Source organism: Impatiens glandulifera, chromosome 3 (genome assembly GCF_907164915.1).
Source record: "Impatiens glandulifera chromosome 3, dImpGla2.1, whole genome shotgun sequence".
In the NCBI taxonomy this organism is placed as follows: Eukaryota; Viridiplantae; Streptophyta; class Magnoliopsida; order Ericales; family Balsaminaceae; genus Impatiens; species Impatiens glandulifera.
Window position 1 is genome coordinate 7929631 of NC_061864.1, and position 119591 is coordinate 8049221.

General features: G+C 30.9%; 17 protein-coding genes and 1 pseudogene across 26 annotated transcripts; 10 read left to right on the top strand and 8 right to left on the bottom strand.

The window, feature by feature from the left end:
* The first annotated feature begins 410 nt into the window (after positions 1-410).
* On the top strand, positions 411-2040 carry LOC124931418. 3 transcript variants are annotated; one of them, XM_047471876.1, is made up of 4 exons: positions 411-575; positions 1059-1215; positions 1314-1735; positions 2022-2040. In XM_047471876.1, exons 2-3 carry the CDS (start codon positions 1074-1076, stop codon positions 1706-1708), a joined length of 537 nt encoding a protein of 178 aa, XP_047327832.1. In that variant the 5' UTR covers positions 411-575; positions 1059-1073; the 3' UTR covers positions 1709-1735; positions 2022-2040. The 3 variants fall into 3 exon arrangements, with proteins under 3 accessions (XP_047327832.1, XP_047327831.1, XP_047327833.1); XM_047471875.1 differs by lacking the exon at positions 2022-2040 and having other exon boundaries at positions 1314-1903; XM_047471877.1 differs by lacking the exon at positions 2022-2040 and having other exon boundaries at positions 429-540; positions 1314-1903.
* A 712-nt stretch (positions 2041-2752) lies between these two features.
* Positions 2753-4995, bottom strand: LOC124929123 (mogroside IE synthase-like). Its single transcript, XM_047469399.1, has 3 exons — positions 4415-4995; positions 3912-4322; positions 2753-3251 (listed from the first exon to the last, which is right to left on the bottom strand). The coding sequence occupies exons 1-3, from the start codon at positions 4940-4942 to the stop codon at positions 2757-2759; spliced, it is 1434 nt and encodes a 477-aa protein (XP_047325355.1). The 5' UTR covers positions 4943-4995; the 3' UTR covers positions 2753-2756.
* A 5449-nt stretch (positions 4996-10444) lies between these two features.
* LOC124929124 (UDP-glycosyltransferase 74E2-like) lies at positions 10445-21069 on the bottom strand. 3 transcript variants are annotated; one of them, XM_047469400.1, is made up of 3 exons: positions 20476-21069; positions 11349-11756; positions 10445-11004 (listed from the first exon to the last, which is right to left on the bottom strand). In XM_047469400.1, the coding sequence occupies exons 1-3, from the start codon at positions 21004-21006 to the stop codon at positions 10528-10530; spliced, it is 1416 nt and encodes a 471-aa protein (XP_047325356.1). In that variant the 5' UTR covers positions 21007-21069; the 3' UTR covers positions 10445-10527. The 3 variants fall into 3 exon arrangements, with proteins under 3 accessions (XP_047325356.1, XP_047325357.1, XP_047325358.1); XM_047469401.1 differs by lacking the exon at positions 20476-21069 and adding an exon at positions 11841-12405; XM_047469402.1 differs by lacking the exons at positions 10445-11004; positions 11349-11756 and adding exons at positions 19084-19645; positions 20005-20409 and having other exon boundaries at positions 20476-21066.
* A 6571-nt stretch (positions 21070-27640) lies between these two features.
* Positions 27641-31921, top strand: LOC124929122 (ruBisCO large subunit-binding protein subunit beta, chloroplastic). The gene is made up of 15 exons (XM_047469398.1): positions 27641-27791; positions 28156-28405; positions 28491-28616; positions 28735-28872; positions 29132-29227; positions 29342-29584; positions 29672-29906; positions 30031-30200; positions 30475-30552; positions 30654-30725; positions 30830-30934; positions 31099-31191; positions 31275-31367; positions 31458-31581; positions 31670-31921. Exons 2-15 carry the CDS (start codon positions 28166-28168, stop codon positions 31681-31683), a joined length of 1827 nt encoding a protein of 608 aa, XP_047325354.1. The 5' UTR covers positions 27641-27791; positions 28156-28165; the 3' UTR covers positions 31684-31921.
* A 345-nt stretch (positions 31922-32266) lies between these two features.
* Positions 32267-35482, top strand: LOC124932503 (pumilio homolog 12). Its single transcript, XM_047473148.1, has 8 exons — positions 32267-32432; positions 32966-34108; positions 34180-34342; positions 34420-34583; positions 34651-34909; positions 34999-35109; positions 35184-35270; positions 35346-35482. The coding sequence occupies exons 2-6, from the start codon at positions 32997-32999 to the stop codon at positions 35104-35106; spliced, it is 1806 nt and encodes a 601-aa protein (XP_047329104.1). The 5' UTR covers positions 32267-32432; positions 32966-32996; the 3' UTR covers positions 35107-35109; positions 35184-35270; positions 35346-35482.
* A 7284-nt stretch (positions 35483-42766) lies between these two features.
* LOC124930797 (receptor-like protein 46) lies at positions 42767-45319 on the top strand. Its single transcript, XM_047471154.1, has one exon. It carries the CDS (start codon positions 42772-42774, stop codon positions 45235-45237), a length of 2466 nt encoding a protein of 821 aa, XP_047327110.1. The 5' UTR covers positions 42767-42771; the 3' UTR covers positions 45238-45319.
* A 4131-nt stretch (positions 45320-49450) lies between these two features.
* Positions 49451-51922, top strand: LOC124930230. Its single transcript, XM_047470590.1, has 7 exons — positions 49451-49924; positions 50046-50132; positions 50219-50494; positions 50576-50740; positions 50827-50880; positions 50963-51109; positions 51186-51922. Exons 1-7 carry the CDS (start codon positions 49733-49735, stop codon positions 51561-51563), a joined length of 1299 nt encoding a protein of 432 aa, XP_047326546.1. The 5' UTR covers positions 49451-49732; the 3' UTR covers positions 51564-51922.
* A 2026-nt stretch (positions 51923-53948) lies between these two features.
* LOC124931494 (mitochondrial dicarboxylate/tricarboxylate transporter DTC-like) lies at positions 53949-56125 on the bottom strand. The gene is made up of 5 exons (XM_047471972.1): positions 55900-56125; positions 55674-55757; positions 55225-55286; positions 54305-54881; positions 53949-54123 (listed from the first exon to the last, which is right to left on the bottom strand). Exons 1-5 carry the CDS (start codon positions 56017-56019, stop codon positions 54067-54069), a joined length of 900 nt encoding a protein of 299 aa, XP_047327928.1. The 5' UTR covers positions 56020-56125; the 3' UTR covers positions 53949-54066.
* A 1236-nt stretch (positions 56126-57361) lies between these two features.
* Positions 57362-65409, bottom strand: LOC124929323. The gene is made up of 10 exons (XM_047469653.1): positions 65000-65409; positions 62907-64156; positions 62594-62792; positions 62156-62513; positions 61494-61578; positions 61266-61322; positions 60474-60533; positions 60201-60392; positions 58207-59589; positions 57362-57649 (listed from the first exon to the last, which is right to left on the bottom strand). Exons 2-9 carry the CDS (start codon positions 64149-64151, stop codon positions 58237-58239), a joined length of 3549 nt encoding a protein of 1182 aa, XP_047325609.1. The 5' UTR covers positions 64152-64156; positions 65000-65409; the 3' UTR covers positions 57362-57649; positions 58207-58236.
* A 2609-nt stretch (positions 65410-68018) lies between these two features.
* Positions 68019-74448, top strand: LOC124929572 (diphthine--ammonia ligase). Its single transcript, XM_047469973.1, has 13 exons — positions 68019-68196; positions 68373-68492; positions 68603-68674; positions 69922-70001; positions 70801-71026; positions 71111-71143; positions 71215-71297; positions 71396-71468; positions 71932-72247; positions 72343-72674; positions 73135-73469; positions 73645-73945; positions 74025-74448. The coding sequence occupies exons 2-13, from the start codon at positions 68415-68417 to the stop codon at positions 74238-74240; spliced, it is 2145 nt and encodes a 714-aa protein (XP_047325929.1). The 5' UTR covers positions 68019-68196; positions 68373-68414; the 3' UTR covers positions 74241-74448.
* A 63-nt stretch (positions 74449-74511) lies between these two features.
* LOC124929625 (ethylene-responsive transcription factor RAP2-11-like) lies at positions 74512-75042 on the bottom strand. Its single transcript, XM_047470030.1, has one exon. The coding sequence runs from the start codon at positions 75040-75042 to the stop codon at positions 74512-74514; it is 531 nt and encodes a 176-aa protein (XP_047325986.1).
* Positions 75043-75432: 390 nt separating this feature from the next.
* On the bottom strand, positions 75433-84018 carry LOC124932302 (importin-5-like). The gene is made up of 20 exons (XM_047472919.1): positions 82664-84018; positions 81864-82067; positions 81540-81644; positions 81340-81405; positions 81097-81261; positions 80631-80705; positions 80388-80542; positions 79723-79858; positions 79572-79641; positions 79357-79484; positions 79195-79251; positions 78241-78426; positions 78046-78138; positions 77163-77248; positions 77003-77069; positions 76844-76910; positions 76622-76758; positions 76256-76347; positions 76107-76173; positions 75433-75999 (listed from the first exon to the last, which is right to left on the bottom strand). Exons 1-20 carry the CDS (start codon positions 83891-83893, stop codon positions 75835-75837), a joined length of 3351 nt encoding a protein of 1116 aa, XP_047328875.1. The 5' UTR covers positions 83894-84018; the 3' UTR covers positions 75433-75834.
* Positions 84019-86894: 2876 nt separating this feature from the next.
* LOC124929626 lies at positions 86895-88994 on the top strand (annotated as a pseudogene).
* A 4664-nt stretch (positions 88995-93658) lies between these two features.
* Positions 93659-98816, bottom strand: LOC124933018 (ABC transporter B family member 25). Its single transcript, XM_047473742.1, has 17 exons — positions 98694-98816; positions 98398-98454; positions 98283-98318; positions 98121-98195; positions 97915-98039; positions 97623-97722; positions 97345-97516; positions 97129-97247; positions 96454-96564; positions 96232-96376; positions 96008-96140; positions 95439-95514; positions 95003-95068; positions 94812-94919; positions 94640-94747; positions 94362-94559; positions 93659-94246 (listed from the first exon to the last, which is right to left on the bottom strand). The coding sequence occupies exons 1-17, from the start codon at positions 98745-98747 to the stop codon at positions 94040-94042; spliced, it is 1890 nt and encodes a 629-aa protein (XP_047329698.1). The 5' UTR covers positions 98748-98816; the 3' UTR covers positions 93659-94039.
* Positions 98817-102526: 3710 nt separating this feature from the next.
* Positions 102527-105206, top strand: LOC124931511 (sm-like protein LSM8). 3 transcript variants are annotated; one of them, XM_047471993.1, is made up of 7 exons: positions 102527-102713; positions 102810-102877; positions 102959-103081; positions 103170-103210; positions 103297-103371; positions 104859-104911; positions 104989-105206. In XM_047471993.1, the coding sequence occupies exons 3-7, from the start codon at positions 103045-103047 to the stop codon at positions 105077-105079; spliced, it is 297 nt and encodes a 98-aa protein (XP_047327949.1). In that variant the 5' UTR covers positions 102527-102713; positions 102810-102877; positions 102959-103044; the 3' UTR covers positions 105080-105206. The 3 variants fall into 3 exon arrangements, with proteins under 3 accessions (XP_047327949.1, XP_047327948.1, XP_047327947.1); XM_047471992.1 differs by having other exon boundaries at positions 102979-103081; XM_047471991.1 differs by having other exon boundaries at positions 102982-103081.
* A 407-nt stretch (positions 105207-105613) lies between these two features.
* On the top strand, positions 105614-109336 carry LOC124932473 (psbP-like protein 1, chloroplastic). Of its 4 annotated transcripts, none has more exons than XM_047473109.1 (9): positions 105614-105749; positions 105825-105902; positions 105995-106088; positions 106241-106324; positions 106486-106568; positions 106963-107085; positions 107642-107713; positions 108710-108810; positions 109041-109336. In XM_047473109.1, exons 2-9 carry the CDS (start codon positions 105840-105842, stop codon positions 109132-109134), a joined length of 714 nt encoding a protein of 237 aa, XP_047329065.1. In that variant the 5' UTR covers positions 105614-105749; positions 105825-105839; the 3' UTR covers positions 109135-109336. The 4 variants fall into 4 exon arrangements, with proteins under 4 accessions (XP_047329065.1, XP_047329062.1, XP_047329063.1 ...); XM_047473106.1 differs by having other exon boundaries at positions 108710-108806; positions 109037-109336; XM_047473107.1 differs by having other exon boundaries at positions 105616-105749; positions 105838-105902; positions 108710-108806; positions 109037-109336.
* A 373-nt stretch (positions 109337-109709) lies between these two features.
* On the top strand, positions 109710-111410 carry LOC124931147 (UDP-arabinopyranose mutase 1-like). The gene is made up of 4 exons (XM_047471543.1): positions 109710-110067; positions 110337-110587; positions 110661-110829; positions 110917-111410. The coding sequence occupies exons 1-4, from the start codon at positions 109741-109743 to the stop codon at positions 111268-111270; spliced, it is 1101 nt and encodes a 366-aa protein (XP_047327499.1). The 5' UTR covers positions 109710-109740; the 3' UTR covers positions 111271-111410.
* Positions 111411-118042: 6632 nt separating this feature from the next.
* Positions 118043-118420, bottom strand: LOC124929627 (peamaclein-like). Its single transcript, XM_047470031.1, has 2 exons — positions 118351-118420; positions 118043-118265 (listed from the first exon to the last, which is right to left on the bottom strand). Exons 1-2 carry the CDS (start codon positions 118418-118420, stop codon positions 118069-118071), a joined length of 267 nt encoding a protein of 88 aa, XP_047325987.1. The 3' UTR covers positions 118043-118068.
* Between the last annotated feature and the right edge of the window lie 1171 nt (positions 118421-119591).

Genomic DNA, 119591 nt, shown 5'->3' on the forward strand with positions numbered 1-119591 from the left:
CTGATTAAATGATTAACTATGTTTGCAGGGTATCTATTGAATTCGTTGTCTCATTTTTTTTTATCCATAAAAATAATTAAAGATTTAAATAAATCATATATCACCTAGATCCCTCCCTCTATTCTATACGAGGAAAAGTTTAATTAATGGGTGGATGAGGTTTAGGGAAAAAACTTAACTAATTAATATTTAATTAGTAGGATAAAAATGTGTAATATCTTATAATAAATAATAATGAAGTTAATTTTACTTTTATTTTATTTCTTTTAACAATAATACAAAAATAAAATCACACTTGACAGTTGACAAAGCTCTTGAACAATACGGTGTCGTTTCGTCTTGTCAGTGTTGAAGAAACTTGTTTCTTGAATGAAGCTCCCCCACGACCCACTGAAGGAAGTCTCCAAAGGTGCCGCCTGCGCTTGAACAATACGCTGTCGTTTTATCGGAGGACTTGTATTAGTGACAATACCGCTTAGGGTTTGCTTTCCCTGATCAGATCCATCCGGCAGATTGAAATCTGAATTCGATCAGTCTAAGGTTAATAAGAGCGCCTCCAATTCCTCTTGCATACGGTGAAATCATACTCACTCTCTTTATATTCTATTGTGAATATTCTTTGGTTCTTTTTGTTTCTTGTTTCGAATCATGTGAAAATATGCGTTTTTAGCGATATAATACAAATAACCTAGATGGATAGAGAACAGGTTGTGGTTTGCTGCTTTATTATACTTGCATTTTTGTTGAAAATTGAACGCCAATAACATGCTGGAAGTTTCGCTTGCAAATTTCCATCATATCCCATCAACTTATTCTTGTTCTTCGAGCAGAACCAAATAGGTTTCATCTGTTTTAGTTGTTTCTTCAGTTTTCTAGAGTTAAGTGTCAGTTTATCTCCTAATAACTAGCTTCAGTAAAAGTTGTTTCTTTTTGATGATCTTAGATTAAACTTTTCTACCCACCCTGCACCTCTTTGTGTATTGTAAACCTGGTTTGAAATCCCTCATGGTTAGGCATTGCAACTGATCTGCGTTGCTATTTCTCATTCTGTCATTCAGTATAGTTTCTGAACCATGAAGAGGGCTATGCCATGGGATGATGATGAAGAAGATGACTCATCATCATCTGATGAATCATCAGACTCGGGATCAAATGGAGGAACAAAAAAGAACACTTGTAAGAAAAGCATTACATCTAAAGAAAAAGCATCTGAAGGTAATTTGTCTAATTTTGTCCCTTGACAAAATGCATGATTTGTAGTAATATGTAAAGCTTCTGTTATAAGCACTCTCCTTAAATCTCTTTTAACCCAGGTGGTGGTTCTGGGAGACGTGGAAACAAGGTGTTGAACTTTGAAGCATTGAGTCGATATGGGTACAAAGGTGGACTATCAGTTTTGAGTGTTCCTCCTCCAAAAGAGGCAGAAAAACAAAGAGATTGGTCTTGGTCTGATGGTAAGGAAAGACGAGCTGCTGGTAGGGAGAATGAGGAGGAAACTTACGAAGAAAGGGAGAAAACTAGAACTACTCTTGCACGTGCAGAGCTGTTAGCAAATGTAGAAACTCCAAGTGAAAGAAGGAACCGTTCCTTCGCGCAGAAGGAGAAAAGGAAGAGGGATCTTGGTCAAGCTAGCCGGGGAAAGAGTTATGTGGAAGAGGAGAAGAGACTGTTAAGAGAAAATGGTGTCTATTCCGGCTTTGATGCCTGATAATAATAGACCAGTCCCCAGAATCAGGTAAATTTCAGGACTAGTGTTCAAACAGTTTGTTAAATTCAGCATACCTTTCATGTCTTATCTTGACAACAATGTGTTTAAAGAGATTTATAAAGTGATTACTGTGTTTGAGCTCCCTCATTAATATATAATCAAGTATAGCAAAAACTTGTCAATTCCTTTTCAAAACCTATATCTTATTTTGAAACAACATAATCATAACCGATGAGTGTGTTTAATGACGCAAAACTACACAATTTTGTCTTTTTTTCATGTGTAAATGGAATCAAACTGGCCAATATTAAAGGAATTGATGAGATATTTGAGTTGGACTTGTGGCATTGAGTGGTGCAGGGAAAAGAGGATTCATGAATTGATTGATTTGGATGAAAGGAAGATAAATAATTTTATTGATGAAAAACTGAATTATTAGGTTAAAAGGTATATAATAAAGATATATATTTTAATTGATTAATTATTATTATTATTCTCAGTTAGTTTATAAATTATTTACATACCTATTAGCTAGCTAGGTTAATTTGTATAATTTTTCATAATTTTGAGACTAATATATATATAAAAGTAAAAATATAATTTATTTATTTTAAAAAGATTTTTTTAATCCATAATTATTTTATTTTTTCACTCAATCAGATTATGCTGCATCATTTTCTTATTCAAATTCCCCCCTTACTCATTTCTCTTAAATAAATAAATTTATTTAAAAAAACTATGTCTTAAAATATTTTCTTAAAACATTTATTGATAAATTATTGTTGCTTATTTCATTGCCTATTTTAGCTAGCATGCCTTGAATTCTTAAAATAGTGATTTACTTCAACTTAACTTGTTTTTACTATATTTTATTATACACTACTCTTATTATTTGATAATAAACCTACTTAAGCAAACACTTATAATAAGATAATTCATTCATGACTCGTACACTACTCATATGAAGATTGGGGCAATGATTTAAAAATCACAACCAATGAATGGATTTCAACTTCATTTTAAACATGAGGCAGTCAGAAACATTAATCTAGTACAAATCTACACCTTGCTGAGTGTTCAACAGAGAAATAGTAGAAACAAACTCTTGAATGTTAGTGTCGGATGAGCCACCTTGATCAACCGCCTCAATCGCCAACTTCTTCCACTTCAAAGCATTTTGCCTTATCTTATGACCATTTCCTTCGTCTCCCTCTTCCATCACTTGTTTTATACAAACCTCAATCTCATCTCTATTGAAGAACCCATTTTCATTGTTCACTTTAACTCTAACCCCCACTTTCCAAACATCCACTACATATTTTGTATTAGTCATTTGATCACTCCATTGCGGAATAGCCACCATTGGTACCCCCAAGCTTAGTGCCTCAAGCGTCGAGTTCCATCCGCAGTGAGTCACGAAACACCCAACAGCCTGATGAGCCAAAACATCGAGTTGAGGACACCAATTCACAACAAGACCCTTTTCCAATGTCTCTTCCTTAAACCAACTAGGAAGTTTCCCTTCTTCAGAAGCTCTTACTACCTGTTGTTAGTATATAAATATTCATTCAAAGTTGTAGATAAACTCAATAACTAAATATTATTTGAAAGATTTATTTTCCAACTAAATTAAAATTTGATTCCTTAGTAAGTTTTAGATTTAAGAGTTAGAATAATATTTACAAACACTACATAGTAGAGACATACTATTATCATCTATAGTTTGTCTGATCTATGCTTTTGAGTTATTTGAGATTAATTTTAAATAAATTTCGTTTTAATCTTATTAATCATCAATCATAAAATTCAAATTATCAACAATTATATATATATATATATATATATTAATTTAAGAAACTATATTGTAGTCACCACAACTTAAAAAAGGTAGAATATTTGAGTTTTATATATATAAATGAAGGCATATGTATGATATCAAAAGAAGAAGATAATGAATTTTATCAATATAATAAAAAAAAATATTGATGGGAATCGAGTCGTCGATCTATAAATATATATAATCACTAGCAGTTTTTTTTTTTTTTTTAATTAAATCAAACACTAAATATATAATAATATGACTAGTGATATTTTAAAATAATCCTATTTGAACAATAGGAAAGTGTCGATATGAGAGAGGCTGTAACTGAAATTTCTTTCTAACTATTATTAAACAATGACTAATTAATGACTTCTTTCTTACCCACAAGAAAGGAGCATTGGTGTTCTTGAGACCCTGTGCAATTTCCTCCATTTGATCTTCTCCCAAACTAGCCAAGCTCCCAAACGCCACATAAACGACCGATCCCGATTTCCCCCTCGAATCGAGCCAATGCATGCACGATTCAGTGCTCGGAGAGAATAGACTGAGCCCGTACTCTGTGTCATCCTCCATTTTCTTGTCCAGGTACATCGATGGAACTGTAGGTCCAATCGTCTTCACTGCCCATTTCGTTTCCAGCACCCAATTAATCACTTCTTCTTCAAGCTTATCAAAAGAATTAAAAAATATCCAATCTGCCTTCCCAAAGCTGTAGAATTGACTCGATACAAGCTGGAAAATGTTTGGGTTCGATTCTGTCGACTCAACTATGAAAGATGGAAGATCGGTCACCTGTTCAAGAATCAAATATATATTATGGGTTGTTGTTTTCAATACAATATCTGGTACTTTCTTAATATAAATTTCCAATATATAGTACGTACCTTCAATGAAGGCAAAGCAGGAAGGGGCGGTAGATCGAGAGAGAAAGAAGACTCATGTGTAGAAGGAATCTTGAGATTAGCTTGGGTAAAATGATAGAAAATTGCACATACAGAACATGATTGAGTGTAAAAAACAGCTGAAAGAAGGCCGAGGTTTTTAGCGATATCGACAGCCCATGGGAAAACAGAGTCGTAGATTAGGACTGTCGGGGGATGATCGGAGTTAAGATGTTTGTCGACGATGAGTTGGGTTAAGGTTTGAGGAACGACGTCGTTAAATCTAGCGAGACATTCATCTACGGTGGAAAAGTTGTCATCTGGATTGTATCCATCGGAGATGCAGTCTACTTGAATGGAAGCGGCGGCGGCTTTTTGAAGCTGTGGAAGAGATTTGGACATTAAAGTTGTGGCGACTATGGTTACTTTAACACCCTTTGAGGCTAGGCGTTTGGAGAATTGAAGAATGGGATTTATATGGCCTTGTGTTGGGAATGGAATTACCAATACATGAGCTCCTAATTCACCCATCTCTTTCTCTCACACACAATAGAGGAGTAGTAGTAGGATAAGAAGAGGAAGATTAACATTTTCAAAACTAGTATTTATAAGGGTACTTGAAGAGTTGTAATCAGTGTAGTTTAGTTTGTATATGTAATGAACCAATATGAATCAAATACCAAATATAAACCAATATGAACCAAATAAGAACATGTTATTTTATATAACAATAGGTTTAAGGTTAGGGCTTGAAAAAATGAAGATCGTATAATAAAAAAAATCGATTTAGGTTAGGGTGAAATAAAGATTAGGTAAATAAGAACGTAAATCTGTATCTGCATAAGCACCGTCGCCTTCGTCGCCGCCGCCGTCGCCGCCGCCGTCGCCGCCGCCGTGAAAGAGAGAACAAAAGAAGAGAGAGAAAGAAAATGAAAGAAATGGAAAATTAGAGTATTTATACTCAACCTAATCCACTTAGCGAAACGCTAAGTCACTTAGCGTTTCGCGACAATGGCAAAATCGTCCAAAAAAAATAAAATCACCACGAGCGCAATAAAATTAATAAATTACCATCAGATCAAATAACCTCATCTTTGAGATTATTTGATCAAATTTCCCAATTTAAGAAGTAGGGTTTATTAATTGTCTATTTATTTGTTTTTTTGATTTTTTTGATTTTTTTTATTTTTTGTTGAAATCAGAATATATTTGGAGGTGTTCATTTTGATTATAATACATAGAGTATTTATAAATAAACTAGTCACTTAATATGACTTTTGACGTTTCTTTGTTTAGGCACGTCAAACAACGAGTCTAGATAGATAATATAATCGGGATTTTGTGTTTAGGTGATATCAAAATATAATATTTATTTATCGATAATGGAGGAGAGTTAATCCAACATAAATTGAGAAATATCAACTCAATTGAAAAATTTTCTCATCTTGAAGATGACTACGTCCTAAAGGAGGACTCATTGTCAAAAAGAATGATCGATCTCGTCTTTCTAGGTCTACCTCTCGCATCATCGATCGGTCAAATATAACAGATCGTCAAATCATTTGACGAATCTTTGCACGTATTTCAATAGGTGTGTAAAATTATCGTGTAATACATTTGTTACATATCTTTAAGTAAAATATGGTATTTGCATGTTTTCTTTTCAAATAAAACTTCACGTAAATTTAATTAGTGTAAAACAACTTTTAAAAAAAAAAATTGAATGGCCAAAAATTTGTTTCAAACTAAGTCTTAAATCTCCAGTAGAATTGTACAAAGAAGTTGTAACGCCTCGATTTCTGTTAATTTTTTTTGAATTAATTTTTGAAAATATTTTTTTATATATTTAAACCGAATAGAAATTGAATTTTGGATTTTAAAATTGCCACATAATTTAAAAAAATATTTTACGTAATTAAACACATTTTAAATTTTATTTTGGTTCGGAGTTTGATTTCACCACAGAAAAAATGATTTTTGTGATTATTGTTCCATAAGTTAAATAGAGGTTTTCTACTTTAATATAGATTATTTTTATTTTTTATTTTTTTTGATGGGGGAAGTTTAAGTCATGTTATCTCATTCAATCATCCTTCTTCTTTTTTCCTTCTATCAATCAAAAGTCAAGAAAAGTCATCGCTGCCTCCTTCATCAAAGGTCAACAACCTTTAGTTTTATTAATTATTTTTTTCCATAATTCCTTTTATCCTCCTCTTCTTAAATTGGCTGAGGGCTTGTTTGATTGAGTTTATTCTTAGTTATTGACGTCGACTTATCCAGCTTATTCTCAAATATGTTTGATATGATTTCAGCTTATTTAATCGTTAAGTTTGGGTATGTTTGATTCAGTTTATACGTTAAATTTATTTATTTTTTATATTTATAATATTATTTAATAATTAATATTATATATATATATAATATTATATATATATTAATTTAATTTTAAATATTAATAAATTATTTAAATTAAAAATAAATAAATATATATTTGAAAATAAATTATATCAATATATTAATTTTTATAAATTTTTGTTAATATATAATTTTAAATATTAATAAATGACTTAAATTAAAAATAATATATTTTAAAATAAATAATATGAATAAAAAAAATAATTTATTATTATTATATATATTTCTCTCTATGACCCAAATTTTCAATTATGAAGTTATTTTCAGACTTTATTACTCTCTTATTATTATTATTTATTTCGTCTGATTCATCTTAATTATAATCCTATTATATTTCATATTTTGCTTAAAATAAATAAAATAATTAAAAATAGATTAAATAGACGAGAAAGAATGAATAAAATGATTAAAAATAAATAAAATAAATGAGAAAAAATGAATAAAAAAACATTTTAAAATGATGAGAGAAGAGGTTATAATTTTAAACGTATGAAAGGAGGTAGAAGGAAATTGAATTTAAACGTAAAAGTGTGTTTGATTATAATTTTTTTGTCTAAAGTTATTAGACAAAGTTACTTATAAACGCTAAATCAAACAAGGCCTAAATCCACGACTTTTCAACAACCCACTTTAGTGCTCGGTAATATTTTATTTATTATTATATATATTATTTAGTGTATTTTCTTAATTACTATTTGATTTAATTTTTTATTTTATTTTAAAATAATCTGAAATTATTATTATTTTATTTTTATCTATTTAAATTGAGGTAGGTAAAAATTTGGTGTCTACAAAATATATGTTTAGACTAAATTTGAAAATTAATTTTATTTTAAAAAACAAGTTTTACTAATAAATCTTTCTTTACAAACCTTTTTTTTATACTCATTTTTATTTATATATACTAAAAGGATAGAATGACTAAACCTATCACTTTCTGTATTTAATGACATTTCTCTCTAGTTGCTCAATAACCAACTTTTTGTAGTTGTCAAATCTTAACATATGCTTTAAAAACAACTTTTTTTAGTTGGTCAATAAACAACTTTTATTTGTGTGTAAAAAAAAGGAAGAAGTGGATAATATACTTTAAATATTTTTTTTGAATTAAAGTAAGAAGTGGAGTTATATATTTAAATTTATTCTTATTACCATAACAATTTTATATTAATATATAAAAAAATTAAAATTTGATAAAAGATAATGAATAAAATGATTAGAAAAATACTAAATAAATAATAAAGAATGAATACAAAATTTAGAAATTAATTGAATAAATTAGAGAGAATAAATAAAAATATATATATAAATGATGAAAAAAAAATTAAAATTAAAAACTTAAACACCGATAAAAAAACAAAAACCCAAAAAAAAAAAAAAAAGTAGGAAATTGAATTTCAACGATTTATTACAAAATTACTATAATAACTTATTATTCAAATGTTATACAACATGACCATAAATATTTAATAATTTAAATAGTGTAACTGATTATATCATGAGGTAAGACATGATAATGTATTATTTAAAATGATGTCATGTATGAGGTAATCTTGGAAGGAGTAAAAAAGAATATGATTGGCAAATTAAGAAAGTGTCAGAATTTTTTTTTTTTTTTTTTATGAATCTTGCTAATTTGTGAAGCAATGACTTATCCCATTAATAACGTCATTCGGTCAAATAATTTCTTATTTATAATTATTTAATTATTTTCTATAACCAATTTAAATATATCATAATTATGGCCTTGTTCGGTTTTTTTTTTTTAAACTCTAGAAGGAGAAAAAAAAAATGATTTGTGATAATTTTGAGAAGGTATTGATTATTTTTGGTAAAAAGATTTAAAAGGTATTAGTATATATAAATAAAATAATAAATAATAATTTAAAATATAGTGTATTTTGGTATTTTGATTGATGAAATGAGTATTGTGATTGTTGAGAAGTGATTGATTAGAAAATTGATTTGGGTTGGATTTTTAAAAAACTCAAAGAGAACAAACCCTATGAGTTAAACCATCTTCTTTATTTTATATTTTAATCTAACTAAGTGTACAATTTGAATATGTTTTCAAATTTTAAAAAATTAGAGTCGTGTTCGGTTTATTGAAATAAACTTAAATTATTTATAAAAAGTTGAGTTTAGAGTACTTTTTAATTTCATTATTATTTTTTTAAAACTTGAAAGTTATTAATATATTATGTTAAAATAAATTTTACTTTATTTTTAAATATTTTAATTAAAAAAATTAATGATCTGATTAATAAAAGAATGATTAAAATGATAATTAATTATGATTGAATTATTTTAAAAAACACAACCAAACAAATTATTATATTTTTTTTTGTTAGTAGATTTTATAAAGACAACTTACAACCCAATATGTATACATTAGTTTTATGTACCATAGCCATCTATTTTGTAGTATTAATTGATCATTTGAAATACAATCCTTTATCATATTTTAATTAAGATTATACTAGATAATTATAGCGTAAGAAAACTTGTAAAATATTAACATTTAAAAAATTTGAGTTAGCGATTATTTAATTTATCACAGCCATGAAATATATATAATGTTTTAATCAACAATGTCTCTCTCAAGGGTTTTATCATTCCAGAATGATGTTAACTATTAACATTCACATAATATATATATATATATATATATATATATATATATATATATATATATATATATATATATATATATATATATATATATATTATAGTATTTCTATTGGAATTTCAAAACTAATTATTAATAATATAATTTTTAAAAATTGATGTAAAATTTAAATTTTAGTATAAACATTAACAATAAATACATAAAAAAATATAATAACATAAAAATAATATTTTTTAATTAAAAAAAAATATTTTTTTTAATATAGCCTAATTTTTAATATAAAATATATAAAACACATTAACTAGATCACTTGTCATTAGGAACTAGATCACTTGTTATTAGGGATGGTAATGGGCCAGAAATGTATTTATCATTTAAGCCATATTTCTTTTATTTTGGGATTTTTTTAATATCATTCCCTCATCGTTCGGTTTTGTTCGGTTTCATGAAATCCCGCGGGACACCGTTAATAAAATATATATATTTTTTAAATAATAAAATTATATAAACGAACTTTTTAATATAATATATATTATAATATATTATAATTTTATATTATTATAAAAAAATAACCTTAGTATTATTTTCTTATAAAATAGAGTGAATAAATAAATATATTGGTGATTTCATATATTTATAGTGTTCGGAACAGAATTGGGATGAGATCGGTGCAGGGCGGGGTGGGGACACAAATACCATCCCCGCCCCATCCCGTTCGGTTTCGGAGAAAACCGTCCAAAATAAGACAATTCGGTTCGATTTTCGCGAGGCGATTTCAAATTATCAACCTTATTTGTCATGGTTAAATCCTCTTTACAATTTTATGTATAAATATGCATTTTGTAGATATGATTTGTATTTGATGGTTGATCAGTATATTAATCCTCTAACCTGTTAAATTTAAAATAAAATCTTAATTATTAAGTATTTTTTTATTCATTCATGATATCATTTGAAGAGTGGGACAATGATTTAAAAATCACAAATCATGAAGGGATTTCAACTTCATTTAAACCCGAGGCAGTCCAAACAAACATGAATCAAGTACAAATCTACACCTTAATGAGTGCTGCTACATTTTCTTCAACAGAGAAATGGTAGAAACAAACTCTTGAATATTAGTGTCGGATGAGCCACCTTGATCAACCGACTCAATCGCCAACTTCTTCCACTTCAAAGCATTTTGTCTTAACCTATAACCATTTCCTCCATCTCCCTCTTCCATCACTTTTTTAATACAAACCTCAATTTCATCTCTAGTGAAGAATCCATTTTCATTGTTCACTTTAACTCTAACTCCCACTTTCCAAACATCCATTACATATTTTGAATTAGTCATTTGATCACTCCATTGAGGAATAGTCACCATTGGTACCCCCAAGCTTAGTGCCTCAAGCGTCGAGTTCCATCCGCAGTGAGTTACGAAACAACCAACAGCCCGATGAGCCAAAACATCGAGTTGAGGACACCAGTTCACAACAAGACCCTTTTCGGACGTCTCTTCCTTGAACCAACTAGGAAGTTTCCCTTCTTCAGAAGCTCTTACTACCTGTTGTTAGTATATAAATAATATTCATTCAAGTTGTAGATAAACTCAAAAACTAAATATTATTTGAAATATTTATTTTCCAACTATCAATATCAAGACAGTACTACATCAATATGAGAGTTCATTTTCTAGCTAGTGAATTGTCAATAAAGTTATCTTCTGCCCAATAATTCCATTTTTATTTTATGGTGAATCAAATAATTAATAAAAAGTACTAAATTATTCATATTTTATAATTTAATTCAAATCAACTTCTTCTTTTTTATGTCAAACAAGCTTTTCAAATGGTAATCCAGTTTTTTTCCAAAAACCCAACAATTAAGCAATGACCAATGATTTCTTACCCACAAGAAAGGAGCGTTAGTGTTCTTGAGACCTTGTGCAATTTCCTCCATTTGATCTTCTCCCAAACTAGCCAAGCTCCCAAACGCCACATAAACGACCGATCCCGATTTCTCCCTCGAATCGAGCCAATTCATGCACGATTCAGTGCTCGGAGGGAAGAGACAGATCCCGTACTCTCTGTCATCCTCCATTTTCTTGTCCAGGTACATCGATGGAACTGTAGGTCCAATCGTCTTCACTGCCCATTTCGTTTCCACCCATTTGAGCACTTCTTCTTCAAGCTTATCAAAAGAATTAAAAAATATCCAGTCTGCCTTCCCAAAGCTGTAGAATTGGCTAGATACAAGCTGGAAAAGATTCGGGTTCGATTCTGTCGACTCAACTATGAAAGATGGAAGATCGGTTACCTGTTCAAGAATCAAATATATATTATGGGTTGTTGTTTTCAATACAATATCTGGGTTATGTATGTCAGATTTAATTAAATATACCTTCAATGGAGGCAAAGCGGGAAGGGGCGGTAGATCGAGAGAGAAAGAAGACTCGTGTGTAGAAGGAATCTTGAGATTACCTTGGGTAAAATGATAGTAAATTGCACATATAGAACATGATTGAGTGTAAAAAACAGCTGAAAGAAGGCCGAGGTTTTTAGCGATATCGACAGCCCATGGGAAAATACAGTCGTAGATTAGGACGGTCGGGGGATGATCGGAGTTGAGATGTTTGTCGACGATGAGTTGGGTTAAGGTTTGAGGAACGACGTCGTTAAATCTAGCGAGACATTCATCTACGGTGGAAAAGTTGTCACCTGGATTGTAGCCGTCGGAGATGCAGTCTACTTGGATGGAGGCTGCGGCGGCGGCTTTTTGAAGTTGTGGAAGAGATTTGGACATTAAAGTAGTGGCGACTATGGTTACTTTAACACCCTTTGAGGCTAGGCGTTTGGAGAATTGAAGAATGGGATTTATGTGGCCTTGTGTTGGGAATGGAATTACCAATACATGAGCTCCTTCACCCATCTCTTTCTCTCACACACAATAGAGGAGGAGGAGTAGTAGTAGGATAAGAAGAGGAAGATGATCATTTTCATAACTAGTATTTATTGAGGGCATGGCAATTGCAACTTAGAGATCGTTTGATTTGGGGGCGTTTTTATGGGTATTATACTGGGGTTTAATATTTGGTTAAAACCGATTATTTGAACAAATTCGCGTAATTAATTTCGTTTTCGGTTTTCGAATTAAATTTTCAAATATAGTTTTCGATTTGATTTTCAAGATAAAATTTAACTTTAATTCAAACCCAAAACTGAATTATTTTTATTATTTATTATAATTAATATATATATTATAATTTATTACGTATAATTATATATAATTTATTATATAATATATTAAAAAACAAATCCAAATTCGGTCCAGGGTCCAGTTTTACTAGAAAACATTTGAATTAGGTTCGGTTTTTTAATTAACTAAAAAAAATTTTAAAAATCGAAGAATTTGAATAACCCTGGAACCGAACAAATGGAACTCCTAATTTTATCTCTGTTTTATGATAAAATCTTTATTTGATTTTTATAAAATGAATAATTTTTTTTAGAACACCTTAAATTGAAGCGGGTGTGATGGGTATGACCCGTATGAGTAGCTGCATATGAGTCAAGTTAATCTTGAGTTGCTCAATAAAAACTCGACTTGAGTTTGACTTTGGCTAAGTTCGAGTCAATCTCGAACTGACTCGTTTAATATTTAAGTCGAGTTCGAACTCATATAATTTTTACTGAATGGTTTGTCGAGCTTTTTCGAGCCTGATAATAAATAATTATTTATTTATTTCAATATTAAAATCTAAAATTTAAAACAATATATTTTTCATAAATATTTGAAAATTGAATTTTAGTTCAAATTTTTTGAGTCGTGCTTATAGTTAATTAGTTGAGTCGAGCTCGAACTCAAATTTATAAACTCGTTTGACATCGAATTCGAGTCAAGCTAATAAATATTTAATTGAGTCGAGTTTGAGCTCAAATTGGCTTGAGTCATTTGCAACTCTAAGTATGAGGCTAACCGCTTATATTAATTATTATTTTATAATTTAATAACTATTTTATATTTTAAATAAATAAAATAATGAGAGAATATATATAATAAGTAGTATTTCGGCATTTTCATGAACATGATGAAGATTGATAAAGTGAAAGGGAGAAAATATTAAATTTTGGGTAAAATTCTGGAAAACCCAATATCAAACAGATCTTAGGGTTAGTTGATTATTAAATCTTATTTGGTCATGTTGTTTCATAGGATTTATGTTATTTTAATACTTCACGGCTTTGGAAGAACTATCGCTCTAGTGCGACATGATATTAATTTATTTTTCTTTTTTGTCTATATTATCTTTCTTATTTGTCTATATTATCCAAATCCTGAGGCAACAAATATAGAGAAGACACTACTAAAAATTATGCATTATTTGAATAAAAATTATTTACAAATTAACAGGTTATGTAAAAATTGTTATTTGAATAAAAAGATATATAAATAATGTAATCCTGTATTATTTAAAATGATGTCATGCATGAGGTAATTTGGGAAGAGATAAAAAAAATATAATTGGCAAAATTAAGAAAGTGTCAGACGTTTTTTTTGTCCTGCTAATTTGGGAAGCATTGACTTATCCCATTAATCGTTCTTCGGTCAAATAATTACTTATTTATGAATATTTTAATTATTTTATATAACCAATTTAAATAAAATCATAAATCTGAGTTAAGCTAACATCTTTATTTTATATTTTAATCTAAGTAAGTGCACATTGAATATGTTTTCAAATTTATTTATTGGCAGTATTTAAAAATATATATATAATTAAAAAAATTTAGAACGTGCTTAATTTTGGATTTATTGAAATAAACCAAAATAATTTATAAATGTTGAGTTGCTATAATTTTTACGAATAAGACTATTTTTTTTAAGTAAAAAAGGTTATATAATATTAAAATAAAATTTATTTTATTTTAAATAAAAAAAATATTAATATTTTAATTAATGAATTAAAGGTTGAATTAATAAAAAAAATGTAATAAAATGATATTTAATTATAATTCTATTTTTTAAAACACAACCAAACAAGTTATTACATCTTTTTTCTCAAATTTTTTTAACACAATTTACAAACCAATATTTATACTATTTCTATTGGAATATCAAAGTATAATACAATAATAACATGATGATGATAATATAAAATAATAAGATTGAGAAAATTAATTTTAATATTTTAATATCATATTTATAATACCATAACATTTATTATAATCAAATAAAAATCTCCTTTAATATTATAGTTGTATTAATTAATTATATGCATTTAAAAATTCAAACTAAAATTATATAGTTTTTGACAAAATTTTCAGTCCAAAACTGACCAGGGGCTTCCGCCCAAGAAGGAAGAAACCAACCGCCATCTGTTTGGATTGCATCAACAAACTAATTAAAAATGTAATGGGCCTGCATGGTTTGAGTTTAATCTTATATTATTTATTTTCATTTATCTACTATTATTATTATAATTTTAATGAAATAAATATATTTTATAACTAATATTATTAATATTTAATTATAAGATAGTTTTTATATTTAATTTAATTATTAAAATAAATACAACTACCAAATTCATTATTAAATTCAATCCACACATTGAGTCAATTTAGAAATAATAAATTTATGGGCTTAGAATTAAAAAAAAAATTATATATCCAATAAAAGTTAATGTTTATACTTTATAGTATACAATAGATTAAATAAAATATTTATAATGATAATAAAAATAATAATTAATTTGAATATTAATTTTTAAATATATACAACACATAAATCAAACATCTAATATTTTTTATATAAATTTAAATTTGGGTATAAAATTTAAAATAGTGCATTATAAAAATCATAATGACATTAAATGAAAAGAGAGAATATGTTTATGTAAAAAATTATTATTATTATTATTATTTTATAAGATTGATTCAAAATATAGTTTAAAACATTTAATGTAAAATTTAAAGCACCATTCTTTTAGGTGTTGAAATTTAGTCATACAAAGATATATTTTTAGTTTTTAAAAACGTCATTTTACTTTCGACATTGAAATTGTGTAATATGTTGTTGACATAAACTACAAACAATCATTCTCTTAGATTTTTAAGTTTAGCCATATATATTCTTATTTCTCAAAAACGTCATTTAATTTCGATTGAGATGCGAAAATTTGTTGTTGACAAAAATTTTCAAACAACCATTCTTTTAGGTGATAAACTTAAGTCATACATAGATTCTTATATCTCAAAAACTTCATTTATTTCGACGTTGTGATTGTGTAATTTATTGTTGACATAAACTTCAAACAACTATTATCTTAAGTGTTGAAGTGTAGTCATATATAAATATTCTTATTTCTCAAAAACATCATATTTTTTAGGTTGAAATTGTATAACTTGTTGTTGATATAAACTACAAACAAACATTATCTTAGATATTGAAGTTTAGTCTTACAATGATATTCTTATTTATAAAAAACTTCAATTATTTTCAACGTTGAGATTGCGTAACCTGTTGTTGACATAATCTTGTAGGTGTTGAAGTTTATGTATAAATAGATATACTTATTTTTCAAAATGGTCATTTTACTTTAGTTGTTGAAATTGCGCAATTTTTTTGTTAACATAAACTTTAAACAACATTTTTCTTAGGGGTTGAAGTTTGGTCATACATAGATATTTTTATTTCTCGAACGTCCTTTTACGAAAGAAAAAGTTTTAAAATTTTGAAAGTTGCCTTAAATAACGGACTTCTTATGGGATGTTTATTATTTGTTATTATTATTTTGTTTTTTAGGAGTTGGAACTAAACATTGAGTTTTATTTAATTGTCAATATCTTTTGATTGATTCAAAACATTTTTAGAGTTTAATCTTAAACATTAATTTTGGATTGTCTCGATGTTAATTTTTCCTTTTGACTTAAAATTCATCATTTTGAATTAATCTCGTATAGAAATGATTATATTTTAATTACAAATTTCTCGAAAGAATTTAATCAAAGTGAGCAACAAATGGTGATTTTAATACCTCAACCAACACATAATTTTTATTTTTAATATTTTTTTTTTAATTTTTTTTGAACCACGAATATATTTGATAGAATCGATAGATTCATGTTCTTTTTTTAGCAATTTAAGACATAAAGTCTTTATTATCATCAAGTTGTGATTTTAATATCTCAACCACAATGAATATTTTATTCTTTTTTATATTTTCCAAATATTTAGCTTTAAAACATCTTTATTTTTGGAAAAAGATCCAATGATCTTTCTCAATTTGTGCCTTTAAGTTTGACCTTAGTTTATTTTTTTTACAAAATTTCCTTTAAGAATTAACTCTTCTACAATATTCGTTGAACACGAGATTAATTCAAACTGATATATTTTAATCGAGTATTAGTGAAACGATCAGATTTCTTTTAAGAAAATCAATTTAAAGTAATTATCTTGACTCTACACTCTAACTTGTTTTTCTAAAATCTTTATTTTTCTTTTCTTTTTTTGTAGGAGGGATCAAGTCTCGATCTTTCTTACAAAAACATAACAAATTTATAAACATTCGACTGAACCTGAGAATAGGTTGGCTACGTATCTTCTATTACAGAAGAATCAAGTTGGTATTTAGTTTGTCTCACACATTTTTTTTAATATTTTACAAGAAAATCAATTAAAATTATAATTTTCCTCTTTTAAATCAAGCGGGAGATATTTTATTTTTTGGACCAGGGATATCTCTTGTCCCTCAGTTGTGCTTACGACTTTGTAATGAGTTATATTTTAAACTCGGATTTCGCATTGACCTATTCGATAGGTCTTGAATCTTGTCCTTTAGGGTGAAGCAATGATTAGTATCATGTCATTTATATTGGTGGTACTTATTGAACACATGTTCCCACATACCCATTAATAATTTGTCAACTCTTGGAACTTCTAGCCTAATTACATTTTTTACGAGTAATCTTTCAAATGTTTGTTCCATTGTTATCCTAAATCATTATTTACGCGACGGGTTTGTCGTATGTCTAGAAGGTTTTATTGTGTTTGAGGATTCTTGTCGCGTGTTTGAGAATTTTTAGCGTACATGTTATTAGGCTTTTTAGAGGGTGTATTATTTTTTTGTTATGGCTTTGTACATTTTATTCATGTTCATACGTTTAAATTTAATTATTAACGCAACCTTCAGAGTTGTCATTTGAGTTATCATGAAGCTTAATTCACCCAATTAAAGAGATACTTTCTTGTACGTAATTTCTCTCCTCGGCCATTACCGATTTATTGATCATTCTAGTTTTTGTATTATAAAATTGTCATATAATTTTTTAAAAATTAGGAAAAATATTTTGCGTAATTAAATTAAATGTGTTTTAGAGATTTTTACTTGGTTCGAATTTTATTTCACTCGAGAAAGGATAATTGCACTTATTTTTCGTGTCTGTGAAAATGACCGACTCTATTTTAAAGATTATACTATATAATTATAGTATAAGAAGAAAACTTTTAAGAAATGAACATTTTTAAACAATTTTGAATTAAAACAGGGCATGTGACTAATTGAGTGGGAGAGATTATTCAGTTAATCACAACCATGCAATATAATGTTTTAATCAACACTATATTATCTCTCTCAAAGGGTTTTATCATCTCTTATTATCTCAGAATTATGTTAACTATTAACATTCAAATAATAATATATATATATATATATATTTATTTATTAGTATTTCTATTGGAATTTCAAAGTATAATACAATAATACCATGATATGATGACAATAATATAACAATAAGATAGAGAATAATAATTTTCATATTTTATTATCATATTTATAATACCATAACATTTATTAGAATCATTGTTTCATGATTGTCTTCCCACTTTATTTGTACACGTTTGATCATTTAGGGACAATTTAATATTGACAAATTATGAAATTGTGGACATCATTTAAAAAATGTATATTTATTTGAATAAAACATTACTTAGAAATCTTTGTGATTTTTAGAGATAATATGAATCTTTATTAAAGATTTTTCATTGTTAATAGATGTCATCTCTTTTATATTTATTCTTAGTTCGATTTATACTTAACATTTTATGTTCATCATAATCTAAGTTTATGTTAAATTTAAAATTTTATTTTGTTTTAGAGAAAATATGTTTATGTAAAAAGTAATAATAAATATAATTTTATAAGATTGATTCAAAATTCTTGAAAATTAATTATTGATAATATAATTTAAAACATTTGATGTAAAATTTAAACTTTAGTATAAACATTAACGAATAAATACATAAAAAAAATTATAACATAATTTTTTTTAATACAAAATATACTCTCTTTTTTAATATAACCTAATTTCTAATATAACTAACTAGACCACTTGTCATGGTTAAATTCTCTTTAAAATTTATGCATAAATATATATTTTGTAGGGTTTTTTTTAATTAAAAAAAACTAGTATGAAATTGAATCGGTGACTTCTTAATTTTTTAAGTCAACTCTTACCCTAAGTTACCTCAGTGAGAGTAAAAAAAATGACAACAAATTGAGTAGGTAGTCCGCACTCACTTAACCATTTAATTATTAATAATTGTATTGTTTTATTCATTCACGGGACAATGATTTAAAAATCACAAATCATGAAAAGATTTCAACTTCATTTGAACCCAAGGCAAGGCAGTACAAACATGAATCAAAGTACAAATCTACACCTTGTTGAGTGCTACGTTTTCTTCAACAAAGAAATGGTAGAAACAAACTCTTGAATGTTAGTGTCGGATGAGCCACCTTGATCAACCGCCTCAATCGCCAACTTCTTCCACTTCAAAGCATTTTGTCTTATCTCGTAACCAATTCCTCCATCTCCCTCTTCCATCACTTTTTTTATACAAACCTCAATCTCATCTCTAGTGAAGAATCCATTTTCATTGTTCACCTTAACTCTAACTCCCACTTTCCAAACATCCATTACATATTTTGAATTAGTCATTTGATCACTCCATTGAGGAATAGTCACCATTGGTACCCCCAAGCTTAGTGCCTCAAGCGTCGAGTTCCATCCGCAGTGAGTTACGAAACAACCAACAGCCCGATGAGCCAAAACATCGAGTTGAGGACACCAATTCACAACAAGACCCTTTTCGGACGTCTCTTCCTTAAACCAACTAGGAAGTTTCCCTTCTTCCGAAGCTCTTACTACCTTGTATATATATAAATATCATTCAAGCTGTAAATAAACTCAATAACTAAATATTATTTATTTGAAAGATTTATTTTTCAACTAAATTAAAATTTGATTCATTAGTTTTAGATTTTAGAGTTAGAATAAGGTTTGTTTGTAATTATTTAAATAAAACAACATAATCAAACATCATTTTAATTATCTCTTATTCATCACATTATTTAATTCATTAATCAAAATATTTATTTTAAATTATTATTTTTATTTTATAATTATATATTAATATCTTTTAAAAAAAATTATAAAATAAAAATAAAAATATCCAACTATTCAAATAAATGAACCCAACAATTAAGCAATGACCAATGATTTCTTACCCACAAGAAAGGAGCATTTGTGTTCTTGAGACCCTGTGCAATTTCCTCCATTTGATCTTCTCCCAAACTAGCCAAGCTCCCAAACGCCACATAAACGACCGATCCCGATTTCTCCCTCGAATCGAGCCAATTCATGCACGATTCAGTGCTCGAAGGGAAGAGACTCAGTCCGTACTCTCTGTCATCCTCCATTTTCTTATCCAGGTACATTGATGGAACTGTAGGTCCAATCGTCTTCACTACCCATTTCGTTTCCACCCAATTCAGCACTTGTTCTTCAAGCTTATCAAAAGAATTAAAAAATAACCAATCTGCCTTCCCAAAGCCGTAGAATTGATCTGATACAAGCTGGAAAATGTTTGGGCTCGATTCTGTCTCAACTATGAAAGATGGAAGATCGGTCACCTGTTCAAGAATCAAATATGATGGGTTTTCAATATCTGGGTTATGTCAGATTTAATTATATAGTACCTTCAATGGAGGCAAAGCGGGCAGGGGCGGTAGATCGAGAGAGAAAGAAGACTCGTGTGTAGAAGGAATGTTGAGATTAGCTTGGGTAAAATGATAGTAAATTGCAGATACAGAACATGATTGAGTGTAAAAAGTAGCTGAAAGAAGGCCGAGGTTTTTAGCGATATCGATGGCCCATGAGAAAACAGAGTCGTAGATTAGGACGGTCGGGGGATGATCGGAGTTGAGATGTTTGTCGACGATGAGTTGGGTTAAGGTTTGAGGAACGACGTCGTTAAATCTAGCGAGACATTCATCTACGGTGGGAAAGTTGTCACCTGGATTGTATCCGTCGGAGATGCAGTCTACTTGGATGGAAGCGTCGGCGGCTGCTTTTTGAAGCTGCGGAAGAGATTTGGACATGAAAGTTGTGGCGATTATGGTTACTTTAACACCCTTTGAGGATAATCGTTTGGAGAATTGAAGAATGGGATTTATATGCCCTTGTGTTGGGAATGGAATTGCCAATACATGAGCTCCTAATTCACCCATCTCTCTATCTCTCTCACACACACAGTAGACTAGTAGAGTGTCCTAGGATAAGTGGAAGATGAACATTTTCAAAACTATTATTTATTGAGGTTAGAAGTTCTATTGCGGTTACAAATTCATGTCAATTCCGGTTTGATCTGGGATCGGAATTGGTCGAAAATTATATTTGTGTTTCTCGTAATTTTGTCAGGAAACATGGTATAACATTGCTCCCTAGATTTTCCCAAAACCAAACAAGAGAGTGATGGTAATAAAAAATAAATCCACAAATTAGGGGCAATTGCATCTTTGAGTTTGTTTGACATAGTTTTTCGACCAAATAGTCGGCTCAACTCATTTTTTATTGGCTCGGCTCGAACTCAAACTCGATCGAGATTTCAATATTAAACTCGAACTCGACTTGATCATATAATAATAGACTCGAGTTTGGCTCGAAAGACTCGAATTTAATTATATTTATATATTAATTTCTTAAATTAAAAAAACTTAAATCATCGTTCATCAATCACCAATTCACCCCACTAAGGTAACTAAGAGTTGGTTTAAGTGACCAATCACGGTTTTGATTTTATCTGAAAGCGTTTTGAGTTTAAACGGGAGTTGTAATTGTGGGGTGTCATGCTAGTTCTCTTCTAATTTTAAAAAAAAAAAATCAATAACCAGTTCACCACAAACAATATTTCAAATTCTTAGTTATATATTAATAAAAAAATAAACAACCATAAATTAAAATATTGTTCATCAAAATAAAAATTATTGTGTTGTATGAACTCTACAAATGGAAGTCTCGAAAAAAATACTTTTTAAGTCGTGTATTGTATTTAAAATAAATTTAAAAATATAATATAAGTTGAATAATGAAATGATAAATTTAATTTTAATTAAATATGGTACGGAGAATATAAGTTGTCTTCGCAAATACAACTATATAAAGAGTAATTGAGTTATTTTTTAAACCAGAAAAGTTTTTGATTAGTTTTAGAGCGTTTGATTTTGAGTTTATTTTTGGTTTTGTTTAACTAAAATTTAATTAATAAAATATTTTTTTTAATATAAAAATATTATTTTAGTCATAATCATAATTTTATAATATTATTTAATATTCAATTTAATAAAAAAATAATCATGATTATTATTTTTTAAATTATAATATTTTTTAAAATAATGGGTTAATAATAAAATATAAATCATAATTTATGATGTTAAAATTATCACTGAAATTTAATTTATAATATAAATATTATTGTTACTATAAATTTATTTTATATATAAGATCTTATTTTATCTTAAATAAAATATATATATATATATATAATTGAATTTTGATAATAATTTTATTTAAAAAAATTATATTAAGATTATTTAGCTTGATATAAAAACAATTTGAATAGTGTTCTACCTAATATTTTTTTTTTTATTAAGAATGATAATCAAACATCTCTTCAAATATATGAATTTTTATTATAATGAATTATAAAAAATAATCTATAACTTCTTTTTTTTATTTTAACTGGATTGAACTATTTTTAGTTTTATAAAATTTAATATATCAATTTATTGATTTTATTGATATAAATAATATAATTAATATACATATCAATCAATCTAATAAATTAAAATTCAATTTTCAATTACACCTGTCTATACTAAATATAACCAAAATTATTTCTCAATTTTTAAACATACCCAAGCTCTAAAGTACTTTCCAAAGAAAATTAGGAAAATATTTAATTTTATTCAAAATTTCAGAAAACTCAATATCAAACAATTAAGACATTTTCAACCTATTCTCAAACTCAAACTTTTTTTTTTATTATTTATTTCCTGATTTGATTTTCAAAATTATAAATGAGTCATTTTACTTTTAATATATGTGTAAACTTTTTTTTTTCTATTTTTGTAGTTTGCAGTTTTTTAACTACGAAGTTAAATATAAATATGTATTAATTTTATATATTTAGTTTTTATTAATATATTTTTATCAATCATAAATTTATAATAATAACAATATTGATAAAAAAAAACCTAAAAATACAATATAAAAATAATAATTAACGAGAAATAATAAAAATAAGATTAATAATATTTAATTTATTTTTTTAATATATATAAATTATTAATTTATAATTAATTTAAAGTTAGTTAATATATAAGTGCTATTGAAAAAAATTAATGTGAAATAAAATATTAGAATTGAGTTTGAAAACTAGTTTTGAGTTATAAATAAATTATTATTTGTTGAGTCAATTAATATAATTTGAGTTTAAGAATCAATTTTTCAGTTAAAAATAGTGTAAAAAGTTAGTTGTTTATTCATTTGTTTCATAGTACATATTATGTGTATTATTTTAAAAAATCGCCAGTTTTAACTCTTTTTCTTCTTATTTGTTGTATATTATTCGATTTATTTATTAAATAAACTGTGGTATCTACTATATATAAACTTATCAAACATGTCCTAAAATTGGATCCTGAGTTATTTCTAATTTTAGTTTTGATCCAAATCTTGAAAGGAGACACTACTAGAAGACGACGAGCTCGTTGGGTATTGGTTATTTAAGAAGGAAGAGTGAAAAAAAATAATGATGGGATATTATTTTGATGAGATAATGATTTTTTTTTAAAACTTTTAAGACATTAATATATATAAATAAAATGTATTTTAATATTTTAATTAATAAATTTAATGATATAATAAATCGTGAAACAGATTGAAACGGGTTTAATTTGTTTGACTTATTGAAATAACTTAAACTAAACAAGGTGTGTGGTATGAATATAAAAATAATTTTTTTTTATTTTTTTTTTTATATATGTATAGTATTGAGTACCGTTCAAGTTTGAATTTACTTGATTCAAAATTCAATTATTTACAACTTAATAGGTTACTTAAAAATTAAGTTATTTGAATAAAAAAATATATATATATAAATATATATATAACAATAATTTAAATAATGTAACTTATTAAATTAAGTAAGATTTTCAACCCACAAACTCAGTTTAAATTCAAAATATAATAAATATTACATTAAACAATAATTCATCTTTAACTCAAAAATTCATTTCTAAACTCAATAAATATTCATTTTTACACTAACTTTGTAACCCCATTCATATTATCTATATATTTATCAAGTTTACATATTTAAGCATAATATTTTTTCATTCATTTAATAAAATTAATTATATATTAATAATTCATAAATAACAAAATAATTTAATAATACATTTAAATAAACAAACATTTATTAAAATTAGATAAACAAACATATTATATTAATTCAATAATACATTTTATAGTAAAAATATAAAATAAATTAGATAAAATTTCAAGTATAATAAATTTAATGATTTAATTATACATTTAAAAAATATTATAATTTTTTATCTTAAAAGTAAAAAATATATAATGAAGGATTAATTTACATGTAAAAAATTAAAAGTTATTAAAATAAAATATAGTCTAAGGGCTATTTTTGAAAAATGACAAAAATTGTGTAGGTATGTTTGACGAATGCATGAACGATTTTTTTTTCAGACGGTTGGAAGTGACAAGGCACGCATAATAGGTTTTGCGTGTGTTGGAAACGCTTAAGACCATCTCCAACGGGCACACAAATCTCATTATGCGTGTCATTTTTTCTTCCAACCGGACTTCATTCGCAAAATTATTTTGCGTTTGGATGACTCTTTCTTTTCGCCCAACGCAAATATGCGTTGGTACTGTTCATTCCCCAATTTTGGCCATTTTTATAAAATGACACTTAATCTATTTTTTTTTGTTTTTTTATATAATCTTAAATATCTATCATGCAAATTTATTCTCTAACCTTTTTATTATTTTTAAGATAAAAGTTATAATATTTTTTAAATATATAATTAGATCATTAAATTATATAATATATCTAAATTATTTTATATTTTATAAATTTATATTTTTACGTTGTTACGAATAAACATAAATTTTTTTTGTTTATTTAAATGTATTATTGAATTATTTGGTTGATTATGAATTATTGATATATAGTTAATTTTATTTTTATTTATTAAATGAATAAGAAAATATTGTAGTTAAATATGTAAAGTTAATAAATATAAAATAATATTAGTAAAGTTAAAAGTTAGTGTAAGAAAAAAATATTTTAATAATATTTTTTTAAGTTTGAAAATAAATTTTAAGTCAGAGAAGTATTACTATTTAATGTAAAAGTTTACTGTAATTTGAGTTTAAGAATTAATTTATAGGTTAGAAACACTCTAACACATGATTATGAGCAAGGTCTTCTATTACCATAAATATGTGTTTTATCATGTTGTAATGATTAAAATAAAAATTACAATTTTAACATGTGGGGGTACTCTGGCTCCATTATCCTGTATTATTTAAAATGATGTCATGCATGACGTAATTTGATAAGGAAAAAGAAAAAGTAGCAAAGTTTGATTAGCAAAATTAAGAAAGTGTCATTTTTTTTCTTGGACCTTGATGTTGGGATTTTTTTATTTGACGAAAGGATTTTTGGAATAAAATTCAAACATTTATTTATTTTGAAGATTTAAAAAATAAAATTAAAATTAATTTCAACCAAAAAAATAAAATTTGATTTTTTCTTTTTTATATTTTCAAAATATGTAACTCTTGATTGAAAGACATCAAATTACCAATGGTTTGAAAGCATTTGAACGAAGATAATCACTTCTTCCAAAAGTTCGACACGCTTGGTTAACTTAAAAATACGAATTTGCATATTAAAAATTAAAAATATGAATTGTAAATTCTAAGTTCTCCTCCAATACTTTAACCAAACCCGAGTATTAGTGAGAAGGTTATTGATTAGCTTCAATTTGAGGGCTTTCATTCTAGCGATCTAAGTTTGCAAAATTAGTATTAATATATTAAAGTACTCTAAAATAATTTGTAATCTCCAGCACATACTTACTTGAATTTTATATAAATCCAATTTAGTAAACTCTTTCAATTGTATGTATAAACAAATGATATTAGTAAACATCAGTTTCTTAGATTTTTTTACATATTCTTGATCTATACCGTTTCTTGATTTTTAATCTTTACGACAATTTAAAGACAGTCTCCTAGGAGATAAATTTCACTTTTTGGTTCATGCTTAAAATGTTTTATTTAACTAATTATTAAAACCGTTTGAATCACCACAACCCAGCCCAGCGTTCTGTCTTTGTTGAATCTTCAACTCAAATTTAAAACCGATTTCGATAAAAAAATAAATAAACAATGAATCAATATATCAATTATAATACTCTGTTTTAGAAATCAGCATAAAATAACAGAGAATTCCAACAAAACTAATATAAATGAACAAACAACAATAAAAAAAATTCTTCAAAATATAAGAATCAGATTTATCCGCCAATTCCGATCAAGACTTCCTTTCTCTCGCGGCCCAGGAACTTCAGCCCAAGAAAGAAGAAACCAACCGGTCTGTTTGGATTGTTAATAATTAATTTATTGGGCCTGTTTGGTTTGACCGTTTGAGTTTACCTATAAAAAGAAATAAGGCAGGAGTTAGTTTAATCTCATATTATTTATTTTCATTTATCTACTTATTATTATTATTTTTAATAAAAATATATTTCATAACTAATATTATTAATATTTAATTATCCCATATTTTTAATAATTTATTCAACCTCTAATAAATACAACTACCAATTAATTATTAAATTCAATCCATGCAATAAGTTAGTGTAGAAATGATAAATTTATGAGCTTAGAATTTAAAAAATTATACATCCAATACAAATTAATGTTAATACTTTACAGTATACAACAAATAAAATAAAATACTTATAATGATATTCAAAATAATATTACTTTTTAATATATAAAACACATAAATCAAACATATAATATTTTTTATATATAAATTTAAATTTTGCTATAAAATTAAAAATAGTGCATTAAAAAAATATTAAAACTAAAATTATATTTATTATATTTTGAACATATTTTTTTATATTTAACATTTATTTGACGAGTTAAAAATAATTTGACTCGATTAGTATTTTTCAAAGCCGTTTAATCTAAGTTTCACTTTTTTTAATATAAATGTGATTAGTTCTTATATTATTTAACATATTTTTATCAAATTAATATATATTTTTATTTTTTTTATTGTTAAACAACAACTTAATTTTAATTCATTTATCAATATATTTTTTTTAACATGTTTAACATAATTTTAAATTACTTATATAATATAAAAAACAATCTAATACACCACCCATTAATAAATTTATTTAATAAAATATTATATTAATTGAGCAAGAAGTTATAAAAGATAAATAATATTTTGTTATAAAATAATAAATACTAATTTTGAGTAAGAAGAAATATATATATATATATATGACCCGAAATTGAAATTAAATATCCGAATAGATCCAATTCCTTCATATATCCGATCCGATGAGGTCATTGACATGACTAATTTGAAGTGAATGACTTCAAATAGATTATTTATAATTTTAATTGTAAAAAAATAAATTAAGATTGAGCTCTCAATTCAATTATAGTTACAATTATATTCAAAATATAGATAAGTTCTGGAATATTCCAAGGACGGACGATATTTGAGCGGTCATCTAACGAACGGTCCAGATTGCTCTCCCTCAGAGATAAAAATTCCAAAAAGATATCCCTTTTCTTCCCCCCCTCCATTTTATTGATAAGTAGTAAACCTTCTTCCATATCTCTCTCTCATACTGCTTACTGTCGAGCTTCCATTTATCTCCTTATCTCTCCGGTAATCTCTCTTTCTCATTACCCATTTCGACTTATTTGTATCTCATGCTGCTTGTATATATGGGTTCTGTAATTATTCATTTCCAAAGATTTCTTGAGAATCACATATTCCAGTTCATATAACTTGTTTTTGAATGGCGATATATTTAAGGGAAAGTGTTTGTCTTATCCATTATGTTGAATTCTTGAACTTTCAGTTGGTATTATTGGTAGACTAGCTGAAATAGTGCAAAATCATATCCCTTTACTCCATTGCGCTTGTCTATTCAATTATTCGTCTCTTCAGAATTATGGGTTACATTCTGCATCTGTTTCTTGGTTTGCATTTGTTGTTAACTGTGTGAGGTTTTCGTTTTGGGTTCTAGTTGGGAATCGATGGCCTCTACAATCTCAACTATGTTGTCAGCGGGTTCATTTGCTGCACCTAGTTCTCTTACAAGCAATAGAAAAGTTCCAAATTCGTCAGACAGGTTGTCCTCAACTGCTTCTATAAGCACGAGCTCTTTTGTTAGGAGACAGCATGTTATTCCTCATAAAACATCTTCTGTAAGAATCAGTGCCATGGCAAAGGAGTTGCATTTCAACAAGGATGGTTCTGCTATTAAAAAGTTGCAAGTGAGTATCATCATTGATTGGTAACATATCATCTTGGGTCTCTTCCCTGACGATTTTCTTTTTTTTGTCCCTGTGACATTGTCAGAACGGTGTGAATAAGCTTGCTGATCTTGTTGGGGTTACTCTTGGTCCAAAAGGTCGGAATGTTGTTCTAGAGAGCAAGTATGGTTCCCCGAAAATTGTTAATGATGGAGTCACTGTGGCCAAAGAGGTATGTATCTCTTTGAGAACTATTTGTTAGCTCCATCCTTTTTTGAATTAGGCTCGAGCTTACAAGTTTATTGATACTTGGTTAGAATTATATTTATCTGAATGGTGTGCTGTTGTAGGTTGAGTTGGAAGATCCGGTAGAGAACATTGGGGCAAAATTGGTTAGACAAGCAGCTGCTAAGACAAATGATTTGGCTGGTGACGGGACAACAACTTCTGTTGTTCTTGCTCAGGGTCTTATTGCTGAAGGTGTCAAGGTTGTCTGGAATCTAATGTACTTGTTTTTTATCTGCTGAACACATTAACATAGCAAATTATAACCCACTCAGGGAAGCTCAAGTGGTAAGAGTCTTGAAATTAAGAGATTGAGGTCTCATGTTTGATTTACACTATAAGCACCTTGATTGAAGTGGGGTTCATGACTGTTGTGGCGATGTGCTAGCCTCCTCCAGGGAAAAAATCTGGTTAGCTCGAAAAGTATAAAACTTTGGTTTCTTAAGTTTTCTTGCTTTTCAGGTGGTAGCTGCTGGGGCCAACCCTGTTCTTATTACTAGAGGAATTGAGAAGACTGCAAAAGCATTGGTATTAGAGCTCAAGAAAATTTCGAAAGAGGTAAACTTCTTGGGAGTTTAAGATTGCTCAAAATTGCGGGTGCTTCTATTAAATGTTGTGATTTCAAATATAATGGACTAAAAGGTTTCTTCTAACTGCTATATCACTGTACAGGTTGAAGATGGTGAACTTGCGGATGTGGCTGCTGTTAGTGCTGGGAACAACTACGAAGTGGGAAATATGATCGCAGAAGCATTGAGCAAAGTGGGACGGAAGGGTGTAGTGACTCTAGAAGAGGGGAGGAGTGCTGAGAACAGTCTTTACGTTGTTGAAGGAATGCAATTTGATCGTGGTTATATTTCACCTTACTTTGTGACAGACAGTGAGAAAATGGCTGTTGAATTTGAAAACTGTAAAGTAAGGATTCTTTCCATAGTCATATTGGTTGAATTTACCATTTCTGCCGTGATTGATGTTGAAATACTATTTTTGGGGGTATTTTAGCTTCTACTTGTTGACAAGAAGATAACAAATGCGAGAGATCTCATTAATGTCTTGGAAGATGCGATTAGAGGAGGATACCCAATTGTGATAATTGCAGAAGATATTGAACAAGAAGCTTTGGCAACTCTAGTTGTAAACAAGCTAAGAGGGGCACTGAAGATCGCTGCGTTGAAAGCTCCTGGTTTTGGAGAAAGAAAAAGCCAGTATCTAGATGACATAGCAATCCTAACAGGAGGTAAACTACGTTCAGTTTCTCTAACTGTAATTTTGTGTGTTTTAACAATTTTTACTGCGATTATTGAAGCTTTCTCCAATATTATGTCACTAGAAAGCAATAATATTGTCTTCTTTGCATGCAGGAACTGTGATCAGGGAAGAAGTAGGTCTTACCTTAGACAAAGCCGGCAAAGAAGTCTTGGGGCATGCTGCTAAAATCGTGCTTACTAAAGAGACTACAACTATAGTCGGGGATGGGAGCACACAGGATGCTGTAACCAAGCGTGTTGCACAGATTAGGAACTTGATAGAGGTACATCTACTCTTTTTTTATGTGTGTGTGGATCCGAGATCCTGAATAGGCCCATCTAGAAACACTTTTGGTTTCTGGATCTGAATCCATTTCAAATGAGGAACCACCAATAAATTTTTGGATCTGTGTCTTGTTATGTTTTTGTTTCCAAATGTGATCTCATCTGGATGAACATGAGATATCAGACCTAAAATCTTGAGTTTTTCCTGTTCTTGTAAACAAACTCAAATAATATTTTTTAACTAAGGTTCTGACTCTGTGGTGTACTAAACAGGCAGCAGACCAGGAATACGAGAAGGAAAAACTCAACGAAAGAATTGCAAAACTATCTGGTGGTGTGGCAGTCATTCAGGTATCAGTTTCAGCTAATAGTCTCAATGACTTAAGCTCTATGATCATCAAACCCTTCAATTATTTGGAAAATATGTATTGATTGACATTGTAATTGTTAAGGTTGGAGCTCAAACTGAGACAGAGCTGAAAGAAAAGAAACTGAGAGTAGAAGATGCTCTTAATGCTACAAAGGTGAGCTTTTTTTCTTGAAACTAGTAGAATTTATACCTTATGAATATGCTATGGAGAGGTTTCTTCAGCTATTACTTAACTTCAAATTCTAATGTCCTTTACAGGCTGCTGTTGAGGAAGGCATTGTTGTTGGTGGTGGATGCACCCTACTGAGGCTAGCTTCAAAAGTTGATGCCATTAAGGAAACCCTTGCAAATGATGAGGAAAAGGTTGTCTACTACATGACTGCCTGAATTGTTCTATATCTGAAATCAGATTCTGGCCATGTTTTCCAATTTGCCTGGAATTTACTCCTTGAAACTGTTCTTCTGTTTGAGCAAAACTGATAAAATTATCTGACCCATTTTTTCTTTCCTAAAAAAACTAAGTGCAGGTTGGAGCAGATATCGTAAAGAGAGCTCTAAGTTATCCATTGAAGTTAATTGCCAAAAATGCTGGTGTTAATGGAAGTGTTGTCAGCGAAAAGGTTTTTAACACTTCAACCCTTGAAAATTGATTGATCATAACATAGATGTTTAACATTACATGTTTTGTTCTTTTACTACTTAGGTGCTTGCTAATGACAACCCGAAATACGGTTATAATGCTGCCACTGGAAAGTATGAGGATCTTATGGCTGCTGGTATAATAGATCCAACCAAGGTGAGCCTGTCGTCGTTGGATTATGTTCTTCTCGATTCCTTTTCTTGGCACTTGAGATAAATATTTAAGATATTTCCGTTTATGTTTCAGGTGGTTCGGTGTTGTTTGGAGCATGCTGCTTCGGTTGCAAAAACATTTTTAATGTCAGACTGTGTTGTGGTGGAGATAAAGGAACCGGAACCCATTCCAGCTGGAAATCCAATGGATAATTCAGGTACTTAGATTATTGTTGTATTTTTTTTATATATGTAAAATAAACTCAAGATTCTAAAACTCTTGCTGGATTGCTTTTGAAATGGCAGGATACGGTTACTAAACAAACTGGTAGCTTGGTGGATTGATGATTAAGACAGAGTATAAGTCCAAATGAATTGGCGCTTACAGGAGAAGGAAATTGTATTATTATTATTTATTGTATTAGAATAATTTTTGTAGATGTTGAATTAGTGTGTGTATTTGAGGTGAGATTATTGTTGTCCTTTTCAATGGCGGCTTATGACTGACTTTTTGTAATTGAATTGATTGAAAATAAAGGTTATATGCTCATTCTCACAAATTATCAAATTTATGTTAAATAAAAATGTAAAATTTGGCAGATCTAGTATTAGGAAGCTAAATTAAGGTTGTAGGGACAACCACATTCATTCATTGTCTATTTTTAATATTGGAAGTATGTAATTGTTGTATCATGCAAAAAGGCTGACCATAAACCAATAACGTACCAAACATAGAAGGAAGAAGAGAAAATAATGGTGCATGGGTAAAAAATTGAAGCTTTGGTTTGTTATATGTTACAATTATGTCATAATAATAATTATAATAATTTCTATATTTTCCATTTCACTCTCTCTCTCATTCTCTTTCTTCAGTCGCTCTGATCAGTGAGAAGAAGAAGAACAAGAAGAAGAAGAACAACCACTCTCCCACGCCGCCTCCTAAGATCAAACCTGAAATTCATCGAACAATCTATTCTTATTTTATGTGAAACCCAAATCACTTTTCATCATCACAACAACAATCTCATCGTCTCTGATGCCGGCCGGCGCTGCATTTCACTCGTAGTAGGTATTATCTCTTTTCTTTTCCCTCGTCTGCATTTTTCGGTTTTGATCGTGATCGTGATCGTGGTCGTTTCTTCACATGGGTTAATTAATTTTCTTCTGATTTTAGTCGATTCTAGTTTTCTTCAACACGATTTGCAATTGCATTATTGTGGGTTATCAGTTTCTATGTTGTGGGTATGATTTTGTTTTTCTATTTCATCCAATAATTTTTTTGGGACGTCGAAATCGAGGATTTTTATTTGTTTATTATTTTTTCAGAAAGCTTCCGGCCGGTTGGCTGGTGGACTGTCGTTGTTGTTGGTGTTATTGTATCACCTTTTCACATTGATCATCTCATGAATTCTTAGCTCCCATGAATGTATATTATAATGATTATAGATCATCAGTATTCTTGCATTCATTTCCTTTCAATGATTTAGATAGATTTATTTGAAAAGATACTCCAGCTGCCCTTAGTTCTACAGAATCATCTCATGCATTGTTATAATTAATCTTCGTTCTATTTTGATATGTTTCTTGTTATGCCTAAAATAGGTGTTGTTTTTAATATTCTTCGATCACAAATATGGACAAAGGGTTAATGACTGAAATCGAGTTTGACGAGATTGAGAAGCTTCTTTGCGAAATTCCAGATGCTACTTCATTGAATCTAAATTATTTGGACACTGAACTTGTCAATCCTTCTAATGGAGTGTCTTTGTGTGATGACACACTATTTGATTTTGGCCAAAACCGGCCTTTGTCTTTCATACATGAAGGAAAACTCAGTCGTGGCTACAAAACTCAGCAACAAGAACGTCGGGAGCTCCCAACAGAGCAGTCTTTAGCAGCTGCATTTGAAGAATTGAACTTCTATGAATCCACAAGGCGTGAAACACTACCCGCTCCTTCGATTGACTTTAGATCATTCGATACTGCCACGATTGCAGAAGGACGAAGTCACAATTGGTTGAAGAAACCGTCCTCTTTGAACTTTTATTCTCAAAACTATTCATATAATGGATTTGAACCAAAATTGGGCAGCCATGAGGAACTTGAAAAACAGCAGACAATTGAGAACTACTCTGCTTCCATGGAGTTTACTCATCATCATGGTTTACAGTTTCTTTCTTGTATGCCAGTTCATAGGACAGAACCTCAACCTTATTTCTTGGACAATCAATCTCCTCATCTTACATGGAGACATGTAAATAATGGTGGCTGCAGGACGAATCAGCAGTTTTTTTGCATGCAGCAACAGTTTTGTGATCAAAAGATGGAAACAAGGTATCCGGTTAGAGTTATGAGCCAGAACTTTCAGCAAACAACCAATCAGATCATGCCTATTGGTCCTTTGGATCGAAATTGCTGGAAAAGACAAAATGATCGTCTCACAAATGAAAAAAGTTTGGATTATTCGAAAACAGAACAACTTTCTGGAAGGATATATTTAATGGCGAGAGACCAACACGGTTGTCGATCATTGCAGAAGAAGTTTACAGAAGGAAACCGAGAAGAGATTGAGAAGATATCTGCTGAAGTTATTATACATATTGTTGAGCTAATGACTGATCCTTTTGGAAATTATCTTGTTCAAAAGCTGCTTGAAGTTTGTACTCAAGATCAACAGATGCAAATACTCCATTGCATCACTCGAAATCCAGGGGATTTGATTAGAATTTCCTGCGACATGCACGGGTTTGTTCCTCACTCTCCCCTCCATTCAATTTATATTCTGGTAACTCAATATAAATTTTTTTCAAACACAGAACTCGGGCTGTACAAAAAGTTATCGAAACTCTAAGGACAAGAGAACAGTTCTCCATGGTTGTTTCATCTCTGAAACCGGGTATAGTAACTTTAATGAAGAACATAAACGGAAACCATGTCGCTCAGCGATGTCTGCAGTATTTGACTCCCGAATACATTGAGGTAGACGTGTTTTTTACAAACATGAATATCCCCTGAACTTGAATATATGATGAGTTTGGGTTAATTATTTTTGCCAGTTCCTCTTTGAAGCTGCAACTTCTCACTGTATTGAACTGGCGACGGATCGCCATGGCTGTTGCGTATTACAGAAGTGCCTAAGCATGTCAAGTGGCGAACAAAGTGCTCAATTGATATGTGAAATCACTTCAAATACTCTGCTTCTCTCCCAAGATCAATTTGGGTATATATATAGATTGAATTTACCATGTGGGGAAAGATTTTCTTATTTTTATTTTCTCTATTTACAGAAACTACGTCGTGCAATTCATCTTGGAGAATCGTGTGGTGTGGGCAACTAGTTATATTCTTGATCAATTAAAGGGAAGATATGGATGTTTGTCTATGCAGAAATATAGTAGTAATGTGGTTGAGAAATGTCTGAAATATACCGGAGAAGAACATCAAGCCAGTATTATCAAGGAGTTGATAAGCAATCCACACTTTGATCAGATTATGCAAGACCCTTTTGGCAATTATGTCATCCAAGCAGGATTAAGAAATTCAGAGGTTATAATTTCATAAAATTATTAATTTATGTCTTGTGAAATATATAGATCTCTAAGCTAGCTAATAATAATAATAATAATAATAAGCAGGGAGAAGTTCATGAGAAATTGATGGCAGCATTGGAACCCTACATACCTATGCTAAGGACAAGCCCATTCGGGAAGAAGATACTCTTATGCGACGGTTTCAGGAATTAAATTGTGGGTATGCATGCATATAATCATCGTGCTGTTCTTATGAAAAGAACTGATATTTGGTTTTGCTTATGATTCAGGAAAATGATATCAACTTTAGTTTGTGCTTTACTATGTTTTTGTAAGATTACTAATTGCTATTCAGAGCTTCACCAGAAAAGCTAAAGGTATATATATATTATTTGTTTGTCTAGTTTTGTTTAAGTTTCGACAATGATGAATTATGTGTTGATTTTTGACAGGCATTTCTTGGAAAGAATAAAGATAAGGTATAATGGTGTACAAGAATCGTGGAACTGTATTCACTGATCGGAGAAGGAAACCTGATGCATACAAGTTTCTTGTTTAATTAAAATGTTCAATCTCAGTTAATAATAATAATAATTCAATAATAACCTAATGTGTAACATAACCGATCAAAACTGATCGTCGTATCATTTTGTTGTTTTATACAAGTTCGTTATCATCCAAGGAGGGCTTCCTTAATCCTCGGATATTTAATTGAATTTATGAAAATTTCGGCCTTGACTAATTTTCAGTGGTTTTGATTATTTTTGTTTTGTATAGGAGCATCCATATTTGAGTAGTAAGTCTTCTCTTATTATCTTATAGTGGTGATTAATTAGTGTTGAATGATCATTAGTGGTGAATTAAGGATTGGAAAATTTAATCATTTAATTATATAGGGTTATCTCATTAATGTGATATAAGAATAGGGATAATTTAGTTTTGTGATTTTAATAAAAATAGAATGTACGCGTTTAATAATTTGATGTGAAATGAAGAGAATAATGGGAGACTAAATCAGTGAGAAGAAAGGACAGGACAGTCACGAGTGTTTGTCTCACAAGATTTCTTGTCAACTTTTTCTTATAAAATATATTCACAATATTATTTGGCTTAAAATTTTATTTTTCTTGAAAAATAATGATTTGGTGGCAAAATCTGATTCACACAGAAAATAAATAAAAAAAAATTATATCTCCACTCTCTTTTCATATATTTTTTTTTACAACCACTTAATTTATTTCGGTTGATTTATTAAATTATTTTAAAATATATTAATATTTAATAATAAAACATTAAATTAAAAATATTTTTAATAATAATAATTTATTTAATTGATAAAAATATAGATGTAACATGATAATTAAAGTGTTTAGATTATAATATATATATATAGTTTATTCCAAGTATATTTTTAATAGAAATGAAAATTTTAGTATTTACAGCATATTTTAAAATAATTTTTTGAAAAAATAAAATTTTATGAGTTCGAAAACTAGATAATAGATATAGGGTGTCATGTTATCTCTTCTTAATTAAAAAATATATATTTATTCTGTTATGTAGTTTTTTTTCACTTTTAAAATTAATTGAATCTTAATTTAAATATTGAAGGGTATGCATTTTTAATTTACAAATACATACACGATAAAAAAACATTATTAATGTCATATTACTCAATTTAATTAAAATAATATTTAATATATTTTTAAAACTTATTATTATATATTATTATTTTATAAAATTTTGTTGTGTTAAGATTTTTTTAAAACATAACTATAATTAAATATTATTTTATTTAATTTCTTATTAATCATATTACTCGATTCATTAATTAAAATACATATATCTTTTATTATTATATTTTATTACAACTAGCATTTATCCCGTGCAAATACGGGTAATAATATAAAAATCGTGAAAAAATATTACGATAAAAATGTGATAGCATTTTTAATTTTATTTTTAACCTTTTTAAATTTATGGGCGGATCAACCTACAATCCGACTCAAGTATCCATTTACACTCACATTGCAGAACGATCTCTAAAACAATTGATACAGTTTGATTCTTCAACTCAATTAGTTTGACCTCTAGAGTCCACTTCTTTCTCATACTACGAGTGAAAGAGAAATGTAAAAACTATTATTAAAGTAGCCCATACGAGACTTACTATATCCATATGAATTATGTCTCATGTCTCTATAAATATGACGAAATTCTTCCATTATTGCTCACTAATAATAGTGAAATCTATAGCGCGGAGTCAAAAGAGAATTATGACCGATTAAAAACTATTGATGAATCACCGCGTTCATCAAATTTGATGTTAATTTAAAATATAAAGTGTTATTATCTTAGTTGGTTAAAAGGTTGACTTGTTTGGTTAAGTTGCAAGTTCAAACCATATCTATAACATTTTTAAATTTATTTTTAACCGTTTAAATTTATGAGTGGGTCAACCCATAATCTGACCCAAATATCTATTTACTCTCACATATATATCCAAATTAACCACAACTTTCGACTCGGTAATCAGGAGACTTTAAAAATTAAGCATCATTATATATATATTAGTTAGTTAAAAAGTTGAAATTATATTGTTAAAATGTCTCGGGTTCATCAAATTTGGTGTTGAATTAAAAAAACAAAGTGTTATTAGCCTAGTTGCTTAAATGGTTGTACTTGATTTGTTAGGTTGCAAGTTCAAACCAAATTTATAGCATTTTTAATTTTATTTTTAACCGTTTTAAGTTTATGGACGGGTCAACCCATAATCCGACCCAAGTATCCATTTACTTTCACATATATATCTAAATTAAGCACATCTCTCAACTCGGCAATCAGAACAATTTAAATATTAAGCATTATTATATATATATAGATTTAAGTCTTTTTTTTATAAAAAAAAAATACACACTTTCTCAATCACCACAACTCAGCATTTTAAGTAATCAGTTTATTTCAATAAACTCAAACCAAACTAACTTAAATTTGTTTTAAAATAAAAACATATTTTCTCAATCTTAAAAAAAAAGAAAAAAGAATATATGTATCAAATTTAATACCAATTAATATTTTTCAAATAAATTTAAACAAAACAAACAAGTCAACATGATTTGATGATAGTCATTGACTCACCTAACACTAACACGAAGCATCTAGTGATTCAATCACGATCACACATTCTTTCTAATCATGTAAGTAGGAAGAATGTAGATGCTACATTTATTTATGTAAATAGTTAGTAATTAACTTTCAAATCTACCTTTTTTTTTTATTCAGCCTAACTTATTGTAAAATAAATTATTTGAATAAAAATAGTGGTTATTTTTTTAATGAGAATAGTTGAGTTATGATTTGAAAATATTTTAAATGAGAGAATTAAATAATGACAGAGTTTTAAATTAATAATTAAGTTGATAAAGGAAATTGATAATTTGGAAAATGGACAAGTTAAATTCTAATAAACTATAATTTTAAAAGAAAAACAACAATTTTGATATCAACAAAACAATTACAATCAAAATAATATATATTTTCATTTAAAAAGTTCCTATTATCTTTCAATTTCTTAATTTCTAACTTAAGTCATTTTTAATAAAAATTGAATCACAAACCAAACTATTGTATATTTGAATTTTTTGGCTTACTTTGAATTAAATTTTATATAAATAGAACTTACAATTATTTTTTGACTAAACAAAATATTACATAACTTAGGTGATAGTGGTACCACGATCATGATTTCTAGGTGGAATCTTATGCCGTTGATTTTGCACACTATAGTCTAAATTTACATTTTTTTTTTCCTTTTTTCGTTGAGGTGAAGGAATGTGTATACTTTGACTTTTGACTTTTGACTATATGTAAGTTGTAACAAATAAATAAAGGTACATTATATATATATATAAACTTGAGCTTGCTTGATATCAAATTTTTATTAAAATAATTAACAAAATATTTGACAAAAAAAATTATCTAATTTTTTTTGTAACATAATCTTAAATTTGACCCCAAAAGCTTCTCACTTATTTAAAAAAAATATATTAAATATTTTCAATTTTAACTATAATAATTTATTTATTTTTCATTTTAAAATGGTCCATATATTATAAAAAAACATCATAATTTTGATATTTTAAAATAATAATAATAATAATAATAATAAAAGTGACATAATTTGACAGTAATTTCGATAAAATATCAACTATTAAAACATATTATTAGGATATATTAATTTAATTCATCTCTTCTTTTTAGCTTATTACATCAACTTATATGTTTCATAGTACTAAGTTTATGCACATTAAATATTAATAAGTTTAATCGCTCTAGTGTTTTTTTTCCAGATTATTCATCTTATTTACTATAAGCTCAATTATAGTTAATTTTATTTATTCACAACAATTTATTGTGTAATCACAGTTTATTTAAGTTTATATGAGGTATTAAATTAACCCTTAATAACAGTATTTTCTTCTTTCAAACAATATTGCATATCAATTAAATAAACTCAAAACCATCATCAAAATTATTCACTTTCTTTTATAAATAAATATATTCAAATTAAGATTGCAAATATATTATTAATAATACTCTTATACCATGGACGGATCATTAAAAAAAATTAAAAAAAAGGGTATCATTGCCTTATAATTTCTTTGTTTTTTTAATTTAATACACTATTTAATAATTTTTAAAATAATACTTATTTTTATACATACTCGTATTATCATCATTTTTTCTTTACTTTTTAAGTTCATCATAAATTTTTTCAAGTCCATTCCAACTCAGATTCTTGAATCTTCCTAAGAATTTGATGTCATTAATAGTGTTAGGAATTATGTGACAAAATAAAATTAAAAAATAAAATTTATTTCTTATTAAATTTTAAGTCCATTCAAATAATGAGACATCTTTCATTTATGACACCACTAATAATTAGGGATGACAATGGGTATCCGTATGCCCGATACCCTTGGGTACCCGATGCTCGGGTTCGGGTATTTTAAATCGGGTTGGGATTCGGAATCGGAGATGGGGAGTGAAAAATGGTACCCGATCGGGTTCGGAGTCGGGGATGGGGAGTGTTGGAAACCCAAACCCGATACCCGAATATATTAATATTAATATATATATTAATAAAATTTAAGTGACTTATCAAATTCCACGTCACAAATTGTAGCTATTAAATATCATTAAATAAATATATTAATTATTTTATCATTACTCTCAACATCATGCTTAACATCATTTCCTAGGCACATTACGCTTAACATTATTTCATTTATTTGTAATAAATGTTTATCTCTCATAATATCTCCATTCAACCTTACTTCAAGTCTTCAACTTCTATCTTCTTCAACACTCTTCTACTTCTAGTTTTTGTTCAAAGTCTCCAACAACACAACAAATGTTATATTTTTTAATCTCTACCACATAAGTTACATGATTATGCAAGTAAGTAATGTTTTCATTTAATAAAGTTATGCATGTAGTTCTTCAATTTTTACAATCTTATATTTATTTATTAACTTAATCTTCAATCTCTATTTTGTAGTTTCTTCTTCCGTTTTAACAATAATAAAGTTATTTTTTTCTGTAAGTTCTATAAGTAGGTAAGTAATACTTTCATTATTTCTACACTTTTTGTTTAGTATATGGAATTTCTTGATTACTAGACATTTTCTTATTATATATATATATATATATATATAATTGATATATATGACATACTTTCATTATATATATAATATGTCTCAGTTATTAAACATTGTATAAATTTATCCAGTGTTAGATGAATTTTCACAACTCACAAACTAGAGTTGTAAATTATAATAGAATATTAATATTTTTAAATTTTTATAAAATAGTATATAATTTAATAAAATAATACAATAAATTTATTTATTTTTATAAGTTAAAAATAAAGGGTCAAACAGTTTTTTAAGGAATATTAAAAGTTCCTCATATTTAGTTAAATATATTAGTTCAAAAATAAAAGAGTTTTTTAAATATTATGTTTAACTATATTTAGGGAATAATAGTTCAATATATTATTTATTATTTTTGTCGAAGATTTGATTTGAGGTATGTTATTAGTTAAATACTTTAATCTTAATTCTATTTTTTGTATTTGTTAATGTTGATTTTTTATTTATTGATTTTGTAGGTTGTAATTTACCTGTGTTTAAGAAGTTTATTCAAGATGGAAGCTTTTTATGAGAAAATTAATTTGATGATTTTTGAAGTTTTTGTGTTTAATTAAGAATTATGTTCTATCACTTTTAAGTTTATTTGTATTTTTGTAGTATGAATGAATTTATATGATTTAGTATGGATGAATTTATATTATATAGTGTGAATGATTTTTTTATTTATTGTTTAATGATATAATATTTATTAATAGTTTTAGGTTAATTATATTTTATAGTAATATATTATTATATTTAATTTATATTGTTTTAGTTAATTAAAATATAATTTTCTAATATTTAATATCGGGTAATGGGGTACCCGGGATCGGGTACCCGACGAATCGGGGATGGAGATATAAATAGAGATACCCGTCGGGGTCGGGGTCGGGTAGTAATTTAAAAATCGGGTTCGGGGATGGGTACTTTACTACCCGACGGGTAGGGTACCCGTTGCCATTCCTACTAATAATACCAAATTCTCAATTTCTAAATAAACTATTTTTTCCTTAAAAAAAAACAATAATAATTTAAAATAACCCTAGTCAAACAAGTCCAGGAGTAACTTCAATAGGATGAATAATAGTAAACAATTACCACCAATTATTAATATTTGTGTGGATTCAACTACATATAATTTATATTTCTTCACCACCTATTCAATTGACTTTTTGGCTAGTTTGAATTTGATGTATCACACTACCAATCCATCTATTATAATTTGATTCTTTTATAGAAAATGAAAATTATTTTACGAAAATAATAACTTATTTTGAACAATTTTTTTTTTTATAAGAGATCAAACTTTTAATCATATTAAATTGAGGTCATAATGTCTAAACTTTCAATCTTAAATAAAATAAAATAAAATTTAGGTTGAGTCATTTATAAATATTTTTAATATTTAATATTTTAAAATAGTATAGATAATAAATGGGAAGAATGTCAATTTTACCATTGAACTAATTTTTGTTCGTTTATACTATTAAAGTTGAGTTTAATGTTCATCTATGTCACTGCTGGACAAAAACATCCAATTCCATTAAGTTTTCTGTTATTTTAAAAAAAATTAATATATATTATATTTTTATTTTTTTATTCATAATTTCTAAATAATAAAACTTTTATATTTTTAAAGGCATTAACCAAATAATATAAACATTTTGAGAGACACTAACAATAATTTTTTTATTTTTAAAATTAATATATTTTTAACATTTACTTTTATTAGCGTTATTATTTAGAAATGTAAATAAAAATAAATATTAAAAATATATTAATTAAAATAAAGTGAATTATTGTAAATACTTCTCAAAATATATAATTTATTTGATTAATACTTTAAAAAATATAAATTAAGTTTTATTATTTAAAATATTGAATAAAAATAAAAATATAATATATATTAATTTTTAAAAAATGACATGTAAATCACATGTCTCATTTAATGGAAAACCTTAACGGATTTGGATGTTTTTGTCCTGAACATAGATGAACATTAAACTCAATTATTGTACAATAATATGAACGAACAAAAATTAGTTGATATATGTGAATATTTTGTTATAGTTCGATGATAAAACTGACCATTATTTCCGATAATAAATTAAAATGATTTGATTTGATTAAAGGATGCTCCTATTGAATTGTGGGTATAAAAGCCCCCTTTACCTGTAAATGGGAAATGAAGAAGATAAAGATCGAAGCAGCCACAGTGACGACGATGATAACACCTTTGATCATATTATTATTATTCTTCCCTTCATTCTCACTCTCTTGTCAAGATGAACAAAAACAGTCTCTCCTCCAATTCAAATCAAACTTCATCAATCTCTCCTCCACCGTTTTCGCCTTTGAAACATGGGACCCTGTTTCCGATTGCTGCAGCTGGAGTGGAGTCGTCTGCAAGAATTTAAAGTCTCCGGCGAGACCTGTGATCGGACTGTACCTTAGCTCTATCACTCCCGGCGAGTACGGGCCAGTAGTGACTAGTGGAGTTCTGGCACCTCTGTTCCATCTCAGGAGCCTAATGTTCTTAGACATATCATCCAACTACTTGAAAGGTGAAATTCCGGGAGATGGTTTAGCCAATCTCACCAAATTGGTTCGTCTCGACATGATGGAGAATCGCTTCACCGGCCCAATTCCTTCTCAGCTTTTTCGTCTCAGATTCTTGAGCTATTTGGATTTGAGCGGCAGTTCTCTCGACGGGCTGCTGAGTTCTGAATTGGGTAATCTTAGGAGCTTGGAGACTTTGACGTTAGATGGGAATTCTCTCCGGGGGAATATCCCTGGAGAAATCGGTAACTTAACCCAGCTACGATCACTGTCTCTTAGGCAGAACAAGTTTTCCGGCGGAATTCCCGCAGAAATGATGAATCTGAACCGACTGGAAAAGCTTGATCTTGGAGGGAATTCTCTTTCACTAGAAATCCCAAATGAGATTGGAAACTATTTCACCAATATGACGATTCTGTCACTAAACAAGAACAGCCTAAGCGGTGGAATTCCGTTGTCAATTCAAAATATGACCAAATTGGAAACACTTCATCTTGAGGAGAATATGCTTACCGGAGAAATCCCACCATGGTTATTCGATATGGAGTCATTAACGGAACTGTTCCTAGGCGGAATCAGTAATCTCACTTGGAGAAACGATCTACAGATTGAACCCAAATGCATGCTTTCTCGTCTCTCTCTCAGTTCTTGTGGCTTATCCGGCGAAATCCCACAATGGATTTCGACCCAGACCAACCTCAATTTCCTCGATTTGAGCCGAAACAATCTTCATGGTCCATTGCCGAAATGGCTGTCTGAAATGGACCTCGGTAGTATCATCCTGTCGGATAACAAACTCAACGGCACTCTTCCTCCTCGTCTCTTTATATCCAAAAGCTTATCGGTTCTTGCTCTCTCTCGTAACGATTTCTCCGGCGAGCTGCCTGATAATATAGGAGCTGCTACAGAGATAATGATCCTCATGTTAGCCGATAACGGCTTCTCAGGTTCAATCCCGGAATCAGTTACTAACATATCCAGGCTACTGTTGCTTGATTTATCCAGGAACAGATTTTCCGGCGAGAAGTTCCCGGACTTCGACCCGAATGGGTATCTCGCTTTCGTTGATTTATCGTCCAACGAATTCTCCGGCGATGTCCCAACCAAGCTCTCCTCCGAAACTCGTATTCTTTCATTGGGGAAAAATAAATTCTCCGGCGGTCTGCCGAGAAACCTAACCCGGTTCACGAAGCTCGAACATCTCGATCTACATGACAACCAAATCTCCGGCGAGATACCGGAATTTCTCTCTCAAGTTTCAACCCTTCAAGTTCTCAATCTCAGAAACAATACAATCGACGGCCCGATTCCAAAATCCATTTCGAACATCACAGGTCTTCAGATTCTAGATCTGTCTTTAAACAAACTCAACGGAGAGATTCCTCAAGAGCTTGGAGATCTCGTCGGAATGATTGATACGCCGGAGATAATTTCGTCAATCTCAGACGTATTCACCTTCTCCATCGAGTTCAACGACCTTCTAGTGAACTGGAAAAAATCCATTAGAGGTCTGTCAAGCCGAAGCCTATCCATATACTCTTTGCTTGATCTATCGAGAAACCAATTATCCGGAACAATCCCAGATTCTTTAGGCAATCTCAAGGGATTGAAGCTGCTTAACTTCTCATCTAACGAAATCTCCGGCGAAATACCTTCGAGTTTTGGAGATCTGGAGAGTCTGGAGACCATGGATTTGTCGAACAATAAGCTATCCGGTTCGATTCCTAAAACGTTTTCAAAGCTGAAAGAACTAGGGATACTGGAACTGAGCAATAACGAGCTCGTTGGTCGAATTCCGGCAGGGGGACAAATGAACACGATGGTTGATCCGAAAATCTATGCGAATAATAGCGGACTGTGTGGAGTACAAATTCAGGTGAGATGTCCCGGAGAAGACGATAGGACGGCGCCTGACGGGGGGAAGGATGAAGAAGAGAAGGAATCATGGTTTGCGTGGGAAGCAACTGCAATTGGATTTCCGGTTGGCTTTTTCGCATCAATCGGTGTTGTATATTTCACCGGAATTGCTCTGCCTGTTCCCTGTTTCGCCGGCCGGAAAACTCAACGAACTCAAAGGCGTCGCCGACCTTAAGTAAATTAGCCTGAGTTATTATTATTATTATTATTATTATTATTAAAAACATATATTTTATAATAAAAATTATTAGAATGAATATACAATGACACGAAACATAAGACTAAGAATAAAATAAAAACATATCGTTATACATAATTTGTTTCAATATGATGCTAATAAGAAGAACTTATTGAATATTAAAACAAAATCTATATCTAGTTATTACTTATGAGATGAAAAAAACCACTCTAACATAAGTTGATTTTTTTTTTATAAAGAGATACAAATCCAAAATTAATTAACAAATAATAAAAAATAATATTTACAAATTAAAACAACGAGAAATTATCTAATTAAATATCAATTTAAATAGTTTTATATTTGTTAAAAATTATTATAAATCTGATGTCATATTTGTGTAGTTTGTTGTTATTATAATATTTATCCTAATAGGAAGATATAAAGAATATACTCTCTAGGAGAGTCAAAAAATAGGCTTACTAAAAAAGTTATTAAGTAGGATCGGGCAAACAAACAACCCACAAAATATTAAAAAAGTATTATTCGAATTATAAAAATTCGATCTGATTAAACAAGGTGTTGAATCGAACAAAATACAACATCTACTCAAATTGAGTAGAAAAGATAAACAAGACACATTTTGTACTAAAAAAAACATTAAAATATGAAATTCAAATTTTTATTATTTTTTTAGAGATTCTTTTAAAAATAGCAAGAAAATAAAAATAAATATTTGGATAAGTTAATATTAAGGAAACGCAAACTAATGGTACCTTTATAAATAAAGTTATATGAACTGAACATATTACAAGTTAAATTGAGGTTTAAAAAGCCGCAGTTTTATACAAGATTTGCAAAGTCAGTTTTTCTTTCTAAAAAGTGAAACTGAATTTGAATCTTGTAATTTGGCATAGCTGAAATTTGATGAAGTGAAATTATTGGACTGGAGCCTTAAGATGGATTACTTATGAAATAAACATTATAACTAATTAATTTGAATCCATTTTTGAATGACAATTATAAGCCTTGTCCATAGATAGAAGGCCCAATATAATTTCTTTTCAAAGTTCAAACTCCAACATATTATAAATTTTCTTGTACATATATCATACCCAAAAATAATAATCAAACATAGTTCAGCATCAAGGAATGTTTAACAAATTCCTTATATTATTAATTTTTTTTATCAAAATTTATTTGAAGTTAATTAGTATGTTCTTAGTACAAATCAAAGTTCTAACTTAATACTCAGTAAAATGTTATGCGTTGGATTGTGTATTTTTTTTTTTCAAGATTAATATTACATTCAATTCAATGTAGTTGATGAGTTGGTTAATTTAATGACAAGATTTTAATTTAAAACAAAAAAAAAACAATGATATCAAAACATTTGTTGATTTTGTGTAGACAAAGATCAGAAACAAATTATAAGTCCGAGGCATCATCTATTAATGTCCTAGCTATCTAGCCTAGCAAGCCTCCTACTAAATATTAATTAATTAATTAATTAGATGTCCACTTGACTTGTGTAATTTGTAACTTTTTTTTAATTAATTAATAGAGGCATCGATTTCCCAATCCATTGGACCCAATTTACGAATACATGCATGGTAGGCCACTTTCTCTCCTACTTTTTTTTAAATGTTATTATTTTATTATTACAATTATTTTTAATAATTATAAATTTAAAATGAGAGTAATTTTATTTGTACTTGTTAGGGGAAAATTTAACTAAAATATTTAAAAAAATAAAAAATTGTAGATTATAATTTCTTTTACCACTCTGATAAAAAAATAAATTAAAAATGGATACAAAAAGCTGAATATTTATCAATGAAATAATAACTTTAGTAAGGTGGGGGAGCGCATGATCATTATTATTAATATAAAACAAAAATGAAAAGAATATATATTTTGGCTGTCATTTGTTATGTGCACAAATGCGACCCACCACCCCCACTAAAAGCAAATCATTAATAATTATGAACTTATAAAAAAATACCATTAATTTCTAATTATTAATATATAATGAAACGGTTGTATTACAAGGTTATTGTCATATGATTTTTTCCATACAATATGTTCCCTAAGTACTTGTCCGTTACGTTACCCATATACCAAAATAGTGAGATATTATCTATAGACTATAGTTTGGTGAAATTATAAATTAAGATTTGTCATGATTAAATATTTCTTAATTAGAATCCCATCATGTCAATCTTAACCGTTTAATTTGCCATAAAGTGCACAGTTTCTCATAATTAACTATTAATTAACACCAAAATAATTAGAGATTGCTTAATATTTCCTTGATTGATGCAAATTATAATGCAACTTTCCATGATTCCTTTGTGTCTAGTATTGTCAAAAAGAGGTTAGATTCTTCAAGCTTTTGATGATGACATTATAACGAGTCAAGTTAAAGCTATGATTTTTTAGAAAGTTTGGTAAATTTATTTTTTAAAAAATAATCAAAAAGAACCATATTGATATGGGTGGTTATCTCCGGGAATAAAGATGATTTATTCTTTAGGATTAACAGATAATTAAAGATTATTCTTTCTATCTCTTATCAATTGTTAGTTTATAATAATTATAGTTTTGAACAATTATGTAATAGTAAAATGAAATTAAAAAATGGGTTATTTATTAAATAGAAAGAAAAACAGTGCATTGGGATTTTGATTAAGAGGTCGTTTGGTTGGATGGAAGAGGACATAGACTGGCTTGTCTTGTTTCCCTAATTTAATCACTTCATGGAAACTGTGCCTAGCTAGCTAAGTGCTTCACAAATAAATATATAATTAATATAATACACAATTAAAATGATACTTGTATTTTTAACTTTATAACAATAAATAACACATATAACTCAATTGATAAATCTTTTATCTAAATTATTATTTTACTAAGAAAAGTATAATTTAAAGGGTGTAACGGACTATGATGTATCTAGGGTTTGAAGTTATGATGGGTTAAAAAGTTTTGGGATGAATTTAAGATATTGTTGAGATAGACATGAAAAATTAAGTAAATATTTGATCTAATAAATGAAATTAAAAAATTGATCTTATTTATTTATTTTTTTTGATTACTTGAAACCACCAAAATCTTAACGTAGAAGACCCGTCTCAAGTAATTTAGCTACTCCAACAAAACCCTATTATTTTTCTTTATAGTTATGTTAATATTGAATTAATCTTATATATGTAACCCAATAATATGTCACTAATTTAAATTGAAAAATTTAATGAATGCTTATAGGGAATGAGTTAACTTACACAAAATAATAATTTTTTTTTTAAATGTCAGCAATTTAACTTATTATCTGAGATTTATTTTTATTAAGCCAAAATCAGAATTGATAATGTAAAAAAAGTTGAATAATTGAGTAAATTACAAAAACTATTATATATATAAGCCCATATTGGACAGTAGTTTGACCGTCAAATTGGCAGAGGATATTTACAAGTACTAATGTTTTTGTCGGCTACACATTAATTAATTAATCAATCAAGATTTTCACTAATCTTTTAATCTTGTTTATGTGCCAGTATTATATGAGTTGCTTTTTATCCGTAATATCTAATATGTGACATGGTTTGTTGTTATTATTTTTGTTTACTTTTATTAAAAAACGATAGTTACTCACAAAAAGTTACAGCAGCTATAATTTTTTGAAAATGAGGGTAAAATTGGAATATGGTTACAAAAAGTTACTGTTGCTATAATTATTTTAAAAGATAGGGGTAAAATTGAAAGACAGCTACTCACCAATCAATTTACTGCTGGTACAATCTACAAGATTTGGGATATTAATTGTTTATAAGATTTGTAATTATATTTTTAATTTTTATTTATTTATTAATACTATTAATTTCTTTATATATATATATATATATATATATATATATATATTTTTATAAGAAATTAGCATAATTTGACATTCCGAGTTTATATTCATTTCAACTTAAAATATTTTAAGTAAAAATTGAACCCATAATTTCTATTCTTCTTATAATTCAGTATTATTACTTGGGTGAGTTCATAAATGTATGAATTAATAAATAATAAAAATAATAATTATAAAAAGTTTAATGCAAAGAAAATAAAAAAAGTTAGCATTTTTCTCACACTTTTGTCCTTTGGATTCCCTTGTTTCCCTATTTGCCCCTTCAATGTTAAAAAGTTAAGAGAGAGAGAGAGAGAAACGGACGAAAGATTTCAATTTTGCAGATGTCCAGTCGTCAATCCTTCTCATTGCATTTGCATAACACGATATTCGGTTGCTGAGAACGAACAAACGAACGCCCCCCGTGTGTTTTGCTTTTGTGAGTGTGTGTGTGAGAGAGAGAGAGTGAGGGTTAGTTCGTCCGTGAAGCTCTGATACGCTCTGTTCTTGCTGGAGTGGAGCTGAGCTCTTCTAAGAACAACAGTAAAGCATTTTGGGTTTCTTTCTTCTTGTTTAGATTTCTCAAGGGATTCAACTATGGCTGGTACAGAGCAGCTTAGAAGAAGAAGAACCAGTAGCAAATGGAGACTATTTACAATAATGGTTCTTGTCATTTTCACTGGCTTGTTCTCGCTATCTTGCGCTACTAGGTTACCTGCATCTCGCCAGAAGCTTCAAGTTCAGAAACACTTAAAGAGGCTCAATAAACCCGCAGTTAAAAGCATCAAGGTCTGCATGAATCTCCATTTTCAAATAATTTCGACTTGAAATCTGAGTATTTTTATGTTTAATAGTTATTTGTTTAGAAAATCTCTCATTTGTTTTTATTGGGTATTGTTTGTTTGAGAAGAGTTCTGACGGAGATATCATAGATTGTGTACACATCTCTCAGCAACTAGCATTTGATCATCCCTTTCTCAAAGACCACAAAATTCAGGTTTTATTCTTAACTCTTAACCCACACATGATTCTTTTTCCTTTGAAAAGCCAATCTTGATTTTTTTTTATGAGTTTGGTTTACAGACGAGGCCAAGCTATCACCCAGAAGGTCTTTATAATGACATTGATGAAAGCAAGAAGGTCTCGTCAGGACGACCTAAAGAGAGAAAAACCCAAATCACCCAACTTTGGCATATGAATGGTACTAGATGCCCTGAAGACACCATACCCGTTAGAAGAACAAAGAAGGATGATATTCTAAGAGCAACTTCTGTTAAAAGACATGGTAAGAAGAAACACAGAAGCATCCCTCAACCTAGGTCTGCAGATCCCGACCTCATTAATGAAAGCGGCCATCAGGTTCATAGAAATTAACCCTTTTTTTTTTTTCTTTTATAAAAACAAAAATGCTAAATCTTTGATGGATTTTGCACTTTTCAGCATGCAATAGCTTATGTTGAAGGTGGAAAATATTATGGAGCCAAAGCAACCCTAAATGTTTGGGAACCCAAAATTCAACAACCAAACGAGTTCAGTTTATCTCAGTTATGGGTATTGGGTGGTTCCTTTGGTGAAGATCTCAACAGCATTGAAGCTGGCTGGCAGGTATGTAGGCTATAAAAGTTCAAATCTTGATCATAATCTGATTCTAGAATTTAAAAGTTTAATTTTGATTATTCATTCATTCTCAGGTTAGCCCAGATCTTTATGGAGATAACAACACCAGATTGTTCACTTACTGGACAGTATGTAGTTTTAACGTTTTCTTCAATTAAAGAATGTTTTTTTTGAAAAAATCTTGATTGTTATTATTATGTTTCACTCTAGAGTGATGCATATCAAGCAACAGGATGCTACAATCTACTTTGCTCAGGCTTTATTCAAATCAACAGCGAGATTGCTATGGGTGCTAGCATCTCTCCCGTTTCTGGATATCGTGATTCCCAATACGATATTAGTATTCTTATCTGGAAGGTGATTGAAATTTCATTTCAAACAAATTTGAAAAAGAAGGGGTAATTAATTCTGAATTGTTTGGTTATTCAAATAGGATCCTAAAGAAGGACATTGGTGGATGCAATTTGGGGATGATTACGTTATGGGTTATTGGCCTTCTTTTCTGTTCTCATACCTGACTGAGAGTGCTTCGATGATAGAGTGGGGAGGAGAGGTGGTTAATTCGGAGGCGGATGGGAAACACACGACTACAGAAATGGGGAGCGGTGGGTTCCCTGAGGAAGGGTTTGGAAAGGCTAGCTATTTCAGGAATATTCAGATAGTTGATAGTTCAAACAATTTAAAGGGTCCTAAAGGGATGGGAACTTTCAGTGAGCAGTCTAATTGTTATGATGTTCAGACAGGAAGTAATGGGGATTGGGGTCATTACTTTTATTATGGAGGTCCTGGTAGAAACCCTAACTGCCCATAAAAACATTCAATATTTCTTCTTCTTTCTTTGTTTGTTTAATGGTGGGTAGCAATAGTAGGTGGTAGTGGGGGTTCTTTCTTTTCCTCTTTTTTGTTTAGGGTTTGAGGAAAAGGAGTTGGGTCCATGAAGTTTCTTCTTTAAAGCTAGAAAGAAAGAAAACAGGACCTTCTCTTTGTGTGTCAACTTGTTTTGATTTTCTTTTCTTTTCTTTGGGTTGTAATTGTAATTGTAATGTTTCTCTTCTCTCTTCCTTTCTTTGGTTAAGACCAAAATATGGGCATGGTGCTTGCTGGGTGGGTGAGCTTTTGTAAATTCTCAGTTTTTCTTTTATTTATTTTGTAAGAGTACTAGTCTCTTTAGTGTTATGGTTACACTTTGATTAAGATTTTTTTATTTATTTAAAATTAAAAAAAACTTTGAGAAGCTGCATGCAAAAGAGTGGTAAAATAAAAATAAAGATAAGTAGTTTTTTCTCTAAAAAAATTAAAACTTACAAAAGAGTAGGGTTAGTTTGATTTATTTTCTTCTTTTTATAAAGGTTGAATATTATAAGATAATTGTTTCATATAAGAGGTTATTTATTTGAATGATTTGGGTGATACAATTTTACTTTTAATATTTTAAAATATTAAAAAATAAACAAATAAATATATTTTAATACAAAAATATATATTATTTATTTGAATTATAAACCACATTAAAGTGACTACTAGATTTAGAATTCAACCCATAATTGTTATGACATGAGAAATAAAAAAAAGGTATTTTCTTTCACAGCATGTCAGCTTTAGATGGTGATTTGGTTCAGAGTTGTTTGACCGTTGGGAGGAGGCTTAATTGATTAAGTTTAAATGCATGCATACATTTGTTTTTACCCATTAATAAAGTTATACCCAATTACAATCAACTTCTTAAGGGCTTGTTTGTTTGTGTGCTTTAAACTACTATCCATTCAAAAATTTAATATATACTTCTCTTTTTAAATAAGTATATTTTATTTTTGTCATCTAACCTATATAGGCCACTACATAAATAATATATATGGGCTGTAACTTGTTCAATTTAATGACCCAAACAATTTACTCAGAAATTAAAGTAGGCCTGCTACAAGTCATAGCCCACAAACTTAAATATATAGCTTGCACTCAAATAATTTTAAAATAAACAAATCATTATATATATCCCAGATCTTTGGTTTTAAATTGACTCAATTGAATATAAATGGATGAATATGATGTGCAGACAGCTTTTATTAATTTTTATTACATTGAAAAAATATTTAAATAATTATTATTAAATTCACAAATTTAAAAGATATATATATTTATTTTTTAAAAAATAGACCAGTTTCAGAAGAAGGGCTAAAATGGGTAAAAAGAAAGAAGAGTAGTAGGTCCCAAAAACAGACTAATTACAGCTGGATGCCACCCAACCCAATGATATTCAGTTGGCAAATATACCTACCACTCTGTTTTTCCGTTTTAAAATAAAAAAAAAAACTGAAAATTCGGGCAGCAGCGGGTAGATTCCTTCTTCTTCGCTCACTCATGTCTCTTTTTTTGAACGGGCAGCAGCTACCCGTTATTCGAGATTCTCTCTCTTTATAGTTTATATACCCTCTAATTGCACACCATCTCTTTCCAGTTCAAGTTCAGTCTAAATAGCCTTTTCCTCTCTTTCTTAGAATCTCATCAATGGAGGCATTGAAGATGATGAGGATTCTCGTTGCCGTCATGGTGGTGCTGATGGCGATCTCTGCCGTCAACAATGTCTCGGCCGCTGATTCTCCGGCACCCGCCCCTGCATCCGACGCCACCGCATTCGTTCCCGCAGTTATCGCCTCATCCTCCGTAATTGCGATGGCCTTCGGATTCCTCGTCTGAGCTATCATCATGATCTGACAGACAGACTACAAGTAGGTTGCCGCCATGATTTGATTTGATTTCATAACTCTTTCTCTGTTAATCTTACTTTTTTATACCTTACATACAGTTAGCAGATCTATTATATATGATGATGCACTGTGTGTACGTTATTATTAGTGAGTTGTTTCTTTTTCTTCATTTTGATTTATTATATATATATATATACTGTTGTCTGGCTGGCTGGCATGATTGAATATTGATTGATTATCATTCTTATATATTATTTATTTAGTGTGTGTTATTACATGTAGCTCTGCTTGCTTGATTAAGTCTGTTATCACATCAATGCCAAAATCATTATTTAAAAATCATATGGAAAACCTACTGTAGCCATGACTTAATAATATTATGCAATTGTGTTAACAAAAGCATTAACAAATGAAGTTTCCAAATAAGTAAGTAACAGGGCAAAGAATAACCTCTAATAAAATCTCATTTGGGATTTTGCCCTTTCTGCAACATCCTATTCTCAATTCCTCTGTATGCCTACTACTGTTGCCAAAGAAAGGACTTGTTTTTATTATTGTGATTGGTAAGGAACGGAATACCCACTAACTTGTTTTGCAGCATAATTATAATTATAACCCAACTGACTTCTCAAGCTTCTGGATTTGGTTGAGGAAGATCCATGTCATCTGCATACATACATACATATATAGATGCATCATAAACATATGGAGAGAGAACAACAAGAGAGACATTTCTGCATTGAAATGTGGATGGATGGATTATTTGAAATGGGGGCTAGCTAGGTCTTCTAAGTCTAGGGAGGAGATATCTATGCTTTACTTTCATGTAAAAAGAAAGAGTACTTACCATGACATGGGGAGCAATCCTAACACAGTAAACAGGAAATCCTGTGTAGAATTTCAAAGGACCTCCAGATTTCAAAGTTTTAACAGAACAATCCAAAGAACCAGTGTAAGGATATTTTCCTTGAGAATCCGGTTGCATTTTCTGGATTTGTGTTTTCACGTAGTCAAACGGAAGGCTACATGCTGCAGCAAAGAACCCTGAAACAGAACTAGCCCCAATAATTGTTGCGGCCTCACTAAAACCAAGAGAGTCTCTGCAAAACTCTACACTTTGATCGTATGAAGCTAGCATTCCCATATTCAATGCCATAGCTCTCACAACAGTAGGACCCGCACCTTTCCAAAGTGCCAAAACCCCTTCCTCGGAAGAAATACGATAAAGAGCATTGAATGCGTTCGTGTAATGCCTTTGTTGGGCCAGAGGTAAGGTAGCATCCGCCTGCATTCGGATAAGTGCTAGATCTGCCGGACTACCAACAGATGCACCAATTGCTCCGGCAGTTAAACCACATAGTGCCTTTTGATATAATGGCAGTGGTTTCCCATCATTTGCCTCAATTGCTTTGTTTGTCAAGATCCTGTTCAAAATCAACCTCTCTAATTAGTTTTTTCTCCTACTGTTTAGTCTGCCTTAGAAAAAGAGACTACTGATGACTTTCTAAGAATCACTTTAAAAAAAAAAGCTATCTTGTTCATTCATAGATATGGTCTTCCTTCCAAATCGATGGACTTTCCCTAAAAATCATAATAAAGAGTGTAATGATTTTGGTTGTTGATTCGAATGATGTGATTGATGAGTAGATTGTAGAGGTTGGACAGTGGGTTATTTGAAATTAATCTCAAATAACGCACATCAAACATGACCCAAATATGTGTAGTTGCCCCTTAGCCAAAACTGTTTGCAAGTAGAGAACAACTCACTTGAATGTTCCGAGCCGAGCAGTTGTATATGTAGCTTGCCTAAGCAGTCCAGCAGAGAGTCCCTGTCCAAGAATAAACCTAATGGTAAGTGTAGTTTCAGTTTCAGGATCTCACTACTCTAGCTGACAAATATTTGTTGCCAAATGATAGAATGAATTCCCAAAAGGTTGCATGATACTTTTCACAAGTTATAATAGTTTTCATTTTTATTCAAGGCTAATCATAGTTATTGTAATTACTAATGGATCAAGTCTTTACTCATGACCTATCTATTTGCCATATCCATGATTAGGAAGGGGTAATGGACACTGATTCTAGACTCTCGCCTGTAAGATTGTCCAATGTTTTTCCTTTCTTTTTTGTTTTTGTTTTTGTTTTGACTTAGCCTTTCGGCCTTGTTTTAATTAGTGATTACATTAATTGAGAAGAAAAAGATGGAAACAAATTACCTTGTAGAAGGCACCGACACCATCGTTCTTAAGCATGTTACGGGTCACCTCAACAGCTGATCCTTGACCCAATTGAATCCTCACCTGTGAACATCCATAATGAGCGATCGATCGATGGATCAGACATTTTGATTTTAACATATCTGGAGCATGACATCGATATTGTAGTGATTGGAAACAGAAAGGATGCATGATCTATTTGGAAGGAATGTACGTACGTACGTACCTTGATCATATCGATAGGTTGGATGACGCAGGTAGCAAGCATGCCAGAGGCTCCTCCATTGAGAAAAGGTTTCACGGTTGGCCATACGCCGGCGGAAGGCTTAGGATTATTCTCGCCCATTTTCCCTCTTCTCTCGTCCGTCGGTCGGTCGGTCGGCCGGCGAGATAACTTAACGACGACGAGAGCTGAATTGAATCGGCTCTCTCTCTCTCTCTCTCTACCTATAATACTACTATTACTACGTACACTGATGACAAAGTTACGTATATGGATTATTATACAAACAAACAAACAAACAAACAGACAGACAAGCCCTTGAACCAATTCTTTTTTATTCCAAAAAGGTATCTTAACTATTACCGCATCTTCAAAACCAAACCTTAATTTGTTTCTTGCTCATAAAGGAGCTTAAACTATTGATTCTTTTATTTTTATTTTTATTTTTTAAAATTGTCATTACAACTTAAACAAATAAAGGGGATTAAATTAAATTAAAGCTTCTGTGATCGTTATTTAAAAAGTAAATTGTCAAAATTATGTTTTCATTAAAATTTATGAGAATTTAAATTTACTTAAATAGTGTTTATATTAATATAGTCAAAATATTGGAATGAACTCTTAAATTTTTTCTATTTTTTTTTTTTTAATTTTACATGTAAAACGTTTAACATTTGGTTATGAATTTCACTTTCAACAGTTATGTAATTAATTTTATAATTAGTATATATATATATATATAATAATAATAATAATATAAATTTAATATTATTTTAAAATAAAGTCTTACTATTTCAAATAAATTATCGATTTAAAAAATATTTCTAATATAGAAATACATAATTTAATATATTAAAAAGGTAAAATAAAAAACTAGACATGAGTTTTATTTTTTTTTTAAATAATATATAATATAATCATTGCATAATTTAAAATCTAAGCCAAAAACGATTCAAATATTCCTAAACAATCAGTCCAACCTTAAATAATCTAAATAATGTAACAATAATCATTTAAATATATATATATATATATATATATATATATATATATATAATTGAATAAACTATATTAGTGACCCAAAAAAATAAACTTAAGTAAAAAAAAAATAAAAAAAAAATGATTTGTTTTTCTTTCCCTTTTTTCTTGTTACATTAGTATAAAAAATGTGAACTTTTTACCAAAATTTTAAATTGTACATATGTGAGAATGTAAATTATATAACCTAAAATTTCAAATATTTCAAGAGATTCTAAATAACCTCACAACAATCACCACCCTCTTAATTAGACAAACAATAATAATGAATGAGGAGAGAGGAAGGTGGGAGCAGAGGATATCATTTGATCTAAAGATAATGTTAATATGAATTCATATCAACATGAGGATCCCATTTGATGTAAGGCTTATAGAGAAGAAATTTAGTTGATCAATCAGGACAAGAATGGCCTAAGGCCTAATTAGATGAAACACCAGATTCAATCCATTTCATTCATCATAACATGCATACACCACTAACGTTACCACTATTTACCCATCCTTTATTATTTTCTATAAACCATGAATTTCTAGGTGGTTAGTACGCAACAACACAACATCCATAATATAAAGAAATTATACCAGTGCTGCAATTGACATGTATCTTTATTAAACAAAAAAACTTGGGTTGTCGTCAAGCCTCCCCAATTTCTCTAGCCCTATAGGGGCACCATTTGAGACTTCATTTAGGTGTTGCTGCATCCTTTCTTGGTTCCTTTAAAACCCATCAGACAAAAAAGAAAAAGAAAAAAAGGTATATAAGTTACTCTTTTTCTCTACAGATCACTTCATCAATTACTTGATTACAGACAAAACCACACTAACAATGTAGCTCAAACAGAATTATCAGATCCAAGCAGAAATTTAAGCTCCTAATTAACAAAAGAAGAATGTTACCTAATTCCATCGAAGAGTTTTTTTAAGATGGTTTATGCAGCATGATCAGGATGTTCTTTTGTAAATGAGGCATATAATGGATGATTGTATATGAGGTAAAAAATAAACTACAAAACTAGGCACTCAAAGCAAATTTTATGCAAAGAAAGGAAAGCTACATAAAAAAAATAGCCACATAAAGGTGCAACTTATAATAAATTGATTGTAAAACATAAAATGTGACCTAAAATGACATTATAATCCAAGGATTCTTTTACGCTGTAAAGAGGTAACAAAAGCTCAATATATTTAAACAAATAACATGTATGTGTGTTAGCATTGAATATCAACGGCACTATACAAATTGGATTATTGTAACAAGTTCGTTTAACATACCTGACTAAAAGTTTCTCTAGCATGTTCCAACTAAGATCCATCGTCAGAGTCTGTCATTTCTTCATGTTCAAACTCTACATCCTCCCCAATTTCTTCATCAGAGTCACTCAACTCCTCTTGTTCCATCACAATTTCTGGAACAAACTGGTCAACTTCATCATTGACACCACAGGCAGCAGCAGCAGCAGCAGCAGCATTATCACCAGATATGACCAATGAATCAAGCTTGTCTGAATTGCTTTGCTTATGGCATACATTTCTAGTTTCATGTCCTGTGGTACTTCCACCACCTGAGGCATCTAAGGCCGACCTAGTTAGATTCTGCTCAGGACCTGTAGTGGCCATGTTCTTTCTAGGAGTGGAGCTCAGACGGATGTCCAAGTCCAGTTCTCGAGACCGGTCTTTTGGACTACAGTGGTCCCTGGGCTTGGGCAGGATACCATTACGTTTACTTTGACGAGGAGGAAATTCCTCTCGTAATGTCTCTGAATTAACACAAGAGATCTGGTTGGCTGAGTTATCAATAAAGAAATCATTGATGCTGCCCTCCTTTTGCAGAAGAGGATGGAAATCAAAAGCATTTGCACATGAAGATGAAGACCCCATTTTTGACATTACAGACTTGAGATTGAGACTGAGATTTGGCTGAGGCTGATTTCCAGAGACGGGAGTTAAACAAGTTGCCAAATTTCCAGAATTGGGTGGGTAATATGGCAATTGGCCATCTTCTTTGGCCTGAAAAAACAAAGGATGCATGTCTAGATCTGACAGACAAGAGTTACTTTCGAGAGGTTTATTTTTCATCGCAGCAGATCCTGAAGGACACCCAATACTTTTTCTTCTTCTTCCTGAAGCTTCAACCTGAGGAAGTGCTGAAATGATTTCTTCCGACGTTGGAGTAAGAACACCAGTTTTAGGAGGCAGGATAGTATTAAGAGGTACAACCTGATGATTGCTTGTGAAAGCTGACTGGGACATTACTCGGACAGATGGAGGAAGATTAACAGGAGGCAAGCCTGGAGCCAACTTTACTAAGGTGCTATTTCTTGTGCGAGCTCTATCAGACTTAGAGCATCCTTGTGAGCTGTGGGAGGATGACATAGATATAGAAGAGACATAACCAGTTGGACCTTTAAAAGCAATTTGAGAGGGAGAATCTATTGAAAAACTATTCATCCGTTCACTCAAATGGGAACTATCTTGTAACGGAAAATGATTTGGTTGGTTTCTCTCCATAATCGGCATTGAAACTTCAGATGGAAGAGGAATTGAGGTCCCAGGCCTCCAATCTGCCAGAAATGCTTCATGAACATAGGTTTCGTCTTGGTTATCTACACAATCATCCCCACTGTTTTCCTCAGTGGCAGTATTAGTGCGACAGGCCTGCAGCCGACAATAATGAATGACAATTAAACAATCAGTCCTAAAATGCAATATATCACCAACAATAAGGCAGTGTTTGACACAATGTAAATGAATAAGTGCTCATTTGAATTAAGTTTATTTGATAACAGTTATTTAGATTCAACATAAATTGCTCAAAGTCTAGTTTAATTTGGTAAGCAATGAATGACTACTATAGTAGAACGTCCAAAAGACAACTTTAAACCCTGAAATTAATCAAACTAAGTCACTATAAGGGTAAATAGTCTTTAATGACATTTCAGATATTAGGTTTACTAAATCAACTTACCTAACAAGTACTTAATATTTTAGATATTTTCATTTAGATCTATTCAAAATTTATTTTCCACACACTTCACTCATTTGATACTTAAAATTATAAGTTTCAGTTTTATCAAACGCAACTTGAGCCAGAATAAGTACCTAGCTACAAGGGTGCAAAACTAGGCCGCCATTAACACTACGGCAAAGCTTCACAAAGATTTGCTAAATAAGACTTAATTTTTCTTTTGTCTATGACAAACTAAGCTATATGAAAGGTTACGTAATATACTTTCTTATTTCCCCCCGAAAGAAATGTGCTAACTTACATGAGAAGCAGGTTTAAGGTTCCTTTTATTGAATGCATATAATCTGCGTTTCTCCTTTTTGTCTGCGGTTGCTTTATATGACTTCTGCGTTCCATTAGCAATGCGCCACTGACGTGGGAGCAATGATGGATCTCGATATGGAACAACAAATTTCCACACGGACATCCAGTCATGTTTGAAAACTTTCAATCCCTGCATGATCTGGTCTCATCAACAAACAAGAAAAGGAAGCAAATCCTATAGTAAAAAATCAACAGAGACTTCCAGATAGACCTCTTGAATATGTGCTACTTCGTCCGCAGTCAAGAGAGAGTTTTTCATTCTCCTTATTGCCTGCATTTATAACTAACCAATATTAACAAAAATAAAAAATTATTATAAACAAATAGATGCTATAGGTATACTTGCATCTGTAAATAAACCAAGTTTAACCATGCTAAATGTTTGCCCTTGTCATAATACATTCTCTCAGATAATTAAACAACTCACTGCATCAAGATAAAAACATATGATTCAAGCACCTTATATGCCATCAAAAGAAAAAACAACTACGTTTTTGCATTCAAGGGACACTACATAGGGGTCAAATGAAAAGGTGAGTTCAACTACTAGAGAGCATTATGGAATCTGGGGCATATAATGACATGCAAGAGTGTTAACTCTTTGGCATAGACTTGTCAATCGGCTTATTTTATTTTGCATGATTTTTTCGTTAATTCTTGTATACTTTTGAGATCCTGCACTGTTTTGGTTGTACTGTTACTGTGCGTGATCTATCTTTGCATTGCCTTCAGTTTCAATGAAATTTTCTTTCAAAATAAAATTTAACTACTTTACCAAGAAACAACTAACTGGTCAACTCCAACATAATTACTCTGATATAGCTTGCCCTTTCGGGTATTTGAATATTCACAATTGTTCTGGTTCATTTACAGTTATTGCTTCTGTAAACATAGTAGCTAAATAATCCCAACGTGTTACATAAGGCAAATATTGTATAACTGTACGATTTTCTGCAATTTTTTCCATCCCTTTGTGTAAATAACCTAATATTGGTTCTCATACCTTGATTGAATTTTCAGGTGCTTTTGAAGATGAACGATTTTTCTGCCTAACAAAAATCTGTAAACACAATAAGTTAAACCAATAAAACTCATGTTAGAATTCCTAGAACCATATCTCTGCAACCAAATGCATGTCGAGATAATAGAGACAACTGCCTTTTGGAAGCAAACAAAGAGTAACCGTAGCAAGGAATTTAAAATGACAGGATACACAAGGAAACAGGAATACCTGATGCTTTGACTTGCAAGGAAGAAACCGTTGTTGAATTGTTTCCCAGTCAGTATTGTACTCCATCAAACCTAGGGCTAATAACCTACAAAATTAGAAAATGTTATCTTGGCCCCTTGTGAGGAATACTCTTGCCAATATATTTATTATACAAGCTTATAGTTAATAAGACAAGACAGGTATCAGTATCAAATCCTTAATCAGAAGGGAACTACTAGTTAATACACTACTAAACAGGAATACCAGAATGTTCACATAATGATTTGCGGGAACTCAGACCTCCGCAAATGGAAAAAGCAGGCGGAGATGTATAAATTTTGGTAGGGAAAAGTGCTTTGTTGGGATTATTTGCAGGTGAAGGATAACCTAAATATGACCATCTATACAAAGAAGTAGAGAGGCAAAGAGGAGCTTAGCTCTCATAAGACTCAGCTACTAGTGCTCAAGGCTTTCTTTAGTCCATTATATTAATACTACACAAATTATATGCTAACTGCAATGGCATCATGTGAGCAAAAGTTTTTATGTCTCTGGATTCCTAAAAATTCCTGCAAATTCCAAGAAGCTCGGACTGCATAACTTGAAGTGGTTCATATATGAGATCCATGTAAATAGATTTGTCTGCAAACATGTGACATAGGGATCAATGTATATTAACTTACTCATCCTCAGCATCTGTAAAAAGAACCCGATTTGCAACTGATGGCGGTGGTGGCTTATGAGGAAACAGCGCTGGATTAAACATTGGGTAAAACCTCTGAGTTAATTTTGCAATAGACTTTGGAACAAGAGCAATTGACTGCTTCTTGGTCTTTTCAACAATTGTAGCAGCCAATGTCCTCTTAGGTGGACAATCATTGGGGAAAGAAGGTGACTTTGTTGTTTGACCAATTATGCCTTTAGATACTGCCGTATCAGCTTGAGAAGAAGATTGTACATTCTGAAAAGGAAAGAGAGGATCCTTTTCAACAGGATTATCACAAGTAGCTTGGATACATTTTTGTTGATACTCCTGCATAGCTGTCAATAAATTGCATTAATCCTAGCACAATTCAAGAGTAAAAAACTGTAAACTATATCCATAATTCCTTTTGACATACCAGCAGTTACATCATCTATAAAATTTCCAACTAAACTTAGTGGAGTAATATCAAGAACAGAGGGTATGGGGCCAGCAACAGATGGTAGGACATTGCTGTCAGTAGTTTGAGTCTGAATCTCTTGCCCATTAGAAGCATATTGGTGCTTTTCCATCGAACTCATATCAGATGACTGTACTGTGCCAGAAGCACACAAATTCTGTTGATGAAAAGAATAAGAAGGTTCAATTTCAAACCAAGGTACAGAGGAAGTGAAAATTCATCTGGTGCTAAAATCTAACAGTAATGAAGGAAATCAAGAAAGATGTGGTACCCTTCTCTGGTGTATCGCTTGATCACGTTTGTGAAGCATCTCCATAATCAATTCTTGGCTTTGGGAAGCAATGTGCTTTCGAGAAGGCTCAAAAATGCAAAGGCAGTATACTTGGATTAGAAGTTGTGTGTGCTCATACATTAGACAATGCAACTGAGCAAGCTGGTATGGAGTGAATCCACTGATAGCGCCACTATGCTCTGAAGAAGAAACATAGTTCGGAGGTACCAAGACAGGAAAAGATGAAATCGGTGCACTTGGTAAGATTGGTCGCAATGACCTATTTCCCAGCCTCACAGGATTTCCCGCGCCCAGCTTAGCAGCCCTGCACTTATTTTGCCTGGTTGTAGGTCGTCGACAAGACATCTTAAGTTCTTCTTGCAAATCATGTTTTATGTTTTCATCAAGGTCACTTTCTAGTGCCTCCTCAAGTTCAAGTTCAAAATCTGCATCACTTTCTTCATCTTCATCATCAATATTTTCATTTTCTTGACATGTCCCACCGTCACCATCTCCAACTTGTAATACAGAAGCAAGAAATTTTTGGTATTCTTCTTCATCATTAGCATTTTTAAAATCATCTTCATCATCTGTTTCTTGAAGAAAAGTCTCTAGCTCATCAAGCGTAAAACTAGCAAGAGAACAACGAGCTCTAGTACGTCTAGAAATAGCATCATTATCATCTATATCAAATAGCTTCTGACAACGTGAAGTTCCTTCGCCTGTGACATCTATACCATCATCTACTCCTCTGCTTATGTTGTTCACCGAATCATTAAGTGCCCCAGGATCAGAATGAGAAATTAAATCCAATTTTCTCTTCTTCTTGAATTTCATATCAGAATCATTCTCTGATTCCTTTTCTTGCACGTATTCATTCACAGCCTCTGTGCACGTCACACTCTCCTTACCATGATCTAAATCTTGAAGCGCGTAATCTTGCTGATGAAGACCAGGTGGATTCAACAAGATATTACTAGCCAGGGAAACATTAATTTGGTCTTTAGGTGTATCATAATCCAAGCTTTCACTTTCAGAGCTCAGGCTGGAAGAAGCTTCTAGAGATGGGGAATTCTTTAAGAAAGGATTAAAATCTAAATCCTCATCTTCGTCATCGGTATCTTTCTCATCCTCCGCTTCTGAAGTGCTAACACCATGTTTGGATAAGTTTGCATTGGAAGGAGAATCATTTGGCCTATCATCACTCACAGCTTCACTGCATTGACCATTTGGATCCATTGACATTCTGACTGAATAAATAAACAGAAATAGTTTTAGTGGCCAAGAAAACTATAGGCAGAATCTGAATGAAGCATCCTTCAATTTTACCAATAACTTATTCCATTCTGAACCTAAAGAATAGAAACCAATATACCCAAGCTACTTGAACACATGCACAACATGTATGCATCCTTGATATATTGTTTCAATAGTGTATCAGATTTACAACTAATGATAAAACTCATAACATGGTTTAACATGGTTCGTGGTGATAAAATCTAATAGCTCAAATTGCAATCAAACAGATTTAACTTACAAAAAAATAAAGAATAATAGATAGAATTGACCCATTTGGGATCAACATTTGACTGATCTGGTAGTCCTTACAACAATCCAAGTATATGAAAATGGATATCTTTGAAAAACATTGCAGCGACCAACATGAGGAAACTGATGATAGAATGGTTTAAAGAATGTAAGATTAGTCTAATCCAGGCTAAAACAAGTCAACAAAAAGATAGAACTATGATTGAAGCAATACATACTCATCTTCCTGCAATATAGGTGAACACATATATACCATGAGAATCTTAATCCACAATAATGCAAGCTAAACTATTATCATGGTCAGAAGCTAGAGCAGATGTGTAATACCAGATATCTTGCAAAATACAGTTTCAGGTTCAGACATTACAAACAAATCCAACTTGTTCATATATAACATGGTAAGAACATAACATGATAATTCATGTATTTCCTCCCCCATTCTGTAAAATGACCATTGGCGATCATACAAAGTTACCCTTTTTTCAAAAGAAATATATATAACATAGTAAGAACACTGTAGGTAGTGACACAAGAATGCATTTTACCAATGAAGTGTTTTCTTTTCGCGTAAGATTCCAAAGTAACAACCGCGCAGCAGGAAAACAGAGCTTGTACGATAGAAAATGATGAATGCTGGGGTATTGAAGGCTGCAGAAGAAGCAACTGTGAGGTGAACACGGTGGAGGTAAACAGGGAAGACTCTGTTCTGCGATAATGGGTGACGAAGAATACGCGGAATTGAAGCGATCTGAATCTGATCCCTGCAAACCCAAGACGACCTTGTTCTTGCTTCAGCCAATAGAGTTTTAACCTAATTCAATAAAAATAGCAAAGAAGGGAAGGCCATAAGATTTGTAGAAGAAGAGAGCAAGAAAATGACAGAAGGGTTTGAAGAGACGAAGGCGGTAAAGGGTCCGCTTGGAAGTGATGAATTTGCCAGACAGAATACAAAAAAAGAATAATAAAGAAGACTAAAAGAGAGAAATTTGAAAAAGTAAGAAACTCAATAAATAAGAGAAAACCGGACTTATAATTGATAAATTTGTCATCTTGATTGGACTGAAATTTCTCTCATGTTATTAATAAACCATCATCTTAAACAAACAACCTTAAATCTCAACCATTTCAGCATCTAATTATTCGACCCAAATTCTTCAAACATCCTTAAACTACTGCAAAACCAACATTTTACATCTACACATGTCCCAAGAACAACATACCTTCAACCATGGAGCAATGCTTCAATTTGTTGTCTTCTATTAAGCTTGTTTCCTTTCTTATTTGAACCCCATAAATAATAATCACAACTTCTGTAAAAAAAAAAAAATCTCAATAATAAGAAAATCTAGGCCTTCCTTGTATATGTTATTGAAAATTTTGATTATTTGGATAAAAAATATAGCGAGGATATAAATAATATTTTATTTTTTTAATAATTTGAATGACATGATCCATTGTATTGATAGAATAATATTTTCTTCTTAAATAACCAACGTAACTACTTTTTTGTGTTGAAGTTACTACTAAAATGTTACTCGGCTACTAATTTTTCTTCGCGCCAATTATTGCTTCATTTACCGCCACTTATTAGTTGACCGTTATATCTTAGAAAAAAAATAAAAAATAAAGGTGTAATGATTTGAAACAAAATATACTAACACAAAAAACAAATTAGTTTTATTTGAATGTCATGCCCGCAACTGTCAACTCTTTAAAAATTTGAAACTCTTTAAAATGACGATAAAATTTTATCGAAAACTCTATTGACCCTCCTAAACTTGGATGTTTTTTACTATTTTTAATATATATATATATATATATATATATATTATAATTTTTTAATATGATAGATATTTATTTACTTAATATAGTAAATATTTTATGAAAAATAAAATCACTTATCATATGTTTTGATATGTCCTTTAATTAAATATTTTTTATTTTTTTTTATGTGCTATTACGATGATTAAGGAATGTTAACATGTTTTCCAATAAAAATAATATTTATTTTAAAGACAAGTTATGTAATTTCATAAATAAACTAATAAAAGCCTTATTCGGATTGGAGTTTTTAAAAAATTTAGAGGGAGAAAAAAATAATGATGGATGATGATTTTGAGTAGGTGATGATTCTTTTTTATAAAAAGACTTAAAATGTATTGATTTATATAAATAAAATATAAAATAGAAAGTATTTTAATATTTTGAATAATGAAATGTGTGATATGATGGTTAAGAAGTGATTAATTAAAAAATTGATTATTGTTAATTAAAAAAAAAACAAAGACAACAAGTTGAAAGAGAGATAAAAAATGATAAATATAAAATAATAATAAAACTTTATTCTACAAGTAAAGAGATAACTTACCATCAAATAAAAAAACTTATCATGACAATAATAATTTTTATAGAGTAAAAATAATAGGTTCATTTTGATTTGATTTATAATTTTTTTTTTATGTATAGCATTTGCTTAATATAATCTTATACAATAATTATGCTTATGTTAATGCAAAAATTATAATCAAATATAATTTTCTCTCTCACGAATAAGTTGAATCTTATAAAATTTAATTGAGAATAAGCTCAAAACAAATTAATTCATTACTCTTTAACTAGTATCAAAGTATCTTAAATATTGACATTAATTATTAGGAGAGTATTTATTTTGCATGGAAGTGTTGTCACTTTGATGGTAACTTTCTCAAATAAAACCTTGATTTTGTTATGTCTTGACGTTAATTCATTTACATGAAAATTATTTGCTGCTAGGTAGGTTATTTATTGTATTTACTGATATGAGAAGTACTTTAGATCGAGTTTTACATCCCTTTCTTTTATGACTATGCAAGATCTTAAGAGTTTTCAATATACTTGTCAATTATAATTTTAAGTCATCTCCACATTATTTATAATTTATGTCCTTGTATTTAGATTCATATATAAAAAATAATAATAATTAATTGGAAATTTATCTCAATCTCACTAGCCTTGTCAAAGGAAAATATTAACCTATCTTACCAAATTTTTTTTAGTAATATTTTTCTATAAATTTATATTTATTTACAATTTTTTATTAAAAAATCAACCATGATGTTACTTTTTTTTTTATAATTATTATATCATTTTATTTATTAATTAAAATACTAAATCATTCTTATTATATTTTTATTTTAAATATAAAAAATATTATAATAATTTAACCAATTAAAAACTTAAATAATTTACTTCTCTTCATTAATATTTTAAAATAATCAAATAACTCAGACTAAAAATTTGATATTTTTTTGAATTTTAATTTTACTTCTTAAATATATTTTTATTTTTATTTGTTATTTAAATTGATATCATATCCCTCCTCTAATCTAGTTAGTAGAAAATATATAATATCTCAATTTTTTATGATGATTTCGAGTCATTCGAGTCCATCAGGTTCTACACGTCTTAACCCGTGAAAATGTTAATCGCACTCCAAATAAGAAATAGCGAACTCCAAGGTTTTAAAAAATTAAGATAATAATATCCCTAATATGTTGATGAGTGATCTAGAGTAGTAGTTTTGAGTGAAAAACAAACGAGGCTTCTTGTGAGACTTTGAGAGTGCGACGGTTGATTCCGGTCTGGTCTCGGGCTGAACAATACAAAAGAGGAACTGGATTCGGTCTACTGTGGCAACTGAGACCCATATCAAATAGAGCAGAAGCAGCAGCCTTCTTTCCACGTTGCCGCAACTAATCTACAGGTTTTTCCTTTTCACCTCCTTCATATATCGCCGCCAATGGCCGTTTCTATTCCCCGGTGTTTTTTTCACAAATCGATCAAAATTTCATAACTACTGAAACGTCTCCTTATCAATTAAGAATGTTTTAGAAAAAAAAGGTACTGCCTTTGACTCTAACTCGCGCTTCATTGAATCAGAGAGATAAGGGTTGAAGAACTTGGAGGTTTTCTGAAGTGAAGATGAAGGTAGTTGGATTAGTTAGCGGCGGCAAAGACAGCTGTTACGTCATGATGAAGTGCATCGAATATGGTCATGAGGTTCTTATTTGCTTCCCCAATCTATAGTTTAATTTATGTTTTTGGTTGAATCCTTCATTGGTCACGTGGAATGAAGTTTTACTTAGTTTAGTGTTTTGATGATCTTATAGATTGTAGCGTTGGCGAACTTGTTGCCTGCTGATGATTTAGTTGATGAGCTTGATAGCTACATGTATCAAACAGTAAGATTCTTTTCTTTTTCTACCGATTCATGTATTGTGATTACAGTAGCTAATACTTTATAAGCTTAGGATGCCCTTTTGTATCTACACCTCCAGAACTTTGCTCATAAAAATTTCATGCCTGGACATGGTTCATCGTTTAGATGCTTCAATAGTTATGAAGAAACTATCTTTTTGGCTGTAGGTTTTTCACAATACTACTCCATTTGCTATCGCCATGCTTTATTTTTAGTTATATGCATTAAGTAACTTTTGTTTAGGTATTCCAACTCATCACTTATTTAAGCTTCAGCTTATGCTAAGTAACCCGCCAGCCTAGAGATCTAAGATTTAGATGAGAGCAAGGTAGAGGAGAATAACCTAAGCCTTTAGATGAAAGGGGCCAGATTATAAGATACTTCATTCAAAAGGTGAAGCCAAGCTTTGTACTCTGAATGAACTCATCATTTACTTGACTTTGAGATATTTTAGTTATGCCATGATAAAGGAACCCACCATCATTCTTCTATGAACTTCAATAACTAGAACCTGTAGAGAAAATTTTAGTAATTAGGCTTTCTTTGGATATTCTATTTCTTGATTAACTTAAAGTTTTGAAATTTCACAATGGTTATAGACCTTGTTTTTTCGGTTAATCTCCAGGCAATAAAGTCGAAATGCAACTTGGGGAAAAAGTACAGTAACCCTTTGCTTTGAATCACGAGATTTAGTCTAACTCAGAACTGTAAATAGGAAAATAGATACTCAAGTTATAGGTAGCGTAACGATCTTCATATAAGGTTTCATTTTTTAGAATTTGAATTATGGACGGTCAGTGGTAATTCAATTTGAAAGTAGGCAACTGTTGGTATCTCTTTACCTAGTGAGTAAATACAACACACAAATTGATACAGACAATTGATCAAACTTTTTCTATTATCTTCCTGCTATCAAGTGAGTATTTACAACATTCGAATTGATATGGCATATAGTTTAAAGATGTTCTCAGGGGTAACAACAAGATCATTTCTATAACAGGATTTTCTGTTCTCTACACTAATGTATGCAATTATTGTGGGCTTTCAGCTTCAGTTCCATGTTTAGCTTTGTCATAATAACTATTAGAATAAGATACTTGTGTGTAGAGTTTGTTGAACTTTCTGTCTTATAATAATAATAATCATACTAATCTAAGCATATCATTATTATATATAATTTTTTATGCTGTTTTTTAGTAATTAATGTAAGGTTGTTGAATTAATCTTAAGGTTGGACATCAGATGGTTGTTAGTTATGCAAAATGCATGGGAGTACCCCTGTTCAGAAGACGAATACAAGGATCTACAAAGTAAACTATTTAAATACTGCTCTTTCCTACACCATTTATATATCCCTTTCTTGTGACTATTTGATTTGCATTCCATTGAGATTGTATTTATGCGTCACATATACCACTTTTCTACCATGTAAGTATTGATCTTTAGTTAAGTCCTTCAAGTTCGATTCTCACTAAAAGCACCTTGATTGAAGTTGGGGGGTCATAGCGGTGGAATATTGTTCTAGCCTCCTCCACGGAAAAAAGTCATGGTCTAAAAAAGAATCTTTAGTTTGGTCATCTTCTTGTAAACCATGATAACAATGGTTGATGTATCATATTATTAATTATTATGTATGGAAAAGGTGGTTGTTTCTTATAATATGACATTTTATAAATCTGTCAAAGGTTGAATGGAAAGGGTATCTAAAACCATGTCTTAAGCAACACTATCAGTTCCAGTCACATTGAATATGAGTTGCTTGACACACCCAAGTATCTCAAGTAGTAAGAGTCGTGAAATTAAGGTGTTGATGTCTCAAGTTCGATTCTCACTCAAAGCATATTGATTGAAGTGGTATGCTTCCTCCAAGGAAAAAAGACATTTGTCTAAAAAAATATATTTTGAGCTGCTTGATAGAGATTATCCATTTTCTACAATTTCATGGTAATTCATTTTGAGTAAAATTGTAAATTTTGGACTATCATGTGTTTGAAACTAGATTTGGTAACTTCCCAATTCCTATAGTTTCCTATATCTCCCAGCTGTTGGATCAATGGTGGAATACATGGTATGACAATATTTTATTGTTCAATTCTTGAATTATGTCAGGAAACATAGCCTCAACTACAGTGCGACACCTGGAGATGAAGTTGAAGATTTATTTATCTTATTGAAGGAGGTGAAACAGCAAATACCTTCCATTACTGCTGTGACCTCTGGTGCAATTGCATCAGACTATCAAAGACTGCGGGTGGAAAGTGTATGCTCAAGGTTGGGTCTAATTTCTCTGGCATACCTTTGGAGGCAAGACCAATCATTACTTCTTCGACAAATGGTGATTCAATATTCATTAAGGATGATTGCTGTTTTACTAATAAGGTTTTCTATACTGACCATTAGTTTATTCTGCTTCAAATAGATAGATAGCAGAATTCAGGCCATCATTGTGAAGGTAACAAACAAATTCTATTTTTCTCATTCTTAAATGTTCTTCTCAAACTTGCTTTTAATTCAATGACATAGGTTGCAGCCATTGGCTTAGATCCTAAGAAGCACTTGGGAAAAGACATAGCAGAGATGGAGTCTTATCTACACAAGTTAAAGGGGTATAATACCATGATGCTGAAACTTATATAGATTCTGTACATTTTAACATCTATAGTTCCATATTTTCTGGCTTAGATTTGATGTTGGCTCTTGACAGATTGTATGGAATAAATGTTTGTGGTGAAGGAGGAGAATACGAGACACTGACCCTTGACTGTCCTTTATTTAAGGTTGGTTTGTACATCTGAATGTCTCTAATGGGCATGCAGACTTCTCTGTATTTAAAGGGAACATAAATCTACAACTCAACTACTTATATTGATCTTATTAAGACTTAAGGTGCATGTGCTAAAACTGAAAATTGTGTGTTGAATGTTAAATACTGAATTTTAATTGCAATTATAGTTAAATGTTCGAAAAATAAATTTAATAAACCAAACGAAAATATCTTAATTTTAAGTAGTTGATATGTAAGTTGATAAAATGTGGAACTAGTGTCGGGAGAGTACTCAAAGTCTATTTTACCCTTATACTAACATTATTTGATTAATTTACAAGGGTTACTGTATTACAAAGTTAATCATTCATAGCATTTAAGCCAGATTTCAGAGCTTACTTTTTTAGTTAAGTAATAAGTTGTATTAGCCTTATTTACTTAACTTTTTACTTATTAAATGTTGGTCTTCTTTCCAGAATGCTCGACTCGTGCTAGATGAATTTGAAATCAAGCTGCATTCTTTAGATTCTATTGCACCAGTTGGGGTCCTTCATCCTTTGGTATTTCGTTTGGAAAGTAAGATGGAGAACCAATCTCTAAATGGCCCTGATGATGATGTGAAAGAAGTGCTAGGAGACGATAAAAAACTATTTGAAGTGGAATGCCAGATTGCTAATGTACCATCAGACTTAGTTCAGATTGTAGAGAATAAACTCCAAATTTCAAAAACAAGAAAGGCGAATACTTTTTCGATTTCCTGTTGGTTGCAAGAGTCGTGCGGAACTTCAGCAGGTATAATAAAACATAACAAGGATATATATATATATGTTTTTTTGCCTGTTTTTTCACTCTCTTTAAAATACACGCATTATTTGTTTGGTTTACAGATTTGCAAGAGGACTTGACGTCGGTATTAATGAAGATCGAATCACAACTTTTGAAACAAGGATTCTCTTGGGAAAATGTTGTTTATATTCATTTGTATCTTGCTGATATGGAGAAGTTTGCCGTGGCAAATGAAATATATGTGAGGTTTATTACCCAGGATAAGTGCAGGTTTGGTGTTCCATCTCGTAGTACAATCGAACTCCCCCTTTGTAATGTTGGTTTGGGAAATGCATACATTGAAGTCCTTGTAGCAAATGACCAAAGCAAACGAGTTTTGCATGTCCAGAGTCTCTCCTGTTGGGCTCCCAGCTGCATTGGACCATATAGTCAGGTACGATGAAGCTGATATTTTTTGACAATCAATCACATTGAAAAACTGCCAAAATTGAAAATGATTTTTTTTCTTGCATTTGGTATGAAAAGTATGATTAAATTAGATGAATTTTCAACTTTTGTACCCACTTTTTATAATTGCATTTTATGATTTACCCTTGCTATAAGAGGGTTGGGGAGTAATGACAAGAGGGTAATTAGGACAAATCATGATTTTGTTTGCCAAAATTTTGGATTGAGGTCCAAAAAGTTTTAGTGATAACAATTTTCAGCCAAATGTAGAGTTTTTAATTTATTTATCACATTGGCAAATTCCCATAACAAAATAGCCCAGTTTAACAATCTACTCTCATGGCTTTGTGCATCTTCCTTTTTCTCTTTTCCAATAAATCAGTTTATGAGTTCAAAGGGGATATGTTTAGAATTGAAGATAAGCTTACTTTTTTTTTTCTTTTCAGGCAACCTTGCATAAGGAGATACTTCATATGGCTGGACAGTTGGGGCTTGATCCTCCCACAATGTCAATGAAAAGTGGAGGACCAGCTGTGGAACTTGAGCAGGCACTAAAAAACTCAGAGGCAGTGGCAAATTATTTTAACTGTTCTATATCAACAACCACTTTTCTCTTTGTCGTGTACTGTTCAACAACCACAACACAACTTGACAGAATCGCCGTTCAGGAAAGGCACGAGTTCATCCTGAAACAAATGAGGTCATCCAGCATCAATCAGAATGTGCGTGAAGTATTGGAACCCGTGTTTCTGTACATCCTCGTGCCTGATTTACCTAAAAGGTAAAATCAACTTTCTCCTGTATTTGGGTATAATTAATTTATATAGAGGTCAGGAAAGAATCTCATTTTGCTTACTAAACATGTGGATATAATTCTTCGTATTCTTGTCGTATTTTCTCAACTCTTTATTATGTAATAATGTTTTATTATAATATTTTATTTGTGCTCATTGTAGCGCTGCTGTGGAAGTGAAACCCATGATTTATGCTAATAACGATGATGACATGGAAGAGACAACCGATCCTGCTCCGCAAGACGTTTCTTGTCTCTTCAATCATGAAAGCTGGCACCAGTTTTGCTATCAGAAATGTGTTGTGGATGGGAAATTATGCACAACAGTCGTGTCCATCACAAAAGAACTTGCCACAATGATCTCTCCTGATTCTACAAAAGAAATGGATAAAATTGCAAAATTTTGCATTGCTATTATGGATAGAATCCTTCTTGAAAATCATTTTGGGTGGACTGATGTGATGGTTAGTTTCTCCTCTTCCTCCTTAATTCTAAAAAAGAGAAAATTATAAGCTTTATCTGTTTTTTCTTTTTGTCATGCAGACATTGAGAATCTACTATCCAACAAGGCTTGAGCTGTCTCACGCTTCATTGTCGAGCACATTTTCCAGAGCATTTGATGAATTTGTGGCAGTAACCGATAGGATTATTGGTGGTGGTGATCCACTAATCAGCTTTATTCCCGTTATAGGGGCTGGAAAATCTGCAATATCTATGGATGATGTCCTTACGTGTGAACTTCTAGCCAAGAGATCGTAACAAGTGATGTCAGCTCTTTCTCTTCCAGGTCAGAAGCTAGGCATAAACAAAATGAAATCTATTACTATGTTCAATTTAGGAATATACTAGAATTTTGGCTATTGACTTTGGCTTATTATACCTAATTTATTTGTGTGTGTGCGTGTGTGTGTGTTGGTGACTGCAAAGATATTGTATACTTTATTTGTCAGGATTATGTTTCTCTCAATGTCATTCAATCATAATTGAAAAGATTTATTGTTCTAAAAACTGTGCATGAGATATAACAAAATCAATTAAATTGGTAGAACAATTCATTTAGCATGGGATAATCCCAGAAAGCATCAGAATCATCCAAGTTAAATGAAGGCAAAGATACTGGTGTCTGCTTTTCAGGTAAGCACAGCCTTTGATCATGCTGGGCTGATAATTCAGTTAGCGATTGATCAATTCGAGTCAAACCCGCATTACAGTTCCCTACATCATTGGTTATTGTTTTTGAGGCGATTGCAGCAGGGTTCTGTTTGGATGGTTTCTTTTGGTTAAGAAGGTTTCTGATTCTGAGAGATATGGAAGATGTAGGGAATGGGAGATGGGTAAGAAAATTGGTTCTGGTATTATTGCCTCGGAGGAGGCAGGCAGCTTCGTCATAGGCCCTAGCTGCCTCCTCGGCTGTATGGAATGTGCCGAGCCACAATCTGATTTTGTGAGATGAATTCTTGATTTCTGCCACCCATTTCCCAGAAGGCCTCTGCCTCACGCCAATAAAGTTGTGTTTTCTTGAAAGGTCTTCCTTCTTCTGCCTTTGTGAACCATGCTCCATAGTCAGAAACTCACAATTCACAAATAGGGAGAGAAAGAGAAAGATTTAACTTGATAGTAGTTATAATAGCAGAGAAAGCTTTTTTATATAGGCAAAGTGAGCCATGTCCAAATTAAGTTGAATCTAACTAATTAAATGACTTAATTTCTCAGTCGACACGTCAGCATCAAGATTTCTTTAAAAAACAAAAAGAGGAATATGAATAGAATAATAATTGGGAGGGAGGTTTGGTGGAATAATATGAGTTCATGCTTTGGCAAAATGCTCAATGGGAATCACTCCAACCCACACCACCTGACCTACCCACTCAGCTTTACATTATTAAATATCCATTAGATGAACAAAAAGTTGACTAATAAAACATTCAATTTCATAACTGAAAGAATAATGACAGAAAAAGAATCAATCACCATTTATAACTTAAAAAAATCTTTATAAAGTATCTCAATCGAACATATTAAGAAAATGACATAACCCAAAACTGTGAAGGGAATTGCCCACCCGACAAAACCATCCAAATTCTTTACTTCCAAAAACAACGCACGACACAAAACACGTTTAAAGGCAGGCACCCCCATAATTTCTTCATGGTCTGATAGCCCAAAAATATAAATAAAAATATACACACTAGTAGTACGGAAACAAAAATCCATTCATCCATCATCTCCTCCAGAAAGTTGGCGCCAAAATGGATTTTGATCAGCTGCCCCATGTGAAAAGAATAAAGAAGAAAATATATGAATCACTAATAAAGTACAAGATCATCATCAATCCAACAAGGAATCTTCTTTTTTATGAAGACAGAATAGACTGCAAAGCAAGCTGCTGCTGAGGATGCAAGGATGACCAAGTTGAAGCAAGTGTGGCTGGTGGCAATGTCTGTTGAAGCTGCCTCAGAAGATTCACCATTCTGCTAGCAGTTTGCTCTGTTGCAAGATCCTTCCCCGCACACAATACCTTCACCATTTAATATGAAAGCATGTTAAACTTACGATCGATACATTATACATATATATATATATATAGCTTATATGATGAAAGATGAATAATGAACAACAACAGACCTCTGCAAATACAGCAACAATTTTAGGAAGGTACTGATTGTTGGGACCCAAGAGTTCCATGTCAGACCTGTAAATAATATTCATTACTTAATATGGGAAATAAACTAAGGAAGATAGTGAGATACAAAAACAACAATTAAAGCACCAACCTCTCTACCATTGAACACAATTGATCATGGACTACTTTGGCTTCAACTAGATCCCCTTTTATAGGTAAGTAACTTAACCATGCAGGAAGAACCTGACATTAGAAAGCAATTCATATATCAGAACTGAGCAACAATTCAGACTTAAATGCACTAACCTTTTCTTCTTCTTTTTTTTTTTTATGTTAATCACGATTAAAAAAATCTATATACTTCTGTAAACAAGTCAAGCATCAACATCAAAATGCTAGCTAGCTTTAATGTACTTGATATTACATTTGATTCCCAAAGACAAGAATTGACATCTTGACATGTGAAAGAATACTTGGTCCACTACAAAAATTTAGCACAAACAAAATCTGGATGTACCTGAGATGAATTTATGCTGTCTCGATGGAACTGACATATTTTCCCCAAAGCAGAAACAGCATTATCATAAGCCATTACGTTCTCAGACTTCAGTGCATTAGGATCTGCTATCACTCTATTTAACCGGGATAGAGCCTCTGATAGATGAGAAAGATAAGATACCAATCAAAAAGGAGAAGAAGAACAGAATGAAGCTAAGATAAAAATATTTATGAAGTGCACCTCCAATAAGAGGTTTAAAAGCAGGACCACCAAATTCAGCACAAACACCAAGTCCATACACGGCAGCCTGAAAATGCAATAAACATATTGTACTTGAGTCTCAGAAAGTCAACAATAAGCACAGCATTATAGAATCAACAATGGTGAGGTTCTCATCACCTGTCTAATATCTGGATTCTCATCATTGCAAGCTTCCAAAAGGAAAGGAAGATATGTCTCATAATATCTGGTAATCACCATTAAATCATCAGTTTATTATTGGCAACCTCAGTGCGGATTATTATAACAAGACAATCCAAAAACTCAAACTTTAACTTACTTCAAAGCGGCTTCACGACAATGCTCTGCAACATCGTCAAATATGCAAATTGCTATTCTTCTCTCCTCAACTGTTTTATCCTTGCCCTACATTGATGTTGTTAAATTATAAATATTATGGGATATGATATGATTAAGAGCAATGATATTTGATTACATAAAATTAGGATATTAGTATTCTTACCCTATGTTAGAGGTATCCTATCCTATAAAATAGATTATCTCAATAATACAACTTTTTAATTATCTACATGATATCACAACTTCTAGATACAACTTAAGGATTTCATCATGTTGTTTTCACTTGACCTTATTTTGTTCATTATGGATGTTATCCCCATACAAAAAAAATGTCACGAAACTAGATATCCATATATTGAATAGAGAGGCCAAACGAGCAAGGGTGAGCTAAGGATATAGAAGTCACTAGAGACAAAGCTGGTGGAGACAAAGTCATTGAAACCAAGCAATAGAGTCAGAGACGAAGCCTTTAGAGTGTGGGAAGACTGAGGCATGAGAATGGGAAACGAATGCATTGCCAATGTTAAAGCCTAGACCTATGTTGCAAATCCAATTCAATATTAAAACTTGCATGGATTCAAGGGGATTGTTAGAATATTAAATATTATATTATGTTAAATGATTAGAAAAAACATTTAAAAATATGATATGATTGAGAAGAATGGTATTTAATTAGGAAATTATCACTTTGCATTAAATGCATGTTAATCCTATAAAATAGACAATCTCTATCAACACATTCTCAATAGTACAACTTTTAAGATTTCTACTGATGGAAATGTAAAATATTTTAGTTATTAAGTTATTTTGCAAATTGAAATGGAGAACACAATCAAACTAGATGTAGGTTGGATATTACTTACCCACATAGGCGTTAAATAAGAGGAGAGCTCATCAAACATTGGCAAAAAAGAGGCCTTGAATGTTTTGATCAAAGTACCAAGAATCTCTCCCACCTGAAAAACAGTCACTTTATAGTTCAGGCAGCAGAAAAGGACTGAAAGAATTGCCAAGTCAAAGTTAATATTTGATCTTGAAACATAGTTGTAAGGACGAACTTGGTCAAAAACTTCTTCCTCCTGCTCATTTTCCTCCTTAATTAACTCATTCTCCTCAGCGTCAAAGTCTTCAGCCTTTGCCCTCTCAGCTCTCTCCCGTCTTCTGCTAGAACTGGCAGTGATTGCTTGCTTTATCTCGTCAACAATGCTCCTCACCTGGTTTTCATCAAGGAGTGGACCAGATATCTGAAAGAAGAAACCAAATTTTACGTTATAATGACACACACATGCAGATAAAAGGATCATTCATAAAACAGTCGTATAAAGGCTACGTTTTTCTAAGGAGTAAGAAATAACCAGAAATTATTGTAAACCTATGAAAATTAAAACATCAATTTCGAAGTTGTTTTTTATCTGTTCAGAGACAAAGAATTGCAGTTAAGTACGGCAACGATAAAATATAAGTTTTATGTTCCAACACATAAACTGCTCTAGACTCTCATTTCCTTCTAAATTGTACAAGAAAAATCTTATAGGGTAAGTGTTGACTCAGCTTATTGATTAAATGGGAGTGGGACAAAATATCCTGCATTTGTGCAAGTACAGGATCTTAGGTCCAACATGATCCTCAAATTCAAAGCAAGGAAATTCCATAATGAACATGGGTACTAATTCTCAATTTTTACCTCTTCTGAAAAAGTCAGTCACATAACATGTAGAAAAACGTTCAATCTAAGTTAGCCATTCAAAGAATAGAACCCAACAAACCTTCCCTATCAGACTGTTATTTAACCAGTATTTGTCTATAACCTATTTTATTTTCATATCCTAAAAAAATCAAATGCATAATAATAAGTAAATCTGCCAAAACATTTTCATGAATCCACTTTTCTCATCGTATTACTAAAAAATATCTGAGAAACTATTCCAGCAAGAAAATGGGATAATAGGGTCAGTTTGATCTTGAGAAGAAAAACATGAAACCAAAAGAGAATAGTAAATAATGAAATGGACCTGTATACATTCGTTCAATGCATCCAGCATGCTTGCGCATATTTCAGTGTCAGGCTCCTGCATTTCAGGGAAATATAAGACCACTCATACAGTAGACTATAATACTTTTTATTGGCACAACATAGTAAGACTATGACCAAATAAAATTCTGATAATAAAAACCTTATGCAGAGCTTCCACTAAAGCTGGTACAATGTAATCTGATAGCTGCTTAATGTATGACTCATTACGACCTTGAGCTAACCCTTTCTCTACTGCTAGTTTTGCTGATCTCAGTAGCTCTGGCATAGCTGGTAATGCAAAAGTCCACCTTAAGGTATTAAGTATTTCACATGACTCAGGAAACATATGGAAACTGGTAGAGCAAAACATGATACCTGAAACAGCTGCTTTCCTGACTTCTTCATGGAAATAAAATTTCAGAAGTGGAACCAAAGTTGGAGCTACCTGTGCAAAGATGATATACCTTAGTATTAGTCTCAATTTCGTTAAATAGCAAAGGAAAAAGAGGAGCAAATCAAGACAGACCTGGTCAATCCAGGGATAGAAACCCTCCTTCAACTCATCAGCATAACAGCATAGCATGTTACATGCTGTGGCTTTCTCCTCAAGTACACTAGTCTTAATTGCAATTCTTTTGTCCCCCAAAGTAATGGTCTCCATACTGCAAAGGTATAATTCTTGTCAAGATTACAGAAATTCTAAGCAACAAATGCAAATTCCATAAATTCAGTATTCAGTGTATATGGTATTCCAACAAATGTAAGTTGCACAGCCTTTAATATCATATTTCCACAAATCAGCATCCAGTGTATAAGGTCATTATTCCTATTTTTTGAGTTCGACTAAAGAAATAGTATACTGTTTTCAAATATTTTAATACCACAAGCAGGAGAAAGGATTAAGACACATGGGATTTATAGTAAAAAGAGAACCTTGAATCATTCTTATTGATTTATTGAAAGATCCTAAAACATGCAAAATAATTGATTAGTCTAAGTATTCCAGTCCTCAGAAAAAGATATCAGGTATAACTTGAAGTGTCAGCAGTATTCAAATAGATTGCAATATATATATATTATCACACAAGCAAGGTTTGCATATATAATTAAAAAAAGAAGAAAACAGTAACAGAGTCATATTCAAATCTCAAACTAAAACTTAGAACGGGATCATAAAGTAGAATGCCAAACCTTTCGTCATCAGATTCATCAACTTCATCATCAGAATCTGCTGATGTAATAGTAACATCAGGTTTGAGTTGAGCAGATAGGAGCAGGGGTGGCATTACAACACTCATATAGGGTAGAAAGTCCTGACCCAGGCATTTGCAGAGCCTGGCCCATGCCTGGAACAAAATACAAGCAAAACATATGAAGACAGTGAGAACATAAAAACAGGATCACTAGAACAGAAAACATATTGCATAGACATACTTGTAGCATATAACTTGTAGTAGGATCATCAGCTTCCATCTCAGATCCTTGCAATGTCATTAACACATCCATAACCTAACAACAGTTAGGCACACAGAAGCAACAAAATGTAAGAAACAAGGCATCATTTCAAAACATATTGTTTCGAAGCTTATAAATTTTCTGCTCCTCCTAGTTTATGAACACATGGTAAAGCTACCCCTAGTTTCATACTAATAAAAAGTAGAAACATAGAGAATCAATGTAATTTGATAAGAACACTGAAAAATATAGGTAACACTTTAATCCAATAAGATGGTCAAACAACGTATGCAGTGCATATATCATTAAAAGAAAAATAACAGTCTAGACAGTTTCCAATAGACCATCTGCTCAACATATAATCATGCAAGTTACAAACTTCCTAAATTAAGTAAAAAGTGCACCAATATTCATAAAATTATACAATGCAGAAATAGAAGCTTACATGTTTGGCATCTTCCCTGAATTTGTCTTTTCCAACAGCCATTCCAACTAAACTAATACATTCCATGGCTTTGGCCCGAAGCATCCGATTTGATTTATCCGTTGCATTAACAAGGATGGCCTTTAAGTAAGGCATAACTGCATCGTAGTATTTTTGGAAATGTTCCTACAGAAAGATAGGATATCAGAAGAAGTAATGCACAAAACAACTGCCAAAAATCAAGTGAGAGAAAAACATAAACACCTGAGATGAATCAGCAACCGATGCTAAGGCTGTCAAGGCACCTTCTTGTACCATTTGTTTACCATTCTGAACACACACAAAATTACAACAAGAGGGAATTGGTTTATTAACACAGCGATCTGTAAGTTTACATTATGCTATTTCATATTTGTCTGTATAAAATAACAATAGCATTAGTAACAGTATGTATTCAGAAATACCTGCAAAAGTATAAGCAGTTTGCTGACCAACCCGTCCAAATATGGTGTCAAAATTTCCGGGGTACAATTCTCACTGAAATTGAGCACAGCTGAGGCAGCATGTGCCTGTATACAAAAATAACAAGATATAGAATCTAGTAAATGTAAAATTAGAGTAACACCTCAAAGAATTTCCCAGATCATAGAATCAACTACATCAGACCATCGTCCAATGGATAGAAAACTCATAAAAGAACAAATGCACAAAAGTCACAAAGCAAATTTCCTGCCAAAAGTCACAAAAACAGAAAGGCCAAAAGTTCAATCTCAAGATTAAATACAAACCTGTACACGAGGGTTCTGGAAATCATCCATTGCTGAAGCTAAAGCTGGTAGAACCTGTTGGTGGTACTGAACTTGCAAGTCTGGCCCCAAGTCTGTAGACAGTTGTCCAATAGCATTGATGGCTGCCCACCTGACCCGAGGGTGAGGATCTTGAAATGAACCCAAAACCATCTTGACTATTGGTTCCAAATTTTTAATCATCACCTGCAAAAGAAATGTGCGTCATTTTCTGGGCAACTCCACCAACATCGTGCAATGTTCACAAGTGTAATGAGCCCACAACTAACAATAATATGGTAAAATATGGTAAATTCTTTTGCAATTTCAGGCACACCAATGCAGATAACTTTGATTGATCTATCAACATGAAGCATATAAAACTAGATTCAAACAATAAACTACCTATTGCTATAGAAGGCAAGACAATGGACAGAAAAAGCTGCATATCAATCTAGATTCATACAATAAACTACCTATTGCTATAGAAGGCAAACAATGGACAGAAAAAGCTGCATATCAATCTAGTTCATACAATAAACTACCTATTGCTATAGAAGGCAAACAATGGACAGAAAAAGCTGCATATCAATCTAGATTCAAACAATAAACTACCTATTGCTATAGAAGGCAAACAATGGACAGAAAAAGCTGCATATCAATCTAGATTCAAACAATAAACTACCTATTGCTATAGAAGGCAAACAATGGACAGAAAAAGCTGAATACCCAAAAGCCCTAAATAATGAAAATCAAGGAATCAATGTGATCAATATAAAGAATACCAACAAATGATGTCAGACCTTTGAGCACCCTTCTGCAATCTGAGCAAGTGCAATAAGGGAAGCATGATGCTTCTGCCATTCCGGAGCTGCCAAATATGCAGGCAATTGCTCAGATGCCACGGGGACAATTGTGTTTCCACCCAATGCAATCGCTAAACGATCCAAACACTCTTGTCCAACACTGTAATTGCTAGTCTCCCCTGCATCCTCGTCCTCAGTCTGTGCACTGTGCCATTCCTGTTCGTCCTCAATATCTAACAGCATCTTCATCAAAATAGAAAATAGCCTGCTAATGAATTGCGGCAACTTCCTCATCATGCCCGGTGCTCTCTCTCTGGCTTCCGCCAGTGTTATGACAAACTCGACTGCTAAATGTCTTGTTCCTTCTTCCAATGATTCTGCCTCTGCAATCTGTAACATAGCCCCCACTATATCCACCAGCTGCCTCCTGAAGAACCTCGGCTCTGTCCCCGCCAATTCAATCAACAATTCAAGCGCTTCCTGTGCAGTAGCCTCCTGCCCACCATTCAAAGCTTCAGTAAGTGTTGCCATCATCGTTGGCAGCAAATCCTGGAACCGGTCTCGGTCGCTCGAATTAGTCAAGCACTGGATGAAATTAACCACAGCGCTGAGGGCTGCAATCTTCACATCCGAATTAGGCGACGTAGTTAGGCATTGCAAGAACACGCCATGGAGATGCTTAATATGAGGGGTAAGCGTTTCCCCAATGTACTGCGCCAGTTGAGCGAATATCAGGAATGCCGACTCTTGAAGTTTGGTCGAATCAGAAGAGACGCACTGGAACATAAACGGCAACAACTCCGGCCATCCATTCTCTGGCAACACACCGGAAGCAAGTTCTGAGACGGTATCGCACAACTTTTTAATTATCGACTTCGCTTCCTCTCTCTGGACGCAGCCAAGCAACACCGATTTGAGCGAGGATTGTGTCGACGGTGTCAGCCTGGGCCATATGTAGGAGTCATCCCGAGTTAGCTGTTTCCTGAGGAGAATTGCGGCCATCGCACGTGCCTCCAAGGTAGACGAATGCTGGAGGAGATGAGCGAGTTTGAGAACGAGAGAGTTTGGATCATTCTGCTTGCAGAGGTTGAAGATAAGCTCGGCTTCGGATCGTTGCTCGTTGGACGTTGACATGAGATGAGAAATGAGTGCCTCGAACGGCGCCGGATCCGGTCCGAGAACGGCTGCAAGTTGCGCCTGCTGGATTTGATTCGCCTGAGGATCCATCGGAGGAGAATTAGGGTTTAGAGTAGAGGATGAGATAGCAGAGTGGCGCTCTCTGTCTTTTCCCCTCTCTCTCTCTCTCTAGTTGAAATTGGAGGCGAAGCGGGGGTTTGTGAATTGTGATTGTGAATGGAAAAGGGAAGAAGGGCTACGCCTCAATTTAAGGGCGTGTTTGGAAAGTAATAACTTATAACTGTGGGGATTTTAATTACTTTACTGCTTTTTAATATTACTCATTATTTACTTCCCTAAGCTAAGCTGGCGGCCGCGACTTGCTAATGGTGGACGCTTAGCTGTTTTTTTTTTTTTCTTTTTTTGCTACCACATCCACATGCTATTATTATTATTATTTTCTTAACTACTCAATTTAATTTGGAAGTACCCGGGAATGTTATTGTTGGATTTGATCCTTAATTTATCTTAAATTATTATCTACATTATTTTAAAATAAATTTATTTGATATAAATTATTAAAAACTGAGTTACTTATGATTGATTTGGATAAAATTTAAATATATATATATATGATGAATATATTTTAAAGAAAGAAATATATTTTGAATGATAATTCTTTGTAATTAAAGATGTCGTTGGTATAGTATAATAAACAAATTTACTCATCTTATACAAAATTGTAACTAGCTTTAAATACAATATTTTTTTTCATGTGACTTACTTTTTTTTAAAATATATGATTATATACTTTTATTAATATTACTATTGTATAATATATTAAATATATATATTATTTTATTTTATTATTAAAAATATACTTATACAAATAGTTATAATTTATTAATTATTATTTTTCTATAATTTAATTAATTACAAATAATATTATTATTTTTTGGGGGAAGGTATTTTGTTACATTCAATTACAAACATTTAAACTAAGTCAATATAATTCACATAAAAATATATATTATAATTAAAATTTTATTAGTTGTTAAATAATAATGATTCAGTTGTTATAATAATAATTAAAAAATATATACAAGTTCAATTATTTCTTATAATTTAAACCACACAATACTGTTTACTCAAATTTAATACATAAATATTACTATATATTATTTATAAAGTCAGAGTTAATATAACATTGTATAATACGAAAAAATAAGGGAGATAAATATTATTCTTTGGCTGTTATAAGAGAGAATGACGGCCAAAAGAAGAGGATAAGTAGTTTTGAGATTACAGAATATTTATAAAATATTACATACATAAAAATAGTGATATTAAATTACTAGTTCTTATAATGTCATATTTGGAATTGAGTTAAGCTTTTAATTAAATATTAAATTATTTTTAATTGATTATCTATAATATTTGAGTTGTTTTATCAAAATAATATAAATAAATCAAGTTTGACCTAAACTAAGTCTTTTAAAATAAATTTTAAGGTTTGTTTGACGTAAGATTAATTAGAAATAATCTGGTTTATTTTAAAATATATATTTATATAAAAATAAATTCTTTTTAATTATTTAAGTGAATGATTATAATATAGTTAATATTATAAATATTTATAAAATAAAGTAAGATCATTTAAAAGATGAAAGTGAAAATATGATAGCTGTTATTTCAAAATAATTCCAAATAATTCGCATTAACTAAACTCTAAATTACTTATAAATAATCTTATCAAATAATATTTGAATTTTAACTTTGAACTTACGGACTTTTTGACTCTTTATTATTTTATTTTATATTTATACATGTCTGAAATATTTTATTATGTATTAATTGAATGAAATTTGAAAATTTCTCTATTTTATTAGATTTTTATTCCAATAATTTATTAAAAAAATATTTTTTAAAAACTAAAAAATTAATTCTTATCAAATAAAATAAGAAGTTACAAATATCACATTAATTTGTAAATAATGAGAAATAACAGATAATAAATAATAAAGATTTACAAATATTAAAATTATAATATAAATCATTTAACAATAATGTAATTTCTTTAAGGTGATTTTAAGATGCAAGTTTCATATTTGTCTTTGTCCAGGGTGGATAAGTAATTTCAGAAAAAATTATGTAAGATAATAATAAATAATCTACAAAATAACGAAAAATTCATAAAAATTATTAGAAGACACATATAAAATAGATTACAAATACAAATAAATTCCAAAAAACTTTTTATTATAAATTATCACAACGCAATTAGAGAGTATTGATAACCCAAAAAAAATGATGTATAGAACAAACACAATACCAACTACAAAAATTAACACAATTTTATAGATCGAGAGTTTGAATAAGACAGATGATCAAAGTCGGTATCTAAGTGGTCCGATGTTACAAGTTCGATTATAACCTAAAACGACTTAAATTGATTGTGCTAACTTAAATTAAAGATTTGTGACCAAAAGAGTGATAACATCCCATTGTTATGACATGAATACTCAATTTTGATATTATGCATACAAAGACTTGTCTAAGGGAACCAAAAGGATATATTCTTGATAAATAGAATATATGTTTTTTTTCTGACAACAAAAAGAGATAGAAATTAAATTGACTTATTAATAAGAAAGAAAAAAAAAACTCGACAGAACATGATAAAGCATAAAGAGAGCAAAAACATGCAGGAGAAAGAGAGTCTAGCTTTTATGTCCATTGAAGTCGGGAACTTGGACCAAACATTACCCACAAGTTTCTCTCTTTCTCAGTCAGTCCCTTATTTAGAAGTGAAGTAAGTGTCTCCATTCTCCACATTTAACGGTTTATCTGGTCTTTAATTTTGTATCCAAAATTATGATGAGACATTATTTCCTATTCTCTTGCTCCTCCTCCTCCTTTCCACATAATCTTGCCTTTCTGATCCGGCTCGACTTTCCATGACGCATCTGGTCATTCTTCCGAGCTTAATCTTCATCTTGAAATGGTACATTTTTTTATTCAAATTAATGCTTTCTTTTTCACGCCCATTTGCCATTTCTAACAATCCATTATTGTCTTTCAACCAATTGGGAATCATCTGTATAAAAAAGGGATGGATAAACAATCCCCAACATCATCAGATAGCCCCCCTCACAAAATCTTGCAATTACCTGTTCCTGATTTAGAAAGCCCTAAACATGAAGCTGCCATCAAGTTACAAAAAGTTTATAGAAGCTTCCAAACCAGAAGAAAGCTGGCTGATTGTGCTGTCCTCATAGAACAAAGCTGGTGTGTATTTCTTCTCACTTCTTTCTTCCTTCTTTTTTCTCATTCTAATTAATGCAACATACATAGGTGGAAACTCATAGATTTTGTGGAACTCAAGAGGAGTTCCGTGTCCTTCTTTGAAATTGAGAAACATGAATCAGCTGTCTCTCGATGGTCAAGAGCAGGAACCAGAGCTGCAAAGGTAAGTTTTCCACAGTATCAATGGAAATAGGCCACAGGTTTCTCTAAACTAACCAATATTTTTGCAGGTTGGAAAAGGTTTATCTAAAAACAGTAAAGCTCAGAAACTTGCTTTGCAGCACTGGCTTGAAGCTGTATTTTTCATTCTAGTCCCACTCTACTAATTCCTGACCTGAGATTAACATTCAATTTCTCAACTTTTGTTGTTGTTCTTGTGAAACCAACACAGATTGATCCACGACATCGGTATGGACACAATCTCCATTTCTATTACGAGGAATGGCTGGAGTCCCAAAACAATGAACCCTTTTTCTATTGGTAAAAAAACAGAATAACTAACCCCTTCCTTCAACTATTGGGTGCCTCCATAGCTAAAGTTCATGAATAAAAACACAGGTTAGATATCGGAGAAGGGAAAGAAGTAAATATTGTGGAAAGATGTCCAAGATTGAAACTTCAGCAACAATGCATCAAGTACCTTGGTCCTGTAAGTCTGTTTTTCTTGATGTTTCTCTTCTTCTTCTTGATGCTAAAATTGTGTGGATCTATTTAGCTGGAGAGGATTTGTTATGAAGTGGTGGTAGATGAGGGCAAGCTATTGTACAAGCAAAGTAGGTTGCTGGTGAATGCGAAAGAACCCAAGGATGTGAAGTGGATATTCGTTCTGAGCACGTCTATGGCATTGTATGTAGCCCAGAAGAGGAAAGGTACATTCCAGCATTCCAGCTTCTTAGCTGGAGGAGCCACTTCAGCTGCAGGAAGGATTATAGTTGACAATGGAATTCTAAAGGTATATATATGTAAATACAAACTATATGTTTAATCTTCATTCATCAACATCCTATTTGTTTGTTGCATGCAGGCTGTCTGGCCTCACAGCGGCCATTACCGACCAACCCAAGAAAACTTTCAGGATTTCATTGCATATCTCAGGAGGAATCATGTGAATCTCACCAATGTTAAGGTGAAGTCAAACATAAGTTCAATTCTAGTCTATATATATAAAAAGAAATGATACTCTGAAACTTATATAAGGACCCACAAGCAGCTTGAACCAGTGGAGGAGGAGGAAGAAGACGGGGGAGAAGAAGAAGAAGAAGAAACCCTAAGCAAACAGCAGAGTGTTACCTTGATAGACATTTCATCTGGATCGGATAATGGCGATTCAACAGAAGAGGAGGATAATAACATTAGTGGCAGCAACCATAAGGGGGCATTACTGACAAGTCTTTTGATACCGGGCAAGGAGGAGTTCATCGAGAGATTAAAGATAGAGAATAAAATGGCGGAGGAGGAGGAATCAAAGAACAACAAGGAAGAGGAAGAGGAAGATGAAGAGATGGTTGAAGAAATAGGGGGGGTTTCAGAAGATCATATAGTTGATAGGATAAATTCAAAGAGAATGATGAAATCTTATCAATTGGGAAAACAATTGTCGAGTAAATGGAGCAGTGGAGTTGGCCCACGAATTGGGTGTTTGAGAGATTATCCGATGGAGCTTCAATTTCATACTTTGGAACAGGCGATGCTATCCCCGCGTCCAAAGGATGGTGGTCGGCAGCATTTGAGATCAAACTCGACGATCATAACAGACAATAACAACTTGGGCGGAGAAGATGTGCAAAGATTACGAAGACGAGTGAGGAAGATGAGTTACAGTGGAGATTTGAGTCGAATTCGTGAAGGATTTCCCTTAGCCTCTCCAATGCGTAAAGTCTCCGCAAGAATGGACTACAACAGATGATAGTTTTATTTGAAAATATATGTATCTTCTGTTGTTACTATTGTAATTTATTTCATTTATTAAAATAGTAATTCATTTTCAATAAACAGTTTTAAATTAAAATATTAAAAAAATAACTAGGATTTATTGTTTTAGTTTAACTTCAATTTAAACCAGGATTCTAATTAATTGTTTCATCGTTTCTTACTATTTATTAATTATAACAAGTACGATAAATGCGTAAAGTCCCCGCAAGAATGGACTACAACAGATACTTTTATTTGAAAATATGTATGTTCTGTTGTTACTATTGTAAAAAAAAACAATTAATTGCTACATTTATTTCATTTATTAAAATAATAATTCATTTTCATTAAACGGTTTTGAATTAAAATATTAAAAAATAACTAGGATTTATTGCTTTAGCTTAACTTCAAATTTATACCAGGATTCTAATTAATTGTTTCATCGTTTCTTACTATTTATTAATTATAACAAGTATCATAATTTTGGATAGGAAAAAAAACTCACTACTAGTTCTACTTTTGCTGCTCGGTCTTCGACTCATCTAACTGAATTGAATTTGAACCAAGCTACTTAGCTCTACCCTGCCCCTAACTGAATTGAATTTGAACCAAGCTACTTATCTCTACCCTGCCCGCATTTCCTTTTTCAGGGGGCCAAAAAAATGTCTCAATCGGCTGCATTCTTCGGAATTCTACTGAACGGGTCGATCTTTTGTGATGTGTGTGCTTGGGGATGATGAAAACATGGCCTTCTCAATCAACCCTCTCCCTTTGGTCGAGCCTCTCCGCCTATCGCTGAACCAACTGACTCAAAGAGGAGCCTATAGAATAAGTCCCGAGTATGTTAGTCAAAGGTGGGTGTTTTTTTTTTATGGTTTTTCCGTTTCTCTCAGCTGCTCTTCCATATGCAACCCACCAAATTTCGACCACCTCGGACTTGGAATGTTCCCATCAAGATACCGCTCCGTGTGCTGTCATTAACTCCGAATGATGGGCAAGCTAAAAGCTGATTGATCTGTTCTTTTTAGGATGGGGTTTCAGTGTAGTAAATAAATGAATTAATTTTTATTTTACAGTTTCGTGGAATGATGACTTGATCAAATTCTTTTCAAGCTGCTGACACTAATGCACCCACCAATCGTGGGCGGCCTGTACATGATAATAAACTTGTCCGACTTCGTTTGATTCCTTCTCCATAGAAAAAAAGGCTATCTCGTTTTAGAAAGGGGCACCCCCTAACAACCTCTCATCGTGTCCCAAATCACATTCCTTGAATCGAAAAGGGAAACCTACTCATCCATCAGCTCTGCGAAAGGAGAAAGAATTGAAGATTTTAGCCCGAAACCAACCCCACAATTGAACTTTAGCGAGAGCGGAGGTACGTTAGGAACTAACTTGCTCGGCTTTGCTTGTCTTTGGAATGTATGTTGATGGCACTAGAGGAGGTCATTTAAATGTCCATACTATCAAAATTGACTTATTTCGTCTCTTTTAGTAATTATTGTTAACTTTTATTTTTAAATTTATATATTTATTAATTAAATATTAATAAATTTTTTTTTTATTAAATAAACTAGATAATTTATTTTATTCTTAAATTTTTTATTATTTTAATATTAATTTCTCTTTTATATTTCATTTTTTTTATTAGTTTTATTAGTCTGAAAAATTACATTTTGTCTTCAACTTTTTAAATCAAAATAAAAAATGAACTTAATTAATTTTTTTAACGTGTTTAAATTATAATTTTTATTTCACAGATATTTTTAAAAGAATATAAAAAATCTAACAACTTATATATTTTATGCAACTCAATAATTTAATCTTATATAAATTCATTTTTTCTAATATATAATCTTATATTATCAATTTTTGGGAGATATGTTTTAATTTAAATTTAGAAAATATGTATATAAATTCCCAAACTTTTGATCATATATTTTTTAAAAGTATATAATAGATTTTATCTGACCATGAAATTGTGAATATTACAATATAATGGTAAATTTTTTATCTTTTATAAAAACATTAGAAAATATAAATAAATCTAATATTTGTTCTTAAATTCCCTTTGTTAATAGATAGAATTTCAAATTAATTTGATCGTGAATTTTAGATTATTAAGTTTTTTTAAATTTAATTTTAAATAATATATTATTATTATTATATATAATTTAAAATATATTTTTTAATTAGGTTTATTTTAATTAACATAAATTATATAACCCTAAAAATAGCAGGAAATATTAAAAAGATGACTTGTTATTCAGGATGTTTTAAAAAAAAAAATCGTTTGAATAATTATATATAATTAACTCACTTTTTTGCTGTAAAAAAATTACATTATTTATCATTTCATATCAACATTTAATATTAAATAATTGCCCACTTTCATATTTTTGTTTCTCCTCATATCTAATTTAATAAGATTATTTTTATAATATTAATATTTGGATTCTCTTAAAAAAATAATTTATACATTTAGTTTCTAATTAAAAAATGCAGTATATTATATATTAACATTTAATATTAAATAGCTGCTTGCAATTTAATCGAATAATTATTCTTATAATACAAATTATTTGAATAGTTTTTAGTTTATAAAAAACTTACATTTTTATATATTTTTCTCTTTTTTTAAAATAAATTTGAATGGTAAAAAACAACGAGATGCTACTTTACATATATATATATTTTTTTTTAGAAAACAAATGTAAATTGTTTGAGTTACATAAGCAATTATTTATATTATATATATATATATTACTCATAAATTATATAAAGAGACATGCAAATATATTTTTGTTTTGTAAAGTACATAATATCATAAAAAAAAATGAAAAAAAAATAATCTAACTTAATTTCTAAAATATGCATATTGAAATAAATGCAATTAGCCTCACTTATAAGAATGCAATTCCCATTTATTATGTTACAGCCCATTGAAATAAATGCAATTAGCCTCACTTATAAGAATGCAATTCCCATTTATTATGTTACAGCCCATTTAATTAATTTTAAGAAATGCTTATCGATCTCCTTTAATCAATCTACAAGTATAAATACTCCATGTTCAATTCAATTGTAATACCAAGTAAATTCAAAGCAAACATGAAGACTCCATCTCCACTCTTGTTAATCCTCTCCTTGTCCATTGTTTTTCTATGCTTAATTGAGGATGTTGTTTCTAATGAATCAATATTTGGAACTTCATTTCGAGGGGTGCCTAAAGATCCTTCTGACCCAATACACAATGTTGAGGCTCCTCAGTCCGATGTTGTCACATTTGGATTTTCATTACGAGGGGTTCCTAAAGGTCCTTCCGACCCAATACACAACCCCGAGGCTCCACTGTCCGATGTCTCCACATTTGCAACTTCATTTCGAGGGGTTCCTAAAGGTCCTTCCGACCCAATACACAATGCTGGGGCTCCTCTATCCGATGTATCCACATTTGGATTTTCATTCCGAGGGGTTCCTAAAGGTCCTTCCGACCCAATACACAATCACTAGGCTACTTTGTCAAATTTGACTTAGGGATAAACTAGAGAATAAACAAATTTTAGTTTGAAATAGGAAAAGGGATAAACTAATGTAGGATTATGTTTAGGTCCTCTTATTCAATTCTTCTTATGAATAAATTCTCAATTACCATTTACTCCTTTATGCAGTTTTTCTGTTTTTTTTTTATCGACCAAACTATTAATATTTTGCTTATGCAGTGACATTAAATTAATACAGATACAAATTTAATATATTAGACAATGAATTGCACTTTTGCAAAAACATATATATCTTTTTAAGTTAATTGAATATGATATAAATAGGAGTAGTATAAACTTAACGATAAAAACATGGATGTCAAGAGTATTACCTAACGCACCCAAAACATAACGAGATTAATAATTTGGGGATAAAAAAATGTTCATCAACGAATAAACATAAAAACTAGTATTAAGAGTTCAGAGATTCTCAATAAAATCAATGAGTTTACCGACCGCCTTCACTTGTTTTTTCGAAAAGATTTTTCCCATCGTCATTTATAATAGTGTTGTAGACTGTAGAGTAAACACTAAGCACGTCGGTCACATGCGATCACTCAACTTCTTACGGTTTTTTTCGAGCCAAATAGTCCACTAGAAGATAATATGGATATGGACTTATCGACTCAATCTTAACGACTTCACGTAAACTTAACTAATTTGAGTTTCAAATGAACTGAAACGTGAAAATTGATGGAACATAATTTCAGATTTAAAACAATTTATTATAATTTGATTTTTTCTCTCAGATATGCTGAAAATGTGAATTTTCTTGTAAAAAGTTTTCCAAAAAATTTGTTCTAAACAACTTTCATATTTTAAGTTTTCGTTTTTGAGATCATCATCAAACTCAAATATTCTTTTCTCAGAAAGTTGATATAAAAGAATTCATGATTTCCTCATTCAAATGAGATTTGATATTTTTCTCTCAAATTGGCTGAAAAGATGATTTTTCTAAGAGTTCAAGGAAATTATGTCCTTTTAACAACTTTCATTTTATAGGTTATTGATTGTTAGAAAACATATCGCTAAGTTTAAACTAATTTGATTAATAGGTCAAATTATTTATCATTTTGACCCTAAATAAGAGATATATTGCATCAAAATGAAGATCAAATAAAAATGGCAAACCAAATAAACATACTAGTTGTAATATTGCAATCAAGATGTTCATGATTGAGATGTCATGGCTATCAAGACACTTCATTCTCTTATTTTCTTAAACTATTATACATAAACTAATAACTGTATTTAGTCCTTTTTCATTATGGTTAAAATTGAAGAAAGATGTTTCAGAATTCATTCGAGATTATTTATTCATGAAGTTCATTGGACAAATTCTTCTATTATCAGCCTCTTATAATTGATCCCATTTGGATTTTTAAGAATCCGTTTGGATTTGGGTTTGGGTTTGGCTTTCGCATATGCACACTAACAAGAAAGCAATCACATAATATGCGCTTTCTAAACAACGATCAACTCGATAGTTGAAACTAGACTAGAGGGTTTCCGTCTTTGCTCCCTCCAGTTGGCGTCTCACCAAAGCAGTGTAAATGCCATTCTTGTCAAGAAGCTCGTCGTGGCTACCACTTTCAACGATTTGACCATCAGAAACCACGGCTACAGTATCTGCACTTTTAACAGTAGATAACCTGTGTGCTATAACCAGTACTGTCCGACCCTTCATCAAAGAATCCATAGCATCCTGTGCAAAAAACCACCACGATATCAATAGTAAGGCCACGTTTCGATACATACTCTAATAACATCCATAATATAAGAAAATACGCATAAGTAATAAATACAATAAGACCAACAACCTGAACTAGATATTCACTTTCTGCATCCAAAGCACTTGTAGCTTCATCCAAGAGGAGAATCTTAGGGTTCATTAGAAGAGCTCTCGCAATTGCCACTCTCTGTTTCTGTCCTCCCGAAAGCCTTACCCCACGTTCTCCTACGTGGGTTTGGTACTTGTCTGGGAATTTTGAGATGAACTCGTGGGCGTTAGCCATTTTCTGGAATTTTGAAGAAGAAGAATGAAGATCACTAAATTGCACAAATCTACAATTGGAAACTATTGGATATGGGATCTTACAGCTGCATTTTCTATATCAAGGATGCTTGCTTTACCATCAAGTCCATAAGAGATGTTCTCCTCAATAGAACAATTAAAAAGTATGGGTTCTTGGCTTACTATACTGATCTGTAAAAAAATCAGGTTTTAGAGATTTGAAGGGATAACGAAAGAAGATTAGCACATTAATTACCTTTTTGTGAAGGTGTTCATGAGATATCTCCATTAAGGGTACACCATTAATCAAAATATTTCCCCTTATTGGATCATAAAACCTTTCAATCAAGTTTGCTACTGTAGTCTGCAACACAAAATATAAATAAAAAAATAATATATATATATATATATAAGCTAGTAGAAAAAACGGAGAGCGTGAAGTCTTACCTTACCACCTCCACTTGGACCGACCAAAGCGACTTTCGAACCGGGTTGCAATTTCAATGTTACTCCCTACATAAAAGAGAAAACGGCATTTGCTAAGGGAAGGTGTAAATTTCAAGAGTTATTCAACTTCTGAAATTTGACTAAGATTCTATGTTCTACTTCTACAAATGAATTACTACTATAATCAGAACCTTAGAGAGATTTAAGTTTTTATCTTGCTAACAAAAGATTTGAGGTTATTATTTTGCCATGGAGAGTGAAATTCCTTATTCCATAGTGAAGAAATTGGAGACGAAAAGAAGAATGGATTCCTAGTCTTTGAAATGAGAAAACCAGATTCATGAAATTATATCATTCATTTCTTTAGTAAATACCTTAATACAATAATCCATTTAACTATTTACTAATTCTCCCAAAATCCATAACAGATGATTACCTTGAGTACCATATGGTTAGGGCGGGAAGGATATGCAAACCAAACATCATCCAACTCCACTTCTGCATCTCCATCACTGTCATAAGAAGCAAAAGAAAAAAAGTGCTATAGAAATTGTATTGTTTCAGAATAAATACAGTATTTTAATGACATCATAGATGGGGGTTGGAAGTCAATCTTGCTCTTTCAATCCAGTATCCCTTACCAATATTTAATACGCATATGAAGAAACACCTAAAATCAAACTATTTAGATAGAATTTATAGAGCTAGAAAACATGTATGAACAGCAATAAGCATACATAAAGATATATATTAATGGTTTCCACAAAATTCATATGGCCATCACCAATAACGAAGCGAAACAATATTCTGAGAATAGATGTTTAGTGTAGCAAGCTACTTGCTCATATTAGGTTCTCAAAAATAATTCTTATCAACAAAATGGATCTAATCAAGTTCAGAAATATGAGTCTGGATAGTGTACTTGCACATTACACGGACTTCATTAAGAAAGGAAAGAGTGCATTAATGTTGAAAAAGCACAAGTAAAACTTTATCAGTACTAACCCCAATGGACATTTCTCCCCTGATTTTGGCATGGTTGATGAACGATCCAGAAGTTGAAACACCCGCCTGCTAGCTCCAGCAGCTTTCATCGTTACAGTATACAATCCCGAAAGTCCAGACACAGAAGAGCCAACTACCAGAAAGAAAAAATAAATGATATCATTTGCATGATTACTATAGCATCTAACAAGATAAAATGGCTGAAAAGTATTCATTATGTATACCTGTCAGGCTATACAGAATGAATGATGTAAGAGCGCCTGGACTCATGAAACCAGATATGGTCAAGTTAGCACCATAGATAACCACTACAATAACCGACAGTGTTGATGCTGCATTTACCCCACCAGAGAATAGACCAACAACTCTCTGCAGAGGAAACCGACGTTAGAAGACAAATTGAGGGAATATATTATCTTTTTGGAATTATAGAGATGAAAACTTACCGCCTGTTTAAGTCCAAGCTTCAATGCCTCCTCAACTTTCTCTGAGTAGCGTGAGATCTCAAAGTTTTCCTGTGCAAAGGATCTGACAGTACGTATGGCCCCAAATGATTCCTGATGAGGAGAATCATGTAGTTAATAACATGATTTATCTATAAAGATGCCTATTGAGCTTAGACATACTTTGTTTGCATATTGCCAATTGAGTATAAGAATAATTTGTTACGATTTGTAGGGTTTATAAAGAGATTGAGGTGAGAAAAGGAATTGATGTAGCCCTTAGATGAGGAAAAAAATAAAGTCTTAATACAAGGATTCTACCATTATTTTAGACCAAGGTTTTGTCCCTGAGGAGGCTAGTGCTGCATCCCACTGTATGACCACCCACTTTAATCAAGGTGTTCTTAATGGAAATTGAACAGAAGGTCTCAGCATCTTAATTTAACACTCTTACCACTTGAGGTACCTTAGGTGGGTGAGTTCTACCATATTCACTATAACTATTTACAATCATGCCATTTTAGTATATTTTCAATCATACCCTAACCCTACCATACTATTTACAACCGTAATATGAAAGTGTAATCAATAAGCACATAGTCGAGCACAACCCAAGCCCAAAAGAGACTCAGTGTTAGCAATCCAACAAATGGGGAATGAATAAGTTTCTTGACTAACCTCAGCAATTGAGGACGCAACAGCAGCTGCAGCTTGAGTCTTATGAGAAAGTTCACGAAGAAATCGACCAAATTGGCGGACAGACACCGAAATGGCTGGGACAACAGCCAGAGACAGTACTGAGGAGCAGGGGAAAAGAGAAAGTGTTTTAGAGTGAAGATTGTATAAACAATATGAATAAAGTTCAATGGATGTTCATAGATGAAAGAGAGTTACGTGTTAACTTCCAAGACGTTGCAAACATAAACACTAGACCGATAGCTACAGTTGCAAGATTCCTGAGGGCCTCTGAAAGATTGGTCGTTGCAGCATTTTTAATGATCTGAGTGTCTTCAGATAGCCTACTTAGAAGCTCTCCTGTTCGGGTGATATCAAAGAAGGCTATTTCCTGCATAAATTTCAGCCCAAACACCACCAAGAATTTAATCAATATGAAAAAAAAAATATAAACATTGTTGAAAAAAAAGGAATTTCAGAAGATAACATGTATTTACTTGGTGAACCAAATGGCTGAATAAGTTCTTTCTCAACCGAGCAACAACTCTTTCACTAGCAGAAGAGAACATCCATGCTCGAAGTGCTGTGCAAAGTGATCTGAAAGAGAATATTTTTTCATAAATCTTGAACATAATTATAACCCTTTAAGCCACTTTATCTCCAATGGAAAATTTACAGTTACCATTCTACAATACTTTGAATTCCTATCAATACTACACTAATATTGACACTTGAAACCTTAATTTAAGCATAAGCTTGGAAAAAGCTAGAAATGTTCCTACTTCCTACCCCAGTATGACAATCAGAAAGATATCTAGTATGGTGCTTTTGACATCATTCCATGCTTCAACTTGCTGTTCGGGCGTTTGAATATCTCCAGAGACAATATCAATTATTTTCCCACCAAACTTTGGCTGCAAAAGTGAAATCCAGGTCAAAAAGTGTTCAAAACCAGACATATCACAGAAACAAATGAAAACAACAAATCTGCATACGATCAATATACTCGATGTGGAGGCTATCAATAGAGCAACCGTGGCAATAACAAGTTTCCCTGCATCAGGCTTTGCCTGTGAAATACATGGTGGAATCAACATCTATATCTTGTTCAACATTAAAATTCCTACTTCAATGTTTGAGGAATATCATTAACTTACAAGTGACAATACTCTTCCAAAACTGACATTAGCAGGCTGCATGTGAAGTAATAAAGTTAGTAATAATACACTAATGGCAATCACAATTTGAAGTCCGAAATAGAAATTAACATACCTGTACAGCCTCCCCACCCTCTAGGTCATTTTCCAACCTATCATCCCTCTTTCTCCCCTGTGTAACAAACAAAGAGCTGAACTTGATAGATTCCAGAAAAATAAAATAAAGAATCAGACTCCATAGATGGGAAAAAAATCAAGTGGGTCAAGATCGGCAAACTTTTCTGGGCATTTCCTTCTTGTTTTTTTATGAATAACAAGTTTAAGAACAATCTAAATAAAATGGAAGGATCGGTAGGTCAATTTTGAGAAAAGACGAAATAAGGAGGAATTAGGGATAGAAGAAAGTCTGACTTCTCTGTGAAGGAGTGGAGTTCTTCCTCCTCCTCCGAAGCCATGGCCGTTCATTCTCGAGAATCCAAATTCAGTCAATTTGCCTAATTGCGCTTTACAGACTGAAGTCAATAACTAATATTTGCAGACCACAAGTGTATAAATAAAAGTTTTAAATAGGAAAGAATAACAATTAGGCATCTTAACTTCTAACCATATATCAAATCAACCCTTAATTTTTTATTTATTTTTATAGTTACGTATATAATAATATTTATTCGTTTAATTCATATTTATTCTTTATTTTAATAAATGGGCTGCCCTAGCCCGAGGGCCGGCCCTGTCTATGGGGACAGATGCATGAATTCGAGTTAGTGTGAGTTTAAAAAAAAAAATATGACGAGCTTAAAAAAATTATAATGAGCTTAAAATAAATTTAAAAAATTAGAGATAAACAATAGTGGATAAAAGTAACTTCTGTTTTTCTCTTAAATTAGATAAAGAAAATGTATTAAATGATAAAATTAAGAAATACTGTCACATGTTATATATATATATATATATATATATATATATATATATATATATATATATATATTATTATTATTATTTTATTTTTCTTCAGACTCTAACATAATTCATCCCCTGTCCACAAATACTTACTTTTAGTAATCATAATTTGGATACTTTGTGGGATCTTAGTCAAATTTACTTTTGATATAGTAGTATAAACAAAGTTAAGAATAAAATATGGATAATTGCATAAAGTTAAAGGAGAAATTTGGGCATCTTTCCAAGAATATATAACAAATTACTTAATACATGTGGAGTTTTAAAAAATTAGGTAACTTTTGAATTATTTTGTTCAATTTTTAACTATAAAATTGGGTATATTTCTCTCGTTTGCTTGATGAGCAATCAATGTTTTAACTATAAATTTAAGGATTGACCATTCTTTGTCTACCTACTTACTATAATAAATCCAGGGTATGTGTTTCATTTGTATTTGTATATTCATCAAATTGAAAATTTTATCTTGTTTATTGTTAATACTTTTATTTATGTTATGTAATGTTTATTTTTTAAGAATAAATAATTAATTTATCGTGTTTCCTTTGTTAAACAATTACTAACATTGTAAATTTAAATTAATTTTAAATCCTCAAAATTAATCACTCTAATAAGTTGCTAATGTTAACTTAATATTTTTTCCTTCTAATTTATTATTACTTTTAATGTAAATTATTGTATTAGTGTTAATTTTTTTAACCTAAAAAACAATTTATTTATTTTTAAATAATAATTTGTGATAGTCAATGAAGATAATAAAAAATAACCAGGTGTTATTTATAATTCAAATAAATATAAATAAGTTAACAACAATTTATCAATTTTTTTTATTAAATGCATTAATAAGAAACGGAGATAATTATTTTAGGAAATATTTATTTGTTTAAATAATATATATTTTATTAAATCATTTAAATATTCATTTATTATTTTATAATATATTTGATATTAATACATAATATATTTTCAACTTATAAACTTAAATAAGCCTGTAAGTAAGTTGAATATTATTGAATTACTTTAATGTTTATTTAATAAATTAAAAATAATAAATTAGGAATAAACTGAATAAAATTAACACAAATTTATGATTATTTAAATGACTCATATTAAAAAAATATACTTTTATTTATTACATTACTTAATTCATTAAATAAAAATACAAAAATATATTTTATTATAAATTATTATTTTTTATTTTATTATTATATATTATTATTTTTAAAAATTTATATTTAAAAAATATTATATATCTCTCCAAATTCAACTGGATATATCTCTCCAAATTTAGCAAAAATTCTTTTTTCAAATAAACGCAGAACCAGAACTAGACCAGTTTACAGTGTAAGATTCTTTTTATTTTTTAATTAAGTGGTTGCTTTTGTCATTGCTTACATAAGATTTGTTGGGAGTTTCCCTAAAACAAAAACCGTAGATGTAACGTGGCCCTGTTTTGAAAATAACCATATTTTTATTTTCAATTTTAGGAACTGCCGTTTCTATCCAAATAGTTTGAGTGACAACCAAACTTTAAATATTATTCCGTACTTCCATAATTCATTAACGTTCAATTTTTAAGGATTTGTTTCGTACCAGGTTATTGGGAAAAAAAATATATATTTGTATAATTTTAATAATTTTATTTTATATAAATATAAAAAAAAAACAAATTTGAATCAAAATAGGATAATATTATATGATGATAAAAAATATATATTTTTTTAATTAATAAATTAAGTAAAATAATATTTAGTTAAGTTTAAATTACACTGTCTTAACATTTGAATTTATTCTATTTTACTTTCAAATTAAATTATTTTAATTTTAAATTTTAAAAATATTTTAAACAAATACAATAAAATATCATTATAATAAATAGTTGAAATAACAATAGGTTTGACAAATTTTTGGGTCTTACAATATCCCAACTGAAATGGATTTGAATCTATTTCAAAAAATCAGGTATCTAGGTGATCATTATTATTAATTCTGAAATAATGGTAATGAGTCGACCCAAACTCGATTTATTACACATAACCAGGAATTATTATTTTAAAGGATTAGCTTGTCTTATAAATTAATATTTTTTCAATATCCGTTGTTTTATAAATTATTTTAAAAATGAGATTATAACAATTAATCAAATAAATATTACAATTACGTCGGCTAACTAATTTTTCCGACCTTGATTAAAAATAAACATTTTATAATAATATTGAAAAACATATATTTTTTAAGTTATAAAAATCTAATATTAATAATTTTATCTCGTACATAAATTAGAATGGTATAAACTAAAAAAAATAGTTTCATACTATACAAGTCAATAACAAAATTAGGTAAATAATACCACGCTCCACCCAAAAAAATATGTATAACTGTATATATGAATTTACATATTGTATTTAGATTAAATTAAAACATTATATAAATGAAAACATAATTGGTTAACCCAACGTTCTCATTAAATCAAAACATAAATAAGATTTCATTATATATATTATAATTAGATATTGTTGTTTCTTTTTCCTATTTAAAAATGATAATAGATACATTATAAGCAGGCCCAGAGGTGCATATGACCTTAATTTTATTTTATGGGCCCAAATTTAAAATAATTTTTTAAAATTAGTTACTTAATTAATAAATATATATTTAATTAATTAATATTCTTTTATATATATATTATAAATTATTGTAATTATATATTTAATATATATATTTTAATTTTGTTACTTTCAATTTTTTAAACTTTTTTGGACAACAATTTTTTTAACATGCCCTAATTTAAGTAAGTATAATTTAATTATTGGATTCTTATGGATATTCCTATTTATTCTCTCATCTCAGATGTAAAAAGAATAAACTCCCATTACATATAAATTTATACTTTTTATGTATCCAACTTATATAGTAAAAAAACAAACTGAATCACATAGGCTACTACTCGTTATCCATTTTGATATAATATTATATATAGTATGATTTTAAATTGTAAAAATAAAATATAAATTATTATATATAAGAAAAATACATAATATATATATATATATATATTAATTAAAATAAAGTTGTAAACATATTTTAATATTAAATTTATTATTTATTTAAAGGCAGATTCTCAAATTTATTTTTGTTGGTTGTATGTTAGGGTTAAGAAACGTTCGGGTAAACCCGAAACCGACAGTACAAAAGCCATTTTGTAATATGGATCACAAATTTCCGGCCCGGTATGTAACCCGGAAAACCATTAAACCCGAAATTACTTCGCTCTTTCTCCTTCACTACTGAGGAGGAGTCTGAACTCTGAAAACTCAGCGCCTTCTTCTCGCTTGCGGTTGAGAAACGACGACGGGAAAAAGAAGCCGTTTCCTTCTCTGGTGCGGCCGGCGGTCCAGCCACAGATACAGCAGACTGATTTCTCCGATCGTTAGAAGCCGGAGTCTCAGCTGAACTACGACCGGCTAACAGGTTAATATTCTCTCATTTCCGTTATCATTGGAAGCAACAATCGGCTATACGAGGAAACAAGTTCATATTCTTCCCTATTTATCTGTCTCGTAACAGGAATACGTTACTTTATCTTTCTTTATCCAAAGGACTCTTTGATCAATAAGTGATTTCGCGTAGACAAGGTTGGTACTTTTCTTGTTCTAGATTCATATGTGTTTTTTCTAACTAAATTTACCATATTCTAACCTATAATCTTATTTTAGTTTCTTTATTTTTCATGAAGTAGACTTGTGAAGGTGCAATTAGAACTTGGAAAAGCCTGATAAAAATTGTCCAGTGATTTCACATAATGGCAACTGAAACTGGGCTCGAGTCTCTTGTAGATCGTATGCAAATTATTCATTTTCAGTTTCTCTTAGATGTTAATGTTACATTTGTCTTCTAACTTAATTTTCCTTTTTTCTTTCTCTGTAGAACAAATTTCAGTCATCACAAATGATGGAAGGAACATTGTGGTAAGATATGCAGTTAGTACATCACAATGATATTTGATAGAACTAGTAATGTACATTGGATCTTAACTGTTTGTTTTAATTTCTAGGGAGTTCTGAAAGGTTTTGACCAAGCTACAAATCTGATTCTTGATGAATCCCACGAACGCGTTTATTCCACCAAGGTTAGGTTACTCTTATTTGATTTATTTTTTTCTTGGTTTCATGTGTTTTAGATTACTGGAAGAATCAAACCTCCCAACCACTTTCTTGGAAAGGAAAGTGCGGGCTTTAAGATTAGACCTAGTCTGATATTTCCACACAAGTTACACATAAATCAGACTTCTGTTTTCTTAAACCTGTATGCAAAGTTCAAATCATCAATTGAACTTTAAGTTGTCTCAGTTCGCTCATAGAATTGATTCAATTGGCACAAATATGCCACTATGTCTAAATTAACATCATGTTGTCTAAGTGTCATCAAATTTCCTTCGACTTTTGTCAAACTCAAGTATTTTTATAATTTAAAACCTTCATCCTTATGCTATCTTCTTCACTGTAAAAGTGCCTATTTTGTTTCAGAGTGTTTGTGTAGATCAATAATTTTGTCGGGGTTAAGTTAGAGGGAGTGCCATTTGAGCCAATTACACAATTTTAGTGGGATAATTATGAGAATTTGAAGTTCAACATGTAATGCCGAATTTTTCTTATAAGTTTGATAGGGGTTATTTGAGCCTTCCCTCTTCTTAATTTAAATTTATTCTCAAGGAGTTTTTGTGTAATGATATGGGGATGCCAAGGATAGGGATATGAGATTTTCTCTGGTTTATTTAGAATGTTTTGGAGCCTACTAAAAAGAGAAACAGTAAGGAATTTTTGAATACCCATTATCCAGATGAACTCCAATTTTGTGCATTTTCACTGTAGAAGAGAGCTTAAAGAAAGAAACAAAAAGACTGAATGAGAATTTAAGAAATTGGGTTTTGTATTGAAGAATTTTAGAAAGAGAAGAAATTAAGGAATGATTTCCTCATCTTTTTGTTTGGGTAAACACCGGTATAAATACATGTAAAGTAAAGAACCAGCATTTAGAAGAGTGAAACAAGTTAACCGTATGTGACTTGCCTATATTGTTCTTTCCACAAGTATTAGTTATGGTAAATAGTCTAGGGCCTAGGTTGAATTTGTGTATTTTCATATAACCTTTTTCTGTGTAGGTTATTAAAAACTGGGTTATTTTGGTAAAAATATATGAGGGATAACTATATGATATATTATTTTTATAAAAAGAAGGTATTTTTGAATGAATTGATTGATGGGGAGATGATGATTGATGATGGGTTATTTCAGATCAAACACAAATAACCCAAACTGAACAAGGCCCTGGTGATTCTGAAGGATTAAGTAGAACACTAATTACGTTTTGAGGATTAGGATATTTTTTAGTTTGACATGCAATGATGTGTAAGCTGTTTTCTTTTGGACGCTGCTTTGTTCAGACTTTTTTTTTGTGGTAGTTAATCTTTTGTGAGTGTCGATATCTTGGTCAGGTGGTTGTTGGTTTCAATGTCTACGATCTTTGCATTTTGCCTTGTTTACTTTCCGAATTCCTTGTGGGTTTGGCAACATTTTATGTATTTTGAATGAAAACAATTTCCTCTTTTACTTACAGGAAGGAGTGCAACAAATTGTTCTAGGTCTTTACATCATTAGGGGCGACAACATGTATGACCTCGAGTCTTAAATAATAATACATATATATATACATGGAGTTTTGTTATACTCATTATTTGTATGTGCAGAAGCATAATTGGAGAGCTAGATGAAGAACTAGATTCACAGCTGGATTTCTCGGAACTGAGAGCCCATCCTCTAAAACCTGTTATTCATTGACTGCGGCTTAAAGGACATAGTTTTTCTAAACAGGACGATGTTTATGAGTTTGAACTGGATTTTGGAAGACCATTGTTTGTTGTCTCAAACGGTTTTACTACTATTTTAAGTTGTCTGTTTCTTATAATGACACATTGCCGGTCTGTTTGATACTTTCGAACAGTTTATCAAACTGCTTGAGCATGTCTAGAGTTTACTATTTTTTTCCTTGCGGTTGAGAATTGAGATTGATTTACAATTCAAAATTTGTGTAATACTAAAATTTTGTTTATAAAAAGAAGATAAAGTATGATCATAAATCAGACAATAATGTTGTCTGATTTAAAATGTATGGACTTATTTAGATGAAAAAATTAGAAACTAAATTAACTCAATAATTGTAACTATGTTAAATATAAAATACAAATCTTTGATATAAAGATTTTTTTTAGCTATTATTAATTAATTTATATGTACTGTTAATTTAAATATAATTTTTTTTTTATATAATTAAAAGTTTAAAAAAGGACGTTTATATTTTAGTACTCTTGGTCCATTCACATAAGATGAAAGGGAAGAACAAGTGGATAGGGAAGAACTGCATCTGATCATATAGTAGCGGTCATAAAATCCGACTCTTAGCTCTCTCTCCGGCAGTTTCTTCTTCTTCTTCTCTCTCCTCTGCTTCCAGGTACTGAATTGTAATGTTGGTTTCTTTACTGTGTTAGTTGTTAGTATAATGCATATGAAACACTTTTTACTTTAGTTTTTCCCAGAAGATATGGCGTCTCTGCAAAGCTTACCTTCATCTTACCAGAATTGGTTGCTGAAGCCATCTACCATGGTTATGATTTCTCTTCTTCAACTTTCAATTTGTCTTTGAGGAAAAAAAATCTTATTTCATACTGATACAGAGTTAATTTCTCAATCAATCAGCTGGGTTGTGATACTCATGGTCCTTGTAAAAGAAGCACATCCTTAACTGTCAGGGCAGAACAAGCATCAAAAAGTTCAAGCTTACCTTCTCAAGGTAGACATCTTTTATGGTTGGGATGTTGGAAATTCTTTATTTCTACTGCATTCAAGATGATTTGGATGTTAACAATGATTATACTTGTATTTATATTGAAAAAGTGTTTCAAAAGACTATAGATTTAATGCCAGATTATGTACTTTTAACAGACAGACATGGAAGGCGACTGCTGCTTGCTGCTGGTTTGGCTATTGCTCCTTGGATTTCTCCATCAAACTACATTGTGAAATCGTGTGAGTGGTCTTTCTATTTTCACCCTTTTGTTTCTCAAGCTGATGGGTTATGTTAGGCATTTAATGTAGTGTGTATATTTTATTTTTATCCATTGTGGTGCCATCATTTAGTTTCTTTTTGTATGCCTGACATCCTAAGAGCCCGACCTTATGCTTCTCAGTTGCTGCAGAAAATAAAAAGGGTTTCTTGCCCTTGTCAGACCAAAAAGACGGCTACGAGTTTCTTTACCCGTTTGGCTGGCAGGTGTGTGCATTAGGCTTACAATACGTCAACACGTGGCCCCATTTGGAAACACTTTTCTTAATTTGTCTATGTATCTTGATCCAGATACAAAGATTAAATAAAATTTTGAATCTTCATTAAGTTCTGTTTTCAACGCATGTGTATCTAGATCCACATACCATTTTTTCCAACAGAACATCAAATTTCATGAAAATTAACCTGATCAAAAGAGATCAGAATCATGACAAGAGACAAGATACAAAAAAATTAATACAACCTAAGACACTCAAGAAAATAACCTTGCAAAAACACATTTTCCAACCTGCTTTTTTTTTTTTTTTCAAATGGGGCCATTATGTTTCCTCTTTCCATAGACATTCTTCTCATGTTTTGGCATTTCTGTTATTTTCTACAGGAAGTAGTCATTGAGGGTCAGGACAAGGTATTTAAAGATGTGATTGAACCATTGGAAAGTGTTAGTGTAAATCTGATACCGACAAACAAACAGGACATTCGGGACCTCGGTACCCCAGAACAAGTATGTGATAACCTTGTATTTGATTTACGTATAAACCTTGAAATACGTGAATGAGGGAACTAGAATTTGAGATGAGAAGAGAAGAGATCTTAACAACGTAAGAGCAATTGAGAATTAAGATGGGGAGATAGAACCCTAGATACTAGGGAGAATATAATTGGGGATGAAATCTCTACAAGAGTATTCAACTAATTATCATCACAATTCACAACTTCTATTTACATTATTCTACTAACGGGCACTTCTCTTAACCACCTTTATTGGCTTCCCAACCACATACTTCAACCATTAAGCATTACTCACCCTTTCATTAACCCTAACTCTTTCTCCTCGTATCAGTATGCTGCGTTGTCCATTGCTAGAATTTAGTTAAATAAAGGGTACTTGTGGCCTGCCTTTCAATGTTTTATGCCATTAGGAGTTACAGGTGTTATTGAAGTTGCTGCTTTTGGTCTTCATGTCTCCTTGGCTTTACCCTCAATATGCATATTGTATTATTTCTATTTATAGAGTTATTTCAGTTGTTGAAGATTGTAACAAAATAAACTTGTTATAGGTGGCTGAAGCTTTGATCAAGAACGTCTTGGCTCCGCCAACACAGAAGACAAAGCTGCTTGATGCCAAAGAGGTCAAATTTCATATCTTCTGGTTGAAGCAGATATTACTATATTTAATGTTATTATTGCTATTTTTGGGTGAAGTACTTATCAGTAGGAGTAAGAATTAAGGGAAATAATCACACTTATCAGTAGGAGTAAGAATTAAGGAAAAAATGAAATGGAGAGATTATATATATATTGCACTTATTGACAGTATTTTTGTTTTATGGGTTTGCAAGTTGAAGAAATTTGTATCCATATCGAGTCTGTCATTAGAGCTTCAATTTATTCATTTCTTAATCAAGCAGCCATCAACATAGCCAAAACCTAGTACACCATGACTGAGAAATGCACATTGAAATCAACTTTCATAACTGAAAACGTGTCGAAGGAGAACATGGAGCTCACATATGTATAATCAAGAAACCAAATCCCTGATATTCTTACAAAGGCTCTCCCATGAATAAATTTTGAAGAATTACGTAACAAGTTAGGCATGCAACATGTACAACCCAACTTGCGCAGGAATGCATGGTTGGGTACTTGGGTTACTACTAATTTGATGAAGATTTAATACAAATTTGGATATTTTATTTGAATGTGATTGCATTCTCTATCGTACCAAACATATAGATCTAGGATTTGTAGAAGAAATGTATATGAGACTAGAATGGGCTAAGCCTTTAGAGGGCTATACCAGATTCTTTACCGTTACACCATTCACTAACAACCCCCACCCCCTCTCGGTTTGCCTCAATCTTTCATGTTTCTTGCATTTTTACGTCAATTGTGTGTGTGTGTAAGTTTGGTATTTGGGCTGATCTTTTGCATTTCTCCCAACTTGAATTCCAATATCAACAGTAGAGAATCTCTTGCTGATTTTGCACCATCTAGCTTCTCTTTTTGATAATTTTATGCAACATGGGTCATTCTGAATTAATTTCCGTAATTGAATAATTATTGAATCTAAGCATGTGAGTAATACTTCCTGCTGACATTTTATTTGTATGATCTTCCTGGTTCAGCATGATGTGGATGGAAAGATTTATTACACATTTGAGTTCATTGCCAAGGCTCCTAATTACACCCGCCATTCTCTCAGCTCAATCTGCATCAACAAAGGTATTAATTCATTCACATTAGAAATGCCACATGATAAGGGACCAACTAAAACTTGTTAACGAATTCAATGATTATTTCACTATCCTTCATGGAAATGCTTATTTCCTAAACTGCTCATCGCATAGCATGTGTTTCCAGTTTCTAAAGAATCCTAGTATCATCAAGAGCATTTAGTTCAGTTTTTACATGCACATACGTGAAATTGGGCTTCTTCTTTTTTGATGTTTCAGGGAAATTCTATACATTGACAACAGGAGCAAACGAGAGGAGATGGGGAAAGATGAAGGATAAACTGAACACAGTTGTCGATTCCTTTAAAATCGTTTAGTTTGGCAGGACCCATTGCATTCATATACTCAATCTGCATTTTGTATGTATGACAAGAGAGCAAGTTTTGATGTGAGAAAGTAATGCATGCTTATACACAAATTGTGTAAATGTTTCCTGTGTTTGTAAACTGTCTAACTTGTTACTCTATTCTAATTTTTCTCTATATGACTATTTAAAATAAATAATCTATTTATTGTAAATGATATAAAGATCAGATTAATTGTCTCTTTTATGGATTATAATTTAATTATTAAGAAGGAATAAGTAAATACAGCCAAATGGCATTATTTGAAAAATTAACATACTTTAAGAATCTATTATTATTATTGTATATCCTTAGGAATTAACGAATCTTAAAAAAGTCCGCATAAGAATTGTCTCAAATGAATCAATCCCCTGCCAGCCAGCTTGACCTAATTTATTTTTAAAATAATAAGTAAGGACGAAGATTTAATAATTTTACACTTTTAGGCCGTATTATAACTTTTCCAAATAGTTGAAGGGCCGTTTCGATATTATACGAGAAGACAGTTATAAAGAGAGAAGAGACTACTAGTTTATACTACATTCAGAAGAAACTCAGAAAAATTTCAATTTCTCTGCAATGGCGGAATCTCGATCGGTTTCACCGACTCCTCTACTGAAAGACGAGCTTGATATTGTTATTCCGACCATTAGAAACCTCGATTTCCTCGAGATGTGGAGGCCTTTCTTCCAGCCCTATCATCTCATCATCATTCAAGACGGCGACCCGTCCAAAACTATCAGAGTTCCTCAGGGTTTCGATTACGAGCTCTACAATCGCAACGATATCAACCGGATTTTGGGTCCTAAAGCTTCCTGCATTTCTTATAAGGATTCAGCCTGTCGCTGCTTTGGATTTATGGTTTCCAAGAAGAAGTATATCTTCACCATTGACGACGATTGCTTTGTAAGCATCCTAATCTAAATCTTACAGAATTTATATAATTTTATACTGATATTGTGAGTTTCGAACTGAATTGAATAGCGTCGTTATATTATGATCTGGTATTTGCTCTGTTTTTATGTAAAGATTCATTTGAGAGCATGGAAGATTGATTGGGGGTAAACCTCAAATAGATCAAAGTGAAATTTGAATAATTTTATCGATTTTTAGGTCAAATGTGGTTTAAAAAGCCATGGAAAGTTGATGAAATGAATTCTTGTTATTATATATAGGTTGCTAAAGATCCTTCTGGAAAAGACATTAATGCACTTGAGCAACATATCAAGAACGTTCTAACTCCATCAACACCATTTTTCTTCAACACCCTTTACGATCCATTCAGAGATGGTGCTGATTTCGTCCGTGGATATCCATTCAGCCTACGTGAGGGCATTCCCACCGCTGTTTCCCACGGTCTCTGGCTTAACATCCCAGATTACGACGCCCCAACTCAACTAGTTAAACCTCTTGAGAGAAATACCCGGTATTTCATTCTTTCTTTTTCTTTTGAACACACCAAAAAAAACTGTTTTACATTAGTTTTTACCGGTTTTCAGGTATGTAGATGCTGTTATGACTATCCCTAAGGGAACCCTCTTCCCTATGTGTGGTATGAATTTGGCTTTCAACCGCGATTTGATAGGCCCGGCTATGTACTTCGGCCTCATGGGCGATGGCCAGCCCATTGGAAGGTACGATGATATGTGGGCTGGCTGGTGTATGAAGGTATGTATGTATGTATGATCATGCAAACCACCGTTTTTCTTAATAATGTACTTATTTGAGATCTTATAAAATGTTAAATTATTTCAGGTTATATGTGATCACATGGGTTTGGGAGTGAAAACTGGTTTACCATACATATGGCATAGTAAAGCCAGCAACCCTTTTGTGAATCTTAAGAAGGAATACAAAGGAATTTATTGGCAAGAGGAGTTAATCCCATTTTTTCAATCGACTGTTCTTCCAAAGGAATGCACGAGTGTGCAGAAATGTTATCTTGAACTGTCTAAGCAAGTGAGGGCGAAATTGGGAAAAGTTGACGAGTATTTTATCAAATTGGCCGATGCTATGGTCACATGGATTGAGGCGTGGGACGAGCTGAACCCAACTGATCAGGGATCTAGTCAGGCATTGGCTAATGGTATCAAGAAAATAGGGATATAGATCGATAGATATTCATCTTCTTGTTGTTTGGAGTTGTGAACAATAATAGTAATAAAATTGATGAGCTTTCATTTCATTTCATTGTATTATGGCTTTGGAAAATCAGTTTGTGGGATTTTGGATCTGAGTTGGGTTTCTAATTAATGTTTGTCTTCTTCCGTTTTTAGGAATTGGAACCACCATTTTCAATTATAAACTGCAGGCCTCATACAGCAAGACAATAGATTGAATTTAAAAAAAAAATAAAATTTCATTCTCTCATCAAATATATTATTCAATTCATTAATCAAAATATTAAAATACTTTTTATTTTTTTTATTTATTTTAATAAATTCAAACCGAACAAGTTCCAAGTTGTGAGTACTAAAATTAAAGAGATTTTACAAAATGTGTACCTTTGCTCATACAAAATGTGTACCTTTGCTCAATTGAAAAAATCAAAATTTCTGTTTTAATGAAGAAATTCATTATAAATAAATATATGTATGCACAATTTATTATTAAGAGGGAATAGAGAAGAGGGAATTTATAAAAAAAACTGGAAAGAGAATGATGTGTGAGAAAAAAGAGAACAGAGAAAAAATTTGTTATTTTTTCAACGAAAGAGATTGCGTCCCTCTCCCCCAATCATTTCTCTTTATTATTATAGAAAAATGAGAACCACAAACTCAAAAAATCAAGAATAATGACAACAAGTTCTCAAAAGTAAATGAAATAACACTATTCATAGAAGCATGGAATAGAAAGAGATACAAAATATATATTTATAAACTTAGATTTCCTAGACTCAAAAAATTCACTTTATCATGCAAGCCAAACTTAGGATTTGTTCTCTTTGGTTTTCACAAAAACTCAAATAAAATCAATCACTTTTCAACAATCACACCACTCATTTTATTAACCAAAATACTAAAATACTTTTTTTAAAATTATTATTTTTTATTTTATTTTATTTTTATATATCAATACCTTTTAAGTCTTTTTTTTTTTTTATCAAAAATAGTCATTACATCCTCAAAATTATCAATAATCATTAATTTTTTTTCTCTATTTTAAACCCTAATCTGAACAAGACCCTAGTATATTCATTTTTGTTTATATATAAACTGAAATAGTTAAATATTAATTATTTATATTTAAATTACTGTAATTAGTCAAACTAGCATGTATACAGTACATTTGTACAGGTAAAAATATAAATAAAATATTATTTATATATAAATATATTAAATAAAAAATATTTAAAATTTTTATTTATAGAAAAAAATAGTAAAAAAAATAAATATTCATTTTACTTTAGAAAATGATATTGACCATGTTTTGACTACCCAAAATAAATTCAAAATTTACTAATCTTTTAATTTCATTTTAAACACTTCTCAATTAATCTCATATTACTGTTATTTCATTTCAAACATTTCATAATTAACCTCATAGTACTCGTTATTTCACTTCGAACATTTTGTATTGACATTTTATCCTCGTTCATTACTAATATCCGGGTTCATTAATAGGTTAGTTAATTAATATTTTTTATTATAAAATATATTATCATTCTATAAAAAAATAGTTATAATGTGGTAAAATAAAAATATAGTTAAAATTTTAATTTAAAAAACATATATATATATATATTCCATCAAAATAAACTTCGACTTATATGTGATCTCAAAGTTTTAAACAATTTCTAATTATCTCTCATTAGACATCACTTCGAGTATTTTGTATCGGTCTTATCCTTATTTTTGGCATTTCCCAATCAACTTCTCGTATTATTAATCTCGTGACTAACAATCACTCTCTCAATTCGAACCATAATTTTTCCATCCCTCAAATTCTGACTCACATATATTATTATATTTTATCTTTCAAAGATAATATTGATAATGATTAAATAAAAATATAGTTCAATTTTCAATTTAAAAATAACTAATATTCTACCAAAATAAATTCCTAACTTATTAATATTGTGACATCGCTTTAAGCATTCTTTAATTGATCTCTAATTAGGCTTCACTTTGTACTTTTGAGTTTTGACATTCCCAATTGACCTCTCATATTACTAATCCCGTTACTAACACTAAATAAAATATATTTAAAATTTTCATTTAAAAACAACTAATATTTCACAAAAATAAACTTTGACTTGCTAAAATTCTTACATCACTTTAAACATTCTTTAATTGATCTCTCATTATAGATCTTCATTCAATGAGTAATTTGTAGAGATCTTACCCTTACATTTGACCTTCCCATTACCGGATCACCGCAATTTCACACGCTTCGAACATTTTGTAATGACATTTTACCCTCATTCATTACTAATATCCGGGTTCATTAATATGTTAGTTAAATAATAATTTTTTATAAAATATCTTATCATTTTATATAAAAAATAGTTATAATATGGTAAAACAAAAATATAGTTAAATTTTTAATTAAAAAAAACTAATATTCCATTAAAATAAACTTCGACTTATTTGTGATCTCACTTTAATGTTTTAACCAAGGTTTTAAAATACGCGGTTGGACCGCCGGTTCAACCAGTCCGACCGCGAAACGGTTGAAGGGACGGTCCGACTTTTTACTTTAATGCGGTCACCTTTCGAACCGGTCAAAATCCGGTCCGACCGGACGGTTCAACCGAAAAAACGAACCGAAAATATCCGGTCTGAAAGGTCTTTATTTTAAACAGTAAAACTCTGGACCTCTTCTCTCTCTAAGACTGATCTATTTCTTCTCCTCTCTCTCTTCAAGACTGTGTTAATATGAAAACTATACGTATACAATATGAAATCTAGGTTTGACAATACCTTAGTAACTACCGATAAGATGAGAGATTAGAGGAGTAGAGAATGAGAATAATTGCAGATCTGTAATTGATAGGAAGAAGAGATTGAATTAGAAGAAGAGATTAGACGAGATGCAGAATGGGAATAGGAAGAGTTAATCAGGGTTACCTGAAGAGTCAATTCATTTGTCGTGGTTTCTATTCCAGTTTAGCAAATATTTAAGGCAGACTCTCTAACTGCCTTTGCCAGCTGGCCCTTCTGTTATAACTAATACAATTACTCAACTGCTACAAGACCTTTCATATGCTGTGTAACAGCTTATTCCAGACTAAAAACCTGCTGTGTGAATACAGCTTATTAACAACGAAATTACCGAAATTACCGAACCTGCCGACTTCGTTAACAATCCGTCGACTTATTAAGGGTTAGAAAACCTAACCCTAAAATCCTCTCGTAACATTAGCCTCCCCATCAACACTTGTTCGCCCACGAACAAGTTGATTGAAAGAAGCTGTGTCTCCCACCGTCAACACAAATTGAGGATACTTTGTCATCAACCATGACTCTTCCTCCCAGCTAGCATCATCATCTGAAGCGTTAGACCACCTGATCAGGAATTGTCCCATACTGACTCCATCCTTCCAAACAATTCTCTCATTTAGAATTGCCACTGGTTCCACAAGGCTGTCCTCTTGTAGGATAGGCATATGAGGATTGGCTACTGCATTTCCCCTCGTAACATTAGCCTCCCCTTCAATATTTGTTCGACCACGAACAACACAATTAAAAGAAGAAGCCAACTTATTTCCAACAAACCAAAGTTTTGGAAATTCATGTTCCAACCAAGATTCATTCTCCCCTGTAGATAATAAATGAAGGTTTAACTGACACTCCCAAGTATCTGGTGGCTCTTCAAACCACACAAATTGTTTCAAAATATCTCTCAATTGTAAGGCATAAGAACAATTGCAAAACTCTGCATCTGGTGGTTCTTCAAACCATAATAAGTATTTGCATCTCATCCATGTTTTATGCCATAAAATTTTCTGAAAACAAGATCCAACATCTTGAGATTTCTCGAACCACAAAATCTGGACGCAATTTGGATTTGGCGCTAAGTATGCTTGAGAAATGGGATCAAACGACAACATCCTATCTTCAAGGCCCAAAACATCTTCAAATATTTCTTTAAATTTTACTTCTACCAAGTCAACCCAATCATGATCTTCTTTTCCAACGTAGGTTGTCTTCGCATTCTCTTTGTCATCGTACACTTGTGAGACTTGCAAATAAATAATCGAAGAACTTGAATTATCGTAGATTTCTTCATCGAGACTGAGATTGTCGTGTTTGATATCATGAGTATTTGAAGTCTCCATTTCTTTTCCATAACAAAAGTCTTCAACAGGAGGTGCGTTTTCCACTTTAGAACAATCATCATTAAAAGAGGTTTCGTCTTTGTTTAGAGCCGAATATGTCAATGGGGAAGGCATCGATTGTGAATGTGTCAATGTGGAATGTGTCGATTGTCCAACATCTTCTACAGGTTGTTTGTCATCTTCCGGTAACTCATCGGATTCGACTATCAATTTTTGACGATCGTTTTCCCACTTTTGTCTTGTTATTTCTTCATCGGCCTTTTGTTTATGTCTTTTAATTTCATCAGCGATCCTCCATGATTTTAACAAGTCGGTTATTTGTTGATACTGTTCCGCGATTACCTTCCACGGTTCTGGTTGCACTTTCTTTTGTATATGTCGTGGATCGTCCCTGACACATGACCCAAACTCACGTCGCAATAGTTGTTTTAGCTCTCTCCACGTCAATCCTCTGCTGAGAGTTTTCATGACCACGTGTTCCTTAAGCCATCGTAGTGCCTTTTCCCTCATGTGACTTGTCGCAAGATGAACCTCGTCTTCTTCAAGTGTGTCGTTAACCCGAAAAAATCTTTCTGCCTCATAAATCCAGTCTTCAACATCTTCGACATTTTCTCCAAAGAATTTTGGAAAATTCATTTTAACAACTCACTGCACTTTATTCATTCATACGCCTGACTATGTTTATGATTTTCATTCAACTATCCGTCGATACGTGTTTCCACCATATTGCCAAGAATGTCGCTCTGATACCAATGTTAATATGAAAACTATACGTATACAATATGAAATCTAGGTTTGACAATACCTTAGTAACTACCGATAAGATGAGAGATTAGAGGAGTAGAGAATGAGAATAATTGCAGATCTACAATTGATAGGAAGAAGAGATTGAATTAGAAGAAGAGATTAGACGAGATGCAGAATGGGAATAGGAAGAGTTTATCAGGGTTACCTGAAGAGTCAATTCATTTGTCGTGGTTTCTATTCCAGTTTAGCAAATATTTAAGGCAGACTCTCTAAATGCCTTTGCCAGCTGGCCCTTCTGTTATAACTAATACAATTACTCAACTGCTACAAGACCTTTCATATGCTGTGTAACAGCTTATTCCAGACTAAAAACCTGCTGTGTGAATACAGCTTATTAACAACGAAATTACCGAAATTACCGAACCTGCCGACTTCGTTAACAATCCGTCGACTTATTAAGGGTTAGAAAACCTAACCCTAAAATCCTCTCGTAACAGACTGATCTACCTACCTCTTCTCCTCAGACTGGATCATCGGCCTTCAAGAAGAAGACATCAATGGGACACTCTGGACAATACCCTCAAACAATGAATCAATCAGACATTGGCTATGCAAGATGAATCGATTAAGATTATCACTGGGATTCTTCTGTTGATTGTACTCTCACTTGGAACACCTTGCACTCTGGACATTAGTGATGGTTGAATAAAAATCAATACCCTCAAACAATGAATCAATCAGACCTGGGGTTGGGGTTTCCGCTGATGTCCTTCTTGCATAGACACTCACCTTGACGTCCTTCTTATAGAGACACCATCTTGGGTGTAGAGTTTATTCACCAAGTGGTGACCTGGGGATGGAAGAAGGCGGAGAGAAGATAACTTAAATTCGGTTCAACCACTGGTTGAACCGGTTGGACCGGTTAAACCGGAGTTCGCCCAGAAAACCGGGCCGATAACCGGAACGGTTTTCAAAACCTTGGTTTTAACCAATCTTTAATTATCTCTCATTAGACTTTACTTGGAGCATTTTGTACCGGTCTTATCATTACTTTTGGTCTTTCCTAATTGACTCCTCGTATTATTAATCTCGTGACTAACAATCACTCTCTCAATTTGAACTATAATTTTTCATCTCTCAAATTCTGACTTACATATACTATTATATTTTATCTTTAAAAGATAATATTGATAATGGTTAAATAATAATATAGTTTAATTTTTAATTTAAAAATAACTAATATTCTACCAAAATAAATTTCTAACATATTGTGACATCGCTTTAAACATTCTTTAATTGATCTCTCATTAGGCTTCACTTCGAGCATTTTGTACCAATCTTACCATTACTTTTGGCATTCCCAATTGACCTTTCATGTTACTAATCTCGTGACTAACACTAAATAAAATATATTTAAATTTTTTATTTAAAAAAACTAATATTTTACCAAAATAAACTTTGACTTACTAATATTCTGACCTCATTTTAAGCATTCTTTAATCACTCTCTCATTTATAGACTTCCATTCGATGAGTAATTTGTAGAGATCTTACCTTTATATTTGATATTCCTCGTGTCACTGTATCACCGCAAATTCACACATTCATTTACGTATGGACTCAATTAAGAAAAACAAGACAAGAACAATAAATTAAGAAAGATAGAAGAGAGAAATTAATTAAATATATACTTATACTTATAGTTATATATTTTATTATTCTTTAATAATTTCATAAATACATCATTTAATAATATAATATAAATTATATAACCATGGATACATGTATACACAACATAGTATATATGCAATCATATATGCATATATATGTTATTAGATTTACTTTAAAGGCACTTTTCTTTTTCTTTTGGTGAAAATGGAATTAAGGGCACTTGGGCTGTCCCTTGGAGTTCTTCATGTCCCTGTAACAAGGGCACTCATCCTTATTACCATAGGTTCCTGAAGGAACACAATGACAATCTCTGCAGCATATCCCACAATACTGAAGACACCTATCCTTCCTCCCTGCCTTCGAGCACCTCACGTCACATTTCGGGTCGCAAAATGCATGATCATAGACTATATAAATAAAATTCAATTAATTACATGAATTGTCACGTTTTGTAAATGAGAAAGAGGTTAAGAATTACTTTCGCTATCTTACCCTTACTTATGGCCTTCCTTATCAACCATAAATTCACACAAACATTTATGTAAGAACTCACATATGTCATATTACCCTTACTTTTAGCCTTCTCATCGACCAAAAAATCACACACGCATTTACGTACAAACTCACATATACATCACATCAAGTATGCATCCACTCTCAATAAGAACCATCATTCTACATTCATCATTCCCTCAAATTTGCAATTCACACCCTCATGTACCATTACTTTCATTTTAATATTTATATATAAATTTGCATTAATTGAAACTTGTGGTCTCAAATATTAAATATGAACACTTTAACCATTTGACCACTTGTAATTGTTGAATTTAATTTAAAATGTTGTGTATGAATAAATATTTAATTATGGTTAATTAATAATAGATAAAATATATAATGAATAAAAGAAAATTTAATTAATTATATAAATAATAAATATACATGGAGGTATAAAAATAATTTTTTAATAAATTATTTAAAAATTTTAAGATTAAAGTAAATATATTTTTAAAATATAATATCTAAATATATTAAATTAATCATTAATTTATAAAATTAAATTAAATTTAATATTTATTTATATTTTTAAATTCATAAAATATATAAAGTTTAAAAATGCATTATATTATATATATATATATATATATATATATATATATAATTAAGCATTATTATATATTTTCTCTCATCTATGTCAAATGCTTATTAATTTTTCATTTATTAAAGAACGTTTTTATCTTATTTATGTCTAATGCCCATAAATGATAAGAGAAATATGGTAAGGTATAAATAAAATATTATTTATTTATGTTTTAGAACAAATTAATATTATTTAAATTTATTGAACTATTTTATTATATAAAAATTAAATTTAGTCCAAATTGAATATTTAATATAAATTTTAAATTAATCAAGTGTATAAAATTATAAAAATAATTGTGTGATTAAAATTTACTCGGTTTATTTGAAAATTATTTAAAAAAATTAAATATATATATAAACGATAAGTTGAACGTTTACCAATTATATCAATTAACAACCTTGGATTAAATATATATATAAACGATAAGTTGCACGTATACCAATTATATCAATTAGCAACATTGGTTAGTTATAAGTTTAGTAGTTTTAATAAATTGTCTTTAAAATTTGAATTATGGATCAAATTATATAAAATTTTACTTTGATCTAATATTATTTATTATTATCGTTGATATTTTATTTAAAAAAAT

Excerpts from the sequence above, each read along its gene's own strand:
- LOC124929627 (XM_047470031.1), bottom strand. The coding sequence starts at position 118,420 with ATGACATATGTGAGTTCTTACATAAATGTTTGTGTGAATTTATGGTTG. Across the intron at positions 118,266-118,350 it reads AAGGAAGGCCATAAGTAAGG|TCTATGATCATGCATTTTGC; the intron begins GTAAGATAGCGA and ends TTATTTATATAG.
- LOC124929122 (XM_047469398.1), top strand. The coding sequence starts at position 28,166 with ATGGCCTCTACAATCTCAACTATGTTGTCAGCGGGTTCATTTGCTGCA. Across the intron at positions 28,406-28,490 it reads CTGCTATTAAAAAGTTGCAA|AACGGTGTGAATAAGCTTGC; the intron begins GTGAGTATCATC and ends TGACATTGTCAG. Across the intron at positions 28,873-29,131 it reads TTATTGCTGAAGGTGTCAAG|GTGGTAGCTGCTGGGGCCAA; the intron begins GTTGTCTGGAAT and ends CTTGCTTTTCAG.
- LOC124931511 (XM_047471993.1), top strand. The coding sequence starts at position 103,045 with ATGGCAACTGAAACTGGGCTCGAGTCTCTTGTAGATC. Across the intron at positions 103,211-103,296 it reads ATGATGGAAGGAACATTGTG|GGAGTTCTGAAAGGTTTTGA; the intron begins GTAAGATATGCA and ends TTTAATTTCTAG. Across the intron at positions 103,372-104,858 it reads AACGCGTTTATTCCACCAAG|GAAGGAGTGCAACAAATTGT; the intron begins GTTAGGTTACTC and ends TTTTACTTACAG.
- LOC124933018 (XM_047473742.1), bottom strand. The coding sequence starts at position 98,747 with ATGAACGGCCATGGCTTCGGAGGAGGAGGAAGAACTCCACTCCTTCAC. Across the intron at positions 94,748-94,811 it reads ATGAACACCTTCACAAAAAG|ATCAGTATAGTAAGCCAAGA; the intron begins GTAATTAATGTG and ends ATTTTTTTACAG. Across the intron at positions 94,560-94,639 it reads TTGATATAGAAAATGCAGCT|AAAATGGCTAACGCCCACGA; the intron begins GTAAGATCCCAT and ends TCAAAATTCCAG.
- LOC124932473 (XM_047473109.1), top strand. The coding sequence starts at position 105,840 with ATGGCGTCTCTGCAAAGCTTACCTTCATCTTACCAGAATTGGTTGCTG. Across the intron at positions 105,903-105,994 it reads TGCTGAAGCCATCTACCATG|CTGGGTTGTGATACTCATGG; the intron begins GTTATGATTTCT and ends TCAATCAATCAG. Across the intron at positions 106,569-106,962 it reads TTTACCCGTTTGGCTGGCAG|GAAGTAGTCATTGAGGGTCA; the intron begins GTGTGTGCATTA and ends TATTTTCTACAG.
- LOC124929124 (XM_047469400.1), bottom strand. The coding sequence starts at position 21,006 with ATGGGTGAATTAGGAGCTCATGTATTGGCAATTCCATTCCCAACACAA. Across the intron at positions 11,757-20,475 it reads CCGCTTTGCCTCCATTGAAG|GTAACCGATCTTCCATCTTT; the intron begins GTACTATATAAT and ends ATTCTTGAACAG. Across the intron at positions 11,005-11,348 it reads CTAACGCTCCTTTCTTGTGG|GTAGTAAGAGCTTCTGAAGA; the intron begins GTAAGAAATCAT and ends TACTAACAACAG.
- LOC124929323 (XM_047469653.1), bottom strand. The coding sequence starts at position 64,151 with ATGTCAATGGATCCAAATGGTCAATGCAGTGAAGCTGTGAGTGATGAT. Across the intron at positions 61,579-62,155 it reads TTTACAGATGCTGAGGATGA|GTTATTAGCCCTAGGTTTGA; the intron begins GTAAGTTAATAT and ends CTAATTTTGTAG. Across the intron at positions 59,590-60,200 it reads ACCTTAAACCTGCTTCTCAT|GCCTGTCGCACTAATACTGC; the intron begins GTAAGTTAGCAC and ends TGTCGGCTGCAG.
- LOC124930230 (XM_047470590.1), top strand. The coding sequence starts at position 49,733 with ATGGCTGGTACAGAGCAGCTTAGAAGAAGAAGAACCAGTAGCAAATGG. Across the intron at positions 50,741-50,826 it reads GCATTGAAGCTGGCTGGCAG|GTTAGCCCAGATCTTTATGG; the intron begins GTATGTAGGCTA and ends ATTCATTCTCAG. Across the intron at positions 51,110-51,185 it reads TTAGTATTCTTATCTGGAAG|GATCCTAAAGAAGGACATTG; the intron begins GTGATTGAAATT and ends TTATTCAAATAG.
- LOC124929123 (XM_047469399.1), bottom strand. The coding sequence starts at position 4,942 with ATGGGTGAATTAGGAGCTCATGTATTGGTAATTCCATTCCCAACACAA. Across the intron at positions 4,323-4,414 it reads CTGCTTTGCCTTCATTGAAG|GTGACCGATCTTCCATCTTT; the intron begins GTACGTACTATA and ends ATTCTTGAACAG. Across the intron at positions 3,252-3,911 it reads CCAATGCTCCTTTCTTGTGG|GTAGTAAGAGCTTCTGAAGA; the intron begins GTAAGAAAGAAG and ends TACTAACAACAG.
- LOC124930797 (XM_047471154.1), top strand. The coding sequence starts at position 42,772 with ATGAAGAAGATAAAGATCGAAGCAGCCACAGTGACGACGATGATAACA.
- LOC124932302 (XM_047472919.1), bottom strand. The coding sequence starts at position 83,893 with ATGGATCCTCAGGCGAATCAAATCCAGCAGGCGCAACTTGCAGCCGTT. Across the intron at positions 82,068-82,663 it reads TTGCAGAAGGGTGCTCAAAG|GTGATGATTAAAAATTTGGA; the intron begins GTCTGACATCAT and ends TTTCTTTTGCAG. Across the intron at positions 77,249-78,045 it reads CTTATTTAACGCCTATGTGG|GGCAAGGATAAAACAGTTGA; the intron begins GTAAGTAATATC and ends ACATCAATGTAG.
- LOC124931494 (XM_047471972.1), bottom strand. The coding sequence starts at position 56,019 with ATGGGCGAGAATAATCCTAAGCCTTCCGCCGGCGTATGGCCAACCGTG. Across the intron at positions 55,758-55,899 it reads AACCTATCGATATGATCAAG|GTGAGGATTCAATTGGGTCA; the intron begins GTACGTACGTAC and ends GGATGTTCACAG. Across the intron at positions 54,124-54,304 it reads GGATTGCTCCCCATGTCATG|ATGACATGGATCTTCCTCAA; the intron begins GTAAGTACTCTT and ends GTATGTATGCAG.
- LOC124931147 (XM_047471543.1), top strand. The coding sequence starts at position 109,741 with ATGGCGGAATCTCGATCGGTTTCACCGACTCCTCTACTGAAAGACGAG. Across the intron at positions 110,588-110,660 it reads CCTCTTGAGAGAAATACCCG|GTATGTAGATGCTGTTATGA; the intron begins GTATTTCATTCT and ends ACCGGTTTTCAG. Across the intron at positions 110,830-110,916 it reads GGGCTGGCTGGTGTATGAAG|GTTATATGTGATCACATGGG; the intron begins GTATGTATGTAT and ends AAATTATTTCAG.
- LOC124931418 (XM_047471876.1), top strand. The coding sequence starts at position 1,074 with ATGAAGAGGGCTATGCCATGGGATGATGATGAAGAAGATGACTCATCA. Across the intron at positions 1,216-1,313 it reads TAAAGAAAAAGCATCTGAAG|GTGGTGGTTCTGGGAGACGT; the intron begins GTAATTTGTCTA and ends CTTTTAACCCAG.
- LOC124929625 (XM_047470030.1), bottom strand. The coding sequence starts at position 75,042 with ATGGAGCATGGTTCACAAAGGCAGAAGAAGGAAGACCTTTCAAGAAAA.
- LOC124932503 (XM_047473148.1), top strand. The coding sequence starts at position 32,997 with ATGGACAAAGGGTTAATGACTGAAATCGAGTTTGACGAGATTGAGAAG. Across the intron at positions 34,109-34,179 it reads ATTTCCTGCGACATGCACGG|AACTCGGGCTGTACAAAAAG; the intron begins GTTTGTTCCTCA and ends TTTCAAACACAG. Across the intron at positions 34,910-34,998 it reads CAGGATTAAGAAATTCAGAG|GGAGAAGTTCATGAGAAATT; the intron begins GTTATAATTTCA and ends AATAATAAGCAG.
- LOC124929572 (XM_047469973.1), top strand. The coding sequence starts at position 68,415 with ATGAAGGTAGTTGGATTAGTTAGCGGCGGCAAAGACAGCTGTTACGTC. Across the intron at positions 68,675-69,921 it reads ATAGCTACATGTATCAAACA|GTTGGACATCAGATGGTTGT; the intron begins GTAAGATTCTTT and ends ATTAATCTTAAG. Across the intron at positions 72,675-73,134 it reads GCATTGGACCATATAGTCAG|GCAACCTTGCATAAGGAGAT; the intron begins GTACGATGAAGC and ends TTTTCTTTTCAG.